Source organism: Oryza sativa, chromosome 11 (assembly GCF_034140825.1).
Source record: "Oryza sativa Japonica Group chromosome 11, ASM3414082v1".
Taxonomy (NCBI): Eukaryota; Viridiplantae; Streptophyta; class Magnoliopsida; order Poales; family Poaceae; genus Oryza; species Oryza sativa.
Genome location: NC_089045.1, coordinates 4,240,563 through 4,384,741, shown reverse-complemented (window position 1 = coordinate 4,384,741; position 144,179 = coordinate 4,240,563). Strand labels below are relative to the sequence as shown.

The window sequence follows — 144,179 nt, the reverse complement described above, 5'->3', positions numbered from 1 at the left end:
TATATAAGGTTTTTTAAGATAGATGTAGACTACGGCTTGTGGCTGTATTCTAATTCTTCCTTGTTCTTTGATCTTTGGGAGGGGATGAGGTCACTTATATAAGTTATATAGAGATATCAGAGGCAGATAGCAGATTGACCTTGAGCAATCAATTCTACACTGTTGGTCTCGGTAATATATATATAAGGTAAAATATATATATGGTATAAAAACTACATAAATCAATCATTAAAATACTTCTTTCTATATCTAGATAGAAATATTTGAGGATGGAGGTAATTTAGAGTACTCCACATTTCACCGCTCTGGAGGAAAGAGGGGAATTAAATCTGAGCCATAATTGACCAGAGCAGTTAAGGTGAGGTTAATTTGATGCAAATGCAAATATAATTCCAAGCAAAACGCTGGCCGCTAATTAAGCTACTCCTAAAATAGCTACTACGTATTAAATTGGCATACCTTTCCATACCAAAATATTGTGTTATTCAAATATTGTATGTAGAGAAATCGCTTATTTTTATATAGTTGGGGAGTAGAACTATAAGGGTATTCAAACTGGTGAGCGATGATGTATTTCTAGTTTGCTTGTTAGATTACCAGCAAACATTTGCCAACTTGATTCAGATTTATGTCTGCACACTTTTGCGTCTCTCTTGGCTCGCGAGCTAAATGAGCTAGCTCGAGTTGTCAATCGAGCAGAGCCGAGCTGGATTTCTAGCTCCCGAGCCGAGCTAACAAGCCAGAGCGAGCCGAGCCAGCTCAGTCACCCCTAAACATGATACCATGATACCAAGAAGGGTGTTGTTTTTTAAATGTGGAAGTACCTAGCCATTTATTTTTTTTCAAAATCTAATTTGGTTTGCAGTATTTAAATGAAACGTCTTGCCAATTAACATTCATAAGGCTTGACAAAAATAAAAGCCCCCTAGTTTCTACACTAGTCCCATGACATGGAGACGTATTGCGAGGAGCAGGGGAGGCGTCATATCTTCCTACCTTGTTGACTTTGCAAGAGGTGCAAGTGGCTGGGGCTGACCTAATGTGTACGTGACTCTAATAATCTCTTGAGGCAGAGGCAACCAAGGTAGTATTGCTAACCTCTAACATGACCTTGTCTGGACATAGGATATAGATAGATACATACATGCATACATATAGATAGATAGATAGATATAGATAACAAAACAAACAGCTAGAGAGAATTTACTTGCTACTGTTAATCAAACCGTCTCTAACGACCCCACCTGGTTATACAGCAGAGTTCCCTAAACATGTAGACGTAGGTAAAGAGACGGGGATGGAAATCGTCACTAGCTTTTAATTAACTGCAGTACCTTTTCTTTTGTATCGAGAAGCTTTGCATATATACATGGCATACATTATCCAATCAGCATTTTGGTTATAGTACAACATATGATCATTTGAACATGTGTGAATCCTTTTAACCTCCTTGCCCAGTAGAAAGAAGTTTCCATGTTCGGTTGATTCAGAATTAAAGAAAGAAGTTTTGCTCGCTTCAGCTATATATTCCAAGAGAAAAGTAACTTTAGAGATATCATATCGATGCATGGATAGTCATGTGTGGCATCATTGCTCGATGGGCTTCACATGGAGCTAGCCATCTGATCGATTGCCGGCTTGTGGCGAATTGTCGAAAACAAATCAAGCAGAGGAAATCTATTTTCATGCAATTGTTCAACTCGATCGATCGGCATCTCGACGACGACAATCCATCACATGAAAATTAGGAAGGCCGGATTAGTAGTAAAATTATTCAGCACATTTAACTACTTAATGCTTTCTCATGGTACATATAAGGATCACCAGTGCATGACATTACATCTCGTTCCTATCTATATATATTAGCTTCACCAGGAACGCACACATACATTTTATTAATTATTATCCAGTTATTACTCACCATTGGATCAAGCAACCGATGGAAGACGACGGCCATGGCCGCAGCAGCAGTAGAGCTTGATGTCCTTACTGGTCCAGCAAGCAGAGCCAGGGTTGTAACCCAAGTCGCGGCACCTGATCGCGCACCCGGTGTCATCGCAGGCCGCAACCGGGATGCACGTCGCGTACGTATCACCATAGCTCGGCCGATACTCGCCGGAGCTCGCCGCCGCCGACGCCGATGCAGCTGCCACGGCGACGAGGAGGCACATCAGCACTAGCGGCACGGCGATGACGGCGGCGACGACGACGAGGAGAGTGAGAGACTTGCTTGAGCGTGTTGCAAGCTGTAGCGCCATGGTCGAGTGGGTTGTCTCTTCTTCTTCGTTTGTCCTTGGATATATATGTGAGAGAGGGGAGCTCACTTTATAATATATAAGTTGATATAGATTAGAGCCACATGTAGATTGAAGATAAAGAGGGGAAGCAAAAACTGAGCCATTACTGGCCAGTTATATATGGTCTGCTTAATTAATTGTATTTGATGTAAATGCAAATATAACTAATAGGAAGGAAAACGCTGGCCACTAATTAGGTCATTCCTAAAATAACTACGTATTGAATTGGCTTAACTTTCCATATGAATTAACTACTATTTGTTACCATTCAGATATTGTCCATAAATTTATATGTTCACTATGCATATGTATACGTTTGAAGATAATATGTTTGAATATATTTAAAATATGTAACATGCGCTAGTACATAATTCAATTTCCTGGACGAGCCCCTCGTTAGATTCTAGACGGTCCATAACTGACCGCGTCTGGAAAAAAATCGACCTCCCATTTTTCATGGCGGATTGGCACCTCGACCCTAACCATTACATGTTTAAAACTCGAACAATTGGCACCTCGACCCTAACCACCGATCACGTAAAAATTGATCCGTAGTAAAATTAAGGCAAATTTTGCTACAGGACATCACAATTGTGTGGTTTTAGCCCAGGGACACCGTAAAAACAATGTTTTGGGAAAACACACTACATAACCATGAATATTTGCCGATGGACACCGCGCCGTTTAATTCAAAGTTGGCCGGACAGTGATGCAATGCCGCATATACCTCTCACGCCAGGCGCAACAACCATATGACGGCGGTGGAGCTCGCCGGCAGCGGTGGCTAGAAGGAACGTAGTCCATGTCGGTATATCTGTCATGTATATGTACGATGTATCTATCTATGTATTTAGTGTCCAGCAAACAATTTAGTGTCCAGCAAGCAATATGAGGAGGTAAGGTGCAGGGGCATTTCGGTCCGACCGCGTCAAAAAAGGGGCTCCCGACCGCCACGTCAGCATAGCAAGTTTCGTTTAGACGGTGCGGTGTCCATCGCAAATATCCACGGTTACGTAGTGTCTTTCCTCAAACTTTGTTTTTGCGGTGTCCCTAGGCTAAAACCACACAATTACGGTGTCCTGTAGCAAAATTTGCCTAAAATTAATTATTTTGTACATATACGAGTAGTACGACTTTGATTCTTGGTCTTAGTACATATATATTTCGATAGATATGTATCAGCATGCAATGCAAAGATCGACTTTGATTAATTAATTGAACCATAACATTTTTACACACATCTCATTACTAGCGCTACTCCTGTTTCATGTTATAAGTCATCTTCACCAACTCACGCTGACACGCACATACGCTTTATTATCCAGTTATACATATACCATATATGTAATTATGTATACATATGGATCAAGCAACCGGAGGAGGACGACCACGGCCGCAGCAGCAGAAGATGGTCGCGACGTTGCTGGTCCAGCAGGCTGAGCCAGCAGGGTTGTGACCCATGTCGCGGCACCTGATCGCGCACCCGGTGTCATCGCATGCCGAAACCTCGAAGCACGTCGAGTACGTATTACCATAGCTCGGCTGGTACTGTGGGGAGCTCGCCACCGCCGTCTCCGACGATGCAGCCGCGGCGGCGGCGGCGACGAGGAAGAGGCACATCAGCAGCGGCACGGCGGCGGCGACGGCGATGGCGAGAGACTTCCTTGAGCGTGTTGCAAGCTGTAGTGCCATGGTAGCTATATAGATATGTGGGACAGTGGGAGGGGAGCTCACTTTATATAGATTTGAGCCACAGGCAGATTGATCTTTTAGGAGATAGGTATTTTAGGATACTCCCTTTTTAATGCTCTGAAGATAAGAGGGGAATTAAATCTGAGCCATATATAAGCTCTGGCCAGTTAAGCTAAGTTTAATTATATTTGATGCAAATATAGTGCCAAGAAAATAAAACAACATAAATCATTTTAGTAAAATAATTAAATTGATGCAAAAATATGGCAAGAACTTAATTATTACTGAATCTCTACCCAGGGTCTCTAAACATGTAAATAAAATTCGTCAAATTCTGGTCGTTCAATTGTTAGTTGAGTACTCCTACACACTACATAAATCATTTTTATTTTCTCAACCCATTCCAGTGATCCACGTCCATCATCACTCAGGTAGTACGTAATCAATCAACGATCAACGACGGAGATCGAGCTGGTGAAGGTGGATACGGCGATGGTGGTCGACGTCGTCGTCGACGGCGACGGTCGCATTGGGACGGCAGCAGCAGCTGTCCCTGACATTGCCGGAGCCATCCTTGCAGTAGGCTCCGGCGGGGCTGAGAGCCCAGTCATCCTCGCATTTCTTCCTGCATCCGTCGATGCGGTCCCTGCAGTGATCGTAACGCTCGCAGACCAGGGCGTTCCTCGCCGGGCAGCAACACTTGCCGGCGTTGTTGCAGGAGGCCCTAGTGGAGTCGCCGCCCATGCCGCGGCACTCGTCGGCGGTGCACGGCCCCGGTAAACCCAGATCGTCGCACCTCCCCGGGAGGGGTTGCCCGGTGGCGGCCATGGCGAGCTGCGCCATCGTCACCGACGATGCGACGACGGCGAGGATCTTGCGTGCGGAAGGCGGCGACATGAGGGGAATGATGGAGGTAGGGAGGGAGGGAGGGGGGAGGCTAGAGTGAAAGGTGGTACGGATGAATGAAGTACAAGCTGTTGGTCGTATTGAGCCTCGGAAGCCGGTATATATAACGAGTATTCAAGATATTGAAAAAGGAAAGAGTTGATACTGATCAATCCGATCCTCAAATTAACTAGCAAAGGTGTAAATCATCTATATCTATACTAATATAAAAAGGAGAAGTTGTCTCCTTGCAATCCTACAGGTGAAATCAACATCTTCCTGTTCCTTTCTTCAGCCGTCCGATCTGTACATCTAACTGCTCGAGACGGCTGTGGGGCCGCTCTGTGTTACGATGCAATGCAACGGTCCGCGAACACGCGATTATAGCACAGAAACACCGCCTCTAAGCGCTATCCCCGCCGCTGGACACAGCCCGATGACACCGCTGCCGCGCCAACGCCCCCTCGCACGCTCCTGTCGCTGCTATAGCACACGCTACGGACGCAGCTATGCCTCCCACCACCTACCTATAGCTGCCGCCGTGCGCCTTCTCTCATCGCAAATCATGTCATCCCACCGCAGATCGCAGCCTCCCCCACCGGCGCCGAGGTGGGAGCGCCCTTCCTGCCGTCCTACTCCGATGTGAAATGGATCTGCTTACCCTCCTGCCCGGTGTTGTTCCTCAATCTTCGCGGCAGCGTCCTCAGTCGTTGCTGCTCCGCCGGCCGCGGTGGCGCCTGCTCTTCCTTCAATCTCTCGGTTCATAACCCATGGTTCAGACTCCTCAGCCCACCGATACGCCATTCATCTCCACCAAGAAGATGAAGGACGCTTGATTTGGCCGCCTCGCTTTTATTTGCCCGTCGATCATCCGTTGCAGGGTCAATCGTGGATACAGTACTTTTTATCTGAACAAATATTGGCCTTTTGCTTTTTTGTATGTTGATTTTCAGTATGCATTTGTGTTCTGTCTTCAAATTATGTGGCGAATTGTAATACATGGGAATCTCTTAAACTGTTGATAGAATTGCTGATGCTAATCCCCTTTGCGTGAGTTGAAGGTGTTCAGTAAAATCCTGCTTAGGTACTGTCTCTTGCAAACAATTTGATCCATTGTGTTCTTCTTTCTTCACGAATTCAGGGCACAGTCCAGTTTGCTGACACTAAACACTTCAATGTTGTACATAGTTTATACTCTTTCTCTGCAGGTAAACAAAAATTCTGATTATAGTCTATAGGAGATGTGAAACTTATTTTCATCACCCACAACATAATTTAATAATGTAGAAGAACAGAGTTATAACCGTGTGTAATCAGCTAATTTCTCATTGCATGCATGCAAAATATCACCACCTGATCAATCCCGAGATAATCAGTAATCATATTGATCGATCAACTGTTGATTTCAAACTGTGCGCATGTATATATGCAGGTGGTCACTTATTTCTACCTTTCTGTCTACTACAATGGATAGCGCCACTGGAAGCTCCACACCAAATCCAGCGGAATGAACAGGTAATGACAAGTTCACGTTTCTGTAGTTGGCACATTCACATTTGCAAAGCCCTAAATTTCAATATGTAAATCAGCCTCTCCATTTTATTTATTTATTTCAACATACGTGCGTGTGTTTCCGAATAATTGTGTCAAGTCCTGACTAATATGTTGCCGCATACTGTTCTTCACTGATAACCTCGCTAGCAGGCCTCCAGCGTTGTTTCCAGGGCGAAGTGATTTATCTGCCACCAGCAGTCAACACCTTCGTTTGTTTCATGCCTTGTGATGATCTGTGCCTCAGAAGTCCTCCACTTTTCCCTACTATTATGTCAGGTATACAGTTTCGACACCATTTTCACTGTAACCGTCCATATATGGTTATGATATTAATATAGAATCATGAAATTATGTTTCACTTATTGTTATTTGGTATGTATATATATATTCCATTAAGATAGGAATAAGGGACGAGCAGAATTAACGGCGTGCTTTCTTTTGGCCAAAATAGATATTGGATCGAATAACAGGTATCAGCAGGACCTGTGTTCTTGTTGGATTCGGAGGAGGTCGGTAATATTGCCAAGTAAAGATCGAGTCCGAGAAAGAGATAATTGTATCTACAAGAGTCAGTTTTCCTTTATTTATTTTAGGAATCTATGTTAGAGTCCGCGATAGGCCGGTGTGTTTATGTTGTAAAGTTTGAGTCGTGTCCGGTGTGGACAAGTTTTGTATTATAGGTATAAATATGTGCCTAAGGCCTTGTAATAGAATTAACACCCGTTCAATATACTCTCGGCGAACTGCCAACCTTTTCGTTTAAATCTTTTCGATGAGTTCATGCCTCGAGTTGGCCATCAGTTTCAATTTTCTGACAAGAGGTATTGCTTACATAGTGGTTTGTATCGGTGAAAAAAAAATTTCTTAATTAATGTTAGTTACGTTAAACGCACTATGAAAAAAAAATCCCGATCTAACCGCGCCGACAGCACCGCACGCACGCGTGGGCCGTGTGGACCAGAAGTGCGCGCCCGAGGCGCGTATGCGCGAATTAGGAATTCTGCAATTTTGTGCCCTGAACCAAACATCAAGCGCTGCGAGTGCAGCTTAATTTCCTCAAAACTTTGGATCCAAACATATAAATAATAAATTAGATAACTAATCAAGCACTGCACACACGCGCAGTTGTGTTTTTTCATCCATTATACTTTCTCAATTCTTATAACAATTAAGCTGAACAAGCAGTAAGCGACGATTGGTCGATGGGTCACTGAAGAAGCTGCTGCTGCTGGTGATGGATGTGGAGATCACCGGCGGCGGGCGCCGGGCGAGATGTTGACGGCGGCGCCGATGGAGCCGAAGCAGCAGCGGGTGAGCGTGCCGCCGTAGGTGCAGTAGACAGAGTTCTAATGACTACGGAATGGGAATCCAAATATCCTTTGGTTTCTGTCCAAGCATTAGACAGAGGTCTATCAGACCACACACCATTGCTACTAGACACTGGATCAGCAGCTTTTTCGGGGAACCATGCACAATTCAAACTTGAACTTGGCTGCTCCTTCGGGATGATTTTCGTGACCGTGTTGTGGAAATCTAGAATAAGCCAGTTAAGGAACAATAAGATGAGTGCTTTGAGAAAACATCTTCGAGGTTGGGCGGCTCACACCAGTGGTTCTTACAAACAAGAAAAAAATACCGTACAAAATATCATTGATGAGTTAGACATCACAACCGAGGTACGGGAATTAACTGATAGTGAGAGAGAGCATCTTGCTCAATCTAGAGATCAGTTATCCAGACTTCTTCGAGAAGAAGAAATCAAATGGTACCAAAGGGCAAAAGTTAGCAAAAGTTACTGACGTCCTACTAGGGGACAACAACACCAAGTATTACCATATGGTTGCCAATGGTAAGAAAAGGAAAAAGCGTATTTTTTTCCTCGATCAGGACGAAGGGAAAATAGAAGGTAATATAGCATTGAAGTCCTATATTACTAAATTCTATAAAAATCTTTTTGGGCCACCTGAGGATACTTACTGTACACTAGATGAATCTAGAATTGAGGATATTCCGCAGGTAACGAATGAGGAAAATGAATTCCTACGGCACCTTTCTCGGAGGATAAGATCCGGGGAGCTGTGTTTGAAATGGAACACAACAAAGCCCCTGGTCCAGATGGTTTCCCGGCGGAGTTCTACCAGAATTTTTGGGAGGTCATCAAAGATGATTTGATGAATCTATTCCGGGATTTCCATGTGGGTGATTTACCATTGTTTAGTCTCAATTTTGAGATAATTACACTTCTTCCAAAAGTTCATGAGGCAAACCATATACAACAGTACAGGCCAATATGTCTTTTGAATGTCAGTTTCAAAATTTTCACCAAGGTCGCAACAAATAGAATTAATTTCGTGGCAGACCATGTGGTGAGCTCTTCTCAAATAGCCTTTATGAGAGGACGGAATATCCTAGAGGGAGTTGTCGTCCTTCATGAAACTGTACACGAATTACATCGTAAAAAACTAAATGGGGTAATTTTTAAAGTAGATTTCGAAAAAGCCTATGATAAAGTCAATTGGCCTTTCCTCTTACAAACTCTACATATGAAAGGTTTCTCGCCTAAGTGGATCTCTTGGGTTGAGTCTTTCATTTCTGGAGGAAGCGTAGTGGTAAAGGTTAATGACGAAGTTGGACATTTTTTTCAGACAAAGAAGGGGGTACGTCAAGGTGATCCCTTATCACCTATATTATTTAATATTATAGCTGACATGTTGACTGTACTGATTAATAGAGCCAAAGAGGATGGGCAAATTACAGGAGTAGTACCACATCTAATTAATGATGATCTCTCTATCTTGCAATATGCCGATGATACGGTTCTCTTTATGGGTCATGACCTACAAAAAGCTCGTAACATGAAGTTGTTGCTTTTTGTCTTTGAGCAATTATCGGGTCTTAAGATAAATTTCCATAAAAGTGAATTATATTGCTTTGGTGAAGGAAAAGATTTTGAAAACGAATACATGGAACTCTTTGGTTGTTCCACTGGTCAATTTCCATTTCGGTATCTGGGTATCCCTATTCATTATAGGAGATTAAGAAATGCTGATTGGAAGGAGGTTGTAGAATGCTTTGAAAAGCGTCTAAGCAGTTGGAAAGGAAAACTCCTATCTACCGGAGGACGGCTAACATTGATTAATTCGGTGCTAAGTAGCCTCCCGTTGTATATGATGTCCTTCTTTGCCATACCAATAGGGATACTTACAAAGCTTGACTACTTTCGCTCCAGGTTTTACTGGCAAAGTGATGGTCAAAAAAAAGTATCGTCTTGCTAAATGGAACATACTGTGTCGCCCCAAGGAACAAGGGGGATTAGGAATTCATGATTTAGAAATTAAGAATATGGCTCTACTTAGTAAGTGGTTATTCAAGTTGCTCTCCACGGAAGGGGTTTGGCAACAATTGATGTGTAATAAGTATCTTGGTGATAAACCTCTTTCTCAAGCTCAATAGAAGGCATCACACTTTTGGTCTAGCCTCATGAAGGTGAAACGGGACTTTCTCCGTTTTGGATCCTTTATAATTAAAGATGGCTCCCAAATTAGGTTTTGGGAAGACAAATGGTTGGGCAATTCAACCTTGAAAGAACAGTATCCTTACCTTTACAACATAGTTAGGCATAAGCACGCTACAGTTGCACAAGTCTTCGAAAACAATCCTCCATCTTTTTCATGGCGAAGAGACCTGATAGGATCAAAACTAGCGGCGTGGAATAATTTATTACCGCGCATCACTGGTTTTCATTTAACTCAGGAGCAAGATGAGTTTCATTGGAACTTAACCTCAAATGGGGAGTTCTCGGTAAAGTCTCATTATCTAGCTCTAATTCACAGCAATGTTCCCAACATTAATAACTGTCTTTGGAAATTAAAAATACCCCTAAAAGTTAAGATTTTTCTTTGGTACTTGCGTCGTGGAATGGTGTTAACGAAGGACAATTTGATAAAAAGAAAATGGCAAGGCAATAAGAACTGTTGTTTTTGTTGCAATGACGAGACAATTAGACATCTTTTCTTCGAATGCCGTTTTGCCCTTTCTGTTTGGTCCATCATCCAAGCAGCATCTGGACTTCCTCCACCACATTGTGTAGCGCATATGTTTGGGAGCTGGCTTGATGGAATTCATAATAATTTGAAATCACATGTTCTGTTAGGAGCAGCTGCTACTTGTTGGTCGCTTTGGCTATGCAGGAATAATGTGGTTTTTGATAAAAAAAAGTCATATCTTCACCTTTGCAGGTTATATATTCTCTTATCCATTGGCTTCGTACATGGGCTATCCTACAGAAGCCTGGTTCGCAGGATATGGTAGTTGCGGCATGTCAACATTTGGAGAAGGTGGTCAAGGAGTTTTTTACCCAGGGATATGGGTGGCGAACTAGTTTTAGAATTGGTGGTCCTTAAAACTCTGTGCTTTTGGAGGACATAGTCAAAGAGTTGTTCATGAGTGGCAATTTAGTCGTTAGATTGATGGTCCTCAATACTCCATGTCATTCATTTTTCCTTTCGAGCGTGGTTTTGTTTGTTCGGCTGTGTGCATCTTAGTTATACAGAGGCCGAAAGTGTTCTCAGGATAATTGTATCACCTTGATGTAATTGACTGAGTTCAATAAAAGCTTCCATTATTTAAAAATATACACACAATTTTTCAGTCACATCATCTCCAATTTCAACTAAAATCCAAACTTTGCGCTGAAATAAACACAACCATTGATCCATTTGTATAGCAGGAACTGGTTAAATGCATCAATATGGATCAATATCTTCTTATCTAAGCCGACCATTATCCTTTTTCTTTCAGGGGAAACCGTCGGGCCATTCTGGCCCTATGCGTTTCAGACGCTAGACCTACTGACAAAATGACAATTAAGCTATGCAGGTTGGATACATACGAGGAAGTAATTAAAATTCAAGCAAAATCAGTGGATCAGTATTGTAATCTAAATTGTATTAAAAAAAGAAAAGGATAAGTCCACTTGGTCCCTCAACTATATACAGACTCGTTGAATAGTACGGTAAAATACGTAGTGAAAACATAGGTAGTGGAAACCTGTAAACTACCGTTAATTCAAAAAATGGACGTCTGAGATTCATCCATGCACTGGTGGAGAAACCATCTTTGATCGGTCGACCCAAATCTATAATAGTCCCGGTTCCATTAAAAACCGGGACTAAAAACGATTTTTAGTCGCGGTTTATAAGAACAAACAGGACTAGATGATTTTTAGTCCCGGTTGGTTCCATATCAGACCGTGTCAGGTGTCTAGGATCTTTAGTCCCGGTTTGTAAAACCAACCAGGACTAAAGATCTAACTTTAGTCCCGGTTGGTGTTACTAATCGGGAATAAAAATTAACACGTACTATATAATCCCTATTACTTATCATCTTCTCTCGTCCACACAACAAACTCTATCTCTTTCTTTCTTTCTTCCTCTCTAACTCCTGCCTTATCTCTTTCTTCCTTCCTCTCTTTTTTTGATCGAGCGAGATCGAGGGCCGGGCGGGCGGCGGGCGGCGGGCAGTGCGGCCGACGTGGCGGCGCCTGCGCGGCGGCAGCGCGGCGGGTCAGCGGCACGGCGGGCCGCGTGGCGCGGTGGCGCGGAGGGCCGCGCAGCGGCGGCCTGCGCGGCAGCGGGCGGCGGCGCGCAGGGCAGCGCGGCAGCGCGGCAGCGGGCAGCGCCGCGCGGCGGTGGCTGGCTGGCGCGGAGAGGAGGCGGCAGCGGCCGGTCGAGTGGCGCCTCTGTGGTTTTATTTTTTTAGAATTTGTGATTTATTGCATGATTCTGTGATGTATTTGATTTGTGTGCGATGTAAACTTGTGATGTATTTGCGATGAAATTTGTAGAACTTGTGATGTAATTTGATTTGTGTAATTTTTTTTTAGGATTTGCGATGTATTTGATTTATGTGTATAAGTAACTTAAATATTTGTGATGTGGATTTGGGATGTTACTTTGATTTGAGATTTGGGGATATGCATTCCACTTGATTTGGGAGAAAATAAAAAAGAAAAAAAAGGAAAGAGGACCATCTGTACTGCTGTTATTCCCTCTTTAGTCCCGGTTGGTAACTCCAACCGGGACTAAAGATCGATCTTTAGTCCCGGTTATTTCACCCGGGACTAAAGATAGCGATCTTTAGTCCCGGATTCGTAGTTCCGGTTAGACAACTGGGACTAAAAAGCACTTCTCCACCAGCGATGTTACCATGCTCATGGTGACATGGACAATTTTCAGACATCTATTTTTGACCCAACGATAGTTTTCAGTTTTCCACTGCATGTGTAGTTTCCACCATATATTTTTCTGAATAGTACCGTTAAATGATTATTCGTTGAACTCGTACGTTCACATCTCATCTATTTGGACTTAAACATGGGCAGTTTAATTATAAAGAAAAATAATCATTTTACCCCCGCGAACAATTTCACTGGAGCACTTAACATCTAAACTTTTTTTTCTTATTTTACGCTTCAAACTATTGAAAACAGTTCACTTCACTATGTAAACAGTTGAAAAATATTTTTAAATTTTGATAATGATGATAATTTTAGCTTAGAATACAACTTGTATAAAGCTAGGATAAAAAATATTATAAAAAAGTAAAATGAACCATTTCCAATAGTTTAGAGGTAAAATGAGTCAAAAAAATAATCAAGGGTTTAAGTGATCTATTAATTAAATTAGTTCTGGAAAGTAAAATGGATTTTTTTTTTCAATTTTAAATGACATGCATTACGCCATGTGGTCCTAGAGCATTTCCCGGAATGCCCTAATTAAACATATTACCTAAAGCTAAATTTTGAAAATTAAGTTAGAAAACATGTACAGGGCATGCCTAATCCCGGCCGGTACCCTCGTGAGCCAGATTTTGGGCATCTCGCGGAGCTCCCAATCCCCGCATTTGTGTGCACTGTACGAGAAAAACGACATCGATTGAAGAGATTGGCTAGAAATTAACAATTGAAGGACGACCCAACTATGATCCCGTGGCACATTTCAGGGTTTGTTCGGTTAACATGATTTCCGAATCACATGAGCCAAAAAAAACACAAGAATAATATAGGAATACATGTACTGAAGGTTATGGGCATTCAATTGCGCAGTAGGAACAACTCATGATACCGAGCGTTGATAAGGGTGCGCAACACCAGTACTAATTGGAAGACGAGCCGTGGTGGACAAACAACAAGCACTTGCGCAAAACGCTTCCAAAAACTTTGTTGACATCTTCTCCCAGTACAGGACGCCGAATGCGAATGTTCTGGAGATCTGCTCTCCCGATCACCGGTGCACGCCGACGAACAGAACGGAATAGACTACAAGACGACGCAGTACAAAGGAGGAGGCAAACCCTATATTAATTTCATGTGTGTTGCGATCGAGGAGGTAGCTCGGTTTATATAGAGATAACAGGTCGAGTGATTAGGACGAATTACTTACCTGAAACAAAATCGGATTTTGTAGCAAAACAATGCTACAAAAGAAAGCCATGCCTGCGCAAGCATGAGGAGCCCATTTTTGTGAACTATTCACGCGCATGCCGTATACACGCGCCGCCTGGCTTAGCCAGTCGAGACGAGCAAGCGTACTCGTGTGTTTTTCTAGTTCTCTTCACCTCACATTGACTCAAGTGAGGAGAAGAATACTCTTCATTTTAAGGTCTTACTACTCTTCTTGAATAAGCAAGGCTTCTAGTCGTACCAAAGGTTTGAAAATCAAATCTACTTGAAGCTCTCAACTTTTGGTTTCAGTGGATCGGTACAGTGGTGCTACAAGCCTACAACACATCTCAAATAGAGAAGTAAGGGCATGTTTGGTAGACCTCTAACTCGTAAATTTAGCTCTACGAGGAGTTGAGTTCAGAGTGGAGTTGTAAAGCAACCTTCAGAGTGGAGTTGTAGAGCAACCTAAACCCGGCTCCACCCAGATCCGCTCCTGTTTAGTCGGACGACTTAGCTCTAGAAGTGATAGAGCTGGAGCTGTCTCAAACAGATCTTAAGTATACCATGCATAATGAAAGACTTCATGTGTGCCTTACAAATTTTGTATTTTGTACTAGCTTAATTCACCAAGCACGCATGTCTGAATTATTAATCAGCATAGTAAACCCAAGCACGGAGATATACATGCGTCAAGCATTGGTCGATGGATCAGCGTTTGTGGATGTACGGCTTGGGCCACAGCAGCAGTAGATGTGGCCGTCGTCCATGACCTCGCAGCCGGCGCCGGGGCTGAAACCCAAGTAGATACACCTCGCCGGGCACCACTCCGGCGTCAGCTTGCAGCCGCCGGCCCTGAAGCACCCGGCATACAGAATACCTTCCGGCTGCATCTGGCCGGAGCCGGAGCCGCCGCCATCGGCTGCCTGCGCAGCCGCGGCGAGGAGATCATCATGCATCAGCAGCGGCGCGGCGACGATGGTGACGACGAAGAAGAGAGCCATATTCGAGCGTCCTGAACGCTGCATCGCCATGATCGTCCGGATTAGTGTTAGCTTTTCTTAGGTAGTGTACAATGATGGGGGCCTTGTTCATTTGCTAGTAGATTGGATATGTGGGAGCTTTGCTAATGGATAGTAGATATATACAAGGAAAAGTAGTCAAATGCAATCTTATAGATAGATGTAGATAGATATATTCACAAGATATGCTATTTCTGTTATTTATTATATGGTGTCCTTAACTTTTTGATAAATGTTTAACCATTTGTTTTATTCAATATTTTTATGGTAAAAAAATTATGTCATGTTTAAAAAAAATGATAAATCAAGTTACAACAAAATAAATAATATTTATATAATTTTATAATAAGAGAAACGATCAAACATAATTTAAAAAATTAACGATCATATACTAAAACACGCAAACAATATATATCAATATATAAAACAAGAAGACAAAGTATACATATTTTTTTCTCGTCTTCTGTTAACATGTTTTTCAAACTACTAAATGATATATTTTATGCTAAAACTTTCTATATAAAAGTTGATTTAGAATATCATATAAATCTATTTTTTAAAGTTTATAATAATTAAAACTTAATTAATTTTATGTTAATGTCTTTCTCATTTTGGGTGTCCGCTTTTAATCTTCATCCTTCCGAGATTCAGACGGGGCCATTCGTCATGTTGTTCTGAATAACTAGGCCCAGGGCACAGGGAGTGACAGACATGGGCCCTCATATCTTGGTTGCGGCCGTCTGGATTGGACGGGAGAAATATGCACTGATGCAGATGTCTGTAATTTGGCCCACCCCAACCTGAGACCGTGATGCTGATCAGCTCGTCCGCTTCTCCTCCTTGACACCCTTGACCATGGATGGGTACTTAGCTGATTGAAAGCCCAGTTATAATACTGCGCGTTCCATCTTGGGAAAAAGTTTAAATAGGAGTCGAGTTTCAATGGCATCTTCTAACCGTAAAACCAAATACTGTGTACACTTAACTTTTAAAACCAGTGTAAATTAAATCGCTCGATAGTTTTGGACGATATATAGTTTAGGCTAACGTGATGTTTACGTAGTGTGTTGACCTAGTCATCATCATCGTCATGTGTGGTGAGTTCTCACCTGGTACTTACAATTAGAAAAAAAAATAGTGGCACCCATATGAGGCCCATCTGGCAAGGGTTGTTTTCTTCGTCCATCCTTTCCATGACTATACTTCTCCCCTCTCACAATGGTGTATGGTGTACTGATGGCGTTGCTGCCTCGTCGAACTCCTGTGTCGTCCCACACCACCACAGCTTCCCAAGGTCCCACCTCATCAGATTGATGTTGTGGCCCAAGCCAAAATTCCGTCCACCTCTATCAGGTTGAGCAGCCAAATTTTTGTGTTCCAGATAGAGAGCACCCACCCGGTCACACACCCACAGCACCGATGTTTGTGCATGTTGGGAGAAATAGGAAGAGGAGAGAAGGGTAGAAAAGAAATATAGAAGGGATGACATGTTTCATCGATATGTGTGACCTAACATAATTTTTATTTTTTTTATGATTGAAGTGACAGATAGCATCATTTCAGTTAAAACCCAACTCAACCCTATATGGCAACATGAAGGATAAGTTATACCTGATTTTATGGTTAAGTAACATAATTAAAAGTCAATAATAAGATGAGGGACACATGCAAAGTGAACTTTTTCCTCCATCTTGCATCATTTGCATTTAGAACTATTTTTAGATAATTGGCATTTGGAACCTGCTCACCTCATCTCGAGAAAAAGAAAGGGAAGAAACATCTCATATTCTCGTCCAATGAAGCCTCTTTCTAATTTAACACCTATCAATTCAAACAAGGTGCTATCTAATTTAACACCTATCGATTTTATTTCACCCTACATCTCACGTTTACTTCTGGTTTTCACCAGCTATAGTAGATAGTGAGACGGCAACAACATCGAACCCCCACCTTCCTGGAAGCTGCCGCTCGCCGTACGAGCTAATCCCCACATGCCCGGATGCAACCCATTGTATCTGGCCGTCATCCCGTCCACGTACGACGCCCGCCCGGAGCTCGACGCCATCGGCCGGCCGCCGGCGAGCATCGCACCAAAGATTCGCACGATCGCGTTTGCGTGGCGACCACGGCCATGGTGGCGCGCGGGCCCCACCACTGACACTAGCCGACGCGGCGACTCGCCGCCGCCGCTGCCGTCGTCGTAATCTTGATTCGATCCCCGCCACGCAAAGGCGCCAGAGACGCACTCGCCGCCGCGTCGCCGCGTAATTTTTTTTTTAAAAAAAAGGCTTCGATTTCCAGGTGGGGCCCACCTCGTTTTGGCCGGTGCGTTCGCGCCATTTTTCTACGCGGAAATCTCTACTATAATACGCTGCCACCGTGGCAGTACATGCGTACACGTACTTGATTAGCTAGTTAATTAATTACACACTTTAGTTATTTATTTATATGCTTTAATTAGTTGGCCTTGGACACCAAGAGATTCTTCCCCTTTCTCAATTCAGCGGAGAGAGAGAGAGAGCACGGATTCCACCCATGGCGAGTGCACTCCGATTCATAGTCGAGTCTCGAGTCACAGCTAGCCCCAGTTGCTGGTGATGGATCAAGATCCATTGTTAATTCCATCAAATGAAAAAGATTCATCGAGTAATTTATTGTAGTCTAATAAATTAAACCATCTTTTTATGCCAACTTGTTGTAAGTCCTACCTGCTTATCCACATCCAGCCACGCACGCACCCCGTTTTATAATCCAAAGGGTGGACATCGAAACCGGAGCGGTTCTCCGCATATGATTTCCGCATATTTAGACTCTCTCGTTTATCGTGAACACGCTGGTTGAACTGATCAACGATATAGTATGTTTTTTTTTAAAAAAAAGTTATATATAGAAGTTTCTTTAAAATTAAAATAAATTCAATTTTCAAATCTATATATAATAATAGTTAATTATTAACTGATCATGCGCTAAATGTGATATCTTGATTTGTGTGTCGCAAAATAAGGTGAGCCAATAATCTGCACATTTGAACAAAGCCTTATGGGGTGTTTGGATATAGGGACTAAACTTTACTCCCTGTTACATCGGATATTTAGATACTAATTTAAAGTATTAAATGTAGACTACTTACAAAACTAATTGCATAAATGAGAGCTAATCTACGAGACAAATTTTTTAGCCTAATTAATCGATAATTAGCACATGTTTACTGTAGCATCACATAGGCTAATCATGGATTAATTAGACTCAATAGATTCGTCTCACGAATTAGTCCAGAGTTATGGAATAGGTTTTATTATTAGTCTATGTTTAATACTTTTAATTAGTGTCAAACATCCGATGTAATAGTGACTAAAACTTTTTAGCCCCATCCAAACCCATAGCTAACCATATGCTACTACTGCGAGCGCCGCCATTGGTCTCCCTTAGCTACAAGGAAGGAAAAAAAAGGGCTTGTTATTGCGTTGAGATTTCTAACCTAATGGTCGTTTTCTTGGAGAAACGTACGTGTTGCGTCTTTAGTTTTATTCGTCCGTGTGATCGGTGCGTTTTGCTGACGCCAATGGTTAATTGTCGCTAGCTTTGCTTAAACGAGTGATATATACATATAGCTATGTGTATAGTATACTATTGTTAATTAAAGCTTCTTGTTGTATGTTTATAGGTTATTTCTTGTAGGCTTCTATTTGTCAACGTAAATAACTTACGCAAGCAAAACATAGGGAGTACCTTATACAGGCCCATCTAGGAACTGATTGACCTGCAGCTCATGCAAATAAAGAAATTAACTTTGATCAATATATAACATAGAGAGTGAATATACTCAAGTTGTTCAAATTATAGTGTTAGCTTTCGATATAAACTGGGGTAGTATCTTTTTCTGTCAGTAAATCATATTTTTCTAACGGTTTTCAAGCCACTTGATGGATCGATAGTGGTAGTGGGGTGCGCGCTATATCCCTTAATTTATCAAAATAAATAGCAAAGAGTGAAAGTCGATGCGATGATTCAGGTTGAAAAATTAACTCCCATGTGTCGTCACATACTTTGGCGAAGAATTTACCCGACACTGGGAAGACAAAATTTGCAAGTTGCAACCTTTTAAATCAAAATCACTCGGTTGAAAAAAACTACCTTTTCTTTACAAAAGGGATGAATTGAAAAAGCCAGCTAACCAGGCGAGGACAACGGATTCCACAACAGCAAGTGGAATATGATTCATGATCAAAACAAAGTCCAGAATTTATTTACATCCAACTTGCTTGCAAACGGCTGCAGGGACTGGGGACCATCAGCATGACAGCATCAAGGTTGAGATTATCATCAACTTTAATTGGTTAATTAACTATATATTAGCCATTGGTTAATTAGGTTCTCCTGCCATGCTAGCTCCATGTATCTCCCCATTAGTTAATTAATCAAAATCAGCAGGCTAGCTAGCTGTTAACATATCATTGGTTTCAGGTTTATCTAGCTAGCAATTAGAAAAGAAAATTAAAAGTAAAAGCTGACCAAATTAGTAGCTCTAGAGCATTCGCGTATGGCCGCGTATTTGAGACAGGCGTACGTCGTTCATCGCAGAAAGTCAAATGTGCTGGGAGTAGATGATATTTGATTAACTAATTAACTTAAAATTAGATCTCAATTGAATCTAATATTAGACAGACAGATCGATCATGAACAGTAGTGTTTGTTTTCAAAGGTAGGGGGATCTCGGATGACAAACAGTTGGTGTACTATCTATCTATCTATTATCTATCTATCTATCTATCTATTATATACTAAAAGTCCATGAAACTTTCTACAAACGCTCTCAAGCCGCCACATGGCCTTCTATAAATGCTCCTAGATCGCCACGTGGCATTCTATAATATCACCGTCGATTTTCTTTTAAATCGATGGACCCATTAATTCTAACCATTAGATCTCCATCTAAAAAATAAATCTGGTGTCCCTACTTTTTAAATTTTTTTTTCCATGTTTGCTCTAACTAATATATAGAAAAACAAAGAGGAGAACACCGTAGACAAGAGGTCTGGATCGGGCAGGGAACGTTAGTATTATTTTTTTTCTTTTTTTTCCGGCGGCATACATACGTACTTCACGTTAGTATTATTTTTTTCCATTTTTTTGCAAACAGTACTTTTCCTTTACACCTTCTGAAAACAGTACTACTACTACGCACATAGTACGTACACTAGGGGAGCTTAGGAGGTAGTGTTAATAGATATATAAAATCACATCTTACCGATTTAAGTGAAAATCCACAGTTACAATTTTTTTTCTTTTTCTTATAATTTTTAATAATTCTTTTAATTGAGAGATATGACATGTGGTGACCTACAAGCTTTTATATGAGTGTCACGTGACAGCTATTTTTTCTAAAAAGTTTAAGGGACATATATAATAAAAGTTAATTAAACTTCCAATAAATACTCTCAAGCCACCATATGGCCTTCTACAAACGCTCCTAAATCACCACGTGGTATTCTATAATCACACCGTCGATTTTCTTTTAAAATGGTGGACCCGTTAATTTTAACAATTAGATCTCCAACGCAAAGAAAATAAATCTGATATCCCCACCACCAACACCTTACGTACATAAGGTAAAAAAAGGTAGTACGTACTCCTTCCATCCTCCGAATCTCCCATCCTCTCCTATTTTCTAGCTAACTTATCCTATTTTCTCATTAACACTCAATATATCAAAAAAAATAATTCGGATATCTAAATGATCACGACTCTCAAGTTATAATTTTATACTCAATTTTTGTCAATTGTTGTGTTATTTATAATTAAATATAAAATTCAAAATCCATATTACTCATATTTTGTTATCTAAAAATTAGATTGTGTTGCCGTTCTAACTACAAGTGTCAGGGTCTAATGGTACGCCCATAAACACTTCTAAGTTGATCTCGCCACGTAACACTCTAATAAATTAGAAAAATCTATAAGTATGACAAATGAAAATAAAACATCTAACCATCGCTTTCCACTTAAATGGATTGATCCACTATTTTATATGGTTAGATCTATCTTTAAAAGAAAATCCCAAAACCCCCTCCCGTTCCTCCCATTCCTCTCTCCCTTCCATTCCTTCTCTGTTCTTTTTTTATCTCCATAGTAACTAAATCTTACATTATCTTTGTGATAAAAAAAACTCCCACAAATGGACTCCGCCTAACAAGTCTAGCCAGTTTCCCCTGTGTCATGTGCTTTTCTTCTCTTTCTTTTCAAGCTAGCACTTATAGAAACAACGTAAACTAGACTTTAAAATACTCATAAAATTTTAAATCGTATATTCATTTATGATATTTCTACACTATTGTAATTTTCAATTAAATCAATAATTTAATATCTGTATTGACTTACATTGTGGACCACATCTATCCACCTTTAAGCCTCCAATAAATAAAATAGAATACTAAAATTTCTCTAAAAAATTAAAATATATCACCTTATGTTTTTAATAAACGGTCAACCCATTATTTATACCATGCTAGACATCTAATCACCTTCTTCCAACTCCTTCTATTTCAGATTATAAGTCATTTTAAATTTTGTCAATGTGAAATTACTTGAATTAGTTTATAAAAAACATAGTAATATTTTCAACACAAAACAATCATATTATAAAAACATATTCAATTTTGAATTCAACAAAAATAATTTGGTGTTGTAAATATTGATATATTTTTCCTCAACAGTGGAAGTAGTTAATTTCTCTTAACATACATATAGGGGCTATTTACTTATACTTGATCATAATTAGATGCACTTTTATAAATAAATGATCTTTTTAGGGATAAATAAATGTTCCTAAGATGATCATAATATCTAAATTATACATATGATATCTGATGTCACTAATAGATTAGAGAAAAAGCTTTTAATTATATCATTTTTTCATATCATAACGTGTACCCCGTCTAGGATCTATTTGTCGTACACAACACATTGAAAACATTTAAGGGATACCATTATCTCATGCCAAGTTGTATAGCCTTAACCCACTTATATTTCCATTCTAGATTGCAGAGATCAAAACATTTAAGAGATGTTTGATGGAATGAAAATCTATAAAAAAATATTATAAAAATAATTGAAGACTGAACTTTTTTTTTCTAAATTTAACATTTTTTTTTAAAAAAATGATACCCATCCTAAATAGCAATGTTTTAATATTTTTGGAGTACTGAAATAATAAAAATAACTAAAATTTTAAATAAAATATTATAGAAAATTTGAATTTTTCTGTATTATGTTGGAAACAAAATCTAACATAATTTCAGTTCAAAGTATACAACCCTAAACTACAACTTGGGAGCGATAAAACTCTTATTTTCTAATATATTTTCTCATTGAGAAAAACATTTACCGCTAAACTGTCAGTTTCATATTACAATACTATATACATACAACTAAATCAATATTTCAACATATTCAGCTCATAATTATATGTAGTCGTATTAGGCATATTTTTAATAGAAAATATCTTCAATTAATATATCCTAAAATTCATAAAGACATATATATTATACAAAAGAAAATTGTTACTCAGAGTTTAGAAAGTACAAAATTAAGTTATGCTAAATATTAAAAAAAGAAACGCATTATGTACAAATGATATATAGTTTCATATATATTTTTTCTTATAAAACCAAACTGCATTGTTTTAAGTAATTTTAGTTTACAATTTATACGTCGGTGATGGTTACTAGCATTCAGAGAAACACCACACAAATTATTGAAAAATTAAAGATATTTACAATAGAGTAATCATAAATATTCCTAATCAAATTTCTAACACAATTAAATATGATGCCCGCGAATATGCGCGGGCTACCTTCCTAGTTTAGGTAATAAAGGGAAAAAAAGGACAATTAATATCAAAATTGAATATTCCAATTTGATCCACAAACAGAATGGATGTGCCTGCAGACTGGTTGAGCTAGGCCAACGAAACATAAGCATAAAGCATGTAATAAAAACAATTTAAAGGTAAACTTTTACTATATCTTAATTATCCGTATTCTGTAAAATATGCCATGTTAGATCAGATAATTTCAGCTTGATCTATTCACCTTGGTCCGTAGCAGATAAACTTAACTCAAAAGTTCACCCTTTACCAAAATTGGATCATGATGTCACCACTCCATACGTAAGGACTGAAGTAACAAGTTCTGGCCGGGCATGCAAGCTGGGACTATTGGCCACAGTATAACGTACACCAACTTAACAGCGTAATTAAGCTGTTGTTTAATTTTTTCCCACGGTGCGTTGCATCTTGCCCGTGAACACACACATACATGCATTTTCCTTGGGCGCTGTCTGTCTCAAATTAAAATTAATTAAAGATGCAGTCAATTCAATGGTCAGGCATGCGGCCGGCCGGCCGGCTTAATTATGTACTTGCACTCCCAAACAAACGAGACGACTAATTATGTGCTTGCTTAGGGTGTGTTTAGTTGGAGAAAAGAAAATTTTTAGGTGTTACATCGGACGTTTGACCGGATGTCGGAAGGGATTTTCGGACACGAATGAAAAAACTAATTTCAGAACTCGCCTGGAAACCGCGAGACAAATCTTTTGAGACTAATTAAGCCGTCATTAGCATATGTGGGTTACTGTAGCACTTATGGCTAATCACGGACTAATTAAGCTTAAAAGATTCGTCTCGCGATTTCCCCATAACTGTGCAATTAGTTTTTCTTTTTATCTATATTTAATGATTTATGCATATGTCCAAAGATTCGATGTGATGTTTTTTGGAAAAAATTTTGGGGAACTAAACGGGCCCTAAATTAACCCACTGACCACTCACAAATTGATCATATATATATGCTTCTGTCGATCATGTACTATTATTGTTACTAGTTTATTGTTGGTAATGACGACATGAACACAAGTTGACCTGGAGATGCATCTAGCTAATTGATAATTAAGCTTGGGCTCTACTGCTCTAGCTTTATAGGTGAGGGCAAGAAACTTGATGCCTGATGCTGGTGCTGGCCGCTGATTCGATCGACCGCAAACAGAAATTATGCAAGCGGCGACGCAATGCCACGTCCACTATTTTATTCAGTATTAACTACTAATTAATCCAGAGCTTTGCTTGTTTTTATGTGGTGTAGTGTTCTACTTGATTAATGCATTGCTTGTTACTAATTTCCACCAACATGATAGTTGAGCGTCGTCTGTAATTAGGGGGCGATCAAAATGATTGGTCTACTACTCTACTGTACAAGTGATGTGCCCATCAATACATATATATGTATGTAATGTTTATCCTTATCACCTTTTGAAGCTAGCTAATATATACTACCTTCACCCAAAATATATGACGTCATTAATTTTTTACATAACATTTGACTATTCATTTTATTTAAAAAATTAGTATAAATATGTAAAGGTACAAGAGTTAAAACTATAGTTTCTTTATGATAAAATAAGTTACAATAAAATAAATAATATTTGCATTCTTTAATAAAATAAATGGTCAAATATTATTAAAAAATTCAGCGTGTCACATTTTTTTGGGATTGATGCATGGAGTATATAAGTCATGGTGTCATATATATCCCTATCCTATTATACATGGACAGGATCACCAGAACTACTCTTTCAATTGAAGGTCCCATGAGCAAATAGGGTGTGTTAAGGGACTTGTGGAATTAGGACTCTGGTCATATATGTATCAATAGAACTTTCACCCCTGAGGCATTTCAGGGCTATCAACCGTACTGATTGGTTTGCTTCTTTCTTAATAATATTATTTTTGTTAATTATGGGCCAATATGGTCCATGTTATGATGCCATCCTTTGTTGTACATGTTGGAATATAGATATACTATATATAGATCTGGCTTATAAAAGATACCCTACAGTACAGCTAGTTTTTGTTAACACACAAGAGAATCTGCAGCCTATTATTAGACAAAAACTTTGATGCTGATTCGATCACAACCGCGGCGCCACATACATTTATTTTAGGTAGATGGAGCTTTCGTCGTCCTTGCATGTTTTATTGGCTGTCATGCTGCACCTAATCCATCAATCAATCAATCACTAATTAACTATAAATGTCAAAACTGCCTTCTTAGCCCCTCTCTGCTTCCTTCAATGGCAAGTGGGCCCGGGCTGCCAGACCACCTTGTTTCTCAAATGGGTAGGAGTGTAGCTATAAGTAGGTTCCCCAGCACGTGAGCTGGTGACTCATCTAATTGGGTCTTTGATTACATATAATGCAACTTGCAACTTCCTTTTATTAAATTCTCAAGTAGGATTAGTGTTAATTAATTGATCTTAGTTAATTAGTGCATGCATCACATATAAGTAGATGTCATGGATGATGCAAACATCTCTAGATCCCACCGTGGAATCTCCAACGCTCTTCCCATTTGCATAAAATCAAAACAGTAGTAGTGTTTAAGACAAGTGATTAGATTATTATTGACGGAATCAACCAGGTGTACCAGCAAGATTATTGGACGAATTGGAAATAGTATATTCCTTTTCCAATGAATTTCGTGGTAAAACCTTTGGAATCAACGTACACCGTTTAGTACCCAATTTGATTGGTTAAGTGAGGATGTATAAATATTTCTACATGGTATAAACTATTTTGAGATGTCAGTAGTAGTAGCTAGATAGTACAACAGTTTTGATTGTGTTATTGTAAAATCCATGTGCTATGTATATATGGTTCCTGTGCAGAGCACCCAATGATCTCTCATGCCAATTGTAATACTAGTAACTTAATTACTCACTCTGTGAAAAACGAAACTTCTACTTACGAATTTGGATACATGTTTTGCCAGACTCAAACACATAGGTTGATTTTTTTTCCAAGACATAAAAATTATTCTACGATATTTGTAGTGAGAGCTAGCTATATGCCTTCTAATCAAGAACAAAATATCTGTATCACAAAAAATACCCTCCAAAGAGAGAATAATAAATAACACATACCATCTTGTATAACTTAACCACGGTGGCAAGACAAAACAAATAATTTATAATTGCTCACTTTTGGAAGAAACAATAACATCATCAAACCAACATAGATAATTCAAGATCCCCTATTTCCATCTACGCAGAATTCAAAGATTCCAAAACAGCGGTACGGGTATGCGGCAAAAAAAAATTCTCCATATTTTTGTCAACCACATAACCCAATCGACAATAATGCGCAATAGACCAAAACCACACGCAAAACCGCAGCGTCAACCGGCCAGAGAAATAGAAAAAAAAATAGCCCAGACATCACATCATAATTAAAGTGATTACATCGATAGGACCATTTAAATAACCCAGAGATTACGACCCTAGTTTGACAAAACGGGACGAAAGAAAATGAATATACCGAGAACGGTGGCTCTTCGAAACCGCATAGGAATTAAAATCTATTGTCACGAGCCAAGGGGCGCAGCCATCGACCCCGTCGTCTCTCTCTCATGGCTAAACAAACATCCCTAGAGGCCAGCATGACAGCTTAGTGCTAATACGTGCTAGCTTTGGTAGTACAAAACTATAAGGAGAGTAGTGACAGTGACATAGCATAAACATATATGGGCACCGAATAATTAAATCTGCCGGAAAAAAAAATGTGCGAGTGGCCGTCGCCGTCAGGAAATTGCCATCATCCGTGACCCATCGTGCGGCTCATGCGCGCCGCGTCGGTCTCACCAAAGGGAGGAGACTTAAACTAAACCCGCGACTATTTCCACGGGAAGTGCTACCCTGTGTGAGGCTGACATGTGGGGTCCCAAAAGATTGACCCACGAAGTCTGTGTAAAAGCGCGTAGCAAATGGGTGAAGAGCAGGGTCGGAATCTCGAGCAGCCGCAGGTCGCCGCATCTGAACCTCTGGTTACTCCAGTTGGGCCGAGGTTTTGTCACTGAGATGTGGGGTCAACTATTCCGGATGGCCCACTGTCAGTGACTGTTAAGACAGAATCGACAGATGAAACAAAAAGAAAGGGAGGACTCGCAAATTTCTTCGCGCCACGCACGGTCGCCTAGCCACCGGTCACCGACACGTGGGGTCAACTCGTGGGGCCCACTCACGCGAGTCCTTACCCTACCTGCTGCTGCGTTTCGCCGCATCGGAACAGGTCAGCCACGTGGGGCCCCGCGCCAAAGGCGTGACGTGACGTCCTCCCGCCCCGCACCGCCACGTCAGCCGGATGCGGCGTTCCAGCGCCGCGAGGAGTCTCCACGTGCGCGCGGGGGTCGCCGGTCGCCGGGCCGGAGGAGCCACCACCAACCACCGTGATGAGCGCGCGCGGGGCCCACATCGCCATGGTCGAGTCGCCGCCGATCGTCAACGCAGGCTGCGTCGCATGGTGGTCCAGCAAGGTCACATGCATGCGTGGATGAATCTAGCCGTGAAACATGGCTGCGAATATGCGATAGGTGCTGCAAAAATTGTGCATGGTGCTGCCCATGTGAAACATGGAGATGCGAATCTCCTGTCAGGAAAATGAAATCCCGTCAAATTGTTTGAATGTGAAAAAAGCTTTTAAAGTAACCTCGAACTGTGTAATTAGAGAAAAAAACATAGTAGATGCTGGTCGTATCATCCGTTCTCTCTCCGAGCAGTATTGTATCACCCGTAAATAAAGTACGGAATATGTTTAATACTAGCTTTCGTAGAGAAAATTTCTCCGTCACAGTTTCGTCAAGACATTTTAAAGAATTATTCTACCTGCTGGCCACCTTGCCATAAACGAAAGTTGACCAAACTTTGAGTATATATTCATAAACAAATCACCACCATAATTAAATCAACGGAATCACAACTAATCAATGCTAGTGAGATCAGCGAGCCGTAAACCTATATACAACAAACAGATCCACGGCTCGGAATCTCCATGGCCTGTATTTACCACCAAGACTCCGGGACCCAGCAAGTGGGCCCCACCACATGACATCCCCGAACCCCCGGTCCCACCTGCATGCATGACATCCCCAAGGCCCGGGCCCACCACATGACACATCCAAAGCCACGTGGGCCCCACCTGCCAGGTGCGCGCCCTACATATTTTGACGGCTCAGATGCGGCCCAGGCCCACGCCAAAACAGCTGACGTCATCCATGACAAAATACAACCCCACGCCCCCCTACCCCACATCCGACCGCCCACACGTCCCCCCTGCCCCCTCCCGATGCGCGACACGTGTCAAACCCCTCCTCTCCGGTCAACCGCACCTCACCGGGCTGCCGCGCGGCCCAGCCCAGCAACTTGCACGTGCGTCACGGCGACGCCTCCTACCCCAACCAGTCGACACGTGTCCCCCCTCGCGCCCTCTATATATAGGCCCCCCCACGGCGGGGTAATGTTCCATTCCAAAACTTTCGAAAGCTTCCATTAGCGACTAATCCAGCCTTCGTTAAGGGTGATTAGAATTTGATTAATTTCAAGGCCTCAGATCGGAGATTGAATGGAGTGCGGTGGTGCGCTGCAGCTGCCGCCGGGGTTCAGGTTCCACCCGACGGACGACGAGCTGGTGATGTACTACCTGTGCCGCAAGTGCGGCGGCCTCCCCCTCGCCGCCCCGGTGATCGCCGAGGTGGACCTCTACAAGTTCAACCCATGGGATCTCCCCGGTAAGCAAGAGCAAAAGCAGATCGAATCGAATCGAGGAAATTGAAGTCGAATTCAAATTCAATTAATTGGGGATTTGGAATTGTTGCAGAGAGGGCGATGGGAGGGGAGAAGGAGTGGTACTTCTTCTCGCCGCGGGACCGGAAGTACCCGAACGGGCAGCGGCCGAACAGGGCGGCGGGGACGGGGTACTGGAAGGCGACGGGGGCGGACAAGCCGGTGGGGTCGCCGCGGGCGGTGGCGATCAAGAAGGCGCTCGTCTTCTACGCCGGGAAGCCGCCCAAGGGCGTCAAGACCAACTGGATCATGCACGAGTACCGCCTCGCCGACGTCGACCGCTCCGCCGCCGCCCGCAAGCTCTCCAAGTCCTCCCACAACGCCCTCAGGGTTAGTATTTACTTCTTTTAATTACTTACTTCTCCTAATCTAATCATCTCTTGCTTTCAATCATTTCTCCTCACCAACGAATTTACCCCCATTTTATTTTTTAAAATTCTACAAGGAAAAAAAACAGAAAAGAAATTGCCGTATACTGTATTTGTTCATATAGTGGTCTCAATCTAGAGAGCTCTAGGAAGATATGGGCAAATCAATCATCAGTAGAGGTTTGATAAAATGATTTTTATTTAAAATTTGAGAAAAGAATTTGAAAGGTGTGCCAAATTGGCAAGTTGCAGCACGCCTGAGTTGTCGCTTTCGTAGCATGGCTGTAGCCGCTAGGTATAGGCTCGGATGGCGTCATGGCTCACGCACGCGCAGATAGAGACAAGCCCGCGCCCAACCTTTATCGAATTTAACGTCACCTCGGAAAACGTAATCACACCGAATTTATTTACCAAAAACTTTTTACCACCACCACTCGCATGCATTCCACATCAATCTTGATCACTTTGCTAATAATTTCAGTTTTTTTTTTGGTTAATTTTTTTTTGCAGTTGGATGATTGGGTGTTGTGCCGAATCTACAACAAGAAGGGAGTGATCGAGAGGTACGACACGGTGGACGCCGGCGAGGACGTGAAGCCGGCGGCGGCGGCGGCGGCGGCGAAGGGTGGTCGCATCGGCGGCGGCGGCGGCGCGGCGGCGATGAAGGTGGAGCTCTCCGACTATGGGTTCTACGACCAGGAGCCGGAGTCGGAGATGCTGTGCTTCGACCGGTCGGGGTCGGCGGACCGCGACTCGATGCCGCGGCTGCACACCGACTCCAGCGGGTCGGAGCACGTGCTGTCGCCGTCGCCGTCGCCGGACGACTTCCCCGGCGGCGGCGACCACGACTACGCCGAGAGCCAGCCCAGCGGCGGATGCGGCGGGTGGCCCGGCGTCGACTGGGCCGCCGTCGGCGACGATGGCTTCGTCATCGACAGCTCCCTCTTCGAGCTGCCCTCGCCGGCGGCGTTCTCCCGCGCCGCCGGCGACGGCGCCGCCTTCGGCGACATGTTCACGTACCTGCAGAAGCCGTTCTAATTAACGGAACGTGACGCCTCTGCAAACGCTAATTAGCTCACTAACCACTGTCAGGTCGATCGTGTAATTCTTTTACCAGTCTAGGGTACAGCCAAAAAACCAAAAATTAACCGTGCTCGATCGATCGATCGATCCATGGATCGATGATCGCCTCCACCGGCAGATCAAAATCGAAGCAAAAAATCAGGGAGAATTCTTGGTACTTCCAGTACCTCTCGTCGACACCACGTGTCGGGTTTTCTGCACCGCGGATCCTCGCTGGCCGCATCGTAACGGCGAGCGAGGTTAAAAATAGTGGAGAATTCAAGAACACATCCCTGATTTTTGTTTCTGCCGGATGGGGAGTACCGTGAGCATGGTAGAAATGACTGGTAAAATTTTCGTTGATGATAGGTAGCCAGAGTCGATGTAACCAGTCGATTTTTTTTTTTTTTGGTTTTAGTTGACATGCCTTCCTGATAGATTCAGAACAAACAATAGAGAAGAGAGGAGAAAAAAACACAGAGGAGAAATTCAGAGACCAAAGTTCAAAGTTTTGGAATTTTCAGGGGCGCCAGCAGCTGATGGTATTGTCAGTCGTGTCTAGGTTCGTAGAGGAAATTAAAATGTAGAAGAACGGGTACTTCAGTTCACTTCAGGTTCGTTCGTGCCAAACAGGTCTCTGACACTTTAGTTAGGTTTTGATTTTTTTTTCTCTTTTTTTCTGGTTTTTTGTCGTTTGGTAATGTAATGTAAGGGTGATTGCGACATGGTATTTATGTGATTAGAGTCGCTTTCAGTTGGGTCTCTCGCGTGACCTGGAAAGCCAAATTTTGTAATGCAATTATCGGTAATAATAATAATAATAATAATAATAATAATAATAATAATAATAATAATAATAACAGTGCTGTAACTTGTAATTATAATACTGTTTCGATCTCTCTAGCCCTCTCACCAACTTGGGTGTAATTATTCATTGAGATTACAGGGGTTGGCTGGCACAAGTACAAGCTGGAAAACGAAAGGTGAGCTGCATCTTTGCAAGTGTGATGTGCCATACTGCCATGGCAAAGATATATATTGCAAGTGTTATTACAAAAAAACAGATAAGATTTGGCCATGCTGATGGTTGCCTGCACGAGCATGGCAAATGGTAGTTATTAATTAATAGCTAGTTTTGTTGCTTACTTTTTGCCTTTCTGGTAATTTGGGATTATGTGTTAAATCTGTTGGTGCTGGATCCATTTATGCAGCTGTTGGGATATGTCATGCATGCTACTATTGAACCATATTGATATAAAAAGGGCGTCATCGGCCATGACTTTGTGTTTATTTTTTCTGAAAAAGAAGTGGTGTGGTGACAGTTGTTTTTCTTATGGGTGTCATCAAGTGTCAAAAGTCATAACTCTGTGCCAATAACACAATTATCTGTAAGTAGTAGCTTCTTTCGGTAGTATGTATGTGACAGAAACTTGCTATGGCAAACAGCCAATCAAATCAATAATGTTAAAATGCAAATGTAGATTGTAGAGATAATTCAATTGTTGCAGTCTGATCAACTGATCACAACCCATTGATTCGGTAGTGTAGTATATTACTTTTACTGTTCAGCATTGCTGTCTATGACAGAACTGAAAAAAACTTTAGCAATATAAACTCTGGACCTAGAAATACTACTAGTTCAGGAAGTCAGATACTCCCTCTATTTCTAAATATTTGACACCGTTGACTTTTTAGCACATGTTTGATCGTTCGTCTTATTCAAAAAACTTTTGTGAAATATGTAAAACTATGTCTACATAAAAATATATTTAACAATAAATCAAATGATAGAAAAAGAATTAATAATTACTTTTTTTAATAAGACGAACAGTCAAACATGTTTAGAAAAGTCAACAGCGTCAAATATTTAGAAACGGAGGGAGTATTTAGCATGGCTTGCACCTGCAATCTTCAGAGCTCATTGATTTTGTTCGCCGTTTGGCATTGGCTGCTTGTTTATACATATACTTAGCCATGCAGTGCAATCTGTACAGGAAATTTTGTCTGAAAGCATCGATCAGAGTTTGACTCTTCGAGTGGATTTTGATCTGACAGTCACCATGACCCGGGTTTACATCGTAAGTATTGTTTGCGATCTGCTCTCCAGTCTTTCACAGCAAGACTTTAACCAGTTTCTTCTTTTTTTCTGAGTTGTTACAGGAGTTTTTGCTAATCTGTTTGCATGTTGTAAAATAGTATTACTTTGCTGATGAGAAGCTTTACTATTGCTTGATACAAAGTCGGCTAAATATCTCTGCTTACAAGAAACATCAAAAGCACCAGACAAGAAATCGATTAGGCATACTCCACCAAGTAAGTTGCAGGCTTTCATATATGTTCATCCAACATCACTGACTCAGCATCCTAGCTTTTGCTAGGTTTTCTTGAATTTTATAAACAGAAGGTGCACAAATGCAAGAATGCACCTGTAGTTATGACTTTATACACCACTACTTTTGAAAATGCAATTAGCACATGATGAACTCTATACTGATTATGCAGGAAGAAACAAATAACCACAGATTCAGACACCTATTTATGCGTTTAATCAATTTAGAAACCCGGTGTAAATCACATATGCTAAAATATTACTTCATTTCATTATTTATGGGCAGAAGCATACATGCTTTATCATTCATTTCTTTTCTAAGATATGAATGTCCCTTTCTGTTTCCATCTATCCTCCCTGTATTCTGGTTTTCAGTTCATTCAGAGACGCGAAGTGATCGCAGACTCAGAACGGGGAATTCTATCGCACTGATAATTGACCCATCCGAGCAGCGATCTCTCGCTGTCATATATGACCATCTGATCCAGCATTGTAATTCCTGTAGAACAGTAATCAATCGAAATGTTAATTACAAAGATTATGCATATGGTGGTGAGCATGTTTGAATGTCTGAACTTCATACCTCCAATTAAGTTTGTTCCAGCTAACGACAGATGCTCCTTCGATCCATCAAGGATGCCCAAGCACACATGGCCCTCTTGCTGCCACAAACACACAAAGGATGTTAGTTGTTGTTCCTTCAATGATTTGTTGTCCATTACTAGCTTGTATCGTAATTTGAGTTGTTGAATGCTTACAGAGATAATGAGGTAGTGCTCAGGTGGGATCTCCAAAGTGGCCTTCTTATCGCCATCGGCGAATTCCAGAGACAGTGATCTGAAGCACTTCTTGACTTCATCGATAGTTACGATTTTATCCTTCCCTTTCCAGCATACAGTAAGAGCCCGATCTTTTTCTGTCACCTCGGTAAGAAACTTACATTCGCTGTTGAGAGTGGATTTCACCTGCAAGTATGACATGACATGAGTTTCCCTGGATGTTCTCTGCTCAGATATATTGGCATACGAATATAAAAGGCAAGTGTGCATACCACTGAGAGAGTCGCTTGGTATGGCTGCGCAGCAAAGTAGGTGTATGTGGCACCACTGTCAAATATCACTGCCATTGGTGCCGCGCTTATCGCCTTGCTATTTGAATCGAAGTGCAAGGTTCCATGCCCAGGAGAGTAGTACTTATGTTCTCTGGAACAAAACACAATGCCATGTAAATATGTAATACCATGTCAAATTGACTTACAAAAGGATACTAAAAGCTCAATCATATCCATCTCTAACTTTGCGGGTTATCGTTACGTGAAGCCAACTTTGTCAAATAGTTTTCACCGACAAGCTCTTGACGGGCAACAGTGCCTACCTGTTCATGGGGGTCCAGGTTACACCTGAAGTTGGCACCTGGGCATCCCCAAAGAAGAGGAAACCCCCACCTTTTGAGCTGATGCAATGGCCCAAGACATGTTTGGTGATCACCCCCTGGGACTTGAGCTGCGAGAGCAGCGTAACCTTGCCTCTACTGAGCCCGAGGATGCTGTCTACCGGTATGGGCACATTGCGATTCTTCTTCCCCTGGTCGTACCCACAGCTACATGAGCAAGCAAGCAAGCAAGAGAGGGTAGTCAGTCATCACCGTCATCGCCGGTGTGTGTCACTATACTGACATATCATGCAAATGCATAATGTTTCGACTTGTGGTGGCTTACCCGAAGGCTATGGTAGTAGGATTGGTGCCGTTGCTTGCTGAGAGGGAGAACCTGTCGATGACGAGCACGCCCATGGATGAACTGTCGACGTACTGAATCACATAGTCACATTGCTTCTGGGATCCACATCTCTTGGGCTTGCCCAGATCAGTGTACAGGTCAGTGCAGAGTGAGTCGGCACAGGTCACCAGCTTCTTTGGGGTTGGCTTGTACAGCACGTGTGGTACCTGTGTTGATTAGAAAAGGTTGACAAAAAAAGAACTCATCAATAGATGCACTGAAACCAAAACGACATGGTTGCATTGAAGATTGCTCATTTTGGCCCTATTCTGAATGTGAGTAGAAGCGAATCAAGGACATGAATTCAAAGAGGTTTTCTATGCTTGATCTAAAAATATGGCACGTGAGTGTACAATGTTGCAATTCGTGCAGGGGGCGTCGCACTGCAGCCAGGTGAGGGTGCTGCCGGTGTCGATGTCCAGGAAGTAGGATTTTGCCGGGTCGCCGATGTTCATGGTGATGAAGAAATGGCTGCAGAGAACAACAAAAATGTCAAACATTGCACTGAACATTGGACACACAAAACGTTGATGGGTTCTCTGGAAAGAAGGTTTGCTTACCCAATAGGGTAGACGTTACCGTGGAGCTCCAACACCACGGCAGAGGATGGCGGCACCAGTTGGAGCAGGAGAAGAAGGCTGGCGAGCAGTGCCAACCTTGCAGTCATGGTGTGATGGAGGTGGAGCTCTTAGACACAAGTGCTGTGACAGCCTGAAGGGCTATACTTCTTTCTCTTTTGAAACTCTGTTCATTGGGATGGTTTGAGTGCAGAAGGGGATGTGAACTCGTGAAGTATTTATAGGCCTCGGCATGTCTTCTCTCTGTCTTGTGTACATTCTGTTTTTCCATTTCATTTTTATTATTTTGTTTTTAATTTTCGTAATTCTGGGTTCCAATATTGAATTTGTACTCTAGTGGCAAGACAGGGTGACAGGTGTTACCTTTCTGTTTGGAGTTTCGTGTATGATAGCTTCAGAATGTGGTACACCTCTATCATCATGCGTAACACCCCAGCTTCCATGGGTATTAGGATGCATTAGAACATCTGTACATAGATAAATTTACAATAAAAATCTTTTTAGCAAAACAGATATTAGCTGCGCATGTGATTCATAACAAACAGACTGCTAGTGATAGTGATCATTGAGACTAAGGTGGCTAACAAGACCAGGCTCGGTGAAATATGAACATGTTTTGATTTTCAGGCACTGTACAAAGCTAAGATAATCTTTGATTTTCTGTACATCTTTCTCTAGTTTGCAGTTACATTGCTCACACGAGTATTATGATTGACTTGTAAACAGGGAGTAAACATCTACTGGTAGTCGATTTTGAAAATTTGCAGAACAGAGATGCAGACTGAATTGGGATGTACTTAGTAGCAAATGATAATATTTTAGGATATGCATGCCAGTTGATACTTTCAAATGATATGACGAGGCAGCATTCTATAGACTAGTCAGCATTTTTTTTAGCTCCATATTTGGATTTGTCAACTTCAGAAAAGCCCAGCTCTTGTTCTTCTTAGCTATATATGATATCCATAACTGCTCTGTAACTGCCACATTTGTACACATTATTTTCTGCAGAATATTCTAATCAGTGTGAATAGCAATCTTTCATGTGTACATAAACAGTAAGCTCCATAGGGAGAAAGTGTCCGTTTCCAGTAATATAACTGCATCACAGAGAAAAAAATTCTACTTTAGTAATCTCATCGCTAATCATTCATGCTACAGCTAAAATAGTTGTCGTTTTTTCCTTCACATTTTTTTCTTCAAAAATATTATTTGCAATTCATGTATATCAATTTGTTGCGAAATTTATAGGAATGAGTCCTTGCCTTAATAGCTGATGAGAATAAAATTCGGTTTCAATCTCCATCAACCAACAAGTTTTTGGAAGTTGTCTCTGTGTCTTGTTACAGCTCTAGCAGGCTAGCACTTTTATCAGTGTGCGTGCTGTTAAAAATTCACAGATTTTTTGTAAGGGTCAATAACTGAGATTAGTAAATAATGGTTACTCATGATCATAGCTGGTAGGCATCTACTTAACTACAGCTCTTCTGTTATGTTATATCTATACTAGAAACAGACAAAACAATGTAGTTTGTGTAAACTGTCACCCATCATCTTATACTTATTTGTTTAATTGTTATTAATAATTTTAAGTGATCTTAGAACAATTAACAATATGATTATAAATTTATAATATCAAGGGAGGACCTGTGCTAAAGGTAAAGGTTGGTGTGTATGTTAAAACCAACTGCCAGATCTGGAATCCAAGTCTGTTGCATCCCAATGTACATAGAGGAAAACTAACTAGAGAAGCATATTGTTATTAAAAGGATAATATGCTAACTAGCTATAATTAGTTATGAGCTATCACAACACACAAGTTTGTTTCTAATACACGGTTACAGCAGAACAGACTTGCGTGCAACTTGGTAGAACTCTTGCATAAAGATTGAACAGAATGTAGCCCCACTTCCTTCAGAATCGGTAAGACCCTATATACTATCTTGACTTGATTTTGCTCATTTGGTATAGATCTTTCTTACATATATAAGACTGATCTCTATAGTGGTGAGAATTAGAGTAAACTGTTCACAAGGTTTTGTAAGTGGCATTTGACAAGATTGGACAATAGCTGTAAATCCGATGATCCAATCCTAGCTAGGACACATTAATTGACAGCATTTTTGTTCTGAAGATGTGATACCAGAAATAGCAATATCACAATAGTATCTACAACTTTCAATATACCTTGTATATCCATCTGTTTACACAGCAAAGCAAAGCCTTTTAAGTGATCATAATGGGCCTTTTAAGTTATCATAATAGAACCCATGACACGATGTGAATACGCGGTGAGAATTAATCCCAAATCTGAAAAGTTCAGAATGTGTAACAAATACCTTTGTGTTCGATCTGAAAATTCTCTATGAACCCAGTTAAATGCAGACTTCCAAGCGTGCATAAATTCATATAAATACTCCCTCGGTCCCTAAATATAGCAACCTTGTACTGGATGGGACACATCCTAGTACAACGAATGTGGACAGACCCAAGGTTACAGCAGAATCCACATTCGTTGTACTAGAATGTGTCCCATCCAGTACAAGGTTGCTATATTTTGAGACGGAGGGAGTACATGACAGTATACATGTCTCAAAAAATGAGCAGCGCCTCTAAGGTTTGCTCATACTTAACACGGAATCCGTTTCGTCTTGAAATGTTACTGAATCCTGTGCACAAGAATGTTACTGAAGTGTAGTACTTGACACTACCCACCCTTGAAACTAAGTATCATACATGCATTGTGAGTTTGTGACATTGTCTTGCAGGGTCACAAGGAAATTGAACAATTGTAGAACTGTACAAGGCTATCTCACAATATACCTGAATGTTCCACTTTGCAGCCGATTATGTCAGTACCAATACACAGCGGAGGTGCAAGGTACGAGCCCGTCGCCTGAGATGCTTCCCGCCGGGCTGCGGCTCCGACGACCTCCTCAGCGCTGGGTGCCTGGGTGGGTGCCTCTTGCGAGCCATCTGAAAGGAGGAATTGGGGAAAAAGGGTTAGGGTTTAGTTGAGCGAAGAAGAGCATAGATGAATGAATGTGGCCGCAGGTTCTCCTTGCTGCTCACCTGAAGAGTCATGTGGAAGGTGATATCTCGCCGGCGATCAGCGCCGCCGCCGCCGCGGGTTGCGCGTCTCCGGCGAAGTGGAGCTCGGAAGCGGCGGCGGCCATACAGATACTCTGCTCTGTTTTTCCAAGCGGCGGAAAGATCTGCACCGTGCAGCCTTGATCCGACGGTTGTAACTCGGCTCGCAAACCAAATACTAGTAATTACGTAAAGTTCAAGGGTCTCATGTGCAAATTATTCGTTTGACTGCATCAAACCGCACAAATGAGATCGGATGGTTCGTGACAGCCGGAATTTGGCTCGCAATCAATGCTAGCAATGCACACATTAGTTGGATGGCAAGTTCGCGACTACTCCATCCGTAAAAAAAAAAAAATACTTTATTTAAAATCATAGCTAGAATTTAAATTTATTTAAGACGGGAGGTGTATTGTCCACGATAAATGAAGCCTGGGCCTACATATAGATGGATGGCTCGATGGCCGTACATTTTTGGCTTAGCCCCCACCGGTCAGATACCCAAATTGTACCATCGCTATTTTCGCATTTATCTTTTATCTTTTGGACTATGGATTTATGATGGTATTCTTTCCACCTGCATGAGGATACACTAGGAAACTACTATTGGCAATACAAATCTTTAGAATGATTAATTTGATTGTATAGTTTGTTGTAAATGACAAACATGTCTGCTAAATGTGTCAATCATAACCATCATAATTCACTTCAATGTAACATTGGAGAGACGGGAGGTAATATGGAACCCGTCGTCTCATCATAAACAGTATAATATCATCATTTTGTAAAAATAAAAAAAAGGAGGAGAATATAGGTCAGTGACTTGTTACCAGGCTCTATTACATGCTCATCGATCCTTCGCTTCTTTTGTCTATTTATCCAGCCATATGTGTTTAAGAGTACAAGACTTTATTTGGATGGAAACAGATTAAATATTGGTAATAATCTTCAGTTACAACAGTATACAGCCATTTATTATACCAATGTGCTGAATAAAGATCATGGAAAGAAAGACATAACAGACTTAGTAGGGCTCCGACCGCATGATCCACGGATCCATCCAAGCTGTTCTCTCTCGTTATCATATATCACCATCTGATCCTGCATTGTAATGTCTACAAAACAAAAGAAGGTAAAAAATGCATTTGTCACACAAAGATGCATGTGATGGCTAAATTTCAGAAACTCTGGATGCTGATCTGAACTTAATTTGTACCTCCAATTATGTTGAAATTCAGTCTACATCCATGAAGGATGCCCAAGCACACATTCCCATATTCCTGGCACATATATGCATGTAAATTAGAGAAACCTTAACAATCATTTTCAGTAAAAAGAAGTGGATTTTGTTTCTAGTTAATCATCAATTGGGTTGTCGAAATACTTAAATCACTTACAGTGACAATGAGATAGTTTTCAGGAGGGATCTCCATGACAGCATTATTACCAAAGTTCAGCTGCAATGACTTGAACTCTTTCTTCACATCAAACACAGATTCGAATGCCTTCTGCCCTTTCCAGCACAGTGGAAGACTAGGATCTGAAACCTGTTCAAGTGAGGTGCTGCTGAGACCACCTTTGATCTGCAAGGTTATATTCACGTTTCATTAATTAATATTAGCCAATGTTTCCTTTGTCAAATTCATGACAGATTGAATGTATCAAGGTTGAAATTAATTTACCGCATAAACAGTTGCTTGGTATGGCTGCGCAGTGAAGTATGTATATGTACTTCCACTGTCAAATACCACATCCATCGGGTTCATGCCTAGTGAATGTCTATCGAAGTACAGTGTTGCTGAGCCAGGTGAGTAGTAATTCCTGAAAAAAAAATTAAGAACAGTAGTGTATAATTTGTTAAAACCAGATGAAAGGAAGTAAAGAAAAATATTACCGAAACCCTTATGCTATTTGCAAGAGACATTTTAAGGTACTCCATCTTACCTCTATTATATAGGACATTTGATAAATTCTAGCCATTGTTCATTTATGTCTTTTTAATTTCTAACTATAATATGTGTGCTCCTTCAAAATTAGTAAATCATTGAACATAAAACGAAAGAATATCAAATGATTATCATTCCTAGAGTTAAGCAAATAAGAGTCAATTTTAATTTGGAAAACAGTTGGTATGCATGTCAATTTGAAGGATATTCTTTTTAATATATACAACCAAGTATATATAGACATGGTTCAAATATTTGCGTTACTATTGTGTATTATATATGTGTTACTGGAAAACAAAATATTTTTTAAGCATTTGAAACAATGTTACTAGCACAATTTGGAGTATTGTATTCTAAATACGATTCAAATTTATATGCACAAATTGTCATGACACACATTATAATTCGAATCTATATATACAGAATATGTAAAATGTTATTTGCCTTATAAACGACAATTAATGCTTTTAGTACCACCTGGACATTTGTTGTTTATTTCTTTCTTTGTCATGTACAATTACCTCCCAAGTGGGTAAGAGTAACATTAACAATTTTATTAAGGTCAACTGGAGTGTATGGTCAAAAAAAACTTGGAACACTAAAAAAAATCTTATTTGAAAACTATTAATATTGAATTATACCAACTATATATTTTTTTAGATAATACCAACTATATATGTAAATATGATATAATCAATTGGTTAGCATGCCTTCAATCTAGCCAGTACACCTAGATTCACATTAACATTGGCTCATTGTATGAACCTGCAAGCACCCAAAATAGTGAAAGAAAGAATGGATTAATTCAGCAGGATAGCTTTACTTGGTGTTGATATTGCTATGGGACATAGGGACCCAAGTGACGCGTGAAGAAGCACCAAGTTGCCATCGCCGTCCCCGACGAAGAGGAGGCCCCCTCCTCCGGAGCTGAGGCAATGCCCAACCACATGCTTGGTGATGATCCCAAGCATCTTGAGCTGCGATACAAAACTCACCTTGCCCCTATCGAGCCCAAGAATGCCATTCACCGGCGATGTTTGCTGGAAGTTCTCTCCGATGCCCTGGTTGTACCCGCAGCTGCATGCACCATCAACCTTTCAGCTACGGAAATTTAAAAGTTTAACCGAATCTTGTTGCACCAATGCTTACCCAAAGGGAAGGTTGGGGCGGGTGGCGATCCTAGGCAAGGAGAACTGGTCAACGATGAGTGCACCGATAGTTGATGCCCCATCGGCGTACTTGATCTCATAGTCGCACTGCGTCGGTGACATATGGTTACCATCACCGGACCGACCGTCCTCATGTAGCGCAACATAGAGCGGGTCGTCGGCTCTCACCATGTTTTGCCCTTTTGGTTCATACAGATGGTTTGGCACCTTTTGTGTGTTTGTGACATGTAACAAGAACCACCATTATATTATGCATATCAAGATCAAAACCACACACATGAGTACATGACTAGCTAGCTAGCTAGGCATGTATGAATGAATGCACATTCATACATCTTATATGAACCACCTAACATAAAATGTGAACATAATTTTTCTCATACTTTCCACTAGGGCACACTAATAAATCCAAAATTTCAGAAATTTCGACCATCCTAATGGATTGGCAATTCTTTAACTAGCATTCTTTGCCAATAACTAGCTAATTCCATGATTTAATTAACTGCAAGGTTAGGCAGAGATTCTAGGCTAGGTAGCTACACAATGAGCTTACATCTTAAAAAGCTGCTACCTCCGTTTTTCACGTATATGATGCCATTAACTTTTTGATATATATTTGACCATTCGTCTTATTAATTATCTTGCAAATATAAAAAAAATTAAGTCATGCTTGAAAGACATTTGATGATAAATCAAGTCACAATAAAATAATACCTATAATTTTTTTAGTAAGACAAATTGTCAAATGTACTGTCGTATAGTATTAAAAACCGAAGCGAGTATATGGTGAGATTAAAAAGGAAAGATGCATTTTGGAGTGAGCAATAACGCAACGCATGCCTGGTGGCAGCTCTGGCAGGGAGCGTCGCACTCCACCCAGGTGAGGTCGCTGCCGGTGTCGATGTCCAGGAAGTAGGGCTTCTCCGGGACGCCGATGTTCATCGTCACGAAGAACCTCCTGCATGCAATAATTAATCCAAAAAATGCAGAGATTATCAACTAATTAAACAGCCAAAATTGTGAAATGTTTGCGCATGCATGCTGCAGAGCGTTTGGAGGAGGAGGAGGAGGTGGCCGTCTTGCTCTTGCCTACCCAGAAGGGTAGACGTTGCCGTGGAGCGGGAACACCATGGCGGCGGAGGATGCCGGCGGCGGCAGCAGCAGCGCCGGGAGCACGATCAGGAAGCCGGCGATCGGGGCCCACCTGGCAGCTGCCATGCCGGTATACGGACTAGCTAGCCAGCTAGTGTGACCTACTGAGTAATTGGTATGGTGAGAGAGAGAGAGAGAGAGAGAGAGAATGTGAAGCTTGTGTAGTGTGACTTGTGAGGGATTTTATAGGTGCTCAACCCAATTACTTCCTCCGTTTCACGTTATAAGATGTTTTAACTTTGGTCAAAGTCAAACTGCTTTAAGTTTGACCAAGTCTAGAAAAAAATAGTAATATTTTTTACCCAAGATAAATTTATTATAAAAATATATTTACTTATTAATTTAATAAAACTAATTTAGTGATGTAAATATTACCATATTTGACTATAAACTTAGTTAAATTTAAAGCAATTTGATTTTAACCAAAGTCACAACATCTTATAACCTGAAACGGAGGGGTACTGGCTAGCAGGCTGCAACTGGCAGGCGGCAGCACTAGCACACAATCCGGATGGGTTTGTGGTACGAAATGGCAGTGGGTTCTAAACGATATGTGTGTGGATTATTTTGTACCACATTTATATAAAAAACAATTTCTTTTAATACTTTTTATAGCTACATTTCTTATATAATTTTTACTAAGCTATTCGTCAGATATTTAATTCATTGTTATGAGCATTTTTTTATACTAGCATAATGCACGTGCATTGTAACGGGTCCTAATTATCTAATATATTATCATGATGCTAATTTTGCTGTCATTTCGTAAAGATGAAAATTTTCATAATATTTTTTTGTCATATTTTCCTTTCGATTGAATCTATGACATGTGGGGGCTAAGAGACAAGCAACTCACAGTTCATGGATCTTGTATGGTAGTTAGGTAGTGGACCACCACCACCACTACCATCTTTTAAATTAGTAGTGATGGGCAAGTTGTTGTAGTAAGAGTCACACTGTTGCAGGTCACCCTCACACATGAGAGGGGCATGACTGGTTCTTTTTTTTAAAAAAAAATCATAAACACTTTATTAAAACAAGAATTGAGGGGAATCGTACATCGTCAAACTGAAGCATTGAACAATCCTCATCGAAAGTTTAAAAATTAAAATTCATAAACACTTCACTAAAACAAGAGTTCAGGAGAATAATCACAAGTACATCCTAAAACAGAATAGCTTAAAGCATTGAACAATCCTCATCGATAGAATGGCCAACAAAAATAAGGAAACAAACTTCCTAATGCAACTGATCAACAGTGGTAGAGTAGCAGATTGGCAGGGAGCTACAAGATTGCCGAGACAACTGCATCGTTGGACGTGACATGCACTCCGCTTAATAAACTGGTGATCCCTTTCAGCTGTTTTCAAGGGAATGATACAATTCAGAGGTTTGTACTGAGCCATAGATTTTGGTGTGAGCTTCACTCGGCAAATTAAGAATATCCATGGAGTACACCACTGAATATAATCCTGCAAACCATGGTTGCACAAATGGTCTGTGCTCAATAAATAGTGACAAATTAACCCTGCATATATATTGCTGCTAGGAGAAAAAAAATGAAGATGATTCTTAAGTCCTACCAACCATATTCGCAAGAAAATTCGGATGGCAGTGAAGAAACTGATCCTGCCTTGGAACTAGACAGGAGATTGAGAAAGAGGCGACTTGCAAATTATGGCAGCAAGATCCTGGCCATTGAAAGCACCCAGCTGCCCAACCAAAGGTTGCTAGCCCTGCAAAAAAATTCATGACAAACTAAAGTTGTTTGATCAGCGATCAGATCAACACTCATATCTAATTAATCCCATAGTGAGCAAATCTGTATATCTCTTTACAAAATCTATCTATCTATCTATCTATGTATCTATGTATCTATCTATCTATCTGGTAGCTTAAAAAGAGGCATCGGAGGATAGAAATTCTCAGAGTAATAAATCAAAGAAAAATGATAAAAATATTGACCGTCCGATCATAATAGATCTAACTTTTAATGATGTAGAAACATTTATGTAAGTAATTTGTACAGAATATATAATTTACATCTATTGAAATAGAAGCTAAGATTTATATCATAATATAAGTTCAGAAACTATCATACAGAAATACAATTCTATCTATAGAAAAACATGCTAATTAGAGTTGTATATTAAGTTCAATTTGACTTTTAAATCTATTGTATAGAAATTATGGTTATATTATTGAATCAAAAGATAATTTGTGTACCAAATCCAAAACTATCTGCCAAGTTGCGCGGGACAATCCACTAGTTTGTCTAAAATAATCCGAATTTTCTGCCCATGGTGCTCAACATGTAAAAACCCGGTGATCGATCTCATTGCTAATTGAGTACATCATCTCAATTTTTTTAGTACATACCACATACTACATAGCACATCTTATTTTATCAACCATTTGGTCAAGCAAGCAAGCAATGAGATGAATGTTCAACAAAGAGAGAGCTAATGGAGGTGATCCTGCAATAACTTGAATGTTCAATTTGATGAATCCTCAACATTATTGGGAGGGCAGCAGCAAGAGTCTCCGAAACCGGGCGATCCGTCCTGGCAGAAGGCTCTCCCGGGGTCACGGAACACGCTCTTGCACTTGATCCTGCACGCCGGGATGCGGCTCCGGCAGCCGGCGAGCGGGCGGCAGAGCGTCGCCGATCCCGGCGGGCAGCAGCACCTGCCGGTGGCGGCGTCGCAGTAGGCCTTCTCCCTGTCGCCGCCCATCACGGCGCACCTGAACTGGCACACGTCGGCGCCGCAGTTGCCCGGGAACGCCGGCGACAGGTCGCCGCATTTCCCCACTTGGATGGAGCCGGCAGTGGCCGTGGCGAGGAGCGCCATCGTCAGCGAGGCGACCACCATGAGTGCCATTTGAGAGGATCCGAAATTACTAGTTTTCCTGTTTGTATGTGTAGCGTAGTTTGTTCTAGCTTGTTGTGATTTGATGTGCTCCCCTTCAATTTGCTTATATAGACTAAGATACCTCATCAGATCAATTTACACTTAGTATCAATTAATTACTACCTTTTTTTTTGCTCCCCATTTTTTTCTTTTCCCAGAAAAAGGTTATTCGATTTCTAACTTTGTACGGGTTATTTACCATGTGCATCCTAACTATATATGTAGAGGCTAGGAACGAGTAATTGTATCATCTGGATATAATCGTCGATTTAAGATCAATAAAGCTCCCTTTATCTAAAAAAAAACTTTGCACTGGTAGTTCACTGAATTGGTTGTCATTTCTTAAAATAGAATGACATTTATTAGCTTCTATTTTAGAGTTTGTGTTTTTTGCAAGGTCATTAACTAGGATTTTAGCACCTGATATATCTGGATGGTTATACTAAGAAGTATTAGATTTCCCTAAAAAGATTATCATTTGAGTAATTTTTATATCTTAAACTGTATGTTGAGATACTATATATATTTAGTGGTTGGTAATTTGTTAGTATGTTTTTTGAGGGGAAACACTGTAGGAGAAGCCCCCACAATAAAAATTATATTAATAAATTGAAAAGAATAATTACAAACGGGTTAACCAATAATCTGAGTGAATTTGTTAGTATGTTATTAAAACACGACAAAGGAAAACATCCATAATATTTGTCATTCAACTTACGACATTGGTCCGATTTTCTTCCATCAACTACGAAACCATCTATTATTGTTAGTTAAGTGTCAAATCCATATATACATTAAATATATCATTTCAGGAAGTTTGAGAAAAAAGAAAATATCATTCCTGGGGACAAGTGGTCTTTGACAACATGATGTCTAGCTATATATACCCAGAGCAATGATACATGTATTATGACCAATTAATAATAGTAAACAGATAAAGAAAATATTTGAACCCAGACTCATTCTTACTTTTCATCTCCCTTCTTCCCTCTACTACTCTCTCAATTAGTGGATGGAAGAACTTATAGCTTCCATATCTTCCTCTCCTAGAGGTTTTGTTTTGGTACAGTACAATCTATTTTCTGTAGTGGTCCATGTACTGTAGACATATCAAATATAGATAGATAGATTGATTGATCGATAGATGCAAAAAATTTAATAAAATATATGCATTTTTTTTGTGGGTCATCGGACAATTTATAGTTCATTTAGCTTCTATTATTTTTTTAGTCAGATAGACATGACGAGGAAGGGATGGAGGCGTCGGTGTGGGTGTACCGAGTAGAGATGGCGCCGCCGTGGTGATCGGGTATTATGCGGTGGCGCGTTTTGGTGGCGCTTGTGATGTGGTCACCAGCACTAGCTTCAGGCTAGCTACGAGAAGATGCGGCGAGTGGTGACCCAGAGAGCCAAAGTCTGATAAGGAGGAAGCGAGCACAAGGTTGGCTTGGTGCAGCCGACACACTAGCACGGAGGAGCAGTGGCCAGAAGGAGTGGGTACGAGTGCGATCGATGCGCGCTGAGGGAGTACGATTAGGGTTAGGAACCTATATATTCTATATACTGACTACTACTAGTCCTATTAGACCTAATGGGCCCTTTTCGACCTGTTCGGCCTATTCGGTTAACTAAAGGTGTTGACCAAATTAACCGACCAAATTTGGTTAATAATATACTGAGACCATTCAATCATTCTTTTCCCACACCATGCATCAGAGTGTACATGCCCGGCCATATGTATTGTTGAGACTTGAGAGTCAACACTGCTTGACAGGGAGCATTATTCTTTATTATTGTTATTATCTGGCTCAACATTGGATCAGCCAGCAATGATACACACAGGTAAATACACAGGAATAATGATTGACACGCAAATAATAACCAGCACAGATAACATACTTATAGTAAGCCGATCGATCGTGATGAATCCGAAATTAACGGAGCTGGAGCTTGATCAATCGATCAGTACTGCTTCTTGAGGAAGTCTTCGATCCAGTAGCTGGAATCCTTGCGATAACGGGTGAGCGTCTTGCGGTCAACGTAGATGAGGCCGAACCGGTCGAGGTATCCGTCACCCCACTCAAAGCAGTCCATGAACGTTCATGTGAAGTAGCCCTTCACATTTACCCCGTTTCTGATGGCGTGGTTGACGAACTGGAGGTGCTTGGAGTGGAACTCGATCCTGTGCCCATCCCTGAGCGCCTCTGGCACCGTGCTGTTGTTGCCCTCGTCAATGCCTGTACATAAATTACACAAACTTGATGTCACGCCCCGAACTAGTCCCGACCGGAACTAGCCCGTGACGCTCCAAATTAACCTGTTAATCGATACCAGTCCCAGGAAACAGTGCTGGTATCACAGGGAGACAGAATATCACAGCAACAGAGGTCTCTTTATTATAGAGTAGAAGTACAGTCATGTTGGGCTGCGGACAGATCCCGAGCTCACAACTGCATTACAAAAGGAAAGCGGAAGCCAGGACTTGGACCAATCATCACAGGCGCGACTTGGGAACTAGGCCGAAACCCTAAAACTCATCGTAACCGGCTTGCTCCTGGAAGAACTCCTCGTCAGCAGGATCCGCTTCATCTTCTTCAGCAACTGGGGGGGATTATTTATATAGAGCAAGGGTGAGTACGGGAATACTCAGCAAGCCAGGGGAAATAAAGGTTTAATGCAGGCTTCAAGGAAAGGCTGTTGTTTCCGTAATTGATTTTGTTTGAACTCTTTTCTAAAAAGTCTAAATGAGTGCTTCTCAAACGACACGGATGAGACAGTGCGTCTCGTCCGGTCGGAGTATGTGCAATGTATCAGTCTTTAGATCTTGAAAAAGGGTTGGCACCCGGCCAACAGCTTTTCAAACGGCCACCCGGGCCAACAACTTTTCAAACGGCCACCCGGGCCTAGCTGATCCCGTCAGCTGCTGATTTTTCAAACATCGAACCCAGTTTCACAACAGCAATTTCACAAGCAGTAGTCAAACAAAACTACGCTAGGAATCACCTCACATCCGCCCATGACCGTGGGCACGGCTGTTCGAACAGTTTGTTAACCTCTGCAGAGGGGGTACACTTTACCCACACGACATTACTAACCCGGATCACCCAGCCCGTGGGGATCAGCCACGTCGGGAGACCTCCAAGCTTTCATGACAAGGCATTTCGAAAGCCGATACAGGTTTACCATATGCCGACGAGAGGGGTCCCAGACCAACAACAGGTTAGGTCCCAGACCATACTGTGCCAGGAAGCCCAGGGGTCCTCCCCGACACCACCCCGGCGAATCCACATGTCTCTCGGCATCAAGGTTCCCCTGATAAGCTAGTTACTCAGCCAGGGGTGTCCCATTCCACCCATGTGGTCGTACTTGTCTTATGTTTGGATGAAATTCCAAGGAATCGGTCCTTAAGTGCGAGAGCGGGAAACCGTACACCCGGTACGTTCCCCGGTCCGCGGTTTTGGAAATTCATTTAGTTCGCAAGCACCGACCCAGATGTCGGGTTTTCCAAGTCTTTTGTAAAACTCCAGTTTTACCCAAGTTGTTACTCAGATTTTAAGTTTGAAGGCGACCGTCGATACTCGCACAGAGTGCATGAATATCGAGGTGCAACTGGGTGGTTACAAGGGGACATAGTATGGCAATTAACAATGGAAGGATCAAATGCAACAAGTTAGGTAAGTCCGCCAATCTGTCTTGCAGATGGGACAAAAGATTAAGTGCGATCCTATCAATGCATAATATTTTGCAAGCAATATAATTAAATTTCAAATATAGGCTCAAGATGTTCAAAGGTGGCTTGCCTTGCTCGAGATCTGGAGCTTGATCCTCGAAATCCTCGCACTACGGGTCTTCGGGCTCTGAAACTACACGCGAAACGGGACAACTCAATCAACGGCAAAAACAAAGCCCTATTAATGACCTCTAAGCGTGCCACTAGATAGATCTCGAGATCTGAGAAATTTTGGAAGTTGAACGGAGCCAAACGGAGTTACGGTTGGGAAGATATTGAATTTCTGAGATTATTGGATTTTTGGTCTAAAGGAAAAAGGATTAAATTAAATCCTTTTTGGAAAAAGAAAAAGAAAAGAAAGGAGGGAGGGAATATAGACTTTTCTCGGGCGGCTAGGGCGCGGCCCAATAGATTTGGGGCGGCTCGGCCGAGCTTAACGGGCCGGCCGGCCCAAGACGGCCCAAGCGCGCGCGCGCGCTGGAGGGAGGAGAGAGAGTCCGGTGGACCGGGCTCACCACGCGCGGTCCCGTGTGGGACCCGCTTGTCAGCGGCTCGGCTCACCGTGTGGAGGGAGTATGCGGCGTACGCGCGCGGGCGGGGCTGGGACGCGGTGCACGCGCGCGGTTCACGGAGGAACGGATGCGGCGGGCCCACGCGCAGCCTCACGGCTCACCGCGGACCACGCGCACGGGGAGAAACGGAGGGAGCGGCTGGCCGGGTCGGCTTATCCGGTCGCGGCCGAGGTGGCGCCGACGTGGCGCCTACGTGGTAGCCACGCGGGCCGGCGGGAGGTAGACGACGTCCCGGCCGCGAATGGACGGCGGGCGATAGCGGCGAGCGGCGGAGCGAGCCACGGCGATACCGGCGAAAGCGAGCACACCGGGTGGCTGCACAGGACGAGGGGAGACGAGCCAACGGCTCGGATTCGCCGGAGGGAGTCCGTCGGCGGCGGATTGCGGCGGCGGCAACCGGCGGAGAGGAAAGGGGGAAACGGCGACGAGGTCCCGAGGGGCTAATTCCCGGTGGCGAGAGCATCTACGCGGCTTCGGGAACTCGACGCTTGCGTCGGATTGGACGGAACTACGCCGAGTGAGGCCAGCGACGAGCGGGTGCTACGGAGCTCGGGCGGCGACGGCGGCGAGCACACGGCGAGCGATGGCAACGGTCGGGGCGGCGCCAGCTAACTACGGGGAGGCTACTCGAGCTACTACCGAAATCTAAGGGGAGGAGATGGAGCGAGGAGGAAGAACGGAGGGAGACACTACCGTGCGGGACGGGGCGCTGTGACGAGAAGCCAACGGCGCGGGAGTGATCTCACCGGCCTCGGGCCGTTGAAGAGGAAGAAGAGGGCGCGCCCGGAGTCCCCTTCCGCGTCCACGAACGCACCGGCTCTCCCGGCGCTTGGCGATGGACGGCGGAGGCGAGGCAGGGCACGGGAGCGGCGGTAATGGTGACGAGACGAATGGGAGGGGAAAGGAAGGGAGGGGGAGACGGGTTTAAATGGGCGGCATTGTCGGTTTGGGAGAGGGGAACCGACATGGGCGGTCAAGCCGGCGAGCTGGCGCTCCGGCTAGCGTCCAAAGCGGCGACAGGAGGTGACGCCGGCGAGAGGGGAAAAAGGAAGGAAAGGGGAAAAGGAGGGAGAGAAAGGGGCTTGCCCCTTTGCCGAATCGGGAAAAGGAGGAGGGAGCGGGGCGACGCGGCAGAGGGAAGGGAGAGCTCAGCCTCCGCCTCTTGGCGGCTTGCGCGCGGAGTGGCGGGGGCCGGGGGATGACGACGGCGATGACGGTGGGATGGTTTGGAGCGGCGCGACGACACGGGCGACAGGCGCGGGCTGGCGCGGCAGAGGGTGACGGCGGCGGCGACCAGGCGGTCGGCCACTCGGCACGCGCGCGCGGGAAGCAACGGGCGGCGCGGCTGGGCAGCGGGACCGGGCGACGCGGTCGGCGCAGACGACGCGGCTCGGGCGGGAAACCACGCGGGCGCGCGCGCGAGCAACGGCGCGCGGGGCCGGCTTTGCGAGCGGGGAGCTCGCGCGAGAGGAGGGGGCGCTCGGCGCGGGCGACTCCCGCGCACGCGCGCGCGGCGCGTGGGCGGAGCGGAGGGGAGCGGAGAGAGAGGCGCTCGGCGCGGCTCTCGCACGCGCGAGCAGCGAGCGGGGGGGGGAACGCGCCGGGGGGGGAGGGAGCGAGAGAGAGAGAGAGGGAGAGAGAGAGGGCGCCCGGGAGAGAGGGGGGGCCGGGGAAGAGATGGGCCGAGCGGAATTCGGCCCATCGAACCCGGGGGAGGCAAACTAGACTTTTGCGGAGGGATTCGATTTGGAAGGAATTGGATTCGGAATTGAACTCGACGATAGATCGGGGATTGAGATCTTGAGATGGCACGGACACGAGACAACAAGCAAAGAAACAAATTTCGCAATTAGGGTTTTTAAGAGATAATTTTCCCGCTAGGCGCCACGACGGAACGGGCGCTACAGACCAACCCCCCTAACAAGAATCTCGACCCCGAGATTCAGCACCTAAGGGAGCAGCTCTGGAAACTCGGCGCGGAGAAGATCTTCTCGTTCCCAGGTTGCCTCATCTTCAGAATGATTGCTCCATTGGACTTTGTAGAACTTGATGGTCTTCCTTCGAGTCTGACGTTCTGCCTCTTCAAGAACCTTGATCGGTCTTTCCTTGTAGGTCAGATTCTTTTCCAGCTCGATGTTACCCAAGGGGACTTGCTCTTCTGGAACTCGAAGACATTTCTTTAGCTGGGATACGTGGAACACGTTGTGCACATCTGCGAGACCTTCAGGTAGCTCAAGCTGATAAGTCACTTCGCCACGTCTGGCGGTTATGAGGTAGGGGCCGATGTAGCGGGGTGCTAACTTGCCGGACATCCCAAACCTTCTCATACCACGGAGGGGTGATACCCGCAGGTACACATGATCTCCTTTTTCGAACTCAAGGTCACGCCTTCGATTGTCAGCGTAATTCTTCTGACGGCTTTGTGCTGTCTTCAGACGTTCTCAGATCAGCTTAACTTGTTCTTCTGCTGACTTGAGTATGTCAGGACCGAATACCAGTGCTTCGCCCACCTCATTCCAGCACAAGGGGGTGCGGCACTTTCTTCTGAACATTGCCTCATTCGGCGACATCTGAATGCTGGCCTGATAACTGTTGTTGTATGAGAACTCAGCATACGGCAAACAACGATCCCAAGTGCCTTTGAAATCCAAGGCACACGCACGTACCATGTCTTCTAGGATTTGGTTACCCTTTCGGTCTGACCATCGGTCTGCGGATGGTAGGCTGTACTAAAATTCAGATCAGTTCCGAGAGCTTCATGCAACTGCTTCCAGAACCTTGAGGTGAACTGAGTGCCTCGGTCCGACACAATTTTCTTGGGACAGCCAAATCTACATACGACATGAGTCATGTAGAGTTCTGCCAGTTTCTTTCCATCATAGGTGGTTTTCACTGGCACGAAATGAGCTGATTTCGTGAGTCGGTCCACGATTACCCAAATGGAGTCGTATCCGCTGGGGGTTCTTGCCAAACCGGTGATGAAATCCATTCCGATCTCTTCCCATTTCCACTCGGGAATCGGTAGGGGTTGCAGCAGACCAGCTGGCCTCTGATGTTCTGCCTTGACTCTTTGGCAAATGTCACACAGGGCTACGTATTCTGCGACGTCTCGCTTCATTCCAGCCCACCAGAAGTATGCCTTGATATCCTGGTACATCTTCGTACTTCCTGGATGAATGGAGTAAGCGGACTCATGAGCTTCCTTTAGGATGAGATCTCTTAACTCCTTCTTGGTCGGTACACAGATGCGTTGACCGCACCAAACTGTGCCTTGATCGTCTATGGAGAAATTGGTGTCTTTCTTCTCCTGTATTCTTTTTATTAACTCTTTTATCCCTTCGTCATCTTTCTGAGCCTCCCGGATTTGCGATTCTAGGGTAGGCTGTACTGTCAAGCTGGCAGGGACTCCTGACTGTACCACGGTCAGCCTTAACTTCTCCAATTCTCTGCACAGATGATCTTGGTCAGGCCGTATTTGAGCTACATTGCAATAGGCCTTGCGGCTTAGCGCATCAGCGACTACGTTGGCTTTACCAGGATGATAGTGGATTCCAAGATCGTAATCCTTGATTAGTTCCAACCATCTTCTCTGCCTCATATTTAACTCGGTCTGTGTGAAAATATACTTAAGACTTTTGTGATCGGTGTATACTTCACATCTGTTCCCGATTAAATAATGCCTCCAGATCTTAAGAGCATGAACCACGGCTGCCAACTCGAGATCATGGGTGGGATAATTGGCTTCATGAGGCCTGAGCTGCCTGGATGCATAGGCCACAACCTTTCGTTCTTGCATTAGGACACATCCTATGCCTTGTCTCGATGCATCACAGAAGATCTCGAAATCTTTTCGGATATCTGGCAAGGTGAGAACTGGGGCAGTGGTCAACCTTTTCTTCATTTCTTGAAAGCTGTCTTCACAGGCTACAGACCATTGAAATTTCTTTTCCTTCTTTAACAGCTCGGTCATAGGTCTGGCTAGCTTAGAGAATCCTTCAATGAATCTCCGATAATATCCCGCTAAGCCAAGGAAGCTGCGAATCTCTGACACAATCTTGGGCGGGTTCCAAGCAAGTACAGCTTCAACCTTGCTGGGATCTACTTCGACACCGTTGGAGGAGATCACGTGTCCAAGAAATGCTACTCGGTCTAACCAGAATTCGCATTTCGAGAATTTTGCGAATAGTTGATGATCTCTGAGCTTTTCCATTATCAGCCTCAGGTGTTCAGCATGTTCCTCCTCGTTCTTGGAGTATATCAGGATGTCATCGATGAATACTACGACAAACTGGTCCAGGTATTCCATAAAGATTTTGTTCATTAAGTTCATGAAGAATGCTGGAGCATTGGTGAGTCCGAAGGACATTACTGTGAACTCATATAGACCATAACGCGTTGAGAAAGCGGTCTTCGGGATATCTTCAGATCTGATTTTCAGTTGGTGGTAACCTGACCTCAAGTCAATTTTTGAGAAGACTCTTGCTCCTTTAAGTTGATCGAATAAGTCGTCAATCCGTGGCAACGGGTACTTGTTCTTTATAGTTACTTCATTCAGGGCTCTATAGTCGATTACCATCCTCTCAGAGCCATCATTTTTCTTAACCAGAAGCACTGGGGCTCCCCAAGGGGATGAGATGGGTCGCACATAACCCTTACTTTCCAACTCTTCGATTTGTCTTTTAACTTCTGCTAACTCATTAGCTGCCATTCGGTAGGGTCTTTTTGCAATTGGAGCTGTGCCTGGTGCTAGTTCTATGGCGAACTCAATCTCTCGGTCCGGTGGCATACTCGTTAATTCTTCTGGGAATACGTCGGGATATTCACAGACTATGGGCACCGACTCCAAGGAGGTGACTTGTAGACAGGTTAGGATAGACCGACTTACGGTAGGGGTGTTAGGGGTAAAGCGGACTTGCTTTCCTCCAGGTCCTTGCAAGGTGATGGACTTTTCGGCACAATCTATCTGTCCTTTGTGCTTAGCCAACCAATCCATCCCTAGAATGATGTCCAAGCTTTGCGAGTCTAGGACTATCGGTTTGGCTAGGAAGTCAACTTCCTCAATTCTAAGGTTAACTTCCGGGCATATTTGAGTTGCCCTTATATTCCTCCCAGGGGAATGTACTATCATTGGTACACGCAAATTTTGGGTTTTCCAACCATTTCTTTTCACAAAAGCTTGTGATATGAAAGAATGGGAAGCTCCTGAATCAAATAGAACTATTGCGGGTACGGAGTTGACAGAGAACATACCCATCACAACGTCTGGAGCATCCTGAGCGGTTTCAGCTTGAATGTGATTCACACGGCCTCGACCAAAGTGGTTGGAAGCACGTGAACCTTGTCCACTTGCCTGAGAGCTAGGACGAAACTGAGCTGCCGCTGGAGTAGGAGTTCTGGCAGTGCTGCCATTAGCATGCCCTGAGTTGGTGTTGGTAGGATTCTGAGGACACTGTCTAGCATAGTGACCCATCTGGTTGCACCGGAAACACTGAACTGCTGACGGTCCCTGCGGTGACTTGAAAGAGGTAACACTGTTAGGCGCAGTATTGCCACTAGGGGCACGCTGCTGTGGCTGAGGTGCCGGACGGTTCATCTGAGGACGAGGGGCGTAGCCTGGCTGGCGGTTAGCCTGAGTGACCGACTGGTGGTATTGCATGGGTTGACCGTAGCGAGGGCGAAGTGCGCCTCGGGAAGAATTTCCCTGATGGTTAGACTTGCGTTTCTTGTATTCTTCGGTAGCCTCTTTTCTGGCATCCTCAAGTAGAAGTGCTTTGTTGATCATATGTTGAAAAGTGGGGAAGTCATGAGCAAGCAACTGGAGTCTCATTCCAACTGCGATTCCTTTCAAGAATTTCCTGATCTTTTTCTTATCTGTGTCTACTTCCTCAGGGGCGTACCGAGCCAACTTGTTGAACTGACTTAGGTACTCATTGACACTGCTGTTGCCTTGCTTAAGTCTGTTAAATTCTTCTTTCTTCATGTCAATAGTGCTTTCAGGCACATGAGCTGCACGGAAAGCCGTAGCGAACTCATCCCAAGAAATGTTAGTGGGTTCAGGGTGTGCATTGCAGTAATTCTCCAACCAATCTGCGGCAGGTCCTCTTAGCTGGTGAGAGGCGTAGAGCGTCTTCTCCACAGGAGTACACTGCACTAAGTTGAGTTTTCTATCAACATCTTTCAACCAATCGTCAGCCTCGACGGGCTCGACGGTCTGAGAGAACTCTGGCGGACGAGACCTCAGAAAGTCTGTCAGCTTGGATCTGTTGTTGCCCATGTGAGGGTGGCCATTTCCATGCGCATTATGCTGAAAACTGGCTATGGCTGTGGTTAGTCCTTGCAAGATTTGTGTCTGAACTGCCATTAGGTGTTGCATGTTGTTTTCCACATGAGGTGGGGAAGGGAGGCGTTCTTCTCCAGAATTGTGACTGGCAGTGTGGTGAGAGCGGTGAGACTGTTCCATCTCTGCATCACGGGAAACTGTACGATGCGAGCGGCTGCTGCGGTGGGGTTGCTCAACCTCTGCGTTGCGGGAAACAGTACGGTGCGAACGGTTGCTGCGGTGAGACTGCTCATTAGACGACTCATGATTTGCTTCTAGTTCGACTCTACCATCTTCAAAACCGAAGCGGGCTGGCGCACGAGCTGTACGGCGGGGGCGGCTAGCCATCTAAACTCCCAGAAGAGGGCGAGGTAAGAGTCGGATAAGCACTTAGGAGGGCAAGGAGCAAAGTAAATAGCAACTCAGATAGCACACACTAGGCATAAACTGGATTTTTCCAAATCATAAAAACACCTGATACAACGGGTGTGGACAAGTCACAGAGCTACGCCGAGCTTGACTGTGCGCACACCACCTAGGAGAACCAGGCTACCAAACAACACCCACATCAAACACACGCACGCACTACCTCGCCACGACTCCAAAAGAGTTGGCGGCGGAACAAAAGGGCCTATCACACGGACGGCTGCTGAAGACTGCCTCCTCTACTCCTCGTCGGCCTGGCTGCCTCCTGTAGTCGGCTCCTCAGTCGAAGAAACGTCGATCAGCTGGCGCGAAGGGACCGGCGGAACCTGTCGAGGGCCGGCAGCAGCACGGGCCGCTGGCGGTAGGGGAGCTGGGTAGTGGAAACGGAACACGGTGGAAGAACCAACAACACGCTTCCGCGCAGTGCGGATAAAGCGTGGGCCACGGCGGGAGGAAGCAACTGGGGTGTGTCCTGGGGTGTAGTGTCACATCCTGATTTTCGTTTCAGGATTTATAAATTATTTAATAAATTATTAATAGAATTTATATTAAATGTTCTTTAATTTACAAGTGAAGTTAAATATGGGAAATAAAATTTCCTAAATATAAAGCATGGATGGATTTAATTTTTATTAAATTCTCCATGATTAAGTCAACTCTCTGAAATATTCTCGGATTTTTCGGAGCTCAATTCCTAAATGATACAAAGAACAGTTCAGTAATTATTTGATCAATAATGATCTAATTATAATTGTTAAGAGCTTTTCTTGTTTAAAATCCTTAAATTATAAATTGTTGTTTAAAAGGAATTATTAGAAATGATTTTAAAAGCCTAAAAGATAAGATCTAATTTTTTTAATTTGTTAAATCTCAATATAAAATTGGGCTAGATAAAATTTTGTTAAATACTTTGCTTAATTCTATAATTCCTAGATTTTTCTGGGATTTATTTGAGCTAAGGAAGTATTTTTAATTAATGGAATTGCATTTCATGAATAATTTAAATTGAAAAAGGTTTTTAAAAGTCACTTTTGGCTTTGGGCCGAAAGCCGGCCCAAAACCCTCTCTCTCTCTTTCCCTCGGCCCAGTCCGGCCCAGTCCGCCGAGCCGCCGCTCTCCTCTCTCTCTCTCTGACAGGTGGGCCCCATTTGTCGGAGCCGTCTTCCTCCTTCGGCCGCCACCGCCCGAAACCCTAGCGCAAGCCGCCGCCGTCTCCTTCCAAATTCGGCCGCTCCTTTCCTTCTCCGGCCGAATCAAAAGAGGGGAAATGATCCTCGAGATCTCCTCTACCTTTTCTCCTTTGGAAACATCGGCTAAATCGGTTTGGAAATCGATGGATTCGAGTTCGAATCGGATTGGCTTTTCTCTCTCCGAGCTCGAGCTTTCCATCGCGTCGCCGGCCGCCGTGGGCCTTCGCCGCCGCCTCTTAGCCCCTTTAAAAGGACACCCGAGCTCTTCTCTACCCGCCGCCACCCTCGCCTTCGCCTCTCGTCGTCCGTAGCGCCCTAGCGCCGTGAGACCTAGCGCCGCCGTCGCCGCCGCCGCTCCAGCTGTGCGCCGCCGCCGTTTCAGCCGTCGCCGTCGCTCGGGAAGGTCGTCATCGTGGTCGCCGTCGCGTCTCCGTCCTCGTCCGCCCCTTCGCCGTCGCCGAAGATCGCCGGAGCACCGTCGCCACCGTCGACCCGAAGACCGCCGTCGTTTCTTCGTCGTCGCCGTCGCCGTCCGTTGCTCTTCCGCCGCCTTTTTGGTCACCGGTGAGTTCGCCGCGTCGCGCTCTACCCGTTGGTGTCCTCCGTTCGTGCCGAAGCGCCGCCGTTCGCCGGTGAGCGTGCGCCGTCCGAGCCGCCGAGCCGCCGCCGCCGGTGGTGACGTCATCGCCGACGTCATCGTCGCCCTCTCCCGTGAGCCGGTCGTGGACCGTTCGATCTCGGCCGTCCGTTTTGGATCAAGTCGATCTCGGCCGTCCGTTCCCGTGAGCCGTCGCCCGTGCGCCCGGTCCACCAAAACCCTAGCCGCTGACGCAATAATCCTCCTTTTCCTTTTCAAAAATAATTCATTATTGCGTCATAATTCAATTAAAATCCATATAAGTGTTTTAATCCGATTTAATCTTTAAAAATTCATAACTAATTCATTGTAACTCAGTTTAATGTGGTTCTAGTTGCAAAAGTTGTGTAAAATAAAGATCTACATATTAAAATTGTCCATAAATTGAATTAAATTTATTTAATTCTTTTTAAATGGGCTTTAAATAGATTTAATCTTGTAAAATTCATAATAAATTCATTTGAAGTCAGAATGAGGCCGTTCAAGTCTCATAATTCATCTAAAATTATGACCTACATGTTTGTTTACTTTTTATGTATTGTTTATTTGGTTTTTATTAGTCTTTTTCTTCGTTTTGCGTGTTAGCTTGTCGTTTTCGTCGTTGCGAAGGTTCGCGAGTGCGCCGGAAGTATTCAAGAAGATTAATTGAAGACCGATTATTGCAAGGCAAGTCACACAGATCCTAAACACAATCCTTTGAGCATGTTGATCCTATATTTAAATTCTCTATTTATTTCAACTGTGCATTTATTTTCGAATGTCACTGGGTGGTGTGAACCTATTCCTTTGTTATGGCCTGTTTGCATTGATTACTTTATTCCTTGATACCTTGGGTGATTATAACTTGACTAGTTGAGCTATATATATTGGTTCAGCTAGATATTAGATATGATTGCTTAGCCATGCTTAGAAACATTAGCACACAATTGGGATAACTAATGTTTCACTATCACTTATGGTTATATTTAATGGTAGCTCACGATGGTCAATCGTGATTGGTTAATTAATTACTTGCCAACTAAAACTTGATAATGGTGGGTTGTGAGCACATGGTTTTGAGAGTCGTGCTCATGACAATTAAGGACCGGTTCGCGAGCTACTATTGTGAAACATTAACCGTGCCAACCACAAGCCAGCGTGGGCAACGGCTTTACCTTTTGTATAGCATGGTTCATTGCGGAGCACCAGACTGAGAAGTGGCGGAGATAAGCCCACGGGGGTCGCTGGGGAGTCCATGCCTCTGGTTTTTGAGGGGGTGATTATGATCCAGGAATGGTGCGCTGCGGTGGGTTGTGTTATGCAAGGGGTAATGTCACAGCTCCTTTCCGAGGTACCGTGGTGGTACTGAGGCACATGGTGACATGATGTGGAGCTGTATCTTGTGGGTACAGTGGTACACCTCTGGCCAGAGTAAAACTATTCGAATAGCCGTGCCCGCGGTTATGGGCGGGTTGAGCAATGTTTTTCGTGATTAGTCTCACACCTCTCACAATAATTATAGATGTTATAACTGGTAATAATTTGCTTAGCTCCTGGTTTGGAGTTAGATCTGTTCAGCCGGGTATGGTTGTTCAGAATGGTTGGGCCTGTGCAGCATAGGTGTGTTGTTCAGTGTTGATTAAAATTTCTGATTAATTACTCCACTGTTTTACTTCTCTTAAATGTTTTGCTAAATGCTGCTTTTGCAAATGAGCCTATATTATGCCATCCTTTGGTATCCTTGTGCACTTGCATATTTGCTGTGTGGCTTGCTGAGTATGTCATATGCTCACCTTGCAATAATCAATCAACCTCAGTTGAAGAAAAAGGATCCAGAAGGAGAAGACGTTTGGCTTATACCCCAGTTGAGCTGCCTGTGGGGGTGGAGCCGGAGCTTCGCTAGATTTTATTTTCCGCTGCAGTTTTCTTCATGTTGAGGACTAAGTGCCTCTTAAGTAAGTATTTATCATTTTAGTTAATTTGATGAATCTGTATATTAAATTGTCGGTTTGTGTACCTCGGCTGATTCCTGGACGAGGATTTTATGCACAAATAAGTTCGGAAATTACTAGTGAATTTCCGGGCGTGACATGTAGGAAGGGCTAACTGGGTGTGGGTAGGGCGAGTACACTGGTGAGTACGGCGCACGCGAGCTGGGGGAGCGCGGGCCACTGGGAGTGCGAGCAGAGCCGCGGGAGCTGTGGGAGGACAGGTGGCTGGCGTGGCAGAGGCGGCCTGAGTCCCAAGAGATAGTGTCAACTGAGGTGACACCCTCCTCGGCCAGACGGGCCTCCAAAGCGGCGTAGCGGCGGGCAAGGGAGCGGTAAGCCTCAAGGAGTAGGTCGTGCTGAGTGGCCTGAGCCTCCGAAAGCTCAACCATGCGAGTCAGCACTGGCTGAGACTCGCTGTACGGACAAGGGTACCTGGCGTCTGAGTGGCCAGAAGGAAGGCGTGGAAGCTGCCGGAAGGCGGAGCCTCCGAGACGGTGGCTGTAGTCGTGGGCCAGGCGACGAAGCGCAGTCCAGGAGAGGTCCTGGTACGCGATCTGGAGAGTAGGCCTGGCCACAGTGAAGTGGTGTGGGCGAAGGCCAGCTCCGTGTATACCTCTACGGGGGTAAAGGTACACAGAGAGCTCACAGTGAGGGGGAACACGGTCCACGGAGTACCCCGTGTACTCGGGACACGAGAAGCCAAGGAAACGGGCGAGGTCACGAAGCTGAGCGACGTGGTGACCCTCACCAAAACCGTGGGAACTGAAGCTGGCGTTCACTGCCATCTACAATTTTGAAAGAGGGAGAAAAGATCAGTAACCATTTTAGAAACAAACTATTGAAAAATAAAGAAGACAAAAGAAACCTTAGCTTTTCGCAAGTAGTTTTGAACTTAGTATCCTTAGGGTCGTTCTAAGTGTCGGGTTTCGCCCTAGGGCCAAGCCTGTGCTCTGATACCATCTCTTGTCACGCCCCGAACTAGTCCCGACCGGAACTAGCCCGTGACGCTCCAAATTAACCTGTTAATCGATACCAGTCCCAGGAAACAGTGCTGGTATCACAGGGAGACAGAATATCACAGCAACAGAGGTCTCTTTATTATAGAGTAGAAGTACAGTCATGTTGGGCTGCGGACAGATCCCGAGCTCACAACTGCATTACAAAAGGAAAGCGGAAGCCAGGACTTGGACCAATCATCACAGGCGCGACTTGGGAACTAGGCCGAAACCCTAAAACTCATCGTAACCGGCTTGCTCCTGGAAGAACTCCTCGTCAGCAGGATCCGCTTCATCTTCTTCAGCAACTGGGGGGGATTATTTATATAGAGCAAGGGTGAGTACGGGAGTACTCAGCAAGCCAGGGGAAATAAAGGTTTAATGCAGGCTTCAAGGAAAGGCTGTTGTTTTCGTAATTGATTTTGTTTGAACTCTTTTCTAAAAAGTCTAAATGAGTGCTTCTCAAACGACACGGATGAGACAGTGCGTCTCGTCCGGTCGGAGTATGTGCAATGTATCAGTCTTTAGATCTTGAAAAAGGGTTGGCACCCGGCCAACAGCTTTTCAAACGGCCACCCGGGCCAACAACTTTTCAAACGGCCACCCGGGCCTAGCTGATCCCGTCAGCTGCTGATTTTTCAAACATCGAACCCAGTTTCACAACAGCAATTTCACAAGCAGTAGTCAAACAAAACTACGCTAGGAATCACCTCACATCCGCCCATGACCGTGGGCACGGTTGTTCGAACAGTTTGTTAACCTCTGCAGAGGGGGTACACTTTACCCACACGACATTACTAACCCGGATCACCCAGCCCGTGGGGATCAGCCACGTCGGGAGACCTCCAAGCTTTCATGACAAGGCATTTCGAAAGCCGATACAGGTTTACCATATGCCGACGAGAGGGGTCCCAGACCAACAACAGGTTAGGTCCCAGACCATACTGTGCCAGGAAGCCCAGGGGTCCTCCCCGACACCACCCCGGCGAATCCACATGTCTCTCGGCATCAAGGTTCCCCTGATAAGCTAGTTACTCAGCCAGGGGTGTCCCATTCCACCCATGTGGTCGTACTTGTCTTATGTTTGGATGAAATTCCAAGGAATCGGTCCTTAAGTGCGAGAGCGGGAAACCGTACACCCGGTACGTTCCCCGGTCCGCGGTTTTGGAAATTCATTTAGTTCACAAGCACCGACCCAGATGTCGGGTTTTCCAAGTCTTTTGTAAAACTCCAGTTTTACCCAAGTTGTTACTCAGATTTTAAGTTTGAAGGCGACCGTCGATACTCGCACAGAGTGCACGAATATCGAGGTGCAACTGGGTGGTTACAAGGGGACATAGTATGGCAATTAACAATGGAAGGATCAAATGCAACAAGTTAGGTAAGTCCGCCAATCTATCTTGCAGATGGGACAAAAGATTAAGTGCGATCCTATCAATGCATAATATTTTGCAAGCAATATAATTAAATTTCAAATATAGGCTCAAGATGTTCAAAGGTGGCTTGCCTTGCTCGAGATCTGGAGCTTGATCCTCGAAATCCTCGCACTGCGGGTCTTCGGGCTCTGAAACTACACGCGAAACGGGACAACTCAATCAACGGCGAAAACAAAGCCCTATTAATGACCTCTAAGCGTGCCACTAGATAGATCTCGAGATCTGAGAAATTTTGGAAGTTGAACGGAGCCAAACGGAGTTACGGTTGGGAAGATATTGAATTTCTAAGATTATTGGATTTTTGGTCTAAAGGAAAAAGGATTAAATTAAATCCTTTTTGGAAAAAGAAAAAGAAAAGAAAGGAGGGAGGGAATATAGACTTTTCTCGGGCGGCTAGGGCGCGGCCCAATAGATTTGGGGCGGCTCGGCCGAGCTTAACGGGCCGGCCGGCCCAAGACGGCCCAAGCGCGCGCGCGCGCTGGAGGGAGGAGAGAGAGTCCGGTGGACCGGGCTCACCACACGCGGTCCCGGGTGGGACCCGCTTGTCAGCGGCTCGGCTCACCGTGCGGAGGGAGTATGCGGCGTACGCGCACGGGCGGGGCTGGGACGCGGTGCACGCGCGCGGTTCGCGGAGGAACGGATGCGGCGGGCCCACGCGCAGCCTCACGGCTCACCGCGGACCACGCGCACGGGGAGAAACGGAGGGAGCGGCTGGCCGGGTCGGCTTATCCGGTCGCGGCCGAGGTGGCACCGACGTGGCGCCTACGTGGCAGCCACGCGGGCCGGCGGGAGGTAGACGACGTCCCGGCAGCGAATGGACGGCGGGCGACAGCGGCGAGCGGCGGAGCGAGCCACGGCGATACCGGCGAAAGCGAGCACACCGGGTGGCTGCACAGGACGAGGGGAGACGAGCCAACGGCTCGGATTCGCCGGAGGGAGTCCGTCGGCGGCGGATTGCGGCGGCGGCAACCGGCGAAGAGGAAAGGGGGAAACGGCGACGAGGTCCCGAGGGGCTAATTCCCGGCGGCGAGAGCATCTACGCGGCTTCGGGAACTCGACGCTTGCGTCGGATTGGACGGAACTACGCCGAGCGAGGCCGGCGACGAGCGGGTGCTACAGAGCTCGGGCGGCGACGGCGGCGAGCACACGGCGAGCAATGGCAACGGTCGGGGCGGCGCCAGCTAACTACGGGGAGGTTACTCGAGCTACTACCGAAATCTAAGGGGAGGAGATGGAGCGAGGAGGAAGAACAGAGGGAGACACTACCGTGCGGGACGGGGCGCTGTGACGAGAAGCCGACGGTGCGGGAGTGATCTCACCGGCCTCGGGCCGTTGAAAAGGAAGAAGAGGGCGCGCCCGGAGTCCCCTTCCGCGTCCACGAACGCACCGGCTCTCCCGGCGCTTGGCGATGGACGGCGGAGGCGAGGCAGGGCACGGGAGCGGCGGTAATGGTGAGGAGACGAATGGGAGGGGAAAGGAAGGGAGGGGGAGACGGGTTTAAATGGGCGGCATTGTCGGTTTGGGAGAGGGGAACCGACATGGGCGGTCAAGCCGGCGAGCTGGCACTCCGGCTAGCGTCCAAAGCGGCGACAGGAGGTGACGCCGGCGAGAGGGGAAAAAGGAAGGAAAGGGGAAAAGGAGGGAGAGAAAGGGGCTTGCCCCTTTGCCGAATCGGGAAAAGGAGGAGGGAGCGGGGCGACGCGGCAGAGGGAAGGGAGAGCTCGGCCTCCGCCTCTTGGCGGCTTGCGCGCGGAGTGGCGGGGGCCGGGGGATGACGACGGCGATGACGGTGGGATGGTTTGGAGCGGCGCGACGACACGGGCGACAGGCGCGGGCTGGCGCGGCAGAGGGTGACGGCGGCGGCGACCAGGCGGTCGGCCACTCGGCACGCGCGCGCGGGAAGCAACGGGCGGCGCGGCTGGGCAGCGGGACCGGGCGACGCGGCTCGGGCGGGAAACCACGCGGGCGCGCGCGCGAGCAACGGCGCGCGGGGCCTGCTTTGCGAGCGGGGAGCTCGCGCGAGAGGAGGGGGCGCTCGGCGCGGGCGACTCCCGCGCACGCGCGCGCGGCGCGCGGGCGGAGCGGAGGGGAGCGGAGAGAGAGGCGCTCGGCGCGGCTCTCGCACGCGCGAGCAGCGAGCGGGGGGGGCGGGAAACGCGCCGGGGGGGAGGGAGCGAGAGAGAGAGAGAGAGGGCGCCCGGGAGAGAGGGGGGGCCGGGGAAGAGATGGGCCGAGCGGAATTCGGCCCATCGAACCCGGGGGAGGCAAACTAGACTTTTGCGGAGGGATTCGATTTGGAAGGAATTGGATTCGGAATTGAACTCGACGATAGATCGGGGATTGAGGTCTTGAGATGGCACGGACACTAGACAACAAGCAAAGAAACAAATTTCGCAATTAGGGTTTTTAAGAGATAATTTTCCCGCTAGGCGCCACGACGGAACGGGCGCTACACTTGATGGCTGTATGTTCTTAATTTTGGATGAATTTTATAGAATTGCCCTAGAAAAGATGTATGTTGTTACCGTTTTCTGTAATGTAGATGGCCGGGTTGTTGTACCTCCTCTTGGTGTAGAGCAAGACTTCGCGAATGCCTGGAGGATAGTTGAAGAAGATCGGGGTGAACTGCAAAAAAATATTGGCCCAAATCAGCTAGGATTTTTTTTGATCAGTTTCAAGAAAAGGAAGAAGACGGTGTGTTATTTCATGTGTTGGGATTGAGTTTCATGAGCAGGCAAGCCTAGCTCTGCTACCTGTGGGCCGATGGGCTTGCCGTTACGGAAGCCCGTGGTGTTGGCGCGGCTGTCGACGTCGTAGGAGAGCTCGTTGGAGTTGGGTGGTGGCACGCTCTTGGCGTAGTAGGTGGTGTAGTAGTTGATGCCGATGAAGTCATAGGAGCCCTTCACCATCGCCGACTGTGCCGGCGTGAACTTCGGCAGTCGGTCGCCAAGCCAACCCCTCATGGTGCCCGGGTAGTCCCCGTGCACAAGGGGGTCCATGAACCACCCGAACATGAAGTCCAAGCTTCGCTGGACAGCGCCGCGGTCGGCTGCCGTGTCATCATAAGGCACAAACCAGTGAGTCACCACCACCATACCGATTTGCCCCTTCTGTGTTGGTTGGTACCTGATATAGCACATGCAAATTGCACGTCTTTACCGATCAATTTAAACTTTTCGATTGAATTGGCTGGTGTATGCAACTTAATATATACCTGGTGCGGTAGAGGTGGACGACAGCTGCATGGGAGAGGTGGATGTGGTGTGTCACAAGGTAGGGCTCGCGACTAGAGTCGCCGGCACCACACGACTTGGAGACATAGGGGGCGCACCGCCCTGACGCGAACACGCCCCCGCCGTAGCCGTAGGCGCTATATGTGAATGGCTCGTTGAATGTGGTCCAGTACTTCACGCGGTCACCAAACTCGTGAAAACACACCTCCGCGAAGTCCGCGTAGTCTTTCCTGTGGTTTTATATACAGCCGAGCTCTAGTTGAGTACACGAATTAAAGTTTTTTTTAACAACTCGTGCATGTTCTGTGTAATGGAGAAAAAAAGTTTGTGAAATTAAGCAAGAGGAGAGGTAAGTAGTGGTAAATAATTTACACTATGTTTTCGCTCAGGAAGCCTCCGTATTTGCTTTCCAGAGCCTGGGGGGGTGTCCCAGTGAAAGATGGTGACAAATGGGATCATCCCTGTTGACGAAGAATGTTGTCAAAATTTGTTTAATTTTTTTTTCTCTAGATGGGTTCTATGTGCCATTGGAATAATATATAATTAAGCATGTATAAACTGATTACCTTTCGCTATGACATCATTGATCAAACTGTTGTAGAAAGCTACCCCTTCTCTGTTAATTCCTCCACTCAAGGACCCGTCTGCAGGAATTACACGGTAGTGACGATGTGATCATATACTCTGATGAACAGTATGTTAGAGCATTTCTGATTTTCAAGCTTAATTTGGAACTCACTTGGCAGGATCCTGGTCCACGCAATGGAGAACCGGAAGGCGTCCATGTTCATGTCCTTCAGGAGATTCACATCCTCCTGAAATTTGATCAAATTTGTCAGAACGTACACTGCCCATTTCAGAGAATTCAGAGACACTCGATGATGTAAATCATCGTCATTCAGTCAATGGAATGTCACCTTGTATCGGTGATAGAAGTCATTTGCCACATCGCCAGTATCATTGTTTAAAATTTTACCTGCAGTCATTCATATGGATTAATTATCTGTCAAGAGTATCACAATCTCTATGATTTGCAATTCCTCACTGTCAAATCTATTCCGGTTTTACTGTGCAGAGATTGTGATGCGGAGACATGCATATAGATCCAAATTAACCTGGAATGTGAGTAAAGGTGTCCCAGATACTAGGACCTTTGCCCCCTTCTTTGTAGGCGCCCTCATACTGCAAAATAATCATAACCAATACAAGATAAACCGACGAGTATCCAGCTACAAATTACTATCTCCGTTTTCTAATAAAGACATTATGTTTGACCATTAGTACTTAATCAAAGTGCAAATATGAGTCATGCTTATATAATGTTTCAAATAAGTCAAATGAATGATAAAATAAGTCACATAAAAAATAAATGATACTTATATAATGCTTCAAATAAGTCAAATGATTAAACGTCGTGTTAAAAGTTAACAACATCATCTATTATCAATAATATACACATGATTAATTCAGAAGTGTGATGACTGATGTTGAGTTTCAGAATTATTCCAACATGCATATATACCTGATAAGCTGCTGAACCTGTGCCAAAGATGAAATCCTTGGGGAAGCTGTACCGGCTAAACTTGGCGTAAGCAACATTATTGCAGAGCAAAGCTCCCAAGAGCAAGGTGATCAAAAGGAGTCGTCTTCCCATTCTGATCCCCATTCCAGTGAGTCAGATCGAGTTGGTTCAGAATGAGCTAGCTGAATTTGCCTGCAGAAGTTGCAGCTCTAATGGGTATTTATAGGGGGATTAATTGGCATAATTAAGATGCATGTAGCTTGATTGGAGGTCAGATTATGTTACTCTGATCCCTCATCAGTGCATGCAGCTAGTGTTTCTCTGCAGACATGGTAGCTGCCGTAATCGGGGATTTTCAGAATAGCGATCGATGAGGAAGAAGACGTTGGAACAGGCTGCCGAAATCCACTCGAGGAATTGTTTATTAAACACATGAGGCGCATGTTAGCATATATCTATCTATACAAATCTATCTATCTATCTATCTATCTATCTATCTATCTATCTATCTATTATTATATACTAAAAGTCTATTAAACTTCCTACAAACACTCCTAAGCCGTCATATGGTGTTCCTACAAACGCTCTTAGATTGCCACGTGGCATTTTATAATCTCACCGTTGATTTTTATTTAAATTGGTGGACCCGTTATTTACACCGTTAGATTAGATCTATTTGCTTCCTCTTAATATCATGTGTATACCAGTGAAATCGTTTATACCGGGAAATCCCAGTTAAGTACGTACAATGGAAAAGGAAGGAAAATCTGACGTAAGTACTCACAGTTGCAAAAAAAAAAGAGGTACTGTTCATTTAAAAAACGTATCTACGATAGAAAACTATTAAAAGGCCCTGTTTACTTTAAAAAAATACGGACGTATATATGCAAGTAAAAAGAAAAGCTATAATTAAGACTAAAAAAATATATGTACATGGGTAGAAAAAAATAGATGGTTTTTTAAAATAGTATTTTTTATTGTAGAAAAACAAAATTTATTAATCCACAAATATGGTAAAAAAATGTACAATAACATACATGATGTAAAAATATATGTTTTCAGCTGCGCTACAATAAAAAATATATGATGTAAAAATATATGTTTTCAGCTACGCGGGCATTCTTCTTATAGGTGAGGCTTTAAAAAGTCGATTGAACAATATATAGCACTTTCTATTTTATTTATGCATGCCAGTGAAATGGTACATGATGAAATAATATATAATCACTTTCTTTTTCATATATGTTTGAATAACATGCAAAGGATAGTAAATAGAACTTAGAAGAATATACATTTTACGAGTGAAGTAGAAAACATATGTCATAAATTCTAATTGTGATTTTTATCATAAATAACACAATGATCCAAATAGATAAAAGAAATGAACGTATGATTTAAAAGTTAAAAATTATGACGATAAAAAATATATTGCCACAAATAAATATACATAATTTAGAAGGATGTGGTTATTTAAAAATTATTGTTGTAAATATTTTCATAAAGAGAAAAAGGGAGAAAAAGTAATCAAGAGGATAAACTTCCTACAAACGCTTCTAATCCGCCACATAGTACCCTATAAACGCTTCTAAACCGCTATGTGGTGCTCTAATAAATCATAGAAATTGTAAGAAAAAACATCCGACCATCGGTTTTTATATGATCTGGTGGATCCTTTATTTTCAACCATTAGATCTATCTTAAAAATTACTCCCACATCGTAATGCCACTACCGGACAATATACATGCATTAGATACGTAGGTATTCCTCCTTAAGAAAAGTACATACCTATGTACACAGGTATTCCTGCTTAAGAAAAAATATGTACATATGTACGGTACATACACGCGCCAGGTCCCGCATGCTTATTTTTCCTTTTTTTTCTTCTCATTTAGATTAGATGGAACCAAACTAATAACTAAAAAAAATATTAACTATGCTTTAAGTTAAAAATATATGCTATTTTGAATTGTATTCAAATTAGGCGCATGTCATCGAAACATCCATAAAAAATATAAATAAATTAAAAGTATAGATTATGTTATAATTAAATTAGACTTACAATTTCCAAAATAAAAACAACTTCAACTGTGTGTAGAATTTTCAAAAATTACTCACTCCCTATTGTAAAAAATACTGATATGGCAAAAGGATGTTACTAAATTTATCATAAATATATTTTCATGTATTATGTTTTTACTCTATTCATATATTATTAGAAAGCTGAAGATCAAATATATTCATTTGACACCATATCAACACCTAATCCAGGGCTTTGACTTCGTTCGATCTAGCTCATTGAATTAGTTTATCCAGGGCACGCAAAACGACATAAGTCATTAGCACAAGATTAATCGAGTATTTAATACTAAAAATTTGAAAATGGATTTATTTGTTTTTCAGAAAACTTATATAATAAAAATTATTTTTTAAAGTACACACCATTTAGCAATTCGGTAAGCGTGGTCACGACAAATAACGGAGTAGCCAATCCAATAAGCACTTTAGAACATAACCATAAATTTATTACTTATGTACTAAAAGTAAATATGTGGTACAAAATATACTTTTTGAATCAATAATATTATAATATATCAATCATATGTCCCCGCTAAATCCTACGTAGTAAGTTCTATATACAAACCCGTGTCACTAATCATCAAGTTATATTGCTTATGATACATCAATGCACAATGCACCTAATAATTAGTTGACATCCAGTAAGCACGTGTGTCATCAAGCACCAAAGATAAATGATGATACTATGTGGGCAACCATTAATAAAAAATGATAGGTAAATAGAGGATGCCACAAAATCATAAGAAACGATAGTTGACTACAAGTAGATTGTGAGTATAAGTAATAGCGTTCCTATACTCCTACAAACACTTGTGAGATACCATGTGATGCTCTAATAAATAGGAGAAAATTTAAGAAAAAATATAAGGGAAAAAAACATCTAGCCATCGATTTGCACTTAAACCGGTGAATCCATTATTTTCAACCATTAAATTAGATATATTCACGTAAGCCCCCGCTCCTAAAAACCAGCTAATCCCTCTCTATGCACGCACATACACCGGAGATATCAAAATCAAAAAAGAAGAGTGCATATATGGTCCACCCTGTCTGGTAGTTTTTTTGTTTCTTTCTTTGTAGCCCTAAGGTTTTCCTCAAATTATGCATATATGTATCGACCGCTATTTGCAAGGTTGACGAATAAGTCACGCTGCCATGGCGCTGCTTCATGCCACCCTCACCAATTTTCTTGAAAATATTTTTTAACTAACAATTCAAAAGGCAATTATAGGCAGACATATAAACGCGTGCACACCCACCCTATGAATGCACATACGCACACCATACCTCATATGAGAGAAAAATATTTGTCAAAAAAACATAAAAAAGTACGTACATACAAGAGATTACCATTTGCAAAAAAAAAAAAACATACATACAATCGAAAATGTCATATGGAACCATATTTTATCTTTTTAATTATGTCGTTCTCATATAAATTGTGTTAACAATTAGTACAAATAATTTTGACAATATAGAGTATTCCTTTGTATATACCCATGAACATGTATAGGTGAATTAGATGTATAATAAAAGAAAAAAGATCAAAACTGATGTATAATAAAAGAAAAAAGATCAAAACTCATATTATGTTTGCAAAGGATGATGATAGGTAAGTTTACATATAACTGAAATAATGTGATTTTTGTTTGAATATGATAGACATTATCATTTAGTATATCAAAATCTATGGCCTATTTCATGGTATAAATATTTCCTTCTTTTACGGTAAAGTTATGAGGTAATATGTGCTTCTTTATGATGATATATGACTTTTTTCGGTAGTTTTTATAAACAAAAAATAAATTGCCCGCGCATCTGCGCGGGCTTCCTTCCTAGTTGATTTGAATGGTGCAATCAGTATACAAACTTGCAAAATTCTTATTCTGGTTATACGAGAACTTGTGTGAAACCAATGCCAAAATTAAACGACATACCATAACTAATCTTACTAGATTAAACTTGGCAAAATTTGCTACAGGACACCCAAAATTTGTGTAATTTGCTGATAGACATCCTGAAAACGTGTTATGGCTGAAAGACACTCTAAAAAAATGGTAATTTGCTGGAGGACACTTCCGGCTCAATCGGAGAGAGAAATTTTTCAAAAAAGACAAGAATGACCCTAGGATCAAAAGCTTTTTGAGCCGATACTAGAGTGAAAATGAAATATGGTGTATGCTAGTGATGTACTTTGGGCTATGGAAAATTTAGAGTTGGAAAATTTCTTAATTTTTACTCTAACACCATGTTTGAAGCATGTGGCCAGAGGGGCATTCTCGTCTTTTTTTTGGAATCCATCCCTTCAATTGAGCCGAAAGTGTCCTATAGCAAATTACCAGTTTTTTAGAATGTCTTTCAGCCATGACACGTTTTTTCGATGTCTATCAGCAAATTACACAAATTTTAGGTGTCCTGTAGCAAAATTTGCCATTAAACTTTGATTAGAATACCACGTATGCACGTGAGGAGGAAACCACACAAGGGCATGTACAAATATAGAGTCCAATATAATTTCTTAGTTAATACATATCACTTAGAGATTATTCTCCTACAATAACCATATCTATTAACCATTATTACACCAAAACATTTTTTTATTTCCCTTATTTCCTTTTCTTCTCCCTCATGCGACAGAATTTTCTTTAATAAATGTTAAGAGTAGACTCCATTGTCATGCGTAGCAATGATGCTTTCCTTTTCTCTCCTCTCTCTCTCTTCCACATCATCAAATTTACTTCTATGCCAACCAAGAGAGCCTATTAATAAACGTTGTTGTAGATGCCCTAAATGCGTGGATGCTTAGGTAAATGTAGAATAACTCACGCTGACCTGTAAAAAGAAAGACATATAAAATATATAGGAAACATATAAGATATAAATAAGGAAGTACAAGATAAAAAAATATAGATGTTATCTGCAAAAATAGCACATCTCATGCGTCTTGACTTATGCGCGTGATGTCATAATCAATATCTGACGTAGTAAGATTAGCCATGTGTATCGATTTGATATTGTATTGGTATGCATCACACAAATTTGTGTACCCCAACAGCATTTTACAATTTCATATCCTAAATTACACCTACCTTCGAGTTCATGTACTATCAATACCTTAGCACCAGAGAAGCAAAGTAGGTATTTTATCAATTATTACTGAAAATACCTCATATCAAATAGTACAGTTTTACTTTCAAACAATCCATATTGATGGTCCACATCGTCTGCGTGTCGACACCCTCCATGCAAAACGACCTCTGCCCCACGGCCCCACCAACCCCCTTAGTTGGATCCCACCACGCATCCTCTAAGGACCCCCTACTTTATGCTTACCTTTTTCACATAAGAGTATTACTAATATATGGTCGCGTGTGGTCTATCTTGATATATACTCTTTTCGTTTAAAAATATAATAATCTAAGATCGGATTTGACATTCTAGTACTACTCCATCAACACATACAAGAGCAACTATAAAGGTTGTGTTCATTAGTTTGTATTTGGAACCTTTTCCCCAACATACAAAACAAAGCAACAGATTATTCAAGATAATCTAGAAAATAATAAATATATAATTATAGTTTGTGTAGCGAAGACCCAGAGATCTGAACAAATTTGTAGCTTTGTATTGTGACATTTAATCAAATTTGTAGTTACTTTTGTTTCATTTAAATTGTATCATCAGTGTTGAGCCTAAGAAATAGTACTAATGTGTTAGTCAAACTATGAAGGATTAGATTTACAGTACTATGTTTCCCCTCTATATCAAATTGTTATGAATAAACTTTGCTATCTTTGATACTTTGTAGACTTTCAACGCGAGCATCCTGATTGCTAAAGTATGAAACCATCCATGACGTGTAAATGAACAGATGGATGGTTTTGTAAACAAATAAATATAATAATAGCAAAGATGCCTTTCAGTTAATATTTTTTGCATGCTTTTGTTTTTTTAATTGGAAAAATCTTAACGAGCAATGAATAATCTTCTATCTGTAGCCTTTTGTTGTTTCATTCGAAATTTTGGCAAACTGCTGAATATTTCCTGTACCGTCACTTATGTGTATGATCATAAACAAATTCTCGGAAATTTCATTGGAGCTTTCTACCAAGTTATTCGCAATAATATTGTATATTTGCTAGCAGCCCTATCATTTGGCTGATTTGAGGAAAAAACGAAACGACATATTTGTAAATGAAAAATAATTTGTGAATAAAACTTTTATATACGTGTTCTTAACGATCTACCAGCAAAGGCTAAAAAATTAAATAGATGAAAAAAAATCCCAAATATTGTATATTTGCTAGCAGCCCTATCATTTGGCTGATTTAAGGAAAAAACGAAACGGCATATTTGCAAATGAAAAATAATTTATGAATAAAACTTTTATATACGTGTTCTTAACGATCTACAAGCAAAGGCTAAAAAAATTAAATAGATGAAAAAAAAAATCCCAAAGTCAACTTCAAATTTAACATTGAAAACTTTGGCTGTTAAGCATAAACATAAACGAAAAAGGATGAGGCCGAAGTGCTATGTAATTGCCCGCAGGCCGCAGCAATGCGCAAGGTATTAACTAGTTAAAAATCATTCCTGGAAGCTTAAAAAAGAAAATATCATTCCTTACTGCAGGCGTTATAAATAGTTAAATATCGATCCTTCCTGGAAGTTTCAAAAGAAAAAATCATTCCTGGGGCAAGTGGTTTTTGATGACATGTCACATGATGTCTATACCCAGAGTGATAATACATGCAATCATAACAAATAATAATAATAAACAAATAAAGAAAATATTTGAACCCAATATATAGTGGTCCATGTAGATAGATATAGATAAATCAATAGATGAAGATATTTAAATAAAATATCTGCATTTTCTTGTGCGTGCCATCACTCATCAGAAAAGCACTTCTGTAAAGACAGATAGACAGACAAATAAACGGACAGATATGCTGAAATTTAAATAAAGTATCTGCATTATCTTTTACAGGTCATCAGAAAGTTAAATATTTGCATTTTCTTTTGTTGGTCATCAGAAAATTTAGTTCACTTAAAGCATTTCTGTTGTTCTGTCAACGCTATGCCAGAAACAGAGAATAATATAGTTTCTGCAACTAGTATCATTCATCTGGTACATATATCCTGCAGTGTACTACACACACTTTTGAAACTATAATCAAATTACATGAACTTCTCACATGGAAAATTTACAATCACAAAAGACCAACACAATGCTACCGGCATGTCCTAGTTGCAGTATTCAACTATTAAACCAATCTAGCTTAACACTAAAAACATCTATTTGAATCCAATTTTTTTGTTCCAAATAAATGCCAGATGATAATTCAGGCCAAACATACAAGATGAACTCCATCGTATCATGCAAAATATGGACCACATTTCACCATGAACAGGAGAATATAGGTAGCCATGTTACCAGCCTCTGTTACATGCTCATCCATCCTTCTCTTCAGCCAAATGGGCTTATGAGTACAGGCCTTATTTGGATGGCAATTGGCATTCTTCAGTGACAACAGTACTGGTGATTCTGAGGACTCGAGGCTTAGCAGTAAATTTCTCCAACTCCATCAGTGATACAGCCAATGGTTAAGTGGATGTCCAGCTCATGGTTCAAATGTAAGAATGATCATGGAAAGGAAGACATAATAGACTTAGGGCTCCTACTAATGATCCACGGATGGCTCCTACTACATGATCCACGGATCCAACCAAGTTGCGCTCTTTCCTTATCATATATCACCACCGGATCCTACATTGTAATGTCTACAAAAAGGAAGGTAAAAAGCATTTGTCACACAAAGATGCACGATGTCAATATTTCAGAAACTCTGGATGCTATAAGAACTTTGTACCTCCAAGACTCCAATTATGTTGAAATTCAGCTGATCCATCAAGGATGCTCAGTTCAGGCACACGTTCCCATTTTTTCTGTCACATACATACGAAAGAAACTTTAGCCATCATCTTCAATAAAAAAATTCTGTTCTTTTCTAGTTGTCAATTGAGTTGCAGTGACAGCAAGGTAGTTTGAGACTTTGAGTCATCCTTTATGAGACTATCTTGCTGTCCCTCATATAAAATTGGCAAAAACTAGACATAGATGTGGGACAAACAGGAACAACACAACTCATTTTTATTTCATTCAATCAATGGAACCGCATGCGCATGACAATTGTGTGAATCCAGGTTGTTCAATAGAAGTAACAGTATCCTCAGGAGAGTCAGGATGGTACGTACAGCAACAGAGGACAAGTGGTGAGTGAAAGCAGTTAGTAGATGTACGGGATGAACGCCTTGCGCGACGCCGGGTACTTGTCTCCGAACTTGCTGATGTACCACAGGCGCTGGTCTCTCGCCCTCGGTCCGAGGTTGACGCAGGTGTAGAGGAAGAAGGCCCAGGCCGCAGGCGTCCATGCTACCAGGGCATAGCCAAGCCACTCCACGGTCTCGCCGAAGTAGTTGGGGCAGGCGACCAAATCGAACAGCCCGTCCTTGGGAATCTGGTACCCTTTGCCAGCCTCCTTGAGCCTCAGCAGCTCCCTGTCTGCTGCAATGTTGGTCCACATCCCCCACACGAAGAGGGCCAGCCCAACGAGACAGCGGGCAACAGTGAGTGGCGTGGCGGTGGCTGGAGGCACAGCATCGAGCGCCCAAGAACGTGCCTGGATGTAGGCGTTGAGGAGGTTGAAGCTGAAGCCAAACATGATGATGAGGATCGGCATGGGCGCCGGGGCACGGCGCAAGCGGAGAAGCCGGAGTGGGTGGACGAGCGTGCGGTGCACGTAGTGGAGCATGTACAGCGCCGCCGGGAGGATGGTGACGCGCAGCGTCGGGGTTGACAAGGAGGTGGTGGTGGCGGAGAGGACAAGGGGTGGGAGCCAGAGGGTGGGGCTCTCCATGAGGCACCAGGCGAGTGCTGCCGGCACCGTGGGACCCCACCCCGGGCGGGACAGCTTCCCGTACGGTGCCGACATGAACCAGAGCGCGAACACATTGAGCGGGCTGAGCAGGTACAGTGTGACCAGGCATCGGGCATACAGCACGTCACCGTCGCTGCTGCCCATAGCCATGGCTTGCCGGTCAGTCATCAGTGCATACAGCTGCTCTGTGGGTGTTACCCACGACAGGAAGATGGGAGCGCCCCGACTCCCGATGCAGGGGTGGCTGCGTCACGGCCTTGCGGGATGGCTAATCGCGCGGCAAGAGACGGTGCTGCAATGGCATAGGGGCAGATCCGCAGATGGATTCTCGTCAATTGTTGGTAGTACCTGTGTCAGAATAGATATATCAGAGTCTGCTGATTTAATAAGATTCCACATTTTCTTATCACTGGTTCTCCAACTAATCATGAACAAAGGTATTATTAACACTACCAAACAAGTAATACATATACATGCAATTGGCGGAGCCATGATCTCTACACGACTAGGGCTCAAATCGAAGGCTAAAACTATCCATGACAATTATACACTGAAGTACAGTGCGAGTGCTGAAAAATAAAATGCAAGACTGAAATACAATTTCTAATCATACAACGAAGTACAGTAAAAGTACAGAAAAAAAATACAAGACTAAACTAAAATTTCATTAGAACACCTAACACGGCGTATCTTCGTAATTCTCACTATTCATTAACAGTACTACGTAGAGAACCTGAAGTTGAATCTAGAAAATGATATTATACATATGTAAGTGATTCATCCACTAATCATTCATCTTGTTCTGCAGCTCAGTTTTAATAATGTTCATAGCTAAGGCTCTTTCTACCATAGCCGTAGCAAACAGGCAAAAATAAGGCTAATTCAATTAAGCGATATACCAATGGAAAAACCGTGTGTGTATCACTTCGAACCATCTTCACAGGCTCACAGCAAGGTTGACCTTGGTCAGAGCAGCTTGAGAAATCGAAATCATATCTTATATCACAGATAAATGTGTCAAGTTGATCTCTAAGGACTATACAATCATATTCAAAAGAGGTCAGCCGCATATATCTTAGCAAGTTCAATGAGCTTATCCTCATCATAATTGGTAAAAGAATTCCTTGGATCAAGACAAGCAATGCATCTCAAATAGGCGAGTAGACCTTTCATCAAAGCAATTGTTTAACCCAACAATAATTTCATCAAACTACCACATTAAATACTTCATTGCTGAAATGATGCAAGTAAGTGACAGATTGTTTCTGGGTTGGAGTGGACTCACTGGACTGGACTTGGTAGAATGATTTTAAAGTTATATCCCTTCTTCATCTAGAAAATCAAACCAATTTCTAATTGAGACTAAATTGCTGTCGAAAGCAAGATAAAGGATGCATATCGAACATCAAAGATTAGAGAGGAGAGACTGACCTGGATTTGGGGAATCAAGCATCGAGGCGAGGTGGATGAGAAAGGGGAACTGTCTCCTTCCGTCGATTCGCGCCGCCGCTCCCTTCCGCCCCGATGCGCACGAGGAGTCGGAGTCGAGGACGAGCGGGATGCCGGCGGCGAGGAGGAGCGAAGCAAAGCGACTGTGCCTCACCCCTCTCTGGCCTCTAACCTAGCCAGACGAATGGGTTATTGGGCTGTGCAACTGTGTGGAGTTCAGTGGGCCGGCTATGTCGACGGCCCACCTTAACTACCGTCGTGTTCTCAACACGGGGTTAGTCAACGTGGGCTATGTAAGATTTGTAATGCATTGTAAAAATTGAAGCCCATAATACTGATTTTGATAAGTTTAATTAATTTTTATAAACTTGGGGGGAATTATTCACATTATTTTTCAATACATCTTATAATTTAAACAGTACCGTGCTTCCATATGATCGTAGCACCATGATCCAGTGTAAGACCCTACTGACCTCGTGGAATCGTAAAAAAGAAAATCTAAAATAGGATCGAGATGCTATAAAAATTAAAATAGATTGTCGGATCAGATTTGGTATGATGAGATGATCCTGACAACGTTGAGCCATACTGCATTTCGCTGCAACAGTAGAGATAATAAAAATACTGTTCACACAATCACAGTGCCCCTCTACATTACAGCAGACGATCCAAGTCCAGAAACTTTTTAGTTCACTTTTGTAGTTATGTCAGATGGATGGATAGAGGCTGACATTTCGCTATAAAGAGTACTGAATTTTCTGTGAGAGTCATCAGAAGTTCTAGTTCACTCCAAAAGACACTTTTATTGTTCTGTCATCTCTGTGCCAGAAACAGGGAGACCAAAGTAGTTTCTGCAAACAGTGTCATTCATCTTGAAGCTATAGTCTAACTACATGAACTGCTCACCTGGAAAATTTACAGTCACAAAAGGCCAACTCACAATGCTACCTGTATGTTCTAGTTGTGGTATTCAACTACGAAACCAATCTAGCTTAACACTAAAAACACCTATTTGCATCCAAAATTTTGGTTCCAAATAAATGGCACATGATTATTCACCATGAACAGGAGAATACAGGTTAGTGCCTTGTTATCAGCCTCTATTACTATTACATGCTCATCCTTCTCTCATTTCATCTTATTTCTCCATCCATTTGTGTTTAAGAGTACAGACTTTATTTGGATGGCAACAGATTGTCATTCTTCACTTACACAGTACTGGTGACTTGAGGCTAGCAATAACTTTCTCCAACTCCATCAGTGATACATCCAATTATGATTAAGCGGATGTCCAGCTCATGGATCAAATGTGAGGGATGATCATGGAAAGGAAGACATAATAGACTTGGGGCTCCTACTACATGATCCACGGATCCAACCAAGCTGTGCTTTCTCGTTATCATATATCACCATCTGATCCTGCATTGTAATGTCTGCAAAAGGGTAAAAAGCATTGGTTACACAAAGATGCATGATGTCCAAATTTCAGAAACAGTCGATGATATCTGAACTTTGTACCTCCAATTATGCTGAAACTCAGCTTAGCAGCAGATCCATCAAGGATGCCCAAGCACACATTCCCATTTTTCTGTCACATACATAGAAAGAAAAATTTAGCCATCATTTTCAATAAAAAAAAGTAGTTCATTTCTAGTTGCCAATAGAATCGTCGAATACTTACAGTGATAATGAGGTAGTTTTCAGGAGGGATATCCATGACCGCATTCTTACCAAAGATGAATTGCAATGACTTGAAGTCCTTCTTAACATCAGAAACAGATTTGAATGCCTTCTGCCCTTTCCAGCACAGAGGAAGACTAGGATCTGAAACCTGTTTAAGTGACTTGCTGAGACTACCTTTGATCTGCAAGATTTACACATTTCATTAGACATGTCTGTGTTGTCAAATTCATGGCAAGTAGATTGTTGTACGGTTGAAATTTACCGCAGAAATAGTTGCTTGGTATGGCTGCGCAGAAAAGTATGTATATGTGCTACCACTGTCAAATACAACCTCCATGGGCTTCGTGCTCAGTGAACGTCTATCAAAGTACAGTGTTGCTGAGCCGGGTGAGTAGTAATTCCTGGTAAAAAAGACAATAGTGTATCATGTGTTAAACCAGATGAATGGAAGTAAAAAAAATTAACTGAAGTCCTTATGTTACTTGCAAATTATTATATTTTATTATCAAGTGTGTATATCTTAGGTACTCCCTAGCATGCCTTCAATTTAGACAGTAGCCCTAGAAAAGTTTTTTTTTTTTTTAAAGATGAACCTAGATTCTGATTTCACACAATCTAAGAAGCCAAAGTGCCACCTTTCCTCAATAAATTTGAAACATGTTGATTAGTTTCGAAGTATCCATGCTGTTATAAAGTGGAAACAGTAAACAGGGTAAAAATGGTTGTGCAGAAGAACGATCAGCAAGATGTTAAGCAAAACCAACGTGAAAACTAGTATCCCCTGTCCCTGCGATCACAAAGATACAGAAAGGGATAATAACTTCCAACAAAAATTATCAATTTCAACACAATCGAGGTGTTGTGTTCTGAACAACCTTTGACATTGCAATGTTGATCAAGAATAACACAAAATACGAAAAACAACACCAAATTTGGATCTTAAAACAAACCCAAGATCTTGATGCCTTTTTTTTCTGAAACACTTAATGAACTGCTCTTATGTAAAGTTAAGAAATTGTGCACTAAACTTACGACATTATTACTGCTAACCAAGACATGGGAATCAGATAATGATAAGTTCATCTGGTAATATAGCAAGCAAACATAAATGATGATGAATATATTTCAGCAGCAAAGTAAAACTCCATGGACAGGTAATTACCCAGACGTGCTCCGGACCATGGATACCCAAGTTACGCGTGAAGTGGGAACCATATCATCCCCAAAGAAGAGGAATCCCCCTCCGCTGGTGCTGAGACAATGGCCGAGTACATTCTTGGTGATCCCTTGCTGCTTGAGCTGTGAGAGCAAGCTAACTGATCCCCTACCAAGCCCAAGCAAGCCGTCTGTTGTTGCTGGTGCTGCACCATTTTTCCCCACTTGTTGGTCATATCCACAGCTGCACAACAAAAGGAACCATCAACAACTAAATCCATTAGCTCTAACTATGCAATGTTTTCACCAAGTAGTATACCCAAAACTGAGGCTCGGACGAACATTGGATTTGTTCCTCAGGGGCAGTGAGAAACTGTCCATAACAAGCACACCGAGAGAAGATGCCTTGTCGGTGTACTTAATTTGATAATCACATTGTTGTTGTGTGGTGCACTTCTTATTAGGGCTAGATCCACTGTGCAACGCAGTACAGATTGAATTTGCACACGGTACTAGCTTGTTCTTTGTTGGCCGATACAACGGATGTGGCACCTGCAAAAACCATTAGAAAGACAACATCAAGCGCCAAATTTCTGGGACCAAAGATCATGCTGAGATTGCACATTTCCTACCAGAGGAAGGCCACTAAACAAACCATGTAAGACTGAGCAACAATCCTGAACCTAAATAGTTAATCAAAGTATGCAATTTTGATACCAAAGAAGGTATCTGTTCTGGGATTAAACTTAACCACTGAGAAAATTGGCTACAAAATTCAATATAAATTCTACTTTTGAAAATAGAAGATAAATCTAAATTGTCACTAAAAGACATCCCTACAGCAATGATAAGTTATGAGCAGAGCAATGAATCAAGAACTACACAAAGAAATGGGCAAAGTTATTTGGGCCAAGCACAATGCCTAAAGTTAACTGATAAAGACGAGAATTTTGATATGATTATGTGCAAATTATTGTTTGGCATAGGTTGAACCTTGTTGCAGCTCTGGCAGGGAGCGTCACACTGCAGCCAGGTGAGGTCGCTGCCGGTGTCGACATCCAGGAAGTACGGCTTCGCTGGGTCCCCAATGTTCATAGTAACATAGTAATGCCTGCATTTCCAAATGAAACAAAGCAATTAGTCAAATCGCACAGCATCTGAAACAAACTGGCAGGGGAAAAGAGCAAGCAGAGTTTCAGTCTTAGTTCTTGAACAAGTAAAATTAGATTAAAACTACAATCAGTCAATATATACTCTCAAACAGTCAAACTGCAACATTTTGTTCTCTCTTTTTTTTAAAAAAAAAAAAAAAGAAGAAGAAGCAAACTGTAACATTTGGTAAGAAGATAAGGCCCTGTTTAGATGGGACTAAAACTTTTAAGTCCCTATCACATCGAATGTTTGGATATTAATTATAAATATTAAACGTAGACTATTAATAAAACCTATCCATAATCTTAGACTAATTCACGAGACGAATCTATTAAGCCTAACTAATCCATGATTAGCCTATGTGATGCTACAGTAAACATTCTCTAATTATGGATTAATTAGGCTCAAAAAATTTGTCTCGTGAATTAGCTTTCATTTATGTAATTAGTTTTGTAAGTAGTTTATATTTAATACTCTAAATTAGTGTCTAAAGACAAGGACTAAAGTTAAGTCCCTAGATCCAAACACCACCTAAGTTTGCTCAATTCAAACAGAGCAAACTGGACTGAATGAATAAGTGCAGAGCTGTGAACAACACATACATGATACTACATTGCACTGCACTTGAATTTAATTTACAAATAGAGAGCAGATCATCATCGGATTCTGAGAAGAAGAAAGAGAAAAGAGTGGACAGGTTTAGAAAAATTCTGCCGGCGACTTGGTCAAAAATAATACAAAATAAGACCAACAAAGCAGCAACGCCCACAGAGCAACGGCGACGACTAATTGCAATCACCAAGAGACCAACCAAAGATGCAAATTCCAACACGCCAATATCTTTCCCCCCAAATGATCCCGATTTTAACATCTAAACAATAAGCAAATCAAATGAACCCCAATTGATCCGATACTGCTTCTTCTCCAGCGAACAAAGGTATCGAAATCCAGCTCGATCAGGGAGGGGAGGAGCAAAAGATCGCGTACGTACCCGGTGGGGTAGACATCGCCGCTGAGGAGGAACACGGCGGAGGAGGCCGACGACGGCGGCGACCTCGCGGGCGTTGCGGCTCCCGCCGGAGCAGGCGCGAACGGGAGCAGCAGGAGGCCCAATAGGCCGACGACCGGGGCCCACCTTGCCGCGGCAGCAGCCATGGCAGAGGAGCAGGGCGAACAGCGGCGGCCGCGGCTGCTGCTTTCTCTCTCTAGGTTGGGATGAGAGATAGAGGAGGCGACGCGGCGGAGGAAAGGCGGGGAAGACGAGGAGGACAGATCACAAGACGCTGTCATTTCCTCGGAAACTTCTCCGATACTATTTGCTGATTTTATTCTTTTTTTTTCTTTGTTTAGGCCTGGTTTAGTTCCCAAACTCCTCAGTTTGAACACATGTATAGAGTATTAAATATGGACGAAAAATAAACTAATTACAGTTCACCGGAAAATTGCGAGACGAATGTTTTAACCCTAATTGCGCCATGATTTGATAATGTGGTGCTACATTAAATATTTGCTAATAATGAATTAATTAGACTTAATAAATTTATCTCGTAGTTTTCTGATGGAATCTATAATTTATTTTGTTTTTAGACTATATTTAATACTTCAAATATATATCATCCGTATGACAACTAAACCTAAAAACTTTTCCTAAATGGCCTATTAGTTTTGTATTAATATTATCAGTAGAAGTAGTAGGTGGTTTGGTTGGTATATTTGATTGTGTTTCAGAAAATATCAAGGACTAGTGGTCAAAGTTGGAAAATATGTTGATAAGACTATGAACATTTAGGTTCACGCCGTACAAAGTATGTAAGGGGAAAAGACACATTTGGCCTCTCTAATTTGCAACCTATATGGTGATGTTTGTTCAAAAAAAAAACATGTATTTGTTTTTGCTTTTATTTTTTTAACCATCTTTTGCTGGTCTAGACAAAGCCGAAGAAAAGTGACTACACAAATTGAAAATAATTTTAACTAAGATTGGGAGTGTCTAGATTTCAGTTGGCTGAAATAATTTTAACTGAAATGTTTTTTTTCGTATATAAAAGGTTGAAGCACATATTTAAAATTAAAAAAATTAAAAAAAACATGAAATAAATTTATATTCATAAAATTTACAAAATTACATAAAAAATATTCAAAGCTTAGATAAAAAAGTGTACAAAATTATAATGAAAAAGAGATAAAATATGACTGAAAGTTTACAAAATTTCAGGTACCTGAAATCTAGCAATACACATTTAACATTAAGCTCTAAAATTTAAATTAGTACTAATTTGTCTGTCGACTGTGGCTGATCCAGAAAGACCGGCCCCAAAACCCTCAGTGCCAGTAGTGACCTACAACTGTGGTTGGTGAAACTACGAAGTAGACTGTTTTCAAAAAAAAATTAAAAAAAACAATACTTAGTGACTATAGTGAGTGCAAGTGTACAACCGGTACTCTAATTAATTTCCACAGATTATCCAACTTAATCGTGTGAGCCCAGCCGTGTGTGTGGAATATAATTCCTCTTTGTCCAGTGAAGACTTTGAGCTGAGAAATTGACACGTGAGAGCCGCGTGGATGGTGTCACTGTCATGCATCGATCTTTTCTTCAAACAGAAAATGAGACCGCGTTAATTAGTTGGATGCATGTAGAGCAACCGCGTTAAGCAATCGAAGCTTCGAAATTAACTACTAGTGGTCAGTCTTCATGTGTACTGGACGCTCTGCTTTAGTTAAACAAGTCCGTGGAATCCAAAGTTTGGTGTGTACTGACGTTGTTTTCGTATATTTGGATGGGATGATCGAAGTCTTTATCTTATCTACTAGCTAGATTCAATGCTTCTGCATTGCACCGTGTTGAAAATGCTAGTAGTACTAATTTGGTTCTCAAATTAAACTGTCTTCGGCACTGTTTATTTTAAAACTTTAACCACTCTATTTTAAACTTATAAGTGCATTATAATATTCACCATAAATATCATACTCTTGAAAAACACCTTATGGTTTGTGCCCCCACGTGAGTTCTATGAGTGTCCTCTGCACTCTTATGTTTCTGTTTCTGGTATGTCTTAATCAATCATATGCTTTAAACAGATACCAAGAGAATGCATTACATATATTACTTATATGCTTAATCTACTACTACCTCATTCCTCTAATAAAGGGATTTCGTCCATATAACTATATGGGCTAAATCCCTTGTATTATAGAACGGATGCAATATTTATGTCAGAATTATGTATCTTTTTATTTTTATCAATTAAAATATTCGTTGTGTTACGAGCCTTTAGCTAGTAAGGCTTCGTTCGTTCCCAGGTGTTCTGGGAGATTGAGAGAGAAAACATCTCGTTTTCCGTGCGCACGCTTCCCAACTACTAAACGGTACGTTTTTTGAAAAAAAAAATTATATAGGAAAGTTACTTTAAAAAATCATATTAATCCGTTTTTAAAATTTAAAATAGTTAATACTCAACTAATCATACACTAATGGCTTACCTCGTTTTGCATATCTTCCCAATCTCCCCAATCTCCTCAATCCCCTCCTCCTCAAACACACCCTAATTATATAAATCACACAAATTCCATTCATTGCATGCAAAACAGTAACCTAAGAACATAATGGTTTTTATTGAACTACGCACATAACAATGGTTTTTTGTGTATGAGTTTTAATAAAACTAGATTTTGTTAAAAAAAAATTAGAGCCTAACGATCCAAAACTTTGTTTGGACCACCTAACAAAAACTGTTGCCCCACTCGATGCCAAACCTAGCAATTTTTTTAATTTTTTGAACCTTTTAATTTTTAATGTTAAAAATGAACCCTCTTAAAATTTATTATAGTTTTATCCTGCCACGTCAGCCAGACTGGCGTGATCAAATAAACGTTGTCATCACGCCAACTAGATCGGTGTGTTTTTGTCACGCAAGTGCTCAAATGGTTCAGATCTTGAAAATAAGTTTTAGAGGGGTTTATTTTAAAATTAGAAATGTTAAAAAAAATATAAAATAAATCAAACCTAGCCACCTATGTGTTTCTTTTATGCAAATTCAATCGTCTTTGTCTTCTGTCCAGAGAGTGGTGCAAAAATAAACAAGAAGAAAATAAAGCCCATGTCCCTAGTTGTTCTGTTTACTTTTGGTGGATCTGATATTCTGGCCGTGCTTAATTCTTTGGGTGTAAATTTTTTGAAGCATACGGACACACATTTAAAGTATTAAACGTAAACTAATAACAAAACAAATTACAAATTCTGCCTATAAATGTTTACTGTAAACTGCGAGACGAATTTATTAAGCTTAATTAATCTGTCATTAGCAAATGCTTACCGTAGTACCACATTGTCAATTCATGTCGCAGTTAGGCTCAAAATATTCGTCTTGCAATTTACACGCGAACTATGCAATTGGTTTTTTTTTTCCACATTTAATGCTCTATACATGTGTCCAAATATTTGACGTGATGTTTTTAGTCAAAATTCTTTGAGATCTAAACAAGGCATATGATTCATATTCTCCATGTGCCGACAAGGGAATGGCTGCTATGCTCTAGCTCCTTTTCCTTCAAAGTTCAAACCTCCAAGATCTTGTCTGCTTGATAATATCCAGATGTTGATCTTGACCATTTTAATGGTCCCCACTACCCTTCACTCCACATGTAATCTGTAGAATTTGGTACTATGCATTTTTGACAGCAAAGTTCTTCTTGGAATGCCTCTTTGTTTATAAGGAATAGAACGATGGATTAACGCGGACATTTCCTCGGTTCTTAAATGATGTGATTTTTTTTAAAAGTTCTAAATATGAATTTCTTAAGATACTGTTTTTCAACTTGATAATGATTAGTTTGTTCATTTGTATTTGTACCCTCGAATAATTGCCATAAATAATTCAACATAATAGAATAGTGCCTTTGCTGAGCATCTATCCCTTCTCTTAAAACATTTCAATTTTTCTTAAATTGTACAGGAATCGAAGGGTTTTATGTAAAATTTCTAAGTATATGCAAGCCAACTAAATCCTTACCGTTGTACTGCACAAAATAGTCAAATACTACTAGCTAGGGACGGAAGCAGATCCTCTGACTTAACTGCACATGCAGTTGAGTCATTGACATGTGGGTCCCACTTTGCTGTGGCCCACATGTCAGTGACTCAACTGCACAGCAGTTAAGTCAGAGGATCCCTTTCCACTAGGGACGGTTTGAACGAGATAATGCATGAAGTCCAGTGGGAACCGAACTATTTACTGGGAAATTCCTGAGTGGCTTCGATCATCCAAATGGCATCTTCACTAAGCTACTCCAAGTTATAATTACAGGAAATAAGTTCGCCTGTACAAAAATAGCCGGTCCAAAATCTGCTGGAGCTACAAGGCTACACAATCCAGAAAGGACCTTGAAATAATCGAATGTTAAATACGTTTGTGAATTGGCTAAACTTTCTACATAGAATGAATTTGGATGTTTTATGGGGCTGATTTACATGAAGGCCAAAACTATAACATTGGCGATAGGCAAATCAGCACTGCTACATATTGTCATTGGATGGCCTATTAGACCATACAATCTCTATCTCTAGGGTTCTCGAGCCATCCTTGCCACCATCATGTTTAAGGCTGAAGAAACCACTGTATACACCCTCGGTGACAACGTTGTCGATCTGGATGGTGACTCGACCGAGTGTCGACTGCAAAGCAAATGGTAAAATAATTAGACAAGTTTGAAAGCAATCACATGCAAGGAGAAAGTTAGATAGGAATCACATGCAAGGAGATTTTTTTAAAAAGAAAAAGTGTGCACGGAAGATACAAAATACCTTTCCAAACGTGTTTTTGCTTTTGCACAAGATGTATAGCTTCTGCCCCTTTGGTGGGATATCAAATAACCAAGTGAAACCCTCATTCCATACTGGGCAGATGCTATTGTTAACCACCTGAACGTATGGTACAAACAATGATTAGAAAAAAAAAATCGGGTATGCAACAGAAAATTAAACTTCTTGCATAAACAATAATATCAACTGATAATCTAAATACCCAGCTCTGAAACTATAATCTTCAGTCTTCCGGGGTTCATTGATGAAATCACCAGATTGTTGGGTGCAATAGCAAAAGAACCAAGCGCATCATAGATAACGAGTAAAATAATCTAGCAGGAATTCACCTTAGTTTGCCTTGGGGGCCCATTTCCTATTTGCAGGCAGCAAAATGCATTTGTACTCCCCATTGTCTGCTTTAAGTTATTCCCACGTAAGATGGTCACTGTCAGGCAACCAGGTAAGCATTGCAGCAAGCTATCAGCTCTCTCGTGAAAACTGGGAGGACATGTCTTCATAAGCATTTGTAGTACAGGTATCGCCTCAGCAGAAATCAGGGATTGGGCTTTTGCAATGTCCTCATTCATTTGTGGCCAAGATTCTTTCAGCAAGCAAAGGGTGTCGAGCACACTTTCTTGGGCAGCCTCATTTCCATCCTTCAGGGCACAAACCAAATGGGGTATGCACAAGGTTGCTGCCTCAGAAAACCGGACTTTTTTAAAGTTGTTGAATATCACATGTATAGTCCTCAAAATAACTTCATTGATGGTTGATGTAGAGAGTAGCTCTCTTTCCAAGGCAGCTGCGAGGAATTGCAATTGAGATTACAAACATAACAATTCAAATGCGTCATCAAACAGTGAAGACACAATAAGAGCTTGAAAATTCTATTTATTACTCAGAGCATCTTATCAATAAGATGAACAGGTAGGATATTCAGGGATATCATGGCAATCATGGAACTAGATATAACTCAGCAAGTTCAAGTTATGAGAGAATATTTTACTAGTATTAAAAAAAGATTGTAAAAAAAAAGCATGAATGCAATCGAAAAGGAGAAACCAACTCACTTCAGCACAATGATCAGCAACTTACCAGTGAGAGATCGAATGAGCTCATTCGAAACATATTCTTGAAGTGTATGGTTTAAAAATAGATACTTGATTAGAAGAGCAGCCTGTCCTGCAATATCTACATTTGGAGACAGAAGCAATTCCTGTACAACCAAAATGCCTCCAGCCTCCGCAACAGCACGCCTATTTGTCCTGCTGTGCAGAACTAAGCTTTGTAGTGCACAAATAGCAACCATTGTCATATCATCCGTAGGCTGGTCCTCAAGTACGCTTACAAGAGCACGGCAAGCAGATACAGAGTCACTTGCTCTTGCGAGTGCTTCATGCTGGAAAATGTCACCCAGTGCAAGAGTAACCAAGAACTTGGCTGACTGATTCTTAGACTGGGGATCTAAAAGGTACTGTGAGAGAGGACCAATAGAATATTTGGCAACTTTTGTCTCCCGGACCCTTGCATTGTTTATCAGAGCTTCAAGCAATCTTGCAGCGGATTCCTCACAACGATGGCTCTTAAGGAGCTTTAACAGAGCACGCACAGCCCCAGCCTCAGCCATGGCTAAAGCACAGCGTGACTTACTTTTCTCTTGCACAAGAAGAGCATTCAGAGCTATTGTAACAGTACTCTCGATGGTGGAATTCAGCAGTCTTACAAGTACAGCTATTGACACTTGGACATAGTTATCAGAGCTATAGCGCAAAACATTACATAATACAAGTGCTGCAGAGTCCCATAATGCTTGACTTGGCTGAGGATCATCTTGGACAATTACCTTTGAAAGTTCAAGAATTCCACCTGCATCTGCTACAGCCTTAGGCCAACTCTGAGATATGCTCTCAAGCGCTTTAACTGCAGTCTGTTGTAAACTCAAGATTCCAATACCAGCAAGCTGCACCAGAGGGACAACTGCATTTTTTGTAGTGATATCCTGTTGGAAATGCTCCTGCTCTAGAAGATGTGTCAGTAATTCAGTGCCAAGTTGCTGGATTGCTTGAGAGGGAGACTCAAGGAATGATATTAACGGTTCAATTATTTGACTGGGACTTAACTTCAATGCCGCGAGACTTTGAGGCTTTTCTAGAATATTTACAAGAGCTTGCAATGCGCTATGCTGGTCCCACATAGTGACATCTGGGCGACGTAAAAGCAAGAAAAGTGGCTCTACCATTTTTGCTGCAGCAGAACTTTTAGCAATGCCACTGTTGTTTGTCAAAATGCGAAGCAACTCAGCAATCGATGAACTAACAGAAACAGGAACATCAAGAATCATATCAAGCACATGTTCAATAATGCCAGCTTTAACCATCTCAAGCTTGCAGTTGGGACGGTCCTTACCCAATTTTATGAGAGCACCAATACATGCCTCAGACAGTTGGTGATTAGTCCCAGGAACAAAACTAACAAGAAGATCAACAACTTCACTAGTGGCAGCAATCTCTGCATTGTACTCCTCATCCAGTAGCCTATTTAGAGCACGAACTGCAGGTTCAACAACAAAAGTAGAGCCTGACGTCATTAATGATATCAGGGGTTGAAGGCATTCAGAGGCAATGGGTGATGCCCTTATAGTAGAATTCTCAAAAAGAATATAGCAGAGCTGAGCGGCATCATTCTTAAGCTCCAATGACGAACTGAAGGATAAAATTTTGTAGAGGCTTTCAAGTGTAGTGCCTTCTACATCAAACAAAGCTGAAGCCTTTGAGATATTCCCAGAAGAAAGTTTGATTAGAGCACCAAGTGCTGCCTGCTGTTCTGTTTCAGTTCCTGACTCAAGCATATCAAGTAATGGCGGAATAGCTTGCCAAGCCACTTCAGTGTCTCTTATATTCTCTGAATCAAAGAGGTTCTGTAACGTCCTTGCTGCATTAAGCCTAGAATTTCTTGAGCCCAGACGTAAGACAGCTACCAATTGATTTGAAGTGCTAATTGAGGATTCATGGTAAAGAAGATCAGGGTTTGTGTATAGGATCCGCAGTAGATTGATTATAGTAGTTTCAGTTGAGTCTTGAGGACTTAAAGATAGATACTTTGTTAAAGCATCCAAGACTCCAGCCTCTGCCATAGCTACTTTATTTGTCTCACTGCCTTCCGCTAGTTGAGTCAGAAGGTGCAAAGCAACCAGAGGTGCGCCTTGTCTGTCTGGCATTGGTTTAAGTAGATCCACAAGCAACGGAATGGACCTTCGAGCAGTAGCACTCGTACGGACATCTTCAAGCTCAAAAAGGCTTCTCAATATTATTTTACTTGGGTTATCTGCCAACTTGAATTCTTCAGCCATAGCAACAAGGTTTGGCATAGTAGATTCGATCTGTCCAATCATAGCTATAGTACCCATAACTGCACCAGAATTTGCAATAGCAAGCTGTATACTTCTGCTTCCAGTGGAAACAAGGCTAGCCAGTGACTGAGCAGCAAAGTATTTGTCAATGATCTTGTCTGATTTTAGCAACGAAGCTAAAGAAGGTATTGTTCGCATTATTGCTGGAGATTGAACAAGCATTGAATCCTGAAATAAAGTAGCCAAAAGAAGGGCGCAAGTCCATACACTCTCTGAGTCTTCATATTGGTCCTGTAACATGGAATCATTGAGGGCCAGGAATTTGCCATATGAGACAAAACAGTATAATTTGGTAACATAAACATAATATAATTAAGGAATAAGTAAAGCTATCATATCTCTGGTGTCTAGAACGACTAAATATACAAGGACTATCATGTTTCTGGACAAAATGCTCAGAATCAGCTGATTATATGTAGATAGCTAATCAGGATCTTTTTTTTCAGAAACAGCTAATTAGGATCTTGACCGTACAAGTAAATATTGAATTCTATTTGGATATATTTTATCTTTTATACAGCTTAGGCGCTTCAAAGTAACAAGGTAAAATGGTGAAATCAGGGGGAAATGGCATGATGTATCCCTAATCTCTCAACTCAAATAATATAGCAGTTCCAAACAGTAAGCAATAAGCATCTTGAATTTAAGCCAACTGATTGCAGTTAAATGATATATAGAAATAGTATAGCGAGTATAGGCACAGAGAAAATTAGAAAGGAAAGGCAAAACATATGCACCTGTTGATTAGTGGTGTAGCTAGCAAGTTTATCAGATATAGTCTCAACACCACCGAGGTCCATAACAGTAAGTTTACTACTCAAATGAGAAGAACAAATAAGTGAGAGCAACCAAAGCGCAACTGTTTCTTCCAAGACCTTTCCTGATCCAGACACACCCAGAACATCCTTATCATAGTTATACAAACTGTTTTCGGGGTATGGTTTCCAAACTTCAATATCTAGGGATGTTGGGGCAGAATCTTGCTTCATCATATCAATGGATGCAGATATTAGATTCTTCAGATGCCCTGATGCTTCAATAACATCAATTGAGTGTTCCCTGCTGTGTCTCATTGCAGATATGAGGGTGATGGCACTGCCAATTCTTATTTCCATGTTTGTTGATTCAATAACTCTACTAGCAAGGGAAGCAATGCATCCTTGACTTCTGTTCAAATGCTCACCAAGTAGAGAAGGTTGGTCCTGACATAAACTTGCAAGAATTTGAATGGCCTTATCTTGAATCGGTGGAAGCCCAACACTGATACAGCGCACTAAAGGCTCTAAGCTTTCTGGAACATCAAGAAAGGCAGACCACAAGGGAGAACTAAAGTGCGCGCCCTCCTTGGTCCTAGCCATCCATGCAAGTACATTCAAGGGATCCAAATTAGTAGCATTTTCTAAATTGATGCCAGATAGACACACCAGCAGTGCATGAATTATAAAATAGCACTGCGAGTAATCTGGAATAACTTCATTGAGGGGGAACTGGTTGAGCAACTGACAGAGCGACCGTGAAGCACTAATCTTTCCTTCCAAGCTCCCTTCCTTAAGTACTCTAGTCAAAGCCAGGACGATGTTGCCGTCTAGTGCTTCCTTGGCAATATGTGCATCTGATAGGAAATTTGCCAATGCAGCAATTGTTGTTTCAGCAGCATCAATGGATGGTGACTTTGACATCTCTATAAGAGTTTGCACATAGCCTTCAGCTATGCATGACATCTTGTTCTTCAACATGGCATTAGCCGAGTGGGAGAGTGCTCCTAAAGCTCGAGCAGATTGTGTTGCAATAACTTGGTTCCCACTTGTCAAAAGCTTCATGCATGGCTGAATAATTTCATCAGTTCCTAAGATATCACAAATATCCTGACGGGTACTGAAAATATCAGCCACCACAGTTGCAGCTTGTTCCTGAGTTTCCTCATTTGATGACTCAAGAATATCAATAAGAGATCTGAGCCCTTTATTGGCTGGAGCTCCATTCTGCACTAGATCTCTCTGGGAAGCCATCACAAGTACATGCCCAAGAACTGTAATGGCATGGGCCTTTGTACTAAGAGAGTCACTAAGCAGCAGTGCTCGTAACTGATTAATTGTGGAGGAATCAGCAGACCGTATAATCTTCTTGAGTGCTTTAGCTGATGCCTCTTGTCCATGAGGGCTACCACTCTTTAGAAGCCAAAGCAATGCAAGAACTGCCCCAGCACTCTCGACACATGCACTGATATCATCACTGTGACAACACAAGTTCCACAAGATATGAGCAGCATCTTCTTTTGCTTTTTGAGATCCTGTCTCCAGTAGCTGGACAAGTGGAGGAATACCTCCAGCAGCGGTTATTGCCCATTTACTGTCATCTACTTCATCACTCAATATAGCCAACAATGAAACAGCATACTCCTGATGCTGCTCACTAGAAAGCCCAAGAAATGATATCAGCAATTGAGTTCCTTCTCTCTTTCCTAGAGCATCCCATATTCCAATACCATCAGAGCACAAGCTCGTTAAAGCATGAACAAGATTTTTCTGCACATCAGCAGAAGCCATAGTGATCAGCCCAACAAGGACCTTCTTTGCATTCGAGTGATTAAGCCTACCAGACAGACATGCATTTCCATATAGACTGGCTAAAGCCTCAAGAATACGATCAAGCACAAGATTACTATCATAGGACTTCAGGAGCACAATCAAAATATTTTCTATCTCAATCGGATCAAAAGATTTACCATCAGTGCCACTAAATACCATCAATGTATATGCAAGTGCACCAAGAATGTCAGCGAGGGGAACAGGTGGACTGGGCACCTGGCAGAGCTCTCCAAGATAAAGCAACAGAGATACTGTTCCACCACAGATATTTGATAAAGCATGAACAGCATGACTTTGTAGAGAATGACAAGTATCCCCACGCATGCACTCTTTTGAAGGAGCTACAACTGCTCCAATGAGAACAGGAATGCCACCAGCATCTACCACAGCCTTCTTTGCAATACTAGACTTGGAAGATAGAGCCTCCAAAGCATCGGCCGCACTTTCACGAACTGAAATGTCATTGTCTCGATTTAGGAGGCGAAGAAGAGCCTTAACAGCCCCGGCATCAATAATTTTGGGGATGCTATCACCAAAGGCAGATACCAACCGTGCTAAAAGGGAGGCAGCATTTGACTGTGAAGTAGTATTCTTAGATGAAATAAGACCAGTTATAATTTCTACTCCACCAGCTTCAAGATTGGCCCTCCAATAACCATCTTTGTCTCCACAGAGATTCCTTAAGGCACCAGTGACAAAACCCTCAACTACTTTATCTTGGTGTGACTTAGGTTTGAGCATGTCCCAGAGGGTTGGCACAACACCTTCTGTCACAAATATTTTCATACCTATATGATCATCTGAAAGTCCACCAGAAGACACTTCAAAAATAGCTTCAGCAGCCGCCTTCTTTGCTTCAGTAGATTCAGACTTCAAAAGAGAGAGCAAGGGTGGTATGCAACCTCCTAACAGGACCTTGACACGCAGGTCCTCTTCCTTGCAGAGTGCGCTAAGTAGTGCTGCAGCATTTACTTTTGCTATAGATGTCCCACTTCTAAGGATAGATATAAATAGTGGAATCGCCTGAGAATGGCTACCTATCAAAACCCTTGCTTCCTTTTTTTCTTTGGCCAGTTCAAGCAATCTTTTAGTCGTCACTTCTTTCTCTGGTAGAGATGTCATGCTAGTATGGAGTTGCTCCAACAATTGAGCAACTGTGGACATTGCACTTTCAGGATCATCTACTTCCGCAAGATCACTTCTATCCCTATATAGCAGAGAAGAAGTAAAAATGATGATTGCGATACCAGTCCATCAAAGTACATAAATAAATGCATGAAATAAAGAGATGGAGAATGCTTAAAATAAACACAAGGAATTACAATATGGTAATGTAGAAAGTCCAACCTGGTAATCTAACTTTGCAAATTACAAGATTTTCTTGATAATTCCATTGTATTAATGAGAAAAAAAGAAGAAGAAGAAACGAGTCAATGTTATACCTTGATCTAGAAGATGACGTGGATGGTGAAGGTGAAGTTGGTTCTCGGTACTCTCGTCGCTCTGATGAGTTGGAATTCGACATGATTAAATAGTTGCAACTTTTACCACCTCAATTTTTTAATATGACCACCTACAGTATAATAGGGAAGTTATTTAACATAACTTTGCCATGGTACCAAAAGAGAGAGAGGAAAGTTACCACTTAATATCATATGATTACCATGACAAAAGATACTCCTGTTACTTCAACAACAAAATAAAAGATACATATAACCACTGCTAGCAAAAAGAATATTTGCATATTCATGTTCATGGACACTAGTGAATGGAGAAAACAAAGACCTCAAATACAAGATATAACCATTCCACCAACTCCAATACAGTCTGTTGAATAGCAATGCAAGAATAATCAACCTCTATTACTTCAAAGAGCCAACTTCATTCATGCTGCAGTAGCGAATTGCCCAACACTAATTAGCTGCTTCGCCATCCATCAGTTTTTCCCTCAAATACACAATTGCCGTGATCTGTGCCCCACCCCAACCCCCCTGTGCCAGCCCATCACATCTCTGCTTCTCTTCTCCGACCTGTTCCCCCTCTTCTTCCCCAGCCAATGCCACCTCCATCTCCCCCTCCCATCTTCTCCTGCTCCTCCTCCCTCTCTGTGCCTCCACATTGCCCGACTGCTGCCATCACTACACCTCTCCTTGAGGATGCCACCTATGCACAAGAAGCGGCCACTGAGGAGCTTGCTGCCTTTAACGCGCTGCTCGCGTGGCCCCTGTCCTTTAGCATTGACAGAACCCGCTGGCCTAACAGGCACAAGATTGCCTGCGCCTCCCCATGCCATAATGCCACCTCTTAAACCACCCGTTCCCGCCAATTAATCTGCCATCATGCACGCTACTACTACCTTGACAAGCCAATGCCGTACGAGCTGGAGCGGCAGCATCTACCTCTTTGCACTCAGAGGGAGCAGAACACTGAGCCAGAGGCCATCCTTGGCGTGACTCTTTTTTTGCGGGGATCCTTGGCATGACTCGTGAGACAGGTGGATGATTTCAGGCTTGACTGCGTGAGATTGAAGATGACCAGCCCCTTACCAGCTCCTCCTCTTGAGATGCCTCAGCACTTGCTACAAATGATCTCAAGAAAACACTAGTGTATCGTCCAATTTCGCAAGAAAAAAGAGGAAAGGTAACTCCCACTAACTTCCTCACCTACCGCTCTAAATAAGAAAATTCCCCTCAGCTCCTGAGGGAGAGAGAAAGCAACATTTTATTGGAACTTTCCCCAGCTTTGCATGCCATCTTCTCACCGATCTCATTTCTTATACACTTAAGAAATATGCAAGAAAAATTGAGCCATATTTTGGGCATTGACAATTTCGATTCTTAGAAATTGGCAGGTCCGAGGCCGCACGGGGCGACAGGCGGAGGACCTGCGCAGGCGAAGGCGCGTGCGGCATCAATGGTGGGTAGCGTCGTTAGGGGGCCCGGGTTTGCTCGGCGCTGGAGCATGCATGGGGAAGGGCAATACACCGGCCGCCGCCGGCCGAAGCCGTCAGGATCAAACGAAACCACCGCCAAATCTCGCCGCCTCTACCTCGCCGGCGGGCCACCGAGCGCGAGATCTCGGCCGCCACGCTCGTCGACACCCCCATCGTAACCACCACCCCGCTCAGCTTTAGTCGATCGAATTCTAGCGCAGCGTCGCGTCGCGCCTCCAACCGCCAGAACCAAACCGATGCGAGATTGGCAGTATAGGAAGGAAAGCGGGGGCGGGACTCACCAGATAGCCGGAGACGGTGGCCGGAGGCGGCGGTCGCTCCGGCGAAGTGTGCGCGTCACAGCGCAGGAGAGAGAGAGAGGAGAGGGTAGGGGGGAAGAGTGGAGTGGAGTGGAGAGAGAAAGGGATGGCGTTATTGCGGATCAGTCCTGTCGTTTTCATGCTATTCTGGAAAAGGACAGCCGGCTTGCGTTGCGTTGCGTGGTGAGAATTAAAATTTTAAATAAATGTGAATCATCGTTTCCGGTTTGAAAAAAGATGCGATTGCAACAGTAGAAGGGCCCGGTACAGCTCTTACCTAGGAGACATTGATAGTGACCTAATTCTATCATCATCAATAACTAGTATACTAGTAATATATATGTGGTGTAACTTTATGCAACTATCATTGTGGCGCTTTATTGATAACGGCTATTTTTAAGTTATGGATGTTGAGTGAGTACAGTAACGTTTTTACGTTAGAGTATTATAACGTATGAGATATAGATTTATTGACTTTCAAGACTAAGAGATAGCCATGTGTTTTTGTTGTTTTATGCAATAGTTGGTTATGGCAACCATAGTAGCCAAATAAATCTAAGATGAGGCCAAACTTTGGGGTAGGGGCGAAAAAGTCTAGTTGAGTTTTAACCGTTAGAGTAGTTCTAAGTTTATTTTTATATATATAAGGCAAAGTTCTTGCCTTCCTTTAAAAAAAACAAGTATAACCATGTTTATTTGTTTGATTCAATCTTGAACTTGTATTCAAAATTTAGATACAATGCTTTCATGAAAGCACAATCTTCACGGTTTCACTTGATAAACCTTATATTGTACTCCCTCCGTTTCACAATGTAAGTCATTCTAGCATTTTTCACATTTATATAGATGTTAATGAATCTAAATATATATAGATGTCTAGATTCATTAATATCTATATAAATGTGAAAAATGTTAGAATGACTTACATTGTGAAACGGAGGGAGTACCATGTTACGTCAATGTAAATTTGAAGGAATTATACATTGATAATTATAAAATGGAATAAGATAAAAGGAGATTGGCTCGAAATGTCAAACCAAATTAATCATGGTCTCCTTCAAGATCTCTCTAACAACCAAACAACCTCTGCATGGAACTTTTCCTCGATCACAAGAAAAGGAATTAAATGCTTTATCACATAACGACAATGGTTAGCTGGTGGGTGATTTTCTCCCATTTGTTTCCAATCCTAGCCGGTAGGTGGTTTTTTTCAGCGTGATTAGCACCTTTGTCCTACACACAAAAAGACCCCCAACGTGGGACCATCGACGTCATACCATCAAAACGGAGGGACCAATCTGCAAAAAGGAAAAGTAGTAGCACGCCTCTCAAAACGGAGGGACCAATCTGCAAAAAAGTACGACCCAACCCAAGCAGTGATTCCCCCCGTCGTCCTGGCTGGCCGGCCCACCTGGCGACCAAACGGGCACGTGGGGGAGAGACCCCGGCCGGCCCAACGTCTCGCGGCATATGGCCCAGTGACACGTGGGCCCGCCTAGTTTGTGGCTACGTGGGGCCCGCTTGTCAGTGTGCGTGGGTGGGTTTGTACGCCGAAACGGTCGTCCGGCTCTGGTTGGACTGTAGATGGTGTCAGGCATGTGGGGCTGCTTTTCCTCACGTGCTGCCAAAAGCAAACTGGGTCGTTTGTGGGTCCAACTCTGTCAGTGACTGTACGATCTGATGGAAGCAAAAGGTAACGGTAACGGTCCGTACAGCCCGTATTAATTACTGCTAGCTATTGTCACGCCACAGGTGTGCGTCCGGCCCATGTCAAGTTGGGCCCAATTTGGATTCCCACTCGCGTCCGCGCGGCCTTGGTATTGCGGTACCGATTTTCCTATATATTTGTCGACAAATTTTTCCTCAAAAATTTGACAGATGTAATTACAGTATAATCGTAGTGTAATTACACTGTAACTTGCATGTAATTACACTGTAAATATAGTGTAACTTGTATGTAATTTTAAAAAATCTCTCCGTAACATGTTATTTCGGTAAAATGGAGGTCGTGGGAACAAATTATTTCACATATGTGTGTGCTATGATTTGTTTTCTTCCTCACCAAAACAAATCTGGTAATAGATCTAACGATTAAAAATTATGTGAAACTTATATATAAGTTACACTGTAATTATATGTAAGTTACAGTGTAATTACATATAAGTTACAGTGTAATTACACTATAATTGTACTGTAATTATATCTGTCAAATTTTTGAGGAAAAGTTTGTCGACAAATGTATAGGTAGTCCCGAATGAATCCTAAACGAACGTTGATTACACATTAAAATACTCGTATATTACCGATATACGCAACACATCGCCCCAGGCATATGTACAGATAGTACTCGTATATTAGTTGCTGGAGTATTATCATACTAATGTTAAAAGAAAAGTATTATTATACTACTCCCTCCGTTTCTAAATATTTAACACCGTTGACTTTTTAGCACATGTTTGACCGCTCGTCTTATTAAAAACTTTTGTGAAATATGTAAATCTATATGTATACATAAAAGTATATTTAACAATGAATCAAATGATCGGAAAAGAGTTAATAATTACTTAATTTTTTTTGAATAAGACGAACGGTCAAACATATTTAAAAAAGTCAACGGCGTCAAATATTTAGAAATGGAGGAAGTATAAGTTTATTAGAATATACTTGCTCCATCCTTAAATATAAGACAAATGAACAAACCAACATCATATAAATAAAATAACAGAGTAAAAACATGTTCTTCAATTTTGCAATAACTTAATGAGATAATCCAAGAAATGCCATTGACAAGCGTCCAAGTCCCAGAAATGCCATCGACAAGTGTGAGTTCCAAGAAATGCCATCGTACAAACGATTTTGTCCCAAAAATGCCATCGCCGTTAGGGTTCCGTCCATTTTGCGCCGTTAAATACACTGTTCATCCTATAGAACTTAATGGCACGGAGTGGACGGAACCCTAACGGCGATGGCATTTTTGGGACAAAGTCGTTTGTACGATGGCATTTCTTGGAACTCACACTTGTCGATGGCATTTCTGGGATTTGGATGCTTGTCAATAGCATTTCATGGATTATCTCTAAGTTAATTCATTTCTTAGCATATTTGAACATTACCATAAAATTATATTATCCATCATTTATTCACCCACCCATTCAGCTAAAAATAATTGGATAGTAGGAATATATCAAATTTTACATGAGAGAATATGTAGTATAAATTTGCTCAATTAATTTGTGTATCCACATGTAATTTTGTACTATTATGGCATTTTTCTTAATAGCTAATTAAATAGTTGAATTGGATTTTTTTTGTGATCATTATTCTGAGGTACCAACAATGAATTACTGGTAAGTATTATATAGTTGGTAAATATATTTTAAAATAGTGTTTTATGAGATTTTTAATATATGAAGTTTTTACGAAAATTGCATCATTTAAGATATCAAAAATCATGTTGCCTTGATCCATTATTCCATTCCTTAAAAAAAAAAGAAACAGTCCAGTCTTATTTACTACTCCCTCTGTCCCCTAATATAAGCGATTTTGATATTTTGATTGCACTGTTTGACCATTCATCTTATTTAAAAAAATTGGAATTGTTATTTAGTTTAGTTGTTACTTACTTTATCATCCAAAGTACTTTAAGCACAACTTTTCGTTTTTTATATTTGCACAAAATTTTTGAATAAGACGAGTGGTCAAACGTTACAAGAAAATAGTGAATATCCCTTATATTAATTAGGGGATGGAGGTAGTAGCTTACTTGCAAATTGTAATTGTTTGTAAATTTTTTTCAGGAGATATATATACTCAATGTGTTACCTGTACGTGCATTCTAATTAACTATTTAAACATTATATTTATATGTGTCAATACGATGCAGATTGGCTATGCCAGTCTTGTGTGGGGAGCGGTCTTTCTCGGTACAGCGGCTGCAATACGAGGGGATGTTGTCGGTGCCGAGCGATTGGTCCTTTTGGTGGTGGCTCCCTTGCTTGCAGTAGTTTATCACGGATTCATTGCTTACATTATTTGGATAATGTCCAGAGAGATTTTGAGATGAGACAATCACAATCAGGACCATCTTAGGGTCCTAGGTCGGTTGTGCAATCGTCTAAGACCCAAACTGGTATGTGTTCATCACGGACCAACCCAGCTAGCAACCCAGCTAATAGGATGTTGTTGTTCGTCTTTATGTCTGACTCCCACGGGCCACACCTTATTTCATTGTGACTAAGGTTTGGAGTGAGTCTTGTGAAGTTGTGATATTCTCATCTTCTCATTTGCATCTATTTAGTCTGAAAACTGAACTAGGATTTTGTTTTATTCTCGTTGATTAATTTACATCGTAATTTTAGGTATTTATAACGTTTATTCACATCGTTTTCAATGATATAAGATTTATAAAAATATGAGTAAATTTCACAAAACTACAAATATTTTAATTAAACTGTCATAAAACTACAGATTTAAGACAATGTATCACAAAACTACAGATTTAATGATAAATTTATCACAAAACTATAGATTTAAGACTAAGTATTATAAAACTACATATTTTATATTAAAGTTATCATACAACTACATATTTAATATCGAAGTTATCAAAAAATATAGATTCTAGAGTTTAAATCCCTAATACTAACATTATGTTGTAGCTATAAATGTTGTAGTTTGGGATAAATTGATGCTAAACCTATAGTATTATGATAAATTTGCTACTTAATCTTTATTTTTTTTTTACATTTCATCTTAAATCTGTAGTTTTATGAGAAATTTCACGCTAAATCTATAGCTTTGTGATAACGTTAGCATTCTACAGATTTAGCGTAAAATTTCAAAATCTGTAGTTTCGACCAACGCTAAATCTGTAGTTCTAACCAACCTACAGCTCTAAATGCTATTTGGCATAGCTCCAAATATTAGATTTACAGTATATTTAATGTTTATATGTTAAATTATAGTGGTTTAAAATTTTAAATTTTACCTAAAATAAGAACAAATTGATTGAATCAAATATTATCCGCGTGATCATAGATCTATATCCATGGATTTATGGAGCTATAAATACCCAACTCCTAGAAATACCCAGCTCCATTAAATCTTGGATCTCGAGTTGTGCCAAAGAGGGCTTTATGTTTGCTATGTGATATTTAAAGCGCAAATATTGCAATTTCACCAGATTCAAACGATATATCGTGAGACATCCGTAACAACACTTTTGAGGCTATAAAATGAGAACCCAAGTGATCATAAATACATAAAATGAGAACCTAAGTGATCATAAATTATACGACCAATGGAACATATTGTACAAATGAATAACAATGAGATGTTTATGAATCATATAAAGCTACAACTGAGGAAGCTACACTGGTTGGAATCTTATGAATCTCCCTTTTTTCTTTCTCCTATCCTACACTTGAATTGTTTCCAGAAGACGACCTCAACAGTTGATGATGATTAGGGGTTACAGAATTGGGCATGCCTGGGTTGAACATGATGTTTGACGTCTGTGGGGATGGCTGGGTTTGGATGGCCGACAGCGGCAGACGAGGTCCAAATGACAGCATCTGCTGCCGCTGCTGCTGTTGTAAGAATGCCATCTGGGGGTGACCATGCCCCTGCATGTTATTGGCAAATGGTGCTGGCATACTGGATTGAGGCATCGAGCCTGGCACGCCCATCGGTCTGGGGCTCATACTCATTGGATTGGATGACATGGTGCTAGTACTACCCCCAGGTAGGCTATTTCCAGGCGAGGCCAAGCGGGTGGACACGATTCGGACACGGTCAGATGCAATCCTCTGCCTTATTCTCTCCACTTGCTCGCATTCTTTCAAAAGCAAGGTCTCGACTTCGGCAAACTGCTTCAGCTTCAGTTCCAACCTTTTTAACTGCAAGTTAATTGTTGTTGCAAACAAATATTATCAATGACGACAATGCAACTTGGTAAAAAAAGCTAGTGACTATGACCAACGGCAGATCAAACATAGATCAATTACAGTTTCCTAACTTGCTTCCTAGATGAATTACAGTTTTGAATTTTATTGATCCTACTTACTGGCAATTATACATAAGACTGACGACACAATTAGTTCAGCCAGTTATAGACTCAGTCCTCACCAGCTATACTTATCATTCACCACAACACTATCATTGGAGACATGCCTACCTGGTATTATAGGCAATTGAGTTATATAAGTTTCCAAAACCTAATCAGAATGTATGAGAAACACCTTTCACCATCAAATTAGACTAGGAAAGGAAATCGTGTACACAGACACCAACTTTACACTGCCATTTTCAAACTCTTTCTAGAACTCATATTTTAAGGGACCAAGTACAAAATAAGCCATAAAGTGGGGCTATGCAATAGTGCATTTTTCTTAAGTAGGAGTTTGCACACTCAGACATTCAGGCAGTGTTCGGATGCCCTTTTCCCCAACCACTCTCCCTCGTTTTCCACGCGCACGCTTTTCAAACTGCTAAACGGTGTGTTTTTTGCAAAAAGTTTCTATACGAAAGTTGCTTAAAAAAATCAAATTAATCCATTTTTGAAAAAAAATAGCTAATACTTAATTAATCACGCGCTAATGGACTGCTCCGTTTTCCATGCAACGGCGAACACACCCTCAGATGTGACAGCCAGGGTTTCAAAAACCGCCGGGGGCCCGGTTACCGCCACCCGGCGGTACGGCGGTTACCGGCGGTAACCGCGGTAACCGCGCAAAACCGCGACAAATTTACAAATCGAAATTTGAATTCAAAAATTTGGGCAAACCGCGCGGTTTGGCGCGGTTACCGCGCGGTTTGACGCGGTAACCACGCGGTTTGGCGCGGTTACCGCGCGATGTGTAATGGGTTGCACAGTAACGGGCCGGCCCATTTTTTTTCTTTTTCCAATTTTCAAATTTATTCTCCGTTTTGCTCTCAAATTTGAATAAATATTACTCTTTTTTGAGAAATTTCTTCACCATAAAACACTATAAATCAAGCACTACCTTCACTATTTTTTTTGATTTTTTTTCTTTTTTTTTTTAAATTTTTGAATTTGGACGAATTTTATTAAACCGTACCGCGCGGTACGGGTAACCGTACCCCCGCGGTACGGGCGGTAACCGCGGTAACCGCGCGGTTACCGGCGGTTTTTCACACCCTGGTGACAGCAATAATGAGAAAAACAAGGCCCAAATGTAAACAAGATGGCAACGTTCACACTAACCTGATGGTTTATTACAGTAGCAGTTAGTCTTTGGATTTCACGTTCCTCTTGATCTGCAAAAAGTTTAGCCTTCGTAGCTGCTGCCGACAAACCACACATGGCAGCATGCTTCACCTTTTCTGGAGAGATGGATGAAGATACACCTATTTAAGGATAGGATGGTTTCCTTAACACTAATATCTTGCATGAGTACATGAGATTGCGCAGAAAACTGATTATCATAGTGGAGAATAAATATGAAGTCATTACCACCATTATGATCACGAAAATTCGGATGCGGACCTTGGCCCCTAGAATCAGAGCAAATGCCTTCTGAATTCACCCTTCAGTGTTCAGCAAAAGGTAAGTCAAAACCTACATCTACCATAATAAGTCCAAAGGAGACTGCAAACCAACCTAACGACCAAATGAAACAAACCAAAGGTCCAATTTTAACATCAGGTGGATAAGTTCCGCAATCTCAATGAGGGATAAAGATCAGTAGTAACCACCTGGTTACTATCTGGGTAGCCGTATCAGTAGTACTGTAGCTACAAGTATTGGTGCGATATTTCTGGACTAATCTTATTCATTTATCTAGTACTCATATGCTGTTTGATAAAATAAACTCAAACAGAACTCAAAGATGGTTATTGCTGGTAGCTTGTAGTTGTACCAGATAAGATCTAGTATTCAATTTATGTAACCTTTTTCTAAAATCCTGACTGAAGTGTTAAATGATTTAATCATGCTACTAAAATAAAACATTTCAGGGAAGATGGCTAACCTGGAATCATCATCTACTGTCAAAACTGATAAAGCAGCACTTGCACATGATGCTGCAACTCTTGGTCCCATAGCAGAAGCCAAAAACCCAACCTGCACAGTATCTCCAAACAGTAAGACACACAATGCCAGACATATACAGAAGGCTAAGAAGCCTATATATGTTTGGTTCAAACATCATGAGAACTAGTTTACGTTGAAGCAGTGAAGCACAGGATTTGTGTGATTGCAATAATTTCAAATTAAAATTAATCAGGGAACAATATGAAAAGTAATTCAGGATAATACTGATGTTATTTCTCGTGTTACTAAGCACTCTATACTAGAAACAGTGTCATAGTCAGGTCAAATTCAGCAAGGAAGATAACACATACACTTGAGATAATATGACGGACAAAACCATCTTGATTAATAACACCAAGGCAGGCAGAACAAGAGGAAGCATTTGAACTAATAAGAATTCACTTCAGAACTTGTGGCCTGCGCCAATCAAGTTATAAGTATAGATCTCTATAAAACTTAAAGAGTAAAGTGCATAGGCGGTCCTTAAACTTGTAGGGTTGTGTCATCTAGATCTCCAAACTCTCAAAATGTAGATCCAAGTCCCAAAACTCGTCAAAGTGTATCATCTAGGTCCCAATTCAACACAGCCCCTCTAGAATCCTACGTGGCGCTGATGTGGCATACCACATGAACATGATGTGTCCTTTTCCTCTCTTTTTTCTTCTTTTCTTTTTCTTTTTTGTTTTCTTCTCATTCATTTTTTTTTCCTTTCTTCTGCTCGGGTCACAGAGAAAGGAGAAGAAAGGAAAAAATAGGAGAACAAGAAAAAGGAAAATTTTTAAATGGATCCCATTTGTCAATCAAAATGATATCACGTCATGTCTGTGTGGCATGCCACATCAGCGCCACGTAGGATCCTTAAGGACCATGGCGATTTGGAACCTAGATGATACACTATGACAAGTTTTGGGACTTGGATATGTAGTTTTAGAGTTTAGGGACTTAAATGACACACCCCTACAAGTTTAAGGATCACCCATGCACTTTACTCAAACTTAAGCATTCAGTGGCTCGCTGTATATGTGCCAGCATACATTTTGTAAAGGAATGCTAAGTCTGGAGCAGGCACAAAAATTGGAAGGCACTAAGGTTGAAATGAACCTCAGATCAGTCTGAGGATTAGAAGGGATACGAGCAAAAAAGAATAATAAAAATGAGGGGTTATAAGGGGCTTTCTACTATGTCATTGCTCTAACATCCTAATTACTAAACCTCCAACTGATTACATTTAATACTAAAATCACTCGTAGTGCACTTCCATTACTATTTTGTCAGCTCTATAGTGCATATGGTGTTTTGAGGCTTTGAGCTGGTAATCAACTGCTGAAAATAATGTGTACAGGCATTTAACTTTCAGCCTAGAGAAAATCAACTGCTACGTCTGGATAATCAATCAACAATTATAAGCTATGATTTTCAAAATCGAGTTCCAAGATAGTTCAGCTTAGACCTCCACCTCCAAATTAAAGGAATAAAGGCAGCTACTACTAACTATCAAATTGGCATTCAAATACAAATTGTTTTTGGAAGTAACATCATTGGCTTATTTAACTTCAACACTTTCTGTTGTTACAGCAACCAAGCTTATTGAACATAATTAAGCCTAAAATCAAAGTCCCAAATTCAAAATCAGCTTCGGATTATAATCCAAAGGAGTGCCAAGCAGAGCTATGCAAATATAACTTCAGTAAGAAAATGTCACTGTCAAATAGAATTAAAGAAGTGGAGATAAACACAAATTCTATGAGCTAACATAAAAAATAGTACTCCCTGCGTTTCAGATTTATAAGTCGTCTTGACTTTGGTCAAAGTCAAACTGCTTCAAGTTTGACCAAGTTTATAGAAAAAAATAGTGATATTTTCAACCCAACACAAATATATTATGAAAATATATTCAATTATAAATTTAATAAAACTAATTTGGTGTTGTAAATGTTATACTATATCAATCTACAAACTTAGTCAAACTTAAAGTAGTTTGACTTTGACTAAAGTCAAAACGACTTATAATATGAAACGGAGGGAGTACCATGCATTCTTGTCATCCAAATCTAAATGACACAACTCACTGTTGAAAACCGAAAAATTGTCCACTCATTCTCTAAACAGGTTTAGTGAACAACTGCTTACCAGTGACATCACCGGATTAGAAGAATTAATGAACGGAAGCTGGTTATCAGGTGGAATTTTTTGAGGTAGATTTCCTATGGAAAAACATGGTAATCAATGTTAAAAATGCTAGTTATTATAATCTAAAATTTGTGAGAAAACAAATTTCGAGAACTGATAACAGAGGAACTATCAGTGTAAATATGTAAAAATACCTGAAGTACTGCCATTGCAATCTAAATGTGGGTATCCATTGGTTTCTGCTCTAAATGGCACAGATGCATCTGGCACCTCAATATTCTCTAACAAACCATCTTCAACAGGAAGACGAATAAAATGGTAAATACATTGTGCTTTTGACTTTGTTCCAACATGCTCTGCAATGTTATTCCAGTTGTCATTGTACTTCTCTATGCCCTCCAACAGCAATAACGTTTCTTGATCAGTCCAACTATCCCCATCATTTTCTGATCTATCGTTATCCCCATCAATCCTCTGAAAATCTAAGCTTGAATGCCCAGTAATATATCTCGCATCATGGAAGCAATCAGAGCATAGAGCGATATCTGCCTGCTCAACCAACAAGAAGATTGTCATTGTTTGCTTCTCATCCCCCACAAAGAAAAGAGTGGGAACCAGCATGATGCATTAATATTGCACAGGCAAAATAGACCTACCAGTTTATCTTCCTTCAACAAAGAAAATAGAGTACTACTGTAATCAATTTATGCATAGTTGACAAAATAGCACAAACTGCAATTTGAAGTGAAAGTGTGAAACTCACCTATCCCATAACTTAAAGTTAAGTTCAGCTACAAACAGGGTTCTAGTCATTGCTACACCACAAATATATGATACCATCAATAATATCTACTAATATATGAAGGAGCAGTTGTCTTATTTGCTATCTTCACCCTGAAAATTCCAAGCAGAACTTTCAAAGCTGTTATGGAGTTTGTGGTGGCAGGCTGCATCAAGGGATACTTCAATGGAGGACAGTAGCTGTCATGGATGCACGCTTTGTGGCCCTTCTTATCCAACACATTTTGAGTGTCTAACATTATTGTTTCATCTGCATCATTTCTGCTCTCCTTAATTTTGAATTTGATTGTTGGCCTCCTTGCAGCAGTAAACCGCACGGCAACCAAGGAGCTGGTAAGTATAAGCATGGTGCACAGGTGTGCATCCTTCTCCAATCCGTACATTCTAGGCACCCATTGACCAGCAGCAGGGAGGTGGCTGCAGTAAACATCCACCTAAATGCTCTTGTCCAGATGTACATCCCAAATCTCTTGGTAGTAACTTTTATCCCTATCCCAGCTGCATTCTAACATGTTATTGTATAGGCATCTTAGGATCTTTATGTTGCCCTTTATGTTGTACTTCCAATAAATAATTCAATATTTGTCAAGTTTACATGAATCATCTCACTTCAATACAGTTTGATACTACAAATTATATGTATTTTAATTCAAAAGAATACTACAGATTGTATGTGTCTTCTTATTTCAACTAAATTTTGCAGGGTTTTTTCTTATGACAGTTCACAGTATCACTACGGCCTGCCATCCAATCAATTGCCACATTACTCTTATCACTCACTGAAAAGTGGCATGAACAACCATATAAACTTTCTATTAATTCTTTAAGTTAATATTGTTGTTGACTGTATCTTGTATTGTGATTTTTTTCTATGCAGGAACACTGATCATTTAATAACCAATTCTGTTCAGAAGCTTTCAGCACAATATAATGTTTGGGTTGATCACTTGTATGGAAAGACCATAAATTGCTTAGGCTGACTAGTAAGAGTGTAAGATTCTGTGTTCTAAATGTTTTTCTTTTCTCAAATTAAAAATGCAGTTTCCATGTTTTAGCAGAACAGAGCATGACGCAACATATGTAGAGTATTCGTTGGGTTGGCAAACACAGAGCAGTGAGGAGCAGGATTATGATGCAAAACACAGAGCAAGTATTCATTGGGTTGGCAAACACAGACAGACAGATATTAAATTTCAACAACAGAATCTAGTATGTCAATTCTCAGCAAAAGCGTGTGTCATAACTTGCTAGACTACTGCTCAGCTTACTGTGATATCGTTTCCCAGTTTTTGTATTATTCATCTTTTAGGTGTCAAACAAAATGTAAGCAACAACACTAAGATATAGAAGGGTTTCCTGCACATGAAAAATGGGGAGAGAACATCTAAACGAAAATTACAAAGATGCTCACCTCCTTTAGTGACTGATAGTGCAAGCTGGTCAAAGGCTGTAAGCAATAACTGCAAGAACTCTCTGACAATCGCTCCCTAATCTTTCCATCCAATTCTGCAAGTCCAGCATCAAAATCCACAACCTCCGAATTTGATGCCAATGAAGAAATGTCCTCTGCTTGGAGGTTACATTTCGGTCGATCAAACAAAATTAGGCCATCAATTGATTTCAGTGGCGCAGTCAATAGTTGCAACTCCCCGGTTGGCTCCTCCCTTAGAAGGGAGGTTGCCATCCTTAGACCCCGGTGCACCGACCCAGACGCAAGGTAATTGATGATTCCCCAAGTGTCTAAGAACCTAACAATCCTACTGAGATCATATAATTCAGCTGTGTTCGCAACAAGCCCCTGGCACTCTGCAAAAGCAAGCCTCTTGCTTGGGTTCTCTAAATATTTTGCAATAACCTTATTCCTCAATAGCATGTACTTCTCTGGAGTGTTGCCCGGCGACTTCCCTGAAAAGAACTGTGGCACCACCTGCCTTTCCAGCCTGTGCACGATCCCTGGGGAGAACCAATCTACAAATCGCAAACAAGTTAGTGCCGCATTATAGCTCAGACATTCAGGTTTTTGGTTGCAAAGAGCAGGCGGACCTGAGTGCTTGGGCACGACATGTAGGCGACCCTGGAACTGCTTGGTCACGCCATGCCCCTCCATAAGATTCGGCGGCGTGCACACATAGGTAGACGGCTTGTCAGTGTCCGTCGCGAGCGAAGCGTGGTCAGGGAGCACCCCGGAGAGCACCTGCTGCTGCCCGTACGAGATGTTCTCCAGCACCGGCGCCGCCGCCACCGCGGCGGAACCCTCACCCGCGCACGCGGATCGCTCGGCCGCGATGACGGCGAGGACGGACGGGTGCGGCCGGTTGACGACGCGTCGGGTGGCGACGGGGAACGCCGAGACGGGCTCCGCCGAAGGGAGCACCTCCGCCTCGCGGAGGTCGAGCACGGGGTCCTCCGCCCCGGCTAGGGTTTCGTCGTCGGCGTCCTCGGGGACCGCGGAGTCGTCGTCCTCGTTAACGGCGGCGGAGTCGGAGTCGTCGGAGTGGTCCGCCGCGGCGGCGGCGGCCGACGAGCGGTTGGACGGCGACGGGGACGCGGTGGGGTTCCGCTTCCACTTCCGCCATTTCAGGCGCGAATCTGGGAGTTAGGGTTCGGGGAATTAGCGCTTGCTTAGGGGAATTGGAGTTCGGCGAGGGTTGGAGGTGCGTACCTGAGGTCGACGAGGCCTTCCGCGGCATCGTCGTCGTCGTCCTCGGCGTCGGCGTCGGCGGCGGCGGCGGCGGCGGCGAGTGAGGGGGACGGGTCGGGACGGGGTCGACGCAGGGAAGCACGTGCGAGGGAGGTCGGGACTCGGGAGTGAGTGAATCAGTGTACTGAATGAACTCTTTCCCTCAAAGAGGAAAACAAGGATAAATTCGGAATCTATTTCCGTAGTTCGAGTTTTAAACTGTTTTTGCCTTTTGCCTTTGTTTTGAATTTTCGTCCCTGCCGTAGCATCTCTAGCAGTAACTATGGTGCACTTTTAGTTTCTTTTCCTAACTAGCCTAACTCGGCAAAGGCAAATCAACTCATTGCTTACTTGTATCTCTGCATTTGGTTCGTTTGCTCTCTTTAGTTAAAATTAGTGGCTTGTAATTTTTCCGCAAGTAACGTAAGACTATATATACGAGTGTTTTCGTTAAACAACAGAGATAATGTGCAAAAAGAATTATCTAAAAAAGAGTTATAGTTCATTATTCGAGAAACAACTTCATGTTTTATTTATTACTATTGGCTAACCTGAGAGTTTAGTCAAGAATTGAGGAAGAGTACGATGAGATATGGGATATGGGCCGATTGTTGGTAGGTTTAGGAGAAATCGTTTTGTGTGTATCATCAATTTTTCGCGCGATTAGTTTGTCGTCGGAAGCGAGCAGATTTGGCTCTCCCTGATGAGCTAGCCTTTTTCTGGCCCATTTGGGCTAGTTCGCTTCTGGGAGCTAGGATTTTATGGCGATACCAAACGATTAGTCTTGCCAAGTCAAGCTAGGATCATGCTAGCATTGTAGCCAAACACGTCATTTCTCGGAACTTAAAGACTAAGTGAAACTAGCTCATTTTCTACGGACCCAAAAATATCTCTAACTTCATAGACATCATATTGTCGTGCATAAACTAAAAACTTGATAATTTTTTTTGGATGTGCGCTCTCATCTTGTTTTCACATGAAGAAAAATGTTAGAACAAGTGGTTCATAGAGGAAAGTTTTTTTAGAAAATATGTTTTTAGAAACGTTGAGCAAACAATACGAATGGTGGATAACTGAATAATAATTTTAGAAATATATTGAATTAGTAGATCATATATTATTAGAGTTATGTCTGTTATAATCGTCTACTTCTAATTGACACCATTGTTTATCCATGGTCACTTTTAAATTTTAATGTGACCCTGCTGCGAAATTGTGTTAAAATGGAGTAGGAGAAAGGCGTTGAGCTTACACATAATAAAAGTAGAAATCAAATACAATTAGCCAATTATTATGACACCATAAATCCCTAATGTATTGCTAAGACCACTTGAGCGGCAGCAACAACACCTAGCTATACCCATATAGCAGCATCAAGGCAACAAGCAAAGTGGAGCTCAAACTAATTCAGTTTACTTCTACATTATACAATCAATATAATCAGTCCAAAGATTATATCCTCTCTTTACGCACTAGATTTTGATTAAATAAAGCATCCTCAGATACAAGATATCCAGCTCGTACGTTGTTCTTCACAGCGACGTGCGATGGTGGCAGTGGCGCGATGATGCCAATGGCGAATGATGATGCTCAACGTGCCCAGTGGGTACCGAACAATGGCGGACGAACCTCGAAGACGCATCCTCATTCAAATACTTCATGTTCTGTGACAACATTGTTGTAACAGCACTAATGGTTACTGTGATCTTACTTGTCTACCATAAGGCGTCTCGCTCCGCCGGCTTGTGGAAGAGCTTCATGGCGGCGTTACATTGTATATGGGTCTCGCATGTCAGCTAAATCGTGGCCTTTTACTCTTCCCATGCCACAACAATCTCTAACTGTAGGATCGTAGTACTAAGCTATATCCCTTTTAATTATATTGTGCTATATTTTTGGGTGGAGGTAATAGATAAAAGTTTCTAGATTATGAAGATAGACATACGATTAAATTACTTGTAGGGGTAAAATAGGAAAGTAAATAACTTTTTAGTCAAAGTTATCAATAAAAAATAGAGGTTAGTATTTTTTTTACCAAACTAATTAATTAAACCTGAGCTTTTTATTCTTTTTGATTCTAGATGATGGCATATCCTATAGCGCTCATCTGAATATGGCATATGGTCAAATTAAGCTTTTGGTTATTATGCCACTCGAATATTTGAATTCAGTGACTTGTGATGCCAATATTCATCTGTTCTATCTCCACATATGGAGATAAATTTTGGTTACACGCAAAACAAAAAAAGCTTATTAGCATATAATTAATTAAATATTAACTATTATAAATTTTAAAAATAGATTTATTTGTTTTTTTTAAAACAACTTCTATATAAAATCTTTTTTTAAAAGATATACTCCTTCCGTATTTTAATGTATGACGCTGTTGACTTTTTGACAAACGTTTGACCTTTCGTCTTATTCAAAAAATTTATGTAATTATAATTTATTTTATTATGACTTGATTTATCATCAAATGTTCTTTAAGCATGACATAAGTATTTTTATATTTGCATGAAATTTTTGAATAAGACGAGTGGTCAAACGTTGGTTAAAAAGTCAACGGCGTCATACATTAAAATATGGAGGGAGTATCATTTAACAGTTTGAAAAACGTGCTAACAAACAACAAGCAAGTATGGAGTTAAAGAAATAGAACAGAGCCGACCAGAGCTCATACGAAATCCACGCGCATAAACTCCTTCAAAATCCACGCGCACGAGCTGTGTACAGATTTGCGGGATTCCGCTTCTTCCTGCTGCTGTATTTTTGTTCCTGAATGCAGCTTCTCTGTGCAAGCAAGAAATGCATCGCAGCTCCCCCTATTGATGGTGGAGCTCCGTCCTCTCTCAGGCACTCCCAGGTTGCTTTCAGTTTATACAATTTGCAAAGAAACTCACCTTTATTTATATAATCTCAAAAATATATTCCCGTACCTGATAACTAAGTTATAAAATCAGTTCGGATAGTTTCCTCCATTCCGAAACAAATAGTATCAGTCAGATAATTTTTGAAAACAAAAACTGATTCCGACTTTTTTTTTTAAAAAAAAACACGAGGGTAAGTATCCATGAAAATGGAAAACAGTGAAACTATCAAGATATCTATTCAGATAACTTCTGAAAACAAAAGCTATAAAAATTTAGAAATAAGTTTTGGGAGGAATTATTTTTAAAATCAAAAAGTTTAAAAAATACGAAAAAATTATAATATCTATTGTTACATGGGTCACCCAAACATCCTGCTCAAGCCGGGCCCTCGAGCACTAGGGGTGGGCAGAAAAAGACCGAACTGAAAAGACCAAGATTGAGACCGAGAAATTCGGTCTTAGGTACTGAAAGACCGAATTTTGTTCAGTCAATTCGTAGTCTCCTCGGTTAATCAAATAGACCGAAAAGACCAAATTAATAAAAATAAATATATAAATGCAACCTACAATCCACTAAGTTCAATAGCATTAAACTTTAACTTACACTTCCCTACTTCTTCTACGCATACAATCTAATAAGAGCCTTTACTCATACATGCTTACAAATTTTTTTTTGTGATTATTTGTGTTGAAAATGTCCGTTATTTCTTTGCATATATAAAAATGTCGTTGAATTTCGGTCGGGATCAAGACCGAGACCGAATTTGTTGGTCATAATATTTTTGTGTTGAAATTTGGTCTTCACTTTTTAAAGACTGAAAACCGAGACGAAAAAAATTTTCGGTTAGACCGAACGCTCACCCCTACCATGCACAGTGGAGCTCCGTGAGCGACGACGCATGACAGTCTGGCTGAACGCTGGTCAAGGTCCGAGAGCCCACCGTAATCAGACATGCCCTCTCTCCAGAAGACCAGAGAGAGGACACCAAGCATTATGAAGAGGAATAAATTCACTTTGACTCACTTAACTAGTGGTATCTGATTTACATGCTTGAACCATATTACCCGATATTTTAACCCCCAAGTATTAAAATCGGTGTAATTTAACTCTCTTGACATTTTTGAGAGCGGTTTCGTTGACGACATGGTGCTTATGTAGCATTATCTCTATCTCTACTATTATAAAAATTGAAGATGTTTCCGTCAGAATTTTGGTGCGTCATCCGTGTTTGAATCGTTTTTAATTTCCTGTTCTGTCAAATCTTTTTATTTTTTCTTACGCCAGAGTGTCCCTCTTATCCGAGACGCGCGCGAATTAATTGGGACCTCACCTTTTCACACACCCCTTGTCGCACGCAGGGATCGGGCCCAAGCCTGAGTCCATTTTCCACATGTGCCTTTACACGCCGCCGCGATTGAGACCGCAACACCCTCGCACACACGATTTGCGCCCTTGTCGTATGTCTGATTGGGACTATGTCGCCCTCGCCTGCGATTTAAAAATTGAAGATGTTTTTGTTAAAACTATGGTACTTCGTCTGCATCCGATTCCCGTCACGCGTAACATTCATTGCAAAGTCACGACTCGTGAGCGAACTACGAAAGAGAGTCCGTGTGATGTGGATACCAAGCGAATGAAACTCACAGAGTCAATGTGGATATCACGTACGTCGTTGCCCATATCATCCAATTCTATTCGTATTACAGGCATAAATAAAAAAAAATATATGGGAGCCATTTATCATTCACACGAAAAAATATTATGAGATCCACTTATATGTGGAGCCTACATATTATCCTTTCCTATCCTCCCCTTCTTCTTCCTCCCAAGGGCCGGTCCTAATATTTTAGGGGCCTAGGGCGACACAAAAATTAGGGCCCTATATTGAGTTCGTTTTTTTTAATTGTATTAGGTGCCAGAATTGAAGAAAACTTTATTTTAGAGTAGCATAAGAAAAACATATTTGCATAAAAAAATTTAATCATAGTATCTTAAACTTATCATATTTTATGAAGATTTTCCAATATAGATTAATTTGATGGTTAGAATTTTAAATATGTATGGCCCGATGGAGTAATTTTTACAAATCTAGTATTTATGGGTTCAAAATCAATATCAGTGATCCTTTCAAAAAAATCAATATCAGTGATCCCTTCATTAAGGAGTAGTAGCACTAAAATTGTTGATAAATGATAATCACCTTGGCCATCAGCCTATAGGCTTGCTTGACCAATCAAATGACTGCTCTGCCTTCTATAGCTACGCGTATGGGCCTCAATAAATTAAGGGGCTTGTGTTTTTACGCTGTTGTTGGATTGCAAAGCAGACGATGCGATCCACTGGAAATCAACGAATTGTACGATGGCAATAGCAAACCTACTTACGTATACCTGGTCAGGGGGCCCCTGACTTGGCGGGGCCCAGGGCGCTTGCACTGCTCGCCCTGCCCCAGGGCCGGGCCTGTTCCTCCCTTCTCTCTCTTTTCCCTGTGGGGAGCGGCGGTGACGGTGACATCTTCTCTCCCCCTCTCCTTCCTTCTGTATCTGTCGGTGGCAGCTGTCAGAGCAATCATTATCACCTTCGAAGATGCTTCATCCGCCGGGCCAAGCTCGCAGAATCCTCTACATGCCGCCGTCTTCCGAAGCTTACGTATGATCACGGTTCAAAATTTCAGGGGATAGATACAAATTGTTTCACCCATTTTTTTTCACTTTTTCTTCTATTTTTGAATTTAACAAAAATAACTCAAATCTGACCAAATTTTGTTAAAAATAAAATTATTTTGGACCAAAATTTCTGCAGTTTTGGAAATTTCGGTCCTATCAATGTCCCCGATAGGAATAGCAAAACTGAAATTTTGAACCCTGAGTATGCTATCAATCCGTTGTGTAAAATCAAAGGTGTTTTTGATTCATATTCTGTGATGAACAATTGGGCATTGGAGATTATTGGTTTTGATATTTGGAATTTATTCACAAAGTGGTTTTGGAGATGATTGGATTTCACAGGTGAATATACAGGTACTGCTGTGATTTTATGTGGGACCGGCCAGACCGGGCTTGTGCTGCCGGTCAGACCGGCGCAGTCCGCGGTCTGACCGGCCGACACTGTGTCGGTTTCGGTTTCAGGTTGTTTATTTGGATATCCGAGTTTATTCCATGATTATGACTTCTAGATGGATACTATGCGTATGTAATACTATTGTTTGCTGCTAATGAGTCAAGTTGGAGATAGCTTGGTCTCGAAATATGGTTTCTTTGTTTGTTTCATGTGTAGGTGACTCGATGTCTCGGGAGAGTATTTGCAGTGATGGACCGGGAGTCGGCTTGGGGATAAGACGACGTCCGTGGTGGTCAGAGATCATGCGGGATACTTAGGCTAGAGTTGATGCATGTGGTTGATGGAGATTCCATATGGCATACGATAGAGTTATTGTGTGCGTATGGGATGCGGAGTCGAATTTGGAAGGAGTCCAAATTTGGTATGATTGGTTATGTAAAGTTTCTTTCTTGTACTAGAGGGTTTCCTAAGGTGTTTAGGACTCCTAGTATGAGTTTGGTTCGTGGCTTTAGGCTGCCTACCTCATGTATAAATAGAGGGGGAGCGTGAGGCTTCCCGGTATCGCTTTAGAGAGTAATTGAGTTGAGTTTTGAGTTAGGGTTTCGAGTTTAGTCGAAATTTTTGTAAGGAGTGCTGTTGGTGCACTTTGTAAACACAGAGAGAAGTAATAAAGTTGTCATCCACTTTAAGAGTTCTTCGATTTGTGTTTCACCGAGTTTCGGCGGTCCAACCGGTGACATACCGGCGGTCAGACCAGCGGCATACGGGCGGTCAGACCGGCGGCATCCACTCGGTCAGACCGGCAGATCAATCTCGGTCAGACCGATCTCCATCGATTTCGAGGGTAACTTTTATTTCCGCTAAAAGTTTTCGGTTTTTGGGTATACCAACCATTCACCCCCCTCTGGTTGGCTTAGTTCTTGTGATTCGATCCTACACGTTGAACCGTCGATTTCTAAGGTTTTGAGCGCAAACACGAGAATGTGTTGCCCAACTTAACTTATCAATTGATTAAATTGCGCAGAGATGGTTCACCTTCTACTACAATGGAAGCCAGAATTGGCCGTCCAAGTCGACTGCAATGGCAGCACTCCGCTCCATTTCACGGTGTCCGACGGCAACCGTAAAATCGTACGTGCAATCCTGGCCACGGCGCCACCTGGCACGGCGTACATGAAGGACTCAGATGGCCTCTCCGCTCTCCACGTCGCGGCTCGGCTGGGCCACGGCGGCATCGTCGAGGAGCTGACAGGGTTCTACCCAGACACCGCCGAGCTGCGCGACGGCCGCTGCGAGACCTTCCTGCACGCCGCGGCCAGGGAGAGGCGCTCGTCGGTGGTGTCCCTAGACATCAAGAACCCCATAATGATGGGTGGCCTCGTGAATGCGCAGGACGCCGGCGGGAACACGCCGCTCCACCTCGCCGTGGTCGCCGGCGCGCCTGACATTGTGGAGGCCCTGCTCCGGGAGGGGAATGTGCAAACTGATGTCTTGAATGACGATGGACACACGCCGCTTGATCTCGCCTCAGAATCAAACAGTTTGTTCAATATGGTGAGCAACCATAAACCAAGCATGCCCATTTACTATGTTATTAGTTACTCGTTACTTCCTCCGTTTCAGATTATAAGACTTTCTAGCATTGTCCATATTCATATATATGTTAATGAATCTAGTTGTCTAGATTCATTATATGAATGTGGACAATGCATGTCTACATTTATTAACATATATATGAATGTGAACAATACTAGAAAGTCTTATAACCTGAAACGGAGGTAGTAGTAATCTAGAGTGTACATATATAAACCTAGAAACTTATATTGATTGCAATTTTGGTTTGAAATTTCGGACCCCCCGCAAGTGACTATCTTGGCCAAAAATTTTCGGTTTTCTCAAATTTTTACGAATTTGGTCAAAATTTAGTCAAATTCAGTTAATTATGTTAATTTATTTAAAAAAAAATCGGTCCAAGAAGTGCTGAAGATACTGAAATTTTAGGAGAACCAAAATGGCCAATATCAAAATTGAAAACCCTGTTACCGTATAGTCAGAATGGATGTCTGAGATTATTTTTCACGCCTTTATTACTACATTAGGTTTTTTACACTGTATATGTGACTTGCATCCTATATTTTCATTGTGAATGTAATGTAGGTAATTAAGCTTTGTTGTGACATTGGTCACATTCGGAGCACAGGCCCAGCCACAAAGGAACGACCATCTGAAGCCGTCGAGCGGCCATGACATGGCGAGTGGTATCGAGAAGACATCCGACAGCCTCGCATTGGTGGCTGTTCTCATTGCCGCCGCCGTCTTCGCCGTCGGGTTCAACATGCCCGGCGGGTACGGGGACGACGGCACGGCCAACCTCAGGGACAACATCTCGTTCAAATACTTCATGGTCCTCGACACCTTCGCCATCACCACGTCAGTGGTCGCCGTCATCCTGCTCGTATACGGGAAGACGGCGGCGGCGGCGCACCTCGCCGTCTCGTGGAAGAGCTTCGTGGTGACGCTGCAGTGCATCTGGGTCTCGCTCGTCAGCCTGATCCTGGCCTTCTTCTCCGCCATCCATGCCGTCGTCATCGCAACCTCGAGCTCGAGGACGGTCTTGATCACCATGTTCTTGGTCATCTATGTGTGCTTCAACGCCTTGATTTTGTGGATCGAGAAGTGGATTGATCCTGCAGCGACGACGTATCGCGCGGTTTGGAGGTTCGTGTGGCGTGGTCGCCATGCTCACGCCATCAAGAGGCGATATCCGTTCCTCGGCGACTCCCTATACAGCTTGCTTATCTTCTCGGTTATAATTATAAATATCACAGCATTTGTCGTTCTGGTTGTGGTGTATTATTTCGATGTGAGAAGATTGTCGAACAATTGATGATTGTGATATGAAACTAAGCTCATATATCAATGAGATATGAGTGATATTTTAGTTGGGAGTACTCATTAATAATAGAAGGATTTGTGCAGGAGTAGTTTATTATGACCGTCTCATAAAAAACCAACCTCCTAGCACTATTAATTTGGACACATATCTCTGTCCAAATTTATCGTACTATGTTATGGCACATCTAATTATAGATTCGTTTTTTTACGGAGGAAGTAATTAATATATAGAAGCAAAGAGATTTTTTTGCAGCAAAAACTAACCATCTGTCATGCATACTCAGGAGAAATTATCAAGGATGCACCTCCACAATCATCTTGTGTGTAGTTACAAACAAGAGTAGCTTTCGTTTGGATTTGAATATTATAGAGGTTTGATGTACAACAGCGTACAAAGGTGTTTGGACGTGGTTTGCACTTTGCAGTCATGAGTACACTGATGATTTCATAGATCAACCACAAAATATTCGATAGTAAGAACTACATTGATGGCAAATGGTTGGATAAACGCATGCATTGCCATAGTTACCACTTAACAATCATCAGCACATCAGTTCGGCTCCTGGCCAAAAATTCTTCGTCCGCGTCGCTCCCGTCCATGGGCGGCACCTCATCCTCCTCCGCCGCCCCCTCCCTCCTCCTCTCCTCTGCCTCGCGCCGCCCGAGCGGCGCGTTGGCAAAGCCGGCCGGCCTCAAGGACAGCGGCGGCGGGGCCCTCTCCCCTCCTCGAGGAAGCCAGCGGCGGGGACACCAGGGCTGCTCGGGAGCGGCGGTCCACGGCGTGGGAGGTGGCACCGGGGGGTCGGCGTGGCGGATCTGTCTCCCTCGGCAGCAGATCTGGCCTCTCCGTGTCCAGGGGCCGAGCAATGGCGAGCGGCGATCAGCGGCACGGGAAGCGGCGCCGGGGGTCACCGCGGCGAATTCGGGCACGCTGGAGGTGGATCCGCCTCCCCCGGCGGCAGATCCGGCCTCCCCACGTCCAGGGGCCGAGCGAACAGCGAGCCTCGCGGCGACGGCGGCCGAAAGGAGGTGACGGATGCGCGCCACCGAGGACGGATGTGGCAACGGCGGCGAAGGCCCGGGGGTGAGGCCGGTTCTGGTCCTCCCGGGGGCGACGGCAGCGGCGGAGGTCCACGGCCCTGATGGCGGCGACGGCGGCGGCGGTGGTCCACGGCCGCGATGGCGGCAGCGGAGGACTGCAGAGGCAGTGGTGGCGGAGGGCGACGAGGCAGCAGCCACGTTGGCGGTGTCGGCGGCTGGAGACAGCAGCGGCGATGGCGGCCGGCTTGCGGCGGCCGTGAATGTGGAGGCAAGGTGACGACCGTGGCTGCGGTGGGAGGAGGCACGGTGGTGACCACCGTGGCTGAGGTGGGAGGATGCATGGCGGCCTCGGACGGCTAGCCGAGGGAGTAGGAGACGACTGTATCTGGCCGGCGCGACAGCGTTTGGAGGAGGGGCGGAGACCGGCTTGGCGCAGCCGATTGTCACGCCCAGAAATTCACGAACCAGAATTTCTAAGCTGAATGTGCATTAAACCCCTGTCCAGGACCAGCCAGGGTACACAAACGACAATTGTTGACATACAGATCCACGTCTTACAAAAATAGAAAAGATTACAAATGCAGCGGAAAAAGATAAAAGCGAGCTAAGCCTGAAGACTTGACTCCTGCAGCGGTGACTCCATTCCACAGGCAATCCTTGACGGCAGCGACGAAACCAACCTCTTCGAGACATCTTCAACTGAGAAGGACTTCAACTCTGGAGTGGGGGAAAAGAGAGCAAGACTGAGTACTACCCACTGTACTCAGCAAGTCATACCGGAAGAGGAGGTATGATGCAAGATATATCCAAGGGAGGCTAAAGGTTCTTTTGCATAAAGCCGGCATTTCAAAGCAGTAGTTGAAAGCAGTAAAACAGTTGTAGTAATTAATCCATATTAACCAATCACTGTCCAACGTTACACCACGTTGCAACAGGCCCAAACCACCACCTGAACTAACCAGTTCCAAAAGCTAACTAGGGTGAAACTAATCACGGTGAATCTGGTCGACCGCCCATAACCGCGGGCACGGCTATTCGAATAGTTTTACTCTGATCAGAGGTGTACAACTGTACCCACAAGACATAGCCCCACGACACGTTCCCGTGCGCCGACATGCCACCACGACATACCGGAAAGAGGCCGTGACAGGACCCTTCGCATAACCCCCTCTAACCGATCGCACAACACCTTAGGGTTCGCCCTCGTCCCCAACAGGCAACGGGCAGCCCCCCTTTCGTGCCGCAGTGAATCCGGAAGCCGATCAACCGGACACCCCGGCCGACCCAACTCCATCACGCCCACCCTCGCCTGGGTACGTCGGCTAGAGAAAAGCTACACTACAAGCCCAGCCGTTGCCCACGCTGGCTTGTGGTAAGTACGGTCAGTTCTTCCAGGGCATCCCGCGAACCGGTCCTTAAATGCCATGGGTGCGACTAGCAAGACCATGCACCCACAGCCCACCATGACGTGTATTTTAATTAACCAACACCATTACGATGGCACTAAATCAAAGCTATGCCAATAATCAAGTCTATGCTTTAATGTGATCCCTCTTTGTGCACTAGTTGAACTAAGCATGGCTAAGCATCTCCTAAACCAACATCTAGTCATTTTAATACCCACGTTATCAATGGCATAAGGTAAACAATATATGGCTGAGTAATAGGACCCATCCCACATGATATTGTAAAACAATGCAATATTTAATAGAAATGCGGGATATTTGTAAATTGGGTACAATATGATCAATTGTATTGCATGACTTGCCTTGCTCTCGCACTGATGAGACCACAGCAACGTCTTCGAGAAACCACGGATCGACGAAACGACCGAAATCTACGCGACAAACAAAGCACACAAGCAAAACATGCTATAAGACTACTGAAACAGGAAGCAAAACTATTTTTAATGGATTCTATACATTTTTATGAATTTACTGAGACTTGAATGGACTTAATCGGAGCTCGGATGAATTAGTTATGATTTTTAGAAGATTCTCTGTGTTTTTCCTATTAAAGAAAAGCCTTAATCAATTTATTGCGCAATATTGCCCCAGGGCTGACGTCAGCAAGGGGTGGGGCGCCGACCTACGGGCCCCACTGGACAAGGGGGAGGTCGGTCCACCGTGGACCAAGTCCACGAGGCCGAGGGTGCTACCTGGCGGGTGGACCCCACCAGGCAGTGGCTCAAAGGGGAGGGGAGACGCCCGGTCGGCTCGGCTTGGCCTCAAACCGGCCGACCGGTTATGGCGAGGGCGGCGGCGCGCGCGGATTCGGCGGTTGCCTGCGTGGGCGGCTGGAGGAAGGGGAAAGGACTGACAGGTGGGCCCCACCTGTCAGCGTCCGAGAGGGAGAGGGAGGCCGGGTGAACTTCGGGAGTGGGAGGGAGGAGCGGGCCGGCGCGGAAGAAATGCGCTGGCGGCCCAAGAAAAAGGAAAAAGGAGGGAAAAGAAAAGATAAAAGGGAAAAAGGATTTTCCCATGGATTTAATATTGCACTTTGCTTATTTTAATTGGTTAAAATTATTTACAATGCTCTGAAAATTCCGCTAAAAATCCTGTTAGCGTATTTTGACATGTAGAACCCAAGAAAAATTCCACATGCCGATTTCGATTATTATTTGCATTTATTAATTTGAGGAATTAGCTCTAGGTTAAATTAAACAATTTCTTCGGACGATTTATTTTATGAATTTAGAGCAAGGGAGGGGTACTTCAGGGCGTGACACCGATGGCAGCGGAGGCCGGCTCGGCGCGAGAGGCGCGGGCGGCGGAGATGGAGACCGGCTTGGCGCGTGAGGCGCGGCCGATGGAGGGAGGCCGGATTGGCGCGAGAGGTGCATCCGGTGGAGGAAGCCGGCTTGGCGCGAGAGGCGCTGCCGGCGGTGGAGGAGGCGACCTCGGTACGAGAAGGAGCTGCTGGTGGATGTGGCGCGGTCTTCGGCGCTCGAAGGCTGGCCGGCGGGGGGCGCCGGTGCAGGGGTCCCACATGTTGGCAGAGGTTGAGGGGTGGTGGGAGCATCAATGCGTCAGCCATGGATTCGCAGGTGGTGAGCAGTGGGTGACAACGATGGTTAATTCCCCCTCTTGAGGGCGTTGTCGTGCTGTCTCATCCCTCAGAGGTGGTTGCTGGGCGAAAGCCCAGTCCAAGCTCCTTTGAGCCCCGACGGACAGCGGCGGCGGTTTACCGTCGCTTCTCTTCTTGAAGACGTCGTTTTGGCATCCCCTGGCCGAAGCCTCTCGATCGATTGGTGCAAGCACGCTCTAGGAGTTGGCTTTGTGTTGGTTGTGAGAGTGTTCTTTTGGGCGATCTCGTCTGTGTTCCTTTGTTGGTCTAGCGGCGGTCGGTCACGCTTAGCGGCGCCTGGTCCGGTGTTAGTCTTCTCCCGGTCTTGTGTGTTGGCGCTGTCGGTGTGTGGGTGGTGGTATATTTTTTTCTTTTCCCTGGTTACGACCCTCCAGGATTGTAATTTTGTAATTTTTTTCTCCTCTATCAATAGAACTTCGCATCGTTTCATGCGAGTCGTTAAAAAAAGAAAAAAACAAGAGTAAATTCCTTGTGTACCCCTGAAAACTCACTCAATCCCTTCCATACCCCTGAAATTTACCTGATCCCTTCTATGCCCCTGAAATTTCAGTTTGATCCCTTCCATGCCCCTACCGTTACATTTTCCATTATTTCACTGTTACGTTTGGTTGCAAATGTCCTTTTTGCCCTTGATGCTTTAGGTTTAAATGTAAGCTTCAAAAACAATTGAAAATTTTGTTTGATTGCACAGCATGTGCATTTTATAAAACTAATGAGACTAAATAATTAGTGCAGAAAATTTTGACATAAATTTTGAAAATAAAATAAATGTAATAAATTAAAATTTTTATTTGAAATTTTAATAGGATAATAGATTTTTTTTATCGGGAGCATTTATAAAAAAAAATGTTGTGAACATTGGTAGTCCTATCTTTATTTGAATGCTCCTCATTTTTATGACTTTTTTATAAAAAAAAATAAATATGTATTTTTTATTTTATTATCTAAAAATATTTTTTGGGATAAATAATGCATTGCACAACAAACTCATAAGTATAATAGTCTCATGTGAGAAGCTTTTATATTTTTAATAATGTAATTCATGAATTTCTTTGTTCATCCAAGGTTAAAATGGTCATTTTTATAGAAAATAGACGGTCAACTAACGGTCAACTGACGGGAGGGGTATGAAAGGGATCAAAATCAAATTTTGGAGGTATACAAGGAAGTAAGGAAAATTCAGGGGTATAGAAGGGATTAGGTAAAATTTCAGGGGTATACAAGGGATTTTCTCAAAAAACAATCATCAGCACAATTTCTTTCTTTCTTTCGTTAATGTAAGATGGCATGATAAAAATGGGTTATGACTTATGAGTTTACCTCTTGGCGTCAAGCCATCAACAGTACGATTTTCTCGGCAAATCTCTGACGCTCTTCAGAGTTGTGACATGGCAAATCAAACTGTGACGGGCCGAATTTGGTCTCTTGCAACGGTAGCGAACGAAGATTTGATGGGCTGAGTTGGGTCGCTACCATTGTAACGGTCCAAATTTTGGCTGGTCAGTTGGGTGGGTGGGCCGAATTTGATCGCTGAAATTTGGCGGGCTTAATTGATTCAGTGGGCTGCACTGGATCGCTACCACGAAATTTTGGTGGGCTGTATCGGGTTCACTGCCATTGATTTGGAATAATTACTCTAGGTCCCTCATCTTGATGTCCAGTTCGAATCTCATACTTGAACCACAAATACTAGATACAACACGCCCCTTAATTACATAATAGGTATACCTAAAACCGGTTTTAGGGCAGTATAATGTTCGGTTTTATCTAAGGTGGCAAATTGATTGTGTTCAACCAGGCTATGTCAGTGTGGGATCCACACGTGGGCCCTACATAAATCAGTGCCCAACTCATCTTCCTCCTCTATCTCCGCCCTGTCCTCTCTCTTCCCCATCTCTCTAGGCCTCCGAGCGGCGGCCGATGGTGTAACATACCGAAAATTAGCTATTTTCTAATCTTGCATCATGCCGGGTCTTATGTTCTTAATAACCTCTTTAAACTTAGGACAATATAATTAGCGAGACCTCCTGAAGCTAACCTGCATAAAATCCCTCTTTGATATTCAAAAGCCTTTGTGATTTTCATTTAAAATTTTATCTTGAAATATTCCTTGATTTGGTTTTAATCTAAAACCTTCTTTCGCCTAAAATTTCCTTTATTTAAATTTAGTTTGAAAAACCCTTTTTACTATTATGAATTATGGTCCAAGAAACCATCCTATATTGTGCTAGAACCTAAACCAAAGCAATTCCAATTTTATTGGAATTAATTGTTAGCCCATCCTTTGATCTTAAACCCATCCTTTGATTCTCGATCCAAATATTCAAGTTCCTCCTTTTGATCTAGCCACCAATTTAATCCATGTGGTTTCATTCCCTCTTCGGCACAAGAAATATTATTATTACAAATATTGTGAGTAATTGCTATTGTGCTAAGAGAATAGACTTTATCCCTCCGTCCCAAATCCAAAACCTCATTTAGCCCATATCTAATTCTCTAAATTTCATACCACATATTTTGGGCTAAAATTTTATTTACTCTACTCCCTCCATATTCCCTCCACATCCTCAAAAATATTCAAATCTAGAGCCATATTATTTATGGTGTTGAATATTTTGAATTTCTATTTGAGTGCATTAAATAAACTCCCTCTCCAAAATATTGCACTCAAACCAACTAGAGAAATATTTCTTTTGGAAATTATATTCGAATATAATTTCCTTATAAACTCTCTCTCAGTCAATTTTACTTCAAATTCAAATTATTCAAATCCTTTTTCAAAATCTAGCCATCCAAATTCCTCTAAATCTATTATTTGAATCTCTAGGAAAATTAGACTTCCTCCTTTTTAACTTTGGGCCGAATTCTTCTTCTCTCTCGCGCGGCCCAAGTCGGCCCATAGCTGAGCCGCCCCTCCTCCTCCCGCAAGCGCGCATGCCGTGCGGGTTCTGCCATGGATATTCGGTCCTCACGCGCACGCCACCGCCAACGCCCTCCGTCGTCACGAAGTAATCTGCGCCGTCTTTTCTTCCTTCACGCCAGCATCGCCGTGGCCAAGCCGTCGACCGTCTCCAGAACCGCCTCTCTCCACCGCCTCTCCTTGCCTATAAATAGCCAGAGAAAACCCCCTCCTCTTCCATCCATCCGAGTTATCTCTCTCTCTTTCTTCTCTCTCCACCATGACCGGCCACCACCATTGCCACCGGCCGATCTCCTCTTCCACAGCCCTACATCCCAAAACCTTGCGCCATTAGCTCGGCCTCGATGAGGTGATTCCATTTTTTCCCCTTTCCCCTCTCCCTCTACCTTGAGATAAACCGCCACCGCCACCTCCCAAATTGGCCGAGCCAAGCTCTTGCCGTCGCCGTTCCGGCCTCCTCGCTTGTTTCCTTCGCTGGCCGACTGGTTCCCTGGATGCGCGTCGCTCGGGAACATATTTTTCCGCCGACGTCGCAGCCTCTCGACCACCGGAGCACCGGCGCCCCTCCTCTCCCTCTCCTCTGTGTTCGGCTGGAAGAAGAAGCAGAAGGAGAGAGGATACGGGAGGAAGAAGAAGAGAAAAAGAAAAGAAAAGAATCTCCCTGACAGGTGGGCCCATCAACAGTAGCCTTTCATATTTTTCTTATTTAATTCAAATCCCAATCTTTAGAAGTCCATATCTCCTAAACCGTAGATCCGATTCCGATGAAACTTGGACTTAAATTCATCTAAATTCAAAAGCTATATTTTGATATCAAATTTGCTATTTCACCATTTGAAATTCCTTAATGCCATTTGAATCTATATTTGCCTTTCAAATATTTCCTTTTTACCCAAAAATACCCTTCGCCACTAAACAACCACCGTTTGGAACTTTACGCCTTCCATGGGGACGTTCGCACGGTCTTCTGACCTGATGTCGAACCGTTGGTTGTAAAGTCCGACAAAACTCAAACCTAAGGTCGAAGTGTTGCTTCTGACACCTTACGCCTCAATGCGTATAACGTGCAGAGCTTCACTATTCCCTCGACCTCATCTGCACTCCGCACAGTTAGCTTTTAAGCTCTGTGTGATCCTAGCCGCTCCACCGCCACTCACGGTTGTCGGAGTAACACTTCCACCCCGCTAAACCTACACAAACTTCCTATCCCTCTAGCCGTTATATTGTCTGTTGACATCGGCTAGACACCAAACCTAGTCGTCATACTACCCAATTCTAATGACGACTAGCAAACACCCAAATCCCAGCCGATAGTCATCCTACCTCGATATCGGCTTAATCAAATGAAACCAAAGCCAGCCTGCCATCCAAACTCCATATCAGCCATTTACCCTCCAACTACCCATAGTTTAAACATGAAATACGAGCCGATATGCTATGCTATTTCAGCATCGACTCGAGAACAACTAAACCCTAGCCACTATTCCACCAAAGCCTAATCTTGATCCCCTCTCCAACCTAGTCTCCAACCCATTAGAACCTACGCATAAAATACTATCTCAATAACCCATTAAGGAGATAGTTATACCCCAAACCTAGCCTTTCTCGCTTTTCATCGTTTTCTTGCTATTTTATGGCTTTTATTGAATTTGGTTCTTCCTCTTCTTAAATAGAGTCTATTTTATTCTGGATGGCAACCTGTGGTATTTCGAGCATCGGATAATCAGGTTGCCTATCTCGGATTTATTTGCATTGGAGCAAGGCAAGTTATTATTCCTTCCCTTTGAGCATAAATGTCCTATATTCTATATTCTATTCTATGCACTAGCCATACATGATTTTGAATGCATAATCTGAACATATAGCGAACCAGTTATATGCTAGCTTTTGCTTAGCCATGCTTAGTTAGAATATGCATAAAATTCAATGAACTTAGATTGGGACAGTACGTAAGATTTGGTTGATTTCCGGGTGACTAGTACTGTCTCGATCGATATAATTGCCACCAAATACTTATGTCAAACGAACGAGTACGACCGCAGCTTCTAGAATGGGGACAGACCTAGTTATTAGGTTAATTAACAATGTGGTACCTCTGTACAGTGGTTCCTTTTGTAAGTCCTCGCGCAGGAGGCAATCTTATGCTGAGTAGGGCATCTTATGATATTTACCAAGGCGCAGGTAAATATACTGATTTTCGCTCATGAGCTGTGTGTGTGATTTTATGGAAACCTGGTTGAGATGACGTGGGGTCTCTCATCCAGTTCTCTCTAAAAACCCCGGGAACGCCAGAACTCCTCTCGCTGCTGATAACGTTACGTTCAGAGCGCATGGGGACTAGAGTTCATGGAACAGGTGCCACTATTGTTAGTAACCTAATACTGGGCATGACTAAGCTAATGAATATTGGCAAGTCGTGGACTGCGGGTAAAGCGTACATTTACTGCAGTAGAGTATTCATGAAACTATTCGAATAGCCGTGCTCACGGAATTGAGTATCAGGACTCATATGGTATTTGGTTAGAAACTTAACTCAAGATTTTACTAAATACTGTTGCATAAAGACATACCAGGCTTTCTTCATCTTTATTCTTAGCTTTCTGCCAGTAAACCTAGATCTACTTAAATACTATTTCATGCATTCATTATTTGATATAATAGCTTGCTGAGTACATGTCACGCCCAGAAATTTAGCCCAAATTTCCAGACTATTTTGTGTATTAAATCCCTGTCCAGGACCAGCCAGGGTACACAAAACGACAAGTAATAAACAGTTCCAAACGTAAATAAAGCGTAAAATACTTACAGAAGAGGCACTTAGTCCTCACACCGAAACAAAAGCAGCAGCAGCGGAAAAAGGCGATCCTAGCGGGGCTTCAGCTCCACTCCACAGGCAAAACTCAACTGGGGTCTGAGCCTTGGTCCTCTAACTCCATCTTCAGCTCAGAAGCACTACACTTCTGAAAAGGGGGAATAATAGCAAGGCTGAGTACAACCACCGTACTCAGCAAGCCACACCAACGATGCAGACGTGCAAGGGGGAACACAAGGACGGTTTGTGGCTATTTGCATAAAGGCGGTTGTAAAACATTTTATTGAGCAAAACAGTAAAACTGTTGAGTAATTAAAGTAATATTAAATCTCCACTGATCAACGCTACACCACGTTGAACAGGCCCAACCAACCCACCTGTACTACAGTGCATTGGGTCGATTTATTAGGTGTGAGACTAATCACGGTGAATCTGGTCGATCGCCCATAACCGCGGGCACGGCTATTCGAATAGTTTTACTCTGGCCAGAGGTGCACAACTGTACCCACAAGACACAACCCACCGACATGTCACCGCGTCATCATGTGCCCATGATGCACACGTCACCATGTCGAGTGATTGTGACGAGACCCTTCGCATAACCCTCCCCTAACCATCCACACCACGCTAAGGTTTCACCCCCACCCCTCAAAAGGCAGTGGGCGGTCCCCTCTTGCGCCGCGGTGAATCCGGCAGCTGGACAACCGGACACCCCGGCCGACCCAACTCCATCACGCCCACCCTCGCCACCGGTGCCTAGGAAAGGGTCGAGCTATACTTCAGATCAAGCAGTTACCCATTCCCGCTTGTGGCAAGCGCTGTAAGTCTTCCAGGGTTTCCCGTGAACCGGTCCTTAATTGCTATGGGTGCGACTCGCAAAACCATGCATCCACAGCCCACCATTCAGTCGCATTTTAGTTGGATAATTACGACCATAAAACATGGCCAGATGTCTCGAGCACGCAGCTCAACAAGATACTAGAATGTCTAATACTGCAATTATCCCATCGACTGAGCTAGTGGTAATTAAGCATGGCTAAGCATATAGTTCTAGCTAGGTCACATAAGTAACACAAGCTAGTCAATTTATTACCCAAGGTTGACAAAGAACAGATATCAAGTAAACATGGCGCAAGCGAGCAGATAGGAAAACCCTGATCCCATGTAATTAGCAAAACATGCATATTTATTTGTAAACGGTAAAACATTTATAAATTGGGATCAACATGCTCAAGGAGAATGTGTGACTTGCCTTGCTTCTTCACTTTGATCTTCTGAACTCTTTTCCTCGCGACCGCGGACTTCCGAAACGACGGAAACTACACGCTGGCACGCAAAACGAGGAAAAACTCTAATAAACACCAAGAAAACAGTACATAAAAAGTAAACAAACATGTAGAGCTCAATTTTAGATGAATTTTGCAAGTTGAATGGCTCAATTCGGAGTTCGAATGAATTAGATATGAATTTTAGAAGGTTTTGAGCCATTTTAATGAATTTCTAGAATTATTACCGATTTATTGCGCAATTTAAATCAATTATGACGTCATCCGACGGGGGAGAGGTGGCGCCGGCAAGCGGGCCCCACCTGACGGTGACTCACGGGTGGCGGGCGCACCGTGGACCGAGTCCACGCATGCGCTGGTCCGCGGGCGCACCACGTGGCAGACACGTGGCGGCCACGACGGACGGCTAGCGGAGGTGGCGCCGACGTGGCGCCACAGAGGCACCGACGCGGGCGGCACGGGAAGGCCACGTGGACGGCCCAGATCGCCCCGAAGGAGGATCGGGCGGCCACGGGCGAGCGGGAGCCAGCTCACCGGTCGGCCGGCCGGGAGCGACGGCGCACGGCCCGATGGTCGCCGGCGACGACCACCGGCGCGACGGCACGCACGGGAGGCGACGAAAAGAGGGGAAAGGGAAAGGAGATGAAGGGGGTCCTCACCGAGGAGCGCCGGCGACGGGACGACCATGGGGAGGCGACCGGCGGCGGAAAGGATGGCGGCGGCCGACACGGGAGGCGACGGGAACGGCGGTCCGACGACGCCCGACCATGGCGGAGCCGCGGCCGAGGGCCGGCAAGACCTAGGGAAATTATTGGAGCGGTTAGGGAGGGAAATAGGCGACCGGAGCGGCGAGAATACCACGCCAGAGAGGAGAGGAATGGTGGGGCTCACCGGCGACCGAGAGGTACCACGTTCCGGTGGGTTTCCGGCGATGAACAACGGTGACCGAGGTGCTGCACGGCGCTGCGAGGCGAGAGGTGAAGACGGAGCGACGCGGCGGCGGCTAAGGCGACGGTGGCACACGGCTGGAGGCGGCGTATGGTGGAGGTGGCTCGGGATGCACGGTGGAAGGGTGGTTGCGGTGGTGGAATGGGGAAACGGAGCGGAGGCCGGGGTAGAGCTTGGCACGGCGTTGCCGACGGCGCAAGCGGCGAGGTGCGGCGACGACTAACGCAGCGGCAGCGGCCGGCTGAAGGCGGTGTGTGGCGGTAGTGGCTCGGCCTCGCGATGGGAAGGTGGTTCCGGCGGTGGAGGAGGGAGATGGAGTGGATGCCGGGGTGCGGTGGGGTGGTGTGATGCTATAGGTGGTGGCGGCGCAGCGCGGCAGCGACGGGAGCGGCGGTGGCGGGCGGCTGGAGATCGCCGGCGAGCGGCGGCGAAGGGGATCGGCGTGGAGAGCTCGGTAGAGGGCGTGGGGGACTCGGGAAAACGGGGAAAAAGGAAGAGGAGTCCACGGGGATTGATTTTATAGCTCAAGGGGGCGAGGAGAGGGCCGGGGAGCGGCGGATTTCGAGGGGAAGTGGGGCGGCGTCGTGGGGGTGTGGCGGCTCGGCGTGGCGTTGATTCCCGCGGGGAGAGAGGGGGAGTGGGGCGGGATGTGGTCGCGAGGTGGAAGGGGTCTCGGGTCCACGCCGGTTGGGACGAGGGGAGGTGCGGGATCGGCGGAGGGAGTGGGCGGCGTGGGCGGCGGTTGGAGCTGGCCGGAGGTTGGGGATGACAGGTGGGGTCCACGGGTCCCACCTGTCGGCCTGAGTGAGAGGGGAGGCCGGGAGGGAGGAAAAGCAGACTTGCGCCAAAAAGGGGAGGCAAGCCGGGCCGCGGGAGGGGAAGGAGAGAGGATTTTGGGCCGAGCCCGAAAGGGAGGAAGGGGAAGTTTATTTTGTTTTCTTTTTATTTAAATTGATGCAATGACCTTTGTGCTATTAAAACTATTTCTCGAGCTCCGAAAATTCACGGAAAATTCCGGAGAGTACATTAGGGCACAAAGAATATTACAAAATATTCCCGGCCAATGATTTTTAAGGGAAAATTTTAATTCTCCCAACATTTCACTTGGATAAATTGATTTAACTTTTATTTAATTTCTAGAAAATGTATTATTAATTGATTTTTAAACCCGAACGAAAATCGGGGCGTTACAAATCTACCCCCCTTACAGGAATCTCGTCCCGAGATTCTGGGATGGCTAGAAAGAAAGCCGGTGCTGGTGGGCGGTCTGACTGATCTGCACATTGAACTGCCACATTCTGCTTCGAACTGATTGATTGACTGGTTGATCAAACCTGCACGATTGCACTGGCTGGATTCGACCTTTCTGTTCCTTTGCTTTGCCAAAACTGGACCGACTGGTTCTGCTTGAACTGACCTAGGCCAGAACTGCGGATACTCCTGAAACTTACTTATCTTGGACTGAACTGTTGAGGTTGGCAATTTTGGTAACCTGAGAATTCACCACGCTGGCTATAAGAGGATGAAAATTGAATCTGGCATTTGTAAATCATTTACCCTATGTCCGCTTGGACTGGTCCCAACTCAAATGACAAGTAAATCCAGGAAACCTGCTTGACCTGTCTAAGCTAAGCGGTTGAACTGGCCTCATGGGTGTACCTTAGAATTCAATCGGTTGCCCGGGGATCGGCTTAATTCTTCTGATACCTTGCAACTTGCTTCTTCAAGTGCTACCCTGATTGCGGCACTGGTTGAACCTTCAACTAAAACAGCGACGAAGTGAGGCAAAACTCTTCTCCGAGACCTACCCCCCTTACAGGGAGTAGTCTTACTTCCGCGTGGCTGGGATCAGTTGAACTGTTGTCCTTCAAATATAGCCAACACTTCTCTGATTTACAAAGAGCCCTGACTTTGAAAACTGAAAACTTCATCGGTCCATCAAATTGAAGCAATGGCGATGCACTTTCACCCCGACAAGATTTGGAACTTAACCCTTAGTTGATGATAGGAAATTCCACATAAAAGTGACTCTCATTTAGCTCATGGACACACTGACTCTTGACTGCAACACACTACTGCTGGAGTTCTTTCCGCTACACTTGACCTTGCATCGAGCTTTGCATCTCCCGCATCAATACATCCATCATCTAATCTTGGACACCAAATGTTGATCACGAGCAGGGTTCTTCTGGCACTGGGATACCTTGTAGCTTTCAACTGAACCATTGATTGGTGACTTTAATTGATCTTATCTCTGACACTGACCATCCGCTGCCAGGACGGAAGAAAGGTGGAAGAGAGGGGTTGCTAAAGATAAGGTACTAAACCACTTGCCTACTGTTATGTTGTGAGTAGACTTTTATTGTTCAAGTTGCTTAAGCAAACAACCTAGTATGGTCGCATCCCCACCAATGATGCAAACCATACCCCTACACACAAGCAAACAACACACGATCTAGAAAGCTAACGGAACTACTCTTCTGGGAAAGATTGGGTTTAGGTCAACTTCGGGAAAACTCCACTTGATCTTCGCAGAACGACGACTCTGAACTGATCTTCTCGCTCCTTGCACGAAGCTTGAGGCTCGAATTGACTTGACTTCCGAACAGACATGAAGCTGACAGCTGGTCCTCTAGGTTTGACAACTAAAAGAATTGGAGAGATTGGGAGGAGAATTTTGAAAAACCGTTTCACAAAGAAATGCCGAAGGGCGAGAGGAGACAATTTGCAAGTAGGGTTTTCAGAAAACTTGTCCTTACGGTTTGACCATTTGGCTCAACCTACAGTCAAGTTGGCTCTGATACCACTTTGTCACGCCCAGAAATTTAGCCCAAATTTCCAGACTATTTTGTGTATTAAATCCCTGTCCAGGACCAGCCAGGGTACACAAAACGACAAGTAATAAACAGTTCCAAACGTAAATAAAGCGTAAAATACTTACAGAAGAGGCACTTAGTCCTCACACCGAAACAAAAGCAGCAGCAGCGGAAAAAGGCGATCCTAGCGGGGCTTCAGCTCCACTCCACAGGCAAAACTCAACTGGGGTCTGAGCCTTGGTCCTCTAACTCCATCTTCAGCTCAGAAGCACTACACTTCTGAAAAGGGGGAATAATAGCAAGGCTGAGTACAACCACCGTACTCAGCAAGCCACACCAACGATGCAGACGTGCAAGGGGGAACACAAGGACGGTTTGTGGCTATTTGCATAAAGGCGGTTGTAAAACATTTTATTGAGCAAAACAGTAAAACTGTTGAGTAATTAAAGTAATATTAAATCTCCACTGATCAACGCTACACCACGTTGAACAGGCCCAACCAACCCACCTGTACTACAGTGCATTGGGTCGATTTATTAGGTGTGAGACTAATCACGGTGAATCTGGTCGATCGCCCATAACCGCGGGCACGGCTATTCGAATAGTTTTACTCTGGCCAGAGGTGCACAACTGTACCCACAAGACACAACCCACCGACATGTCACCGCGTCATCATGTGCCCATGATGCACACGTCACCATGTCGAGTGATTGTGACGAGACCCTTCGCATAACCCTCCCCTAACCATCCACACCACGCTAAGGTTTCACCCCCACCCCTCAAAAGGCAGTGGGCGGTCCCCTCTTGCGCCGCGGTGAATCCGGCAGCTGGACAACCGGACACCCCGGCCGACCCAACTCCATCACGCCCACCCTCGCCACCGGTGCCTAGGAAAGGGTCGAGCTATACTTCAGATCAAGCAGTTACCCATTCCCGCTTGTGGCAAGCGCTGTAAGTCTTCCAGGGTTTCCCGTGAACCGGTCCTTAATTGCTATGGGTGCGACTCGCAAAACCATGCATCCACAGCCCACCATTCAGTCGCATTTTAGTTGGATAATTACGACCATAAAACATGGCCAGATGTCTCGAGCACGCAGCTCAACAAGATACTAGAATGTCTAATACTGCAATTATCCCATCGACTGAGCTAGTGGTAATTAAGCATGGCTAAGCATATAGTTCTAGCTAGGTCACATAAGTAACACAAGCTAGTCAATTTATTACCCAAGGTTGACAAAGAACAGATATCAAGTAAACATGGCGCAAGCGAGCAGATAGGAAAACCCTGATCCCATGTAATTAGCAAAACATGCATATTTATTTGTAAACGGTAAAACATTTATAAATTGGGATCAACATGCTCAAGGAGAATGTGTGACTTGCCTTGCTTCTTCACTTTGATCTTCTGAACTCTTTTCCTCGCGACCGCGGACTTCCGAAACGACGGAAACTACACGCTGGCACGCAAAACGAGGAAAAACTCTAATAAACACCAAGAAAACAGTACATAAAAAGTAAACAAACATGTAGAGCTCAATTTTAGATGAATTTTGCAAGTTGAATGGCTCAATTCGGAGTTCGAATGAATTAGATATGAATTTTAGAAGGTTTTGAGCCATTTTAATGAATTTCTAGAATTATTACCGATTTATTGCGCAATTTAAATCAATTATGACGTCATCCGACGGGGGAGAGGTGGCGCCGGCAAGCGGGCCCCACCTGACGGTGACTCACGGGTGGCGGGCGCACCGTGGACCGAGTCCACGCATGCGCTGGTCCGCGGGCGCACCACGTGGCAGACACGTGGCGGCCACGACGGACGGCTAGCGGAGGTGGCGCCGACGTGGCGCCACAGAGGCACCGACGCGGGCGGCACGGGAAGGCCACGTGGACGGCCCAGATCGCCCCGAAGGAGGATCGGGCGGCCACGGGCGAGCGGGAGCCAGCTCACCGGTCGGCCGGCCGGGAGCGACGGCGCACGGCCCGATGGTCGCCGGCGACGACCACCGGCGCGACGGCACGCACGGGAGGCGACGAAAAGAGGGGAAAGGGAAAGGAGATGAAGGGGGTCCTCACCGAGGAGCGCCGGCGACGGGACGACCATGGGGAGGCGACCGGCGGCGGAAAGGATGGCGGCGGCCGACACGGGAGGCGACGGGAACGGCGGTCCGACGACGCCCGACCATGGCGGAGCCGCGGCCGAGGGCCGGCAAGACCTAGGGAAATTATTGGAGCGGTTAGGGAGGGAAATAGGCGACCGGAGCGGCGAGAATACCACGCCAGAGAGGAGAGGAATGGTGGGGCTCACCGGCGACCGAGAGGTACCACGTTCCGGTGGGTTTCCGGCGATGAACAACGGTGACCGAGGTGCTGCACGGCGCTGCGAGGCGAGAGGTGAAGACGGAGCGACGCGGCGGCGGCTAAGGCGACGGTGGCACACGGCTGGAGGCGGCGTATGGTGGAGGTGGCTCGGGATGCACGGTGGAAGGGTGGTTGCGGTGGTGGAATGGGGAAACGGAGCGGAGGCCGGGGTAGAGCTTGGCACGGCGTTGCCGACGGCGCAAGCGGCGAGGTGCGGCGACGACTAACGCAGCGGCAGCGGCCGGCTGAAGGCGGTGTGTGGCGGTAGTGGCTCGGCCTCGCGATGGGAAGGTGGTTCCGGCGGTGGAGGAGGGAGATGGAGTGGATGCCGGGGTGCGGTGGGGTGGTGTGATGCTATAGGTGGTGGCGGCGCAGCGCGGCAGCGACGGGAGCGGCGGTGGCGGGCGGCTGGAGATCGCCGGCGAGCGGCGGCGAAGGGGATCGGCGTGGAGAGCTCGGTAGAGGGCGTGGGGGACTCGGGAAAACGGGGAAAAAGGAAGAGGAGTCCACGGGGATTGATTTTATAGCTCAAGGGGGCGAGGAGAGGGCCGGGGAGCGGCGGATTTCGAGGGGAAGTGGGGCGGCGTCGTGGGGGTGTGGCGGCTCGGCGTGGCGTTGATTCCCGCGGGGAGAGAGGGGGAGTGGGGCGGGATGTGGTCGCGAGGTGGAAGGGGTCTCGGGTCCACGCCGGTTGGGACGAGGGGAGGTGCGGGATCGGCGGAGGGAGTGGGCGGCGTGGGCGGCGGTTGGAGCTGGCCGGAGGTTGGGGATGACAGGTGGGGTCCACGGGTCCCACCTGTCGGCCTGAGTGAGAGGGGAGGCCGGGAGGGAGGAAAAGCAGACTTGCGCCAAAAAGGGGAGGCAAGCCGGGCCGCGGGAGGGGAAGGAGAGAGGATTTTGGGCCGAGCCCGAAAGGGAGGAAGGGGAAGTTTATTTTGTTTTCTTTTTATTTAAATTGATGCAATGACCTTTGTGCTATTAAAACTATTTCTCGAGCTCCGAAAATTCACGGAAAATTCCGGAGAGTACATTAGGGCACAAAGAATATTACAAAATATTCCCGGCCAATGATTTTTAAGGGAAAATTTTAATTCTCCCAACATTTCACTTGGATAAATTGATTTAACTTTTATTTAATTTCTAGAAAATGTATTATTAATTGATTTTTAAACCCGAACGAAAATCGGGGCGTTACAAATCTACCCCCCTTACAGGAATCTCGTCCCGAGATTCTGGGATGGCTAGAAAGAAAGCCGGTGCTGGTGGGCGGTCTGACTGATCTGCACATTGAACTGCCACATTCTGCTTCGAACTGATTGATTGACTGGTTGATCAAACCTGCACGATTGCACTGGCTGGATTCGACCTTTCTGTTCCTTTGCTTTGCCAAAACTGGACCGACTGGTTCTGCTTGAACTGACCTAGGCCAGAACTGCGGATACTCCTGAAACTTACTTATCTTGGACTGAACTGTTGAGGTTGGCAATTTTGGTAACCTGAGAATTCACCACGCTGGCTATAAGAGGATGAAAATTGAATCTGGCATTTGTAAATCATTTACCCTATGTCCGCTTGGACTGGTCCCAACTCAAATGACAAGTAAATCCAGGAAACCTGCTTGACCTGTCTAAGCTAAGCGGTTGAACTGGCCTCATGGGTGTACCTTAGAATTCAATCGGTTGCCCGGGGATCGGCTTAATTCTTCTGATACCTTGCAACTTGCTTCTTCAAGTGCTACCCTGATTGCGGCACTGGTTGAACCTTCAACTAAAACAGCGACGAAGTGAGGCAAAACTCTTCTCCGAGACCTACCCCCCTTACAGGGAGTAGTCTTACTTCCGCGTGGCTGGGATCAGTTGAACTGTTGTCCTTCAAATATAGCCAACACTTCTCTGATTTACAAAGAGCCCTGACTTTGAAAACTGAAAACTTCATCGGTCCATCAAATTGAAGCAATGGCGATGCACTTTCACCCCGACAAGATTTGGAACTTAACCCTTAGTTGATGATAGGAAATTCCACATAAAAGTGACTCTCATTTAGCTCATGGACACACTGACTCTTGACTGCAACACACTACTGCTGGAGTTCTTTCCGCTACACTTGACCTTGCATCGAGCTTTGCATCTCCCGCATCAATACATCCATCATCTAATCTTGGACACCAAATGTTGATCACGAGCAGGGTTCTTCTGGCACTGGGATACCTTGTAGCTTTCAACTGAACCATTGATTGGTGACTTTAATTGATCTTATCTCTGACACTGACCATCCGCTGCCAGGACGGAAGAAAGGTGGAAGAGAGGGGTTGCTAAAGATAAGGTACTAAACCACTTGCCTACTGTTATGTTGTGAGTAGACTTTTATTGTTCAAGTTGCTTAAGCAAACAACCTAGTATGGTCGCATCCCCACCAATGATGCAAACCATACCCCTACACACAAGCAAACAACACACGATCTAGAAAGCTAACGGAACTACTCTTCTGGGAAAGATTGGGTTTAGGTCAACTTCGGGAAAACTCCACTTGATCTTCGCAGAACGACGACTCTGAACTGATCTTCTCGCTCCTTGCACGAAGCTTGAGGCTCGAATTGACTTGACTTCCGAACAGACATGAAGCTGACAGCTGGTCCTCTAGGTTTGACAACTAAAAGAATTGGAGAGATTGGGAGGAGAATTTTGAAAAACCGTTTCACAAAGAAATGCCGAAGGGCGAGAGGAGACAATTTGCAAGTAGGGTTTTCAGAAAACTTGTCCTTACGGTTTGACCATTTGGCTCAACCTACAGTCAAGTTGGCTCTGATACCACTTTGTCACGCCCAGAAATTTAGCCCAAATTTCCAGACTATTTTGTGTATTAAATCCCTGTCCAGGACCAGCCAGGGTACACAAAACGACAAGTAATAAACAGTTCCAAACGTAAATAAAGCGTAAAATACTTACAGAAGAGGCACTTAGTCCTCACACCGAAACAAAAGCAGCAGCAGCGGAAAAAGGCGATCCTAGCGGGGCTTCAGCTCCACTCCACAGGCAAAACTCAACTGGGGTCTGAGCCTTGGTCCTCTAACTCCATCTTCAGCTCAGAAGCACTACACTTCTGAAAAGGGGGAATAATAGCAAGGCTGAGTACAACCACCGTACTCAGCAAGCCACACCAACGATGCAGACGTGCAAGGGGGAACACAAGGACGGTTTGTGGCTATTTGCATAAAGGCGGTTGTAAAACATTTTATTGAGCAAAACAGTAAAACTGTTGAGTAATTAAAGTAATATTAAATCTCCACTGATCAACGCTACACCACGTTGAACAGGCCCAACCAACCCACCTGTACTACAGTGCATTGGGTCGATTTATTAGGTGTGAGACTAATCACGGTGAATCTGGTCGATCGCCCATAACCGCGGGCACGGCTATTCGAATAGTTTTACTCTGGCCAGAGGTGCACAACTGTACCCACAAGACACAACCCACCGACATGTCACCGCGTCATCATGTGCCCATGATGCACACGTCACCATGTCGAGTGATTGTGACGAGACCCTTCGCATAACCCTCCCCTAACCATCCACACCACGCTAAGGTTTCACCCCCACCCCTCAAAAGGCAGTGGGCGGTCCCCTCTTGCGCCGCGGTGAATCCGGCAGCTGGACAACCGGACACCCCGGCCGACCCAACTCCATCACGCCCACCCTCGCCACCGGTGCCTAGGAAAGGGTCGAGCTATACTTCAGATCAAGCAGTTACCCATTCCCGCTTGTGGCAAGCGCTGTAAGTCTTCCAGGGTTTCCCGTGAACCGGTCCTTAATTGCTATGGGTGCGACTCGCAAAACCATGCATCCACAGCCCACCATTCAGTCGCATTTTAGTTGGATAATTACGACCATAAAACATGGCCAGATGTCTCGAGCACGCAGCTCAACAAGATACTAGAATGTCTAATACTGCAATTATCCCATCGACTGAGCTAGTGGTAATTAAGCATGGCTAAGCATATAGTTCTAGCTAGGTCACATAAGTAACACAAGCTAGTCAATTTATTACCCAAGGTTGACAAAGAACAGATATCAAGTAAACATGGCGCAAGCGAGCAGATAGGAAAACCCTGATCCCATGTAATTAGCAAAACATGCATATTTATTTGTAAACGGTAAAACATTTATAAATTGGGATCAACATGCTCAAGGAGAATGTGTGACTTGCCTTGCTTCTTCACTTTGATCTTCTGAACTCTTTTCCTCGCGACCGCGGACTTCCGAAACGACGGAAACTACACGCTGGCACGCAAAACGAGGAAAAACTCTAATAAACACCAAGAAAACAGTACATAAAAAGTAAACAAACATGTAGAGCTCAATTTTAGATGAATTTTGCAAGTTGAATGGCTCAATTCGGAGTTCGAATGAATTAGATATGAATTTTAGAAGGTTTTGAGCCATTTTAATGAATTTCTAGAATTATTACCGATTTATTGCGCAATTTAAATCAATTATGACGTCATCCGACGGGGGAGAGGTGGCGCCGGCAAGCGGGCCCCACCTGACGGTGACTCACGGGTGGCGGGCGCACCGTGGACCGAGTCCACGCATGCGCTGGTCCGCGGGCGCACCACGTGGCAGACACGTGGCGGCCACGACGGACGGCTAGCGGAGGTGGCGCCGACGTGGCGCCACAGAGGCACCGACGCGGGCGGCACGGGAAGGCCACGTGGACGGCCCAGATCGCCCCGAAGGAGGATCGGGCGGCCACGGGCGAGCGGGAGCCAGCTCACCGGTCGGCCGGCCGGGAGCGACGGCGCACGGCCCGATGGTCGCCGGCGACGACCACCGGCGCGACGGCACGCACGGGAGGCGACGAAAAGAGGGGAAAGGGAAAGGAGATGAAGGGGGTCCTCACCGAGGAGCGCCGGCGACGGGACGACCATGGGGAGGCGACCGGCGGCGGAAAGGATGGCGGCGGCCGACACGGGAGGCGACGGGAACGGCGGTCCGACGACGCCCGACCATGGCGGAGCCGCGGCCGAGGGCCGGCAAGACCTAGGGAAATTATTGGAGCGGTTAGGGAGGGAAATAGGCGACCGGAGCGGCGAGAATACCACGCCAGAGAGGAGAGGAATGGTGGGGCTCACCGGCGACCGAGAGGTACCACGTTCCGGTGGGTTTCCGGCGATGAACAACGGTGACCGAGGTGCTGCACGGCGCTGCGAGGCGAGAGGTGAAGACGGAGCGACGCGGCGGCGGCTAAGGCGACGGTGGCACACGGCTGGAGGCGGCGTATGGTGGAGGTGGCTCGGGATGCACGGTGGAAGGGTGGTTGCGGTGGTGGAATGGGGAAACGGAGCGGAGGCCGGGGTAGAGCTTGGCACGGCGTTGCCGACGGCGCAAGCGGCGAGGTGCGGCGACGACTAACGCAGCGGCAGCGGCCGGCTGAAGGCGGTGTGTGGCGGTAGTGGCTCGGCCTCGCGATGGGAAGGTGGTTCCGGCGGTGGAGGAGGGAGATGGAGTGGATGCCGGGGTGCGGTGGGGTGGTGTGATGCTATAGGTGGTGGCGGCGCAGCGCGGCAGCGACGGGAGCGGCGGTGGCGGGCGGCTGGAGATCGCCGGCGAGCGGCGGCGAAGGGGATCGGCGTGGAGAGCTCGGTAGAGGGCGTGGGGGACTCGGGAAAACGGGGAAAAAGGAAGAGGAGTCCACGGGGATTGATTTTATAGCTCAAGGGGGCGAGGAGAGGGCCGGGGAGCGGCGGATTTCGAGGGGAAGTGGGGCGGCGTCGTGGGGGTGTGGCGGCTCGGCGTGGCGTTGATTCCCGCGGGGAGAGAGGGGGAGTGGGGCGGGATGTGGTCGCGAGGTGGAAGGGGTCTCGGGTCCACGCCGGTTGGGACGAGGGGAGGTGCGGGATCGGCGGAGGGAGTGGGCGGCGTGGGCGGCGGTTGGAGCTGGCCGGAGGTTGGGGATGACAGGTGGGGTCCATGGGTCCCACCTGTCGGCCTGAGTGAGAGGGGAGGCCGGGAGGGAGGAAAAGCAGACTTGCGCCAAAAAGGGGAGGCAAGCCGGGCCGCGGGAGGGGAAGGAGAGAGGATTTTGGGCCGAGCCCGAAAGGGAGGAAGGGGAAGTTTATTTTGTTTTCTTTTTATTTAAATTGATGCAATGACCTTTGTGCTATTAAAACTATTTCTCGAGCTCCGAAAATTCACGGAAAATTCCGGAGAGTACATTAGGGCACAAAGAATATTACAAAATATTCCCGGCCAATGATTTTTAAGGGAAAATTTTAATTCTCCCAACATTTCACTTGGATAAATTGATTTAACTTTTATTTAATTTCTAGAAAATGTATTATTAATTTATTTTTAAACCCGAACGAAAATCGGGGCGTTACTTGTACTCACCCTTGCTTCAACCACCTTTTTCAGAGTCCATTTGATGTTCTTGCCGAAGTCAGGAGTTCAATCACATAAGTTAGTTCTCTTTTAACTTAATCTTCAAGTCTAGGTAATTTAAATGGTTTAAGTCTATAGTAAAACAACAGAGTTAGGTCATTCTAAAGCTTCTGCTGTAATAGTTAGCCACAATCTCGTAAATACCCTATTACTTTATGTAATATTATCTCCTTCAAAGCTATGTCTAAACGTATGCAAAGACGATCCAGATTGTCGAAGCTGTATCAACCTACTGATCCAGGGCTTGATACAGTTAAACATGTCGGTTTCCGAATCATTAGTTTTGGGACCCGACAGATGGGGAGAAAGGTGACCGCCAACGGGAAGTGGGAGGCAGGCGATGAGGATATAAGGGTGATGGACTACGGGGAGAGGGGCGACATGCTTTGTCTATAGGATGGCGCCGCCCAAGGTCAGGTAGGCTAGGAACGGGTCGAAGTCGTCTTGGCTGGTGGGAGAGAGGTGAAGGTGATGGTGGTACGGGAGGCATTGTTGGCGGGATGCGGATGGACGGATGAGACGAAGGAAGAAGAAAAGAGAAAGGAAAGGAAAAACAAGAAGAAAAAGAAAAGGAGGTGGCAGCCATGTAGGATTTTGGAGGAGTCGTCATAATTTTGGATCAAAAAGATACACTTGATAAAATTACCAGAATCAACATTTAGAGTGTATGGAGATCTACTTGATAACAAAAACAAGTTTAAGAAACAAAAAGCACTTCACTGTTTATTTTTTCCTTTTCTTTCTGTCATCGTGCTAAATGAATCTTATACACTCTATCTACTTCAAAACGAGGATATTTAAATACTGCATCGGATTTTTCATAATTTCTTGCGGCCTCTACCAGCCTTGATCGGTCGCATTCATGTACTATTCATTGTTTTGAATGTCCCTCTGGGCAAAGTCAATAGCAAAAAACACGAATATTCAAATAAATAGAAGAGGTAAGGCTGCGAACCTATACCAGCTAGCCCATCATCTTGTGAAGCTAGCCAGAAGACACTTGGACGTTTCTCAAGTCAATAGCTGTAATTTTTCACTAAAATGGTTGAAAGAAAATCTCAATTCAACAGTCAATTTTTCCCGCGCACACGCCGTATGGCCCGTATCGTGCATATGGTGATAGAATGACGATGACATGATTGGCCGTATGTGCGAGACTAATCAGTGCAAATTTAAGCAGCAAAGGCGAGGTGGCCGTATAAGGCCCTGTATAGATGGGATTAAACTTTTAAGTCCCTATCACATCGGATGTTTGGAAATTAATTATAAATATTAAACGTAGACTATTAATAAAACCCATCCATAATCTTGGACTAATTCGCGAGACGAATCTATTGAGCCTAATTAATCCATGATTAGACTATGTGATGCTACAGTAAACATTCTCTAATTATGGATTAATTAGGCTTAAAAAAATTGTCTCGTGAATTAGCTTTCATTTATGTAATTAGTTTTATAAGTAGTCTATATTTAATACTATAAATTAGTGTTTAAATAT

At 43.5% G+C, this 144,179-nt stretch overlaps 8 protein-coding genes and 2 pseudogenes across 16 annotated transcripts in view; 3 read left to right on the top strand and 7 right to left on the bottom strand.

Annotated features, from left to right (window-relative positions):
* Positions 1 to 28,243: 28,243 nt before the first annotated feature.
* LOC4349963 (NAC domain-containing protein 71-like) lies at positions 28,244 to 30,873 on the top strand. Its single transcript, NM_001423173.1, has 3 exons — positions 28,244 to 28,507; positions 28,597 to 28,892; positions 29,441 to 30,873. The coding sequence occupies exons 1-3, from the start codon at positions 28,342 to 28,344 to the stop codon at positions 29,966 to 29,968; spliced, it is 990 nt and encodes a 329-aa protein (NP_001410102.1). The 5' UTR covers positions 28,244 to 28,341; the 3' UTR covers positions 29,969 to 30,873.
* Positions 30,874 to 32,345: 1,472 nt separating this feature from the next.
* Positions 32,346 to 37,878, bottom strand: LOC4349962 (aspartic proteinase Asp1-like). Its single transcript, NM_001404450.1, has 11 exons — positions 37,749 to 37,878; positions 37,500 to 37,652; positions 35,040 to 35,143; positions 34,659 to 34,935; positions 34,452 to 34,569; positions 34,039 to 34,265; positions 33,696 to 33,920; positions 33,373 to 33,523; positions 33,080 to 33,286; positions 32,905 to 32,983; positions 32,346 to 32,820 (listed from the first exon to the last, which is right to left on the bottom strand). The coding sequence occupies exons 4-11, from the start codon at positions 34,763 to 34,765 to the stop codon at positions 32,702 to 32,704; spliced, it is 1,233 nt and encodes a 410-aa protein (NP_001391379.1). The 5' UTR covers positions 34,766 to 34,935; positions 35,040 to 35,143; positions 37,500 to 37,652; positions 37,749 to 37,878; the 3' UTR covers positions 32,346 to 32,701.
* An 823-nt stretch (positions 37,879 to 38,701) lies between these two features.
* LOC107276818 (aspartic proteinase Asp1-like) lies at positions 38,702 to 42,099 on the bottom strand (annotated as a pseudogene).
* A 4,969-nt stretch (positions 42,100 to 47,068) lies between these two features.
* LOC4349957 (putative beta-glucosidase 35) lies at positions 47,069 to 67,119 on the bottom strand (annotated as a pseudogene).
* A 7,014-nt stretch (positions 67,120 to 74,133) lies between these two features.
* Positions 74,134 to 77,583, bottom strand: LOC9272051 (protein DEETIOLATED 2). 7 transcript variants are annotated; one of them, XR_010737273.1, is made up of 5 exons: positions 77,425 to 77,583; positions 76,893 to 77,325; positions 75,311 to 76,341; positions 74,926 to 75,001; positions 74,134 to 74,836 (listed from the first exon to the last, which is right to left on the bottom strand). XR_010737273.1 is itself a non-coding variant. In XM_066305083.1 (3 exons), exon 3 carries the CDS (start codon positions 76,159 to 76,161, stop codon positions 75,343 to 75,345), a length of 819 nt encoding a protein of 272 aa, XP_066161180.1. In that variant the 5' UTR covers positions 76,162 to 76,341; positions 76,893 to 77,325; positions 77,425 to 77,583; the 3' UTR covers positions 75,179 to 75,342. The 7 variants fall into 7 exon arrangements, 3 of the variants coding, with proteins under 3 accessions (XP_066161180.1, XP_015615378.1, XP_025877056.1); XR_010737272.1 differs by having other exon boundaries at positions 77,279 to 77,325; XR_001540964.3 differs by lacking the exon at positions 76,893 to 77,325.
* A 707-nt stretch (positions 77,584 to 78,290) lies between these two features.
* LOC4349956 (aspartic proteinase Asp1-like) lies at positions 78,291 to 82,684 on the bottom strand. The gene is made up of 8 exons (XM_015762432.3): positions 82,424 to 82,684; positions 81,274 to 81,391; positions 80,600 to 80,832; positions 80,288 to 80,524; positions 79,388 to 79,526; positions 79,124 to 79,306; positions 78,961 to 79,030; positions 78,291 to 78,875 (listed from the first exon to the last, which is right to left on the bottom strand). The coding sequence occupies exons 1-8, from the start codon at positions 82,585 to 82,587 to the stop codon at positions 78,763 to 78,765; spliced, it is 1,257 nt and encodes a 418-aa protein (XP_015617918.2). The 5' UTR covers positions 82,588 to 82,684; the 3' UTR covers positions 78,291 to 78,762.
* Positions 82,685 to 86,682: 3,998 nt separating this feature from the next.
* On the bottom strand, positions 86,683 to 96,571 carry LOC9267134 (protein CELLULOSE SYNTHASE INTERACTIVE 3). Its single transcript, XM_015761785.3, has 7 exons — positions 96,467 to 96,571; positions 94,675 to 94,805; positions 91,382 to 94,439; positions 88,331 to 90,875; positions 87,583 to 88,037; positions 87,236 to 87,352; positions 86,683 to 87,106 (listed from the first exon to the last, which is right to left on the bottom strand). The coding sequence occupies exons 2-7, from the start codon at positions 94,755 to 94,757 to the stop codon at positions 86,948 to 86,950; spliced, it is 6,417 nt and encodes a 2,138-aa protein (XP_015617271.1). The 5' UTR covers positions 94,758 to 94,805; positions 96,467 to 96,571; the 3' UTR covers positions 86,683 to 86,947.
* Positions 96,572 to 101,692: 5,121 nt separating this feature from the next.
* On the bottom strand, positions 101,693 to 110,295 carry LOC4349954 (SWI/SNF complex subunit SWI3C). 2 transcript variants are annotated; one of them, NM_001423172.1, is made up of 9 exons: positions 110,131 to 110,295; positions 109,512 to 110,057; positions 108,880 to 109,436; positions 106,862 to 107,216; positions 106,668 to 106,741; positions 104,476 to 104,567; positions 103,959 to 104,032; positions 103,710 to 103,852; positions 101,693 to 102,381 (listed from the first exon to the last, which is right to left on the bottom strand). In NM_001423172.1, the coding sequence occupies exons 1-9, from the start codon at positions 110,156 to 110,158 to the stop codon at positions 101,896 to 101,898; spliced, it is 2,355 nt and encodes a 784-aa protein (NP_001410101.1). In that variant the 5' UTR covers positions 110,159 to 110,295; the 3' UTR covers positions 101,693 to 101,895. The 2 variants fall into 2 exon arrangements, with proteins under 2 accessions (NP_001410101.1, XP_015617510.1); XM_015762024.3 differs by having other exon boundaries at positions 101,742 to 102,381; positions 103,710 to 103,828.
* Positions 110,296 to 115,285: 4,990 nt separating this feature from the next.
* Positions 115,286 to 118,965, top strand: LOC107279338 (ankyrin repeat-containing protein At5g02620-like). The gene is made up of 3 exons (XM_015760646.3): positions 115,286 to 115,667; positions 117,103 to 117,682; positions 118,245 to 118,965. The coding sequence occupies exons 1-3, from the start codon at positions 115,286 to 115,288 to the stop codon at positions 118,963 to 118,965; spliced, it is 1,683 nt and encodes a 560-aa protein (XP_015616132.2).
* Positions 118,966 to 136,596: 17,631 nt separating this feature from the next.
* The window catches only part of LOC4349952 (uncharacterized), a 15,332-nt gene continuing 7,749 nt past the window's right edge, over positions 136,597 to 144,179 (top strand). Inside the window, exons 1-2 of one of the 2 annotated variants that reach the window (XM_066305418.1) lie at positions 136,597 to 138,566; positions 142,655 to 142,699. The gene's annotated coding sequence lies outside the window, so the exon portion shown is untranslated. The remainder of the gene's footprint in view (positions 138,567 to 142,654; positions 142,700 to 144,179) is intronic. The other variant, XR_010737602.1, reaches the window with a different exon arrangement.

Coding starts and splice junctions, on each gene's coding strand:
- LOC4349962 (NM_001404450.1), bottom strand. CDS start 34,765: ATGACTGCAAGGTTGGCACTGCTCGCCAGCCTTCTTCTCCTGCTCCAA. Junction 33,524..33,695: donor ACCTGGACCCCCATGAACAG/GTAGGCACTGTT, acceptor GTTTTGTTCCAG/AGAACATAAGTACTACTCTC. Junction 32,984..33,079: donor AGCACTACCTCATTATCTCT/GTAAGCATTCAA, acceptor TGTTTGTGGCAG/CAAGAGGGCCATGTGTGCTT.
- LOC4349963 (NM_001423173.1), top strand. CDS start 28,342: ATGGAGTGCGGTGGTGCGCTGCAGCTGCCGCCGGGGTTCAGGTTCCAC. Junction 28,508..28,596: donor CAACCCATGGGATCTCCCCG/GTAAGCAAGAGC, acceptor GAATTGTTGCAG/AGAGGGCGATGGGAGGGGAG. Junction 28,893..29,440: donor CCTCCCACAACGCCCTCAGG/GTTAGTATTTAC, acceptor TTTTTTTTGCAG/TTGGATGATTGGGTGTTGTG.
- LOC4349956 (XM_015762432.3), bottom strand. CDS start 82,587: ATGGCTGCTGCCGCGGCAAGGTGGGCCCCGGTCGTCGGCCTATTGGGC. Junction 79,527..80,287: donor ATGGTCCGGAGCACGTCTGG/GTAATTACCTGT, acceptor CTTTTTTACCAG/GAATTACTACTCACCCGGCT. Junction 78,876..78,960: donor GAGTTTCAGCATAATTGGAG/GTACAAAGTTCA, acceptor ACCCTTTTGCAG/ACATTACAATGCAGGATCAG.
- LOC4349954 (NM_001423172.1), bottom strand. CDS start 110,158: ATGCCGCGGAAGGCCTCGTCGACCTCAG. Junction 107,217..108,879: donor ACTATCAGTCACTAAAGGAG/GTGAGCATCTTT, acceptor TTGGTTGAGCAG/GCAGATATCGCTCTATGCTC. Junction 104,568..106,667: donor CTAATCCGGTGATGTCACTG/GTAAGCAGTTGT, acceptor GATACTGTGCAG/GTTGGGTTTTTGGCTTCTGC.
- LOC9267134 (XM_015761785.3), bottom strand. CDS start 94,757: ATGTCGAATTCCAACTCATCAGAGCGACGAGAGTACCGAGAACCAACT. Junction 87,353..87,582: donor GGCCCCCAAGGCAAACTAAG/GTGAATTCCTGC, acceptor CCATACGTTCAG/GTGGTTAACAATAGCATCTG. Junction 87,107..87,235: donor GCAAAAACACGTTTGGAAAG/GTATTTTGTATC, acceptor TTTGCTTTGCAG/TCGACACTCGGTCGAGTCAC.
- LOC9272051 (XM_026021271.2), bottom strand. CDS start 76,102: ATGCCTGGTCACACTGTACCTGCTCAGCCCGCTCAATGTGTTCGCGCT.
- LOC107279338 (XM_015760646.3), top strand. CDS start 115,286: ATGGGCCTCAATAAATTAAGGGGCTTGTGTTTTTACGCTGTTGTTGGA. Junction 115,668..117,102: donor CGCCGTCTTCCGAAGCTTAC/GTATGATCACGG, acceptor TAAATTGCGCAG/AGATGGTTCACCTTCTACTA. Junction 117,683..118,244: donor TACTATGTTATTAGTTACTC/GTTACTTCCTCC, acceptor TAGGTAATTAAG/CTTTGTTGTGACATTGGTCA.